This window comes from Pseudochaenichthys georgianus, chromosome 19, assembly GCF_902827115.2.
Source record: "Pseudochaenichthys georgianus chromosome 19, fPseGeo1.2, whole genome shotgun sequence".
NCBI lineage: Eukaryota > Metazoa > Chordata > Actinopteri > Perciformes > Channichthyidae > Pseudochaenichthys > Pseudochaenichthys georgianus.
In genome coordinates, this window is record NC_047521.1 from 21,310,269 (window position 1) to 21,432,164 (window position 121,896).

General features: G+C 42.1%; 9 protein-coding genes across 15 annotated transcripts in view; 3 read left to right on the forward strand and 6 right to left on the reverse strand.

Annotated features, from left to right (window-relative positions):
• Positions 1-101, reverse strand: part of lrrc4bb (leucine rich repeat containing 4Bb) — a 21,902-nt gene extending 21,801 nt beyond the window's left edge. Inside the window, exon 1 of one of the 2 annotated variants that reach the window (XM_071206680.1) lies at positions 27-101. The gene's annotated coding sequence lies outside the window, so the exon portion shown is untranslated. The other variant, XM_034107335.2, reaches the window with a different exon arrangement.
• A 3,229-nt stretch (positions 102-3,330) lies between these two features.
• LOC117464728 (heparan sulfate glucosamine 3-O-sulfotransferase 2-like) lies at positions 3,331-11,199 on the forward strand. Its single transcript, XM_034107354.1, has 2 exons — positions 3,331-4,116; positions 9,863-11,199. Exons 1-2 carry the CDS (start codon positions 3,623-3,625, stop codon positions 10,479-10,481), a joined length of 1,113 nt encoding a protein of 370 aa, XP_033963245.1. The 5' UTR covers positions 3,331-3,622; the 3' UTR covers positions 10,482-11,199.
• Positions 11,200-24,922: 13,723 nt separating this feature from the next.
• LOC117464844 (ubiquitin carboxyl-terminal hydrolase 31-like) lies at positions 24,923-39,035 on the reverse strand. The gene is made up of 16 exons (XM_034107564.1): positions 37,608-39,035; positions 33,429-33,566; positions 33,223-33,311; positions 32,583-32,675; positions 32,193-32,328; positions 31,524-31,674; positions 31,173-31,353; positions 30,975-31,086; positions 30,317-30,411; positions 29,853-29,930; positions 29,580-29,709; positions 28,857-28,976; positions 28,516-28,741; positions 27,736-27,894; positions 27,491-27,643; positions 24,923-27,114 (listed from the first exon to the last, which is right to left on the reverse strand). The coding sequence occupies exons 1-16, from the start codon at positions 38,151-38,153 to the stop codon at positions 25,637-25,639; spliced, it is 3,885 nt and encodes a 1,294-aa protein (XP_033963455.1). The 5' UTR covers positions 38,154-39,035; the 3' UTR covers positions 24,923-25,636.
• A 956-nt stretch (positions 39,036-39,991) lies between these two features.
• On the reverse strand, positions 39,992-51,610 carry cog7 (component of oligomeric golgi complex 7). Its single transcript, XM_034107565.2, has 17 exons — positions 50,970-51,610; positions 48,654-48,802; positions 48,361-48,477; positions 47,602-47,770; positions 47,426-47,508; positions 47,201-47,323; positions 45,639-45,837; positions 45,418-45,545; positions 45,120-45,274; positions 44,901-45,017; positions 44,081-44,146; positions 43,758-43,944; positions 43,266-43,406; positions 43,022-43,105; positions 42,765-42,879; positions 41,399-41,542; positions 39,992-40,744 (listed from the first exon to the last, which is right to left on the reverse strand). Exons 1-17 carry the CDS (start codon positions 51,133-51,135, stop codon positions 40,578-40,580), a joined length of 2,310 nt encoding a protein of 769 aa, XP_033963456.1. The 5' UTR covers positions 51,136-51,610; the 3' UTR covers positions 39,992-40,577.
• A 1,173-nt stretch (positions 51,611-52,783) lies between these two features.
• Positions 52,784-53,680, forward strand: LOC117464601 (myeloid-associated differentiation marker-like protein 2). The gene has a single exon (XM_034107131.1). The coding sequence runs from the start codon at positions 52,784-52,786 to the stop codon at positions 53,678-53,680; it is 897 nt and encodes a 298-aa protein (XP_033963022.1).
• A 1,528-nt stretch (positions 53,681-55,208) lies between these two features.
• Positions 55,209-58,896, reverse strand: mss51 (MSS51 mitochondrial translational activator). The gene is made up of 6 exons (XM_034107567.2): positions 58,643-58,896; positions 58,042-58,191; positions 57,818-57,942; positions 56,856-57,419; positions 56,644-56,737; positions 55,209-55,761 (listed from the first exon to the last, which is right to left on the reverse strand). Exons 1-6 carry the CDS (start codon positions 58,756-58,758, stop codon positions 55,566-55,568), a joined length of 1,245 nt encoding a protein of 414 aa, XP_033963458.1. The 5' UTR covers positions 58,759-58,896; the 3' UTR covers positions 55,209-55,565.
• Positions 58,897-59,319: 423 nt separating this feature from the next.
• Positions 59,320-79,574, reverse strand: LOC117464847 (putative protein MSS51 homolog, mitochondrial). The gene is made up of 7 exons (XM_034107566.1): positions 79,412-79,574; positions 77,135-77,312; positions 76,466-76,615; positions 64,557-64,681; positions 63,693-64,256; positions 61,119-61,212; positions 59,320-60,667 (listed from the first exon to the last, which is right to left on the reverse strand). Exons 2-7 carry the CDS (start codon positions 77,290-77,292, stop codon positions 60,460-60,462), a joined length of 1,299 nt encoding a protein of 432 aa, XP_033963457.1. The 5' UTR covers positions 77,293-77,312; positions 79,412-79,574; the 3' UTR covers positions 59,320-60,459.
• Positions 69,515-73,702, forward strand: LOC117464849 (zinc finger protein 180-like). Of its 6 annotated transcripts, none has more exons than XM_071206684.1 (3): positions 69,515-70,560; positions 70,678-70,734; positions 72,303-73,702. In XM_071206684.1, the coding sequence occupies exons 2-3, from the start codon at positions 70,717-70,719 to the stop codon at positions 73,461-73,463; spliced, it is 1,179 nt and encodes a 392-aa protein (XP_071062785.1). In that variant the 5' UTR covers positions 69,515-70,560; positions 70,678-70,716; the 3' UTR covers positions 73,464-73,702. The 6 variants fall into 6 exon arrangements, with proteins under 6 accessions (XP_071062785.1, XP_071062787.1, XP_071062786.1 ...); XM_071206686.1 differs by having other exon boundaries at positions 69,515-70,367; XM_071206685.1 differs by having other exon boundaries at positions 69,515-70,216.
• A 538-nt stretch (positions 79,575-80,112) lies between the features above and the next one.
• Positions 80,113-121,598, reverse strand: capn15 (calpain 15). Its single transcript, XM_034107964.2, is given in 14 exon segments — positions 80,113-83,555; positions 85,258-85,436; positions 88,805-88,974; positions 89,082-89,323; positions 89,483-89,644; positions 94,318-94,470; positions 95,973-96,098; positions 100,377-100,600; positions 101,755-101,938; positions 103,834-104,042; positions 108,541-109,539; positions 109,541-109,954; positions 109,956-110,199; positions 121,386-121,598. Coding segments are annotated over 14 exon segments (3,663 nt in total). The 5' UTR covers positions 121,565-121,598; the 3' UTR covers positions 80,113-83,377.
• Positions 121,599-121,896: the final 298 nt, after the last annotated feature.

Here is a 121,896-nt window from a genome sequence, read left to right on the forward strand (position 1 = left end):
GCATTTTATATTTGAAGTTAACTTACAGTTTTATGATCGATGTGTTTTGGTTTCGTGACCGAACAGCCTCTGTCGTTTTTTCCGGAAATCCAATGTTTTTTTGCCTTCGAAGCTTTTACTTTCAGTTCAAATTCAAGATAACGTAGTGGCTGCAATACCACCAGCAGGTGTCAGTGTTGTACTATTTTTGGTGTAGTTGCAGTTATTAGGCCTTAACGATTGCACCGTATTTTTCATGTCAAGTATAAACCAGTTGAAACTAAACGGAAGATATGACAATACAGGAATTAAAAATGTATAACATGGACGAATTAATGATGTGTTTTCATTCTAGCTCTTAATATCTTATTGTAACAGCAACTATTATTTTCACAAAAGATACTAAATATACCGTTTTTATAACTGGCTTTACATCATATCTGTTCATTGTGTCAGCTTCTGAAATACTAGAACACTTGACTGCCTCAGGTCAGGAATACATCATTAATTTGAGTAAGCTATATTCATATTATTACACTGACACACAAACATCACTGTGACTGTCACTAAACAAAACAGTGTGGTGTGGTGTGTGTGTTTGTGTGGTGTGTCTGCGAAGGGGTGTAAACTGTATCTGTGGGAGTGATGATTCTTCACCCATCTGTAATGTAAAGTTGACTGGACCATCTGTATCTGCACCGTCAGGACGGGCTGACATTTCCTCCTCAGGCTTCACTTACCACTGACAAATGAGCAGTGCTGCTGATGGAGTGGTCAGTGGGCAAACTATGGCCTTTATTCAGTGATCACCAGAAGAAAACCAGCAATGTTGAGAAAAAGACATTCAGCTTTTTCCGACATAAGCCTACTGTATGATTGCCTTTAATGATTTCCATAACACTTACATCATTATGTTCTTTCATATGAGACTCACGTTGAACACTTTTGCTAACCAAGCTTTTTTATATACCACTGCCAGTACGTGAAAAAGGCTACTATCATTGTTCTCTTAACAGTTTAATAGTTGCCTAATTTTAAATGGGTCATGTGTCTTTTCATATGTGATCTGTATAAGAAGGCGTTAACATAAATTGTTTCACATTGTCACATCAGTCTAAAAATGAATGCCACCCTCCCCTGTAATAACCTTAAACAAGACATGTGTTCAGTAAATTGAACTCAGGTTAAGCTGATTTAAGGCACCAGCATCCCTGATGAAAGAAACAAGCGGCAGCAACAAGCCGCACACTCAGCAGAGGTGATTATAACATTTAATCACTGAGACCTATCGCCGAGTGTTGCAAGGCTTCTCGCCGCAAGGTTTGATTTACCCGCCCTCTTCCTGAGGAAAATCTCATTCACTAGACGGATTGCTGAGCGGGCCTCTCCGACCGGCCCCTATAAATCATTCTTTAATCAGAGGCCTCTTAGATTGGGTGCAGACACCCGCGGGAGCACCACTGTGACACCTCAACTCCTCCCCGTGCGTCTCTGCAGTCCGGGGAGTTTTTATCCTCTTCTGTTTCTTCCTCGAGGTTGTCTGCATTTGTATCAGTCATGAGGAAAGTAAGAGGGATGACCCGCCCTGCCCTCTGCGCCCAAACACTTCCTGTTTAGAAGAGATTGATGCTACAGAACACCAGGAAGTTGTTTTTTAGGCTGCAAGAGAATGTAAGCTATGGGTCACAGCTAACCGGGTAAAGCAGAAAACAAAGTGGGAGCAACGGAGGGTTAATGGGAGCCCAGTAGCTCATTTTTGCCCCGGGCTCCCACAAAGTGGTTATCCGGCCATGCTGAGGATTAAAAAATGGAGACCACTGAGAAATTCCTCTCAATTATGTTGCCAATAGTTCCTTCATGAATGATGGCTGACATCTCTGAGTGTTTTTATCTTGTTATCTGCAAACAAGACGGACAACTAAATATATTACATAACCGGACAGATGGGTGCTGAATCACAGGAAGTTAATCTATTTCGGGGTCTCTGACACTTGTATTGTTGTTGCTTGTTATTGTCACCAGTAGATTTTTCTGAAAAAGTACTTGGTACTGTAAAGCCGGTAAGAAATAGAATTCAAATTCAAATTCAAATATAAATGTACTACTGAAGTCTAAAGGTATATAATAGGGCCAAAAACAGACCCAAAATAGTATAATACTGTAAAAATAGAGCCTGTTTATGCTCCACATTAGGGCTGCAGCTAACACGTATTTTCTTATTGATTAGTTTGATTATTATTGTAATGATGAATTTGGTTGGGATGATAAAATGTGAGAAAATAGTGAAACATGTCTCGGTTTGTCTAACTTCCAAATGTGTTGAAAACCAAGATATACAGTTTACCATTATCACAACAACAGCAGTTTTTGAGAAGAAGGAACCATTCAATTATTGGTTATCAAAATAGTTGCATATTCTTGTGACTTAACTCATTGATTAATTTACTAGTCGTTTCAGCTTCACCAAGAACCGATCACTCAATTTTAGCTGAAAGGTTGTTCAATGTCGACGCTCCACTGAGGTTTAAGGTTTATTATTTGAACCAGCAGTTGAGAAACCAATTTCATGTCATGATCTTCATCAACAGATGGAGTTCGCCCAGCTGTCAAGAATTATAAATTACGTTCAACACTTTTTGGACAAATTGTAAGAACAGAAGAAAACTGATTTAAGTTAAACTCAACTGACAGCTATATATATAGTTGATACGTTAACACTGGAAGTGTGTGCAAAAACCATGAAATCAAACAACATTTGTATTATCCCATATCAAGTATCATATTACAGTAGTATTTCAATATCCAGAAATGTTACAGGTCACATACACTGAAAAAGATTAGACTCAGCTTCCCGTGGATGGATAGCTGCAGGTTAGGACCATGGAAATATCAAAGTGTGAATGTGTATGGAGCTTCATCTAGAATTTTTGATTGCTTATGTGCTTTTGGTGTAAAAGTGTTAGAACCACATTTAGATTAAATGTCACAAATGTATCATACTCATAAATGTTGCTTCATCCTTGTCAACTACATCAGCCTCATTTGAACTATTCAAATCATACTAAATCTCACCTTGCCTGAAAAAAACACTAACATATGGGGGGTGCAAATAAACTACTCTCCAATGTGTGCAATGCAGCAGCTATATATATATCTGTGCCATAAAAAGGAACTTGAAGATGAGAAGTGAGTAAAGTCAGCTGAATGAGGGGAGAGAGATGATCTTTTTTTTTCAAAATGCAAATATGCTGTGACGTCACCGTGTTGAAATATTTTTCTGTCGCTCAGCCGGGTTGGAGCTGTCAGAGCGCGCGCACTCCCACTGCTTCTCACTCGTGCGTGGTGACCATAGAGACGTCCCGGAGTTTTTTTTTTAGGAGAATGTCATTTCCAAACTCAGTGTGCAGCGAAGGATGCGTTTTCAATTAACGGCACGCACTGAGGAGATTGGACACAGATGGATTGTGTTAATATGCTCCGCGATGAACTAATGGGAGTGTTGACTACCAACTGCGAAGACGCAGAAGTTGTCTTAATTATCTGCTTTGGAGACAGTTCGGACACTTAAGCGACTAAAACAATCAGAAAGGACGGAACGCAGAAATCAATTAGAAAACCATGCACTGTTCATATCCATGGAGAGATGGCATGCGTGCTCCTCTTCAGTCGACTTCATCCCTTCTCACACCGGCTCACAAGAACATCCATTTGCTTATTATCGCTTTTTCTCTCTTATCTGTGCTACTGTGCACTGTTCCCTGCCGATACCATCATGCACAAGTCAGGTGATCCGACACCCAGCTGTCAGCGCGTCCTGGCCGATGGAGCCAAAAGGCGCATTCAGAAAACACCTTCATGCGTTTTGCCTTTGGATGCGAGACCGATCAACGTCGAGGTCTCTCGGCTAAAATCCGACCAAAGACCTCCGTCAATTCTCCACATCGACACCCCCAGTCCTCCCATGGGTAACTTAAAGTTTGGGAATAAAAAGTTACCAAACGCTATTATTGTTGGTGTGAAAAAGGGAGGCACCAGAGCTGTCCTGGAGTTCATACGGATTCATCCGGACGTGCGAGCAGCTGGCACCGAGACACACTTCTTCGACCGGAACTATGACAGAGGTCTGGAGTGGTACAGGTAAGAGCATGACCCACCTGCACAGGTAGCGTATAGCTACATATGTATCTGTAAAATAATCTTCTAAGGGATAACCTGAAAATGGCACCGCTTTAACTGTGTGAGCCAAGAAATCAAATATGGGATCAATTGCAAAACCTAAAACCAAATTACACCATTCACTGTTTTGCAGTCTGTAAGAGGTGTGAAAAATGATCAGCTTCAATTTGACTTTTAATTTGGCTGGTGCCTTCAAAGACTCATGGGAACGTCTGGACATTTAGTGCTGATGGTCAGCGGTCTGTATCTCAAAATTAATGTATCTGCTCATGCCTGGCCTCCATAGCTAAACTGAGTAAATACATCAAATAATGTCAAATGAGGATGATGATAAAAATGATGAAGATATTTCATAAATACAGGAGTCTTGTATCATTTTACATTTCAATGTGAAGTGACTTTAGATGGGAGTTAAGCCATAGTATGTATTTTTCCTATTTAATTTGTATTATTTTAGAGGATGTTTCCTGATAAAATACTTCAAATAATTAAAAAGAATAGCCAAATCTGACATAAATGATCTGCCAGTTATTGTTGTGCAAGTGCCTCTGAAAACTATGTCCAAATTAAGTCAGCTGCTTTCTGTTAACATCTGCCATTTCCTTTCTCTCTTCCCTTGGTGTCTGTACATTATGTTGTGAGGTGGGCAAACATGCTTTATGTGTTTTCTGCAGTCTCTCGACTCAATTCGTCTCTTGTTGCAGGAAAGGTTATGAGCTCTGTTTACTTGTTTGGATTTATCGTATAGCAATTTATCAGATTTCTCCCAACAACAAAAAAAGTCCGAGATCTTGAGGCAAACAGTGTAAACTGCGACATGCGGCCTTCTGTTGCTGGCAGGCCCCTGAGCTATTGTCTTGTTTGTATAGCAATTAAACTAATCTCAATGAATACAAAATGAAAGGATTTGTTTTCTAAAATGCTACATGAAGCATTGATAACCATCTGCAACTAATTACGAGAGTTTCTATATAATGCATACGGTATCCCATACATGAAACATCTGCATTGTTATTTGAACTCCTAATTCCAGAAATGCTATGATTTAGTCATGAAATATCATGCATACACGCTGACAACAAATCATGCACAAACACACTCATGTTAATGATCAGCTGTCATGCAGCCTGCAGGAGGGATGTGTTTCAGCAGTTTTCTAAAAAAATTATGAAATGAAATTACCACCGCTAATTGGCACTTGTCAGTGTGGTGAGCGGCTGAAGACCTTTTTATCTCAGATATGTGTCTCGGAGTCGTAAACCCTTCGCCTGTTACAGCACTTCGATTGTCAGCTGTCAAAGCTGGTGAGAAAAAGGTCAAATGCCAACGCACCGACTTTGAGTATTGATTTCAAAACAAACAGAAGCTTCTCAAGAAACTCTGATATAACACTCACCAATAAAGGCCATACTGTTGATATAGAAATGTAAAGATATGCAATACTGACAAGTTAAAGCAGCTATTAAGTTATTTTAGTGGTGATTTTGGGTACAACACCTGCACCCTTTTTAGTCTGTGCCCTATGGTCTCTGGTGTTCATTTCCCAGCTATACTACAGTATCATCTGGCTGGTGTACCAAATCTCCATCAAGAGACCCTGGTATGCTTTTTGGGGTTTCCCTTTCCTCTGGTGTGTTATATAGGTTTCTGTCAACCTGATCTCACCAGAATGCGTGACTCCACCACGACTCCTTAACACCACAATGCGTGGTGGAGTCACGAACTTTGTTACATTTGCGTGTCGGCACCACGCAAACAACCCCAATGTAAAGTGAATGAGACTCCTTTGTCGTGGTGCACACACGCATTTCTACAACGTGCATTGTGTGTAATGCAACTGTTAATTTTATTAAATTCGTTTGTTTTTAAGGAAGGCCAGAGCTTCAGCTGTGTCAAATAGATTGTTCCCTTTAGTTAACGTTATTTAAAAGATAATGATCATGTCTTGTATTACGAGCGTCCATTCCCATTGGATAACGGAGAATTTTACACCCGGAAGTAAGTAGCCTATTCTCCTTACTGTCGATTGATTTTACAGTGATATCTGCACTACTCATCGACTAAGAAACACCAAATTGTCCTTGTTAATTACACAACATTGATTGGTTTGAATTGTGTGCAATGCTTTTGTATTTTCCCCCTTCGATTCGGAGAAACAAATATTTTTTCGGAGTTTTTGGACGGCAGAAGACACTACACTACCCAGAATCCTCAGCTATCGTTTGGGACTACACCATGAACCCCGTGATCAGTCCTTAAGTTCTTTGATTGGTTGACCTCCAACTGCATTCCATATGAAAAAAAACGTTTCGTAACATACTTTATTCAGCAGTGCTTGCTTTACTCTTTGATAGTCATCACATGAATGCATTGTAATAAATGGTTTGGCTGCATTAAATATTACACATCTGTCTTAGTTCTTTATTTATCTACAGAGATCGGGCATCAGAATACACCGGAAACTATTCTTTTACCGTTCTGTTTTAATTTCACAATAAAGTTAGTAGTAATATTTTGTTTTGATATTATTGTTTTTTATTAACTACTAGACGACTGGGTCATGGGACCATCTTTTTTTGGTTGCTATGGGTTTTTTCCATCGCTTTTGTGTTACAAATATCAAAACAATAACAAAATAATATTCGTCGTAAACTAAACCGGAAACAGCAGTATATTTTATTTTGTTAACACTGTAAACTTGACAGCCTTTTAACCTATGCTTTTAACCCAAACCACCTACTGGTTAAAGCACGTTATTACACGTTTAGAGTAATTGCAATGCAGGAAGATTGTGTTGCTTTTTAACGACTGTTTAAAATGCCTTTTTCTTAATGTCTTTCATTTTTGTAACGCACTTTTGAATGTGTTATATTTTATGAAAACATTCAAATATTAAGAGTACATACAAAATAGTGGGAAAGTAGAAGGTCAATTATATAAATATAGAATAGAAAATATCAAGAAGATACTCAAATGATATCTAGAGTAAAACAGTTTAGTGCCTGATAGGAGGATGTGCTAACTAATAAGGCTTTAATTAAAGAAATGTGCAGAATACGACAGTGTAATGGTGGAAGTATACACACATTGATAGATGTCTTGTAATGCACTGTTGATGAACCTGTGACCAAAGTTGTTCATTCATTGCATAACTACACTGTTGTGTATATGATATGTCAATAAACCTTAGAAAATCTTGAAATCTTGAAAGGGATGTGCAACATAGCAATTATATACAGTCTTTAATGAACTATTAGAGAATAACGAGTAATGAATATGCTTTAAACGGATCTGCAGATAAATATTTAGTCTTCTCAAGCAACCAACTATCAAATATCTCGCCTGATTGTTGGCACTTGACAATCACCTTCACTGAATTTCATTCAGGTGTAACTAAAGTCTGATTTAAGGGCTGTTTATATTTCACATCATTAATCCAAATCTGTAAAGTAACTAAAATAAATGTAGTGGATTAAAAATACCAGGTTAACCTTAAAGAAAGCCCTCAGGATTATAAAAGACCACCATCACCCCAGCCACAAACGGTTCTGTCTGCTGCAGTCTGGCAGGCGGTACCACAGCATTCGGACTAAAACCACCAGACACAGAGACAGCTTCATCCCACAGGCCAGAAGACTATTAAACACCTGAACTTAGAAATAACATTCATCTGGCTGCTACTTAGAAATTATTTATCTAATATATCATATTCCAATCACTTGTATATAGACTCTTATTGCACTATTTCACAATTTTTTCTGTGCATCTGTTTTATTGGGTAGCACTGTTGGAGGAGCCTGTGACCTAAGGGGGGGAGGGGGGTAGGACACGTTCGATTCCTGTTTTGAATAGTATGCCGTAGATGGGTTTCATTCCATTTCAAAGTCCTTTTGGACGCTCTGTGTAAACGTCGCGCATCCAATCACAGAGGTTGAGGACTGATCACGGGGTTTGTCAAGCTAAGCACATGGTGTAGTCCCAAACGATAGCTGAGGATTCTGGGTAGTGTAGTGTCTTCTGCCGTCCAAAAACTCCGAAAATATATTTGTTTCTCCGAATCGAAGGGGGAAAATACAAAAGCATTGTACACAATTCAAACCAATCAATGTTGTGTAATTAACAAGGACAATTTGGTGTTTTTTAGTCGATGAGTAGTGCAGATATCACTGTAAAATCAATCGACAGTAAGGAGAATAGGCTACTTACTTCCGGGTGTAAAATTCTCCGTTATCCAATGGGAATGGACGCTCGTAATACAATACAGGGGACATGATCATTATCTTTTAAATAACGTTAACTGAAGGGAACAATCTATTTGACACAGCTGAAGCTCTGGCCTTCCTTAAAAACTAACTAATTTAATAAAAATAACAGTTGCATTACACACAATGCACGTTGTAGAAATGCGTGTGTGCACCACGACAAAGGAGCCTCATTCACTTTACATTGGGGTTGTTTGCGTGGTGTCGACACGCAAATGTAACAAAGTTCGTGACTCCACCACGCATTGTGGTGTTAAGGAGTCGTGGTGGAGTCACGCATTCTGGTGAGATCAGGTTGGTTTCTGTGCATGTAAATGGTCTGCAAAGGCTAAAATCCCAAAGTTCCCACGAGGGTTAGGGTTAGATAGATGGCTAGATGGAGTTTCTCCTCCAAACACTTGCCTGAAAGGCCTCCATTGTAGTCCTTTGTTTACTTCAGTAACATAGTGACATCACTATGTTAACACTCACGCTTCTATTAGCTAGCGCTCCAACTCATTGTACGTGATAGGCTAATGGGCGGGACATCTCTAAGCGGTTGACCAATCACAACAGAGCTGGCCAGCTAACCAATCAGAGCAGACTGGGCTCTGGTTTCAGACAGAGGGTGAAAAGAGGTGCTGCAGCACAGGCAGTATGAGAACAATAAGGACCTTAATGAACATTAAAGCATGGAGACATGTCACAGTAGAGGCACAGAGTACACATATGAACCTGAGAATGAGCATAATAGGGCCCCTTTAATGCCACTTTGTGTCGGGATGTAACATTTCTGAAAATCGTAATGAAGATTTTTAACCCCTTTCCCAATGGTATGTCGACCAATGATAAACCAGTTAAATTAAGGAATACACTTTTCCTGCAGCTCCATAGGCTCCATTTTAACTCTGTCCTTGATCTTTGATGGTTTCTGATCAAACTTCAAACTCTTACTCTGTGAAGGCTTACGTGTTTAATTCATCACTTTCAAAGACGACAATGGCCTAGTTTAGAGACCCAGAAGTAACCTAACAGAGTCACTGTGCTATATGTGTTCTGTTTGCATTCACTGTGATTTATTACTCTTGAACGTGGCCGCGCTGATGAGCAGGAGAGCTGTCTGCAAGACAATTCTCCTGTGACAACAGACTGCATGACTTTGTCTCCTATTATAATTTGCATCAAGAAACTATAGGTTCATGGCCAGGTTCTCAGCTCTCGATTTCATGCCATGCATCTCACTTGTTTAATCCTGCCCTAAATAATAGAACACATGCACACTTTTCCTTCAAACTGAGTGAATGCAAGGACGTCCTGTCCTCTGTGTCTGAATCTGTTAGCCTTTGTAGGAGTGTGAGCATTTTAAAACAGCAAGAAAATGTCAGCAAAATACACTTAATGTGAATGTAAATAAGAAACCTTTCTCTTTCAGGAATGTTTACTTTGTGTTTTCATCTTTCATTCAGAGGTTTAATGCCAAGGACTCTTGAAAGCCAAATCACAATGGAGAAGACACCGAGCTACTTTGTGACAAAGGAGACGCCGCACCGGATCTCCGCCATGTCCCGGGACACCAAGCTCATCGTGGTGGTGCGGGACCCCGTCACCCGTGCAATATCAGACTACACTCAGACCTTGACCAAATCTCCCGACCTGCCGAGCTTCCAGGACCTGGCCTTCAGGAACCAGAGCCTGGGCATTGTGGACACGTCGTGGAACGCCATTCGCATCGGCCTGTACGCTCTGCACCTCGAAAACTGGCTCCGCTACTTCCCTCTGGCTCAGATCCACTTTGTGAGTGGGGAGCGTCTTATCACAGACCCTGCAGGGGAGTTGGCACGAGTGCAAGACTTCCTTGGGTTAAAGCGCATTGTCACGGACAAACACTTCTACTTCAACCGCACCAAGGGCTTCCCCTGCCTGAAGAAGCCGGAGAGCAGCGGCTCGCCTCGCTGCCTGGGCAAGTCCAAGGGCAGGACTCATGTGCAGATAGACAGAGACGCTATTGAGCAGCTGCGGGACTTCTATAGACCTTACAACATTAAGTTTTATGAAATGGTGGGTCATGACTTCAAGTGGGAGTAGAGGTTGGAGTGATATTTTTAAATGGAAGCAGAAAGATTTATGTATTTCACAAATTCAAAAATAGGATGCCTGCATTGATATTACATGGCTAAGGCGGATAGAGAAATATCAGCACTCTCCTGAAATGTTAAGAATGAAACTGAAAAGCAGCACTATTTTTGTGAGACATAATAAATATAGGAATATCTACGACGACATTGCTTTTGCACTTGTAATGATCAGTTACCAGCCAGCGTCAACATCCTGTTTGTTTCCAAATATAGCCCTCATTTCAGCTTCAGGATCACACCATTTCTGTTCCTGCATTATTGCTGACTAGATCCCCCATTTGCTGACTGGTTTATAAAAAAAGGACATTCCAGGGAATGGGATTAGTTCTTCTTAAAACCTGCTTCACTAATCAAGGCAGGGCTTGAAAGCAAGACCTTGGAACATGTCAGCAAAGTCTTCAGGGAGAGGAGAAATAAGCTGCAGCACTGTGGTGGTAAATCTGAAATGTAAAGCCATAATGCAAGTGGAAGTCATCTAATATCACTTACTGTTGGACTCATCAGTTTCTATACAGAGGGGAAGGGTTTCTGTCTCCTTATTTCCAGCATGAATCCTGTAAGTTAGTACATGCAGCGCTTCACTTTGTTCTCTGTGCTTTATTTGCCAAATCCATGTTTATATTTTTGTTACCAAAGTATTTAATCACATGCCTTAGCCACAATGCTTGTCCATGAACTTAATTAAAAGAAACAGAATTTATTTTTGGACATTTATTTCTGTCTCCTCTGAACCATGTATCTTAAAGGTGGGGTAGGTAAGTTTGAGAAACCGGCTCGAGATCGCTAGAATTTGAAAATACACAACCGGAGAAAATCTGCCACTTCCTTATAGAGCCCCTCCTCCAACACACGAACGCGCACATGACCAATGAGGGCACGAGATAAGTGTGTGCCCCGATGGAAGGCTGACAGGCCGGCTAAACGGATTGGTTGTACTTTTTACAGTATTACGGCTTCTACAGATGAAATTTTTGTATGGATTTTTTGTCAAAGCACTTAAGATATTCATTGCTATCAAGATGTTAAGAGCATTCCATGGAATATAACAAAAAGTGTATCTCGAGCCGGTTTCTGAAACTTACCTACCCCACCTTTAATGTTGTGCAATGCCTCAGTGCAAAGCTAAGACAAACTTCTGATTCTGTGCAGTACCTTCCTGTTCTTGTTAGTGAAATGTGTGTTTTGAACAGATAACACCACTTACATCCTTCCCCCGCGGTGGGACTGAAAACATACTTCTGTAAGGTTTTGTTGTGAGCTTCAGTCGTGGTACGAGTGGGCGTTGGTGTAAGGAATTTCAATCCCTTTTCAGAGACAAAGCAGGGTACACCTGTGGCAGGCTATCAAATGCATTCTGGGACTGCACATGATTGCGCTTGAAATGTTGGGTTTGGCTGCACGGTATGAATACTAAAGCCTGAGTTGAAGCCTGACTCTGAAACAATGTTAAAACAAAGAGGAAATTACCTTTTGAAACATAAACTGGGTTCAAAGAGATTATCTTATTATCATCAGTCACTCAATTTCCACATCACACATGATGATGTTACAGGTAAAGCTTTTGATCACACTTTAAATGTATACTTGTATAGAAATGATTGAGTTTCCAAGGTATCAATATCTATATTTAAGGAAACCATGGGGAATAGGTGTGCTCAAAGAGAAATGAGAAATAAGTGACACTATTTATGTCTTTATTCATTTATTTAGTGAGCACGGGAATGTGACAAGGCTTGAGAAAGGACTATTTATAGATAGATTATATATTTATTTTTAAACTAGAAATCTGAAAATGTGTTTCTCAAATATGGATTATTTATGTCAGTATGATCTTGGAACAAAGATAAGATACATGGGGTACAGTGTAACCGTCAGTAATAATATTGTGGCAAACTCTTCATAAATACATGTGATGTACCTGAATAAGGAATATGACTCGAGGTAAGGGAAACCACGGGGAATAGGTGTGCTCAAAGATAAATGAGAAATAAGTGACACTGAGTGACACTATTTATTTGAAATAAGTGACACTATTTATTCATTAATTGTTGTGTACGGGAATGTGACAAGGCATGAGAAAGGACTATTTATAGATAGATTATATATATATTCTTTAAACTAGCAATAGGAAAAACGGGTTTCTCAAATATGCTTTATTTATGTCAGTATGGTCTTGGAATAATGATAAGATACACGGGGTATTGTTACCGTCAGTAATAATATTGTGGCAAACTCTTCATAAATACGTGTGATATGTGATGTACCTGAATAAGGAATATGACTCGAGGTTATGGGCAAATATTGTTTGGCAAGGCATTGAGAAATTGGTACGTAAAATAAAAGTATTTTTGCAATAATAGGCTGTAAATTAAAAAGAAGACTTTAAGTGTAAGGTTAGTTAGAGGCTGTCTACTTCTTCCCTTGTATACGTCAGTAGTATTTCACAGGAACCCTGTTAGAGCTATGCAATGATTATTAAATCAACATCCTACAATGTAGATCCACAAGCAAACACATCGACAGTGCATATACACTTGTGAGGATTCACTGAGGTACAGAATACAGAGCAGCAGAGACTTCCTCAGCATGTTAATGTGTATCTCAAGTATTAGACGTTAGAACATTGAACTATGGGTTTCCTTAATAAGATTCATTAATAATGATTTGGCTCTCCGTGAAATGTAGGACATGTTGGTCCTCGCTGTTATCTTCCTACCTCAGAAGTCTAGTACTTTTCATCTGTTTGAATACTTCTTTTTCATCTGAAGCCTCACTGAAATTTGCATGTAACAGAGTGTGCTTTGAAGATTTCTCTGTGTTTGACATAGAAATGCTGAAAGTGGCGCCGGGGAGGCTTAAAACCTGCTTTTGTTTTTACTCTGCTATATTTTCAAACTCTCTGTCTCCTTCCTCATTCTTTGCATCTACTGAAAATGCTCGCATTGTTAAGAGAAGAATCCCGAGAGGCGCTCCGCTCAGTGACCCCCTCACAGCACAGACGTCTGCTTCCTCTCTCTCCCCGTCCCAACATTCATTAAACTCACAGGACCTTCAGGCTGGGGCATGCAGTCAGTACGGCTGCACCACCTCTGATGCCCTGCTTGTCATCATCATGCCGGCCAGCAGATGGGCTTTTTTATAGCCAGCGCAGGTGAGCGTCTATCCAGTCGTCACCGAGAGCTGCATCTCTCTCTCGATGGTACACATGGGTCCTCATTAGGCCTGAGGGCTGGCGAGGAGCAATCCTAGAGAACAAGCAGCAGCCAGACTCTGATTAGATTCTGCTAGTGAACGGCTCTCCAGAGATTGTGCAGGTCAAAACTCTCTTTTTTTCTCTCCTCGCATACTCAGCTTTCTTTTCAAATATGAATTCCCTCAGGAAGCAGCCCATGCAAATCATCAAATCCCTTGCATTTCCGAGCACCATGACATGACCTATTTGCACTGCTAATGAGGTGCTTGTTAAGCTTAATGAGTATTTGTTAGAGCTGATGTGTGAATATCGTGTTGATTATGAAACATTATGACACATTATGACTACATCTCCCTATTCATTTTGAATGTGTTGAATGTTTGGATTATTTCCTATCCAGTACAATGCACATGATGTATCCCTGTGGAGCAGCCTGGTCATTATGTAATGCTGAAAAGACTTGAAGGAGCTGAATGGATCAATATTATGGTGAACTGTTCATGAGCGCTAGTTTTTGCTGAGACTAATGGTAAATGGTAAATGGACTGTACTTATATAGCGCTTTATCCAGTCTTTAAGACCCCTCAAAGCGCTTTACATACTACATGTCATTCACCCAGGCATACAGAGCAGTGTATGTTAGGACATGCACTAACATACATACACATTCACACACCGTTGGCCATGACATCGGGAGCAACTCAGGGTTAAGTATCTTGCTCAAGGATACATCGACATGTTGACTGCATGGGCTGGGATCGAACCCACAACCTTCTGGTGGAAAGACGACCGCACTCCCTCGCAGCCACAGTCGCCCTGTAATAATAAGCCTTCAAGGACAGGAGCAGACACATATTGTTGTTTTTTTATCTTGCCGAGTCATTAGAGAGTTCTAGAAACAGGCTTAGAGCTCACCTGATAATGATTTCTGAACATTGTGAACTGATATTGATTAATACTTGAAGCAGCAATATTTTTTTTTTAACTGTAGGGGTGAGGGTGAAAATCAAAATAGATAAGTTCAACTTTTCTTTGAAACACTAAGAAATAAGTTAAATCCAGCACGTGGGTTGGAGAGAAACTTTACATGTTTAAATGTCACGCTGATGTACATCACATAATGTAGTTCACCCACAGGTTAATGTAGCTCCAAACATCCACTCTTTTGGATTTTGAATGAGCCTAGAAGTGAGATAGAAGCTGCAGCATTGGATTATATCAACAATGAATCTTTCCTTGAAACGTCAGTAATGCAGTCAATTTTACCTGTGATTTTTAATAATGCATTAACAGGGAAGTGCATTTTACAAGCATGCTCTATTTTAGACGCATCAAATTGAAATAGTTCGCACAGCTTTCCTTGTCCTTTTGCCCGGGAATTTCATATGAGATAGAATGAGGTTTCCTGGTATCCGAGGGAGACAGCAGCTGACACTGCAGGCACAGATTCAGCAGTGCATCTCGTTCAGTCCTAATGCTTCAGAATAGTTTAACTTCTGCAGCCGACAGGATGTCCCAGTGGTCGAAATCACCAGTGGTATAGGAACCAAATTAAAACCAAGTGCTGACAACTGTGGCACAGTCTCAAGAATGTAATGATACATGTTCCACAACTATTTTCAGACCTGTGTAGAATCCGTGGTCTGTGGGGATCAGGGGCGGACTGGGACTACAAATCAGCCTGGGACTCTCGACCGGCCCACTTCGGTACCGCCGGCCCACCGCGGTACCGCAAGTAAATACCGCTAGTAAATTGTCGACGGGGACGGGGACGGGTAAACAATTTACTAGCGGTAGACATTAAGGGTAAATAATGTCTACCTCCGGGCCGGTGGACTTGTATTATCACCGGCCCCACCATTGTAACCTCTGGCCCGGAGCATTCGTCCAAAAAAAAAAATCGACTAATAATGAAGAAAAATTAACACATTTCTTGTAATAGTAATGTATGCACTAACTACATTACTACTTGTACTACAACATTTTAATCATCAGTTCTTCCTCATTTTCCTCAATTGTTCATATTTGGTTTATTAAAATAATGATATTGTGGTCATTGTTAAAAAAATGCTGCTATTATTATTATTATTTGTATAATGCACTTTCTGCCTTCCTGTCATTAGGAGTTAGACATGTAATGGCTATGTAATAGATTTGATTAGAACCTTCATTATCCTAAACTGCTGGGACATTTCGCTAATTTCTTTATATTGTCTACTCTTCACTTACTTGTCAGCATAGGTCGGCATTGATGTACAGAGCCGACAGAAGACCTTGTTTATACTGGCATCATATGGAGAGGTGCAGCCAGTGACGCGTCCTCAAACCAGGAAGTAAGCTGCTGGTTCCCTCGACAAGGGTTTTGGAAAATAGCTGGAAATAAGGTCTGTGGAAAACAAACCCGTTTGATAAATGCACGTTTTGTTCAGTCGGATAATCTCCACATGTCTACCCTACTTTTATAATTTTCGAATCATAAATCTAATCGATAGATTATAAAAGGGTTTTAGGACGCGTCACTGCAGCCAACTCCATCGATCAAGCTGGCTGAAACGTTCTCTCCCTCTTCTTCTCATACTCCCTGTCACTCTCCTTTAACTCCTCCGGTGACTTTCTTTTATTTGAAGATTGTTTTTTGCCCGGCGCTTGGCCGGTTACCGCTGGTATTAAAAACATTTGGCGAATGGTTAGGTGGCACGATAGTCTGTAGTGAAGCAGCGCGCTCCCGCTCACGGGAGCCTGCTCCCGCTGCGCTCCGCAGCAAACAGCTGTTTGCTTTTCACCCAACAACAACGACAACCGACTCACGGAACGCTATGTTGTAGCGTTGATAAACGAAACAATTTGCTAGTAAAGTAAATTGCTAGTCAAAATACCAATACCACAGGACCATTTTTTAAAGCAATATTTTTAGTGGAAAGTACGTTATGCTGGACCGGGGTGTCTAAATAGTGCTTCCGGGCCAGCGGGCCATTTAATGTCGAGCCCTGCCGGTTACCGGCCGGCCCACATCGTCCGACCGGCCCACTTCAGTACCGGCCCATCGGGATTCGTCCCGAACGTCCCGATGGCCAGTCCGCCCCTGGTGGGGATGACACTTGGAGGAAAAGGAAGTGGAGAAGTAACTAAAGTTTTAAAAGTCACTTATATGCAAAATCTACTTTTTCATGTATTTCATAAGTGTCTCCTCTCTGAGATTCAGAAAGTTTCAGGGGAAAAAATTCTCTCCCCCATTTCCTGATCCATTTATATTAAAATCCCCTAAAAAAGAAGATGATCAGATTTTGGCCACTTTGTGATGTCACAATGTTTTTTAGGATTTGTGCAACCATTATCACCAACCAAGGTAACACCCCCCACCTTATCACCGAAATCTCCTCCTGGAGCATCATTGTGTTCTTTTTAAACCAAACACTGAGGGGCGTGAGGGGTGGCAGTTAATTTGCATTTAAACCTACCTGCCCAGAATCAGCACCTTTGAAACATAGCTGAAACAGAGGGGATTATGGGTAATGCTACAACGCATTATCTGTTTGGTATTTAGAGCCAAACCCTTCAGAGACATGTTTTGCTTATATCTGAGACCTATAATATATTGTTGCAAAAGAGTATAATAGGGGACCTTTAATCGAAATGTATTTCTAAATGTTACCATGTCATTGGCCAACGCACGATAAATCTTTTTTTCATTTGCATTCAGATCCTTGCATCCATCAACAGCCGCCTGCCCACCCCTTTTTAACTCGTCGACAGCAGAGAGTGAGAGGACGTCGACAGAAATGTGAGATTTTTGTTGGCCACGTGCCCTTTCAAGATTCCGATCTGTGAAATCCTGCAAAGTCGTCCAAATTAGAAGCAGTTGTTCAACGCCATCTCCCCGTTGTTGCATCCGTTTGTCAGACGAGCGGGAGTCTGTTTTCTGTGGAGCGGCGAAAGTGAGGTAGAAAGCTGATTAGATTTGAGCAGTAGTCAGACCTCCGCGTCTCTCTCACCAGGAGACGTGTTCTAATTAGAGTGCGTGCCTCATGTCTCACTGAGGAGGAGAATAACAAGCCTCGTCCCAAGGCTGCCTCCAGATGAACCTCACATCCACAGCAAGCCAAAACACATCTGATGCATCAGCAACCCCTGGACTCCACCGCACACCTGACTCGACATGCGGCGCATTAGGATTTTGATGTGGGTTTACATCGTGTGGCACTGCTCTCCAAGCAGGAGGCCTCGCAGAGTGGAGCAACAATGAGGGGGGGCTGCTCTGCCTCCTGTTATAATGGTCTTCCAGGCTTTCAAACCCTAATCATTAGCAAACCAATGGAGATGATATCAGTAGAGCAGCCATGTGTACAGTATGCTGCATTTTTACCGCTAGGAAGGGGTGTTTTCTCAACATATGGAGCAGTCGAGAAGGAGGGACAAACTGAACGTGGATGGCATTCTGGGGGAAGTGATTATGGGATGATCCTGCATAAGCCTGCTCCAATGTGTGAAGCTATTTTAAATTACATGTCAGTCTTGGTTTGTGGTGCAAATTCATTGACACACATATAGGGTAATACAGATTGTTGTACGGCAGACAAATTAAATATGAAAGCTAATTTATGTTGAAATTACTCCTCAAATGTTGTGATGAAGATTACATTTGACCATTTTGGATGTAGTAAGAATTTGTGATGAATAAATAATAATTTTCTTTTTGTGCAGAATTAAAATGTCTTTAAAGCTGATAAATAGTTGCGTAATGTTGCTTTCAGCTGCAAGACTTACATATTCCTGTACATATATTAAAGCAAAGTTTGATTCATTAAGTATTGATGGGCCTAAGTTATTAAGGCAATATCATCTTTAGAACTAGAAATAATGCTGCAGTGATTCACTTCACAGAAATCTAAATTGTATTCTATCAGACAATCAATTCTTTGTTGTTCCCTGTAAACATCAATGCACAAACACTCACACTCTCACAGTGGAGGATCTCCCTAGGCGGCTTGTCTCAGATTGGATGTCAGATGCTGGAGACAGCTGCACTCATCACAGCTTTTATGAATACATTACCTTTTATGTTCATCCAAACACTGATTTATCTTCTTCATAAAATCAAACAGGACAGAAATTCACTCAGCAGATCCAGAAACTGTGTTGTATAACAAATATCTGCAGCTAAAATAACTGCAAATCTTTCAGCTTGCCTCATCTCTGACAGTATGTGTGCAGATCTTGCGCCTGTATTTTTTTTAGTTTTTTTTTAGCAAAGATGGCTTATGAAATATCAAAGTGTGTTATTTGCCTCTATACAAAACTCCAAAACATCAAAGACTCCCCAACCCTCTCCCACAAGATCCCAAGAATCTTCAAGTTTTTTTTTTTACCCTTGCAGCCTCGCCTGTCTTCCATCTCAGCATTTGCTCAAAAAGGCAAGAGCCTACAAAATACAAGATGGAGAGACTTTTGCCAACAAATGGGCAGAGAGAAAAAAAAAACATTTTGTACGATGATTGACATGCCTGCATCTTTTTATTATTCCTGTGATGTTCGTCCAGACACTCATGCCAGAAACTGTGGCCTCACACTTTGGCTGATGCAGCAATCTGGTGATATGCGTCTCTCATTCCTGCCAACCACCTGGCTGGAAGAAGCATAATCAACCTCGCCGTCAATCACTCCGCGCACAGCCAATGGTGTAGGATGAGTGTCAGAGGAAGCGTGGCAGACATGCGCTGGCTGTACGTCCAACTTTGACACTTCACACCTTGCTCTGCATTCTGATGAGTCCTCTGTTTTGGCAATGCCTTGGGATTTCAGCTACCCACTGTGCATTATGTAGCAGAAATGAATGTGCAGCAAGGGGGAGAAAAGTGGGATTCAGGCTTTTTATAGGCTATATCCTCTGCTATCTTGAGCAGTAACAGCACTTAGTTGCTTAAAATGTCAGTGAATTAATTAATCAAAGCAGTGAAGATAACATTATGTTATTATTCAAATGGAAAAGGTTGCTATGATGCTTGGAGGTCGCATCTTCAATTATGGTTCTGTTGCATAAAACATTGCTTTTGTGACCACAAATGCATCCTGAAGGATACACGGACTAATCCCAAGAGTTCATGTGAGTTGCTTTAAACAACAGCACAGTCTCCTTGGGTGTTAAAGTAGTTTTCAGGATACCACTCTCCGCTCGCGGTTTGCGTAATTCAGCCGTGGATGTCCCACATGGCACATCATGTATATTGCATTGCCTAAAAAGCAGCTCTTTCTCCTGCACTCAAAGCTCGCTAGATATTTCATCTCCAATTATAAGCGAGCTAAAGCACTGCATCACTGGACTCAAGAGAAGAGAAATAATTGACCAGCTCACAGCTGAAACAAATGAATAATTGAAATTGTTTTTAACTTGCCAGAGAGAAAAACAAGTCTCACTTCGAGAATACATGTTATTAGGTCGTTGCTTTGTGTGATGCAAATGGTTCCCTTTACAAATATTGAGAAGAGGAACATGGGAAATAATGATAGAAATCTGGGGATCACAGAGGAAGGTATGATATATTCCTAACAATTTTCAGTTTTTTTCAGTATCTATAGAGGAAGCTTAGTTGCAGGAAATATTCAAGGCACATTAGTGGACAGGAAGGACTCTAAACTAACTAGAAATGGCAGCTGGACAACTTTCAACTGGAGCAGATCTGCTGAGGAAGACAAAAAAACTAACAACTGGTTTTCAGATGCTCAAATCACTTGATGGTCTCTGACAAATTAACTCCGGTGCCTTCATATTAATAATATAGGCTACTGTAGATATGTCAGTGTTAACAATCCCACTGTTGATAAAACAGTTAATATAAACGCAGTTAATGCAATAAATGTTCAACGGAATTGTTTTCAGGGATGAAATAACAGTGTGTTTTGGTGGCAATTTGGCTTTGGTTTATAGGGGCCTAGATTAGAAATTTGGCCAACTGTATTGGAATAATGTCAACACTAAAATGTTGTGCTCACTAGGACAAAAGAAGAAGGGTTACAAAGTCAACAGACAGCCTGGGAAATGTCTGTTATACTGCAAAGTCTTTCTAAATTTAGCTAACGTTGGCTAATGTTAGCTAACATTAGCTAACGTTAGCTAGGGGTCATACCAGACCAAGTAGGCTAGGCTGTAGCAGTAAACTCCTTGTTAACACACGTATAAATATTCCCTTTGTAAGAGGATTGATGTATATTCTTGCTTTTGTCATTTGTTTTATGTTGTTTTTTTCATTTTGAGAAAATGATAGAATCAAATGGCAATAGGTGAATGACAGAATCTTATTTTGTTTTAATCCAATCCAATCCACTTTATTTATATAGCACAGTTTAAAAACAGAGGGTTTGCCAAAGTGCTTTACAATGAACATAACATTATAATAAAATATAATATTACACGGATAGATAAAAAGCACACATAAGAAAAGATAAAAACAATAAATACAAGGCTCATAAAGGCTATGGACAGACAGTAAAAGCATACAAATAGGTATGACATAGCTCAGACTGACTGGTAGCGAGGGAAAAGAGGTTTTTTTTTGGTTTTTTTAACACTTGTACTAAAAGCTAAGAAATATTTTGTGACTTTAAAGGCTTTTTTTCTGTAATAAGCACTTCAAAACATTCTCTGATCGAAAAATAGGCCTACCAACATTTCAGATTTGATGAATGCAGCTGCTTCCCCCTGTAGTTTTCTACTGGTGTGTAAGTTTGGCACATTTTCTCTTGGGTTTTTTCGCAGATCTGTAAATATCCAAGACTCCTTTGGGTTTTCAGTATAACATCGCAATATAAAAATACCAGAGTGATACACAAAATCATATAAACTGCTTCACATACACTTCAATCAGTTTGTTAATTTATCGTAGTGACAGTTAATTAACTTCATGGTAACATAACCATTGTTTGGAAGTTTCCGAATATATAAAATATACTGCAATAGAGTATACTGTTACAGTATGTTATTTATTTTAATGTAAAACAATGACATACAACATTACCATTATATGGATCAAAACAATTATCCCAAAGGGTCAAATTCACAGTGTTGCAGCATTATTGTATTATATGGTTTAAGTGTTCTTTTATAGTTTTGTATCCCTTTGTTTCCACCCTCTGCATTTACCCCAGTAGTCAATGCATCAATTCATTCTAACAGCATGCACTGAAAAAGTGAAAGCTATCACAAAGGTCCTCCTCTATCCAGGGACAAAGTGTCTCAAAATGGAGACTTTGCAGCAGTGCTAAGGATCGAATTTGGCCACAGGAGAAACCAAGATTAGATCGATCAATACGATTAGATTGCTTTTCTACAATGCACAGAGCACATTCATGTAGCAACATATGTAAGCCAATTGGGCAGGTTTGATGCGTTATGTTCAGCATTTAGAAAGGGTACGGTTTGTGTGTTAAATTCAGATAAAAGTTGTTTTCTCCACTGACCTCGTGCTAATGATGTTCTCCTGGAACTGATACAATTGGAAAATTATTATTGATCTCAGCACTAGAGGAGTCTGGCTCCTTTACAGAAAGATATTGTGCCGGTTTGCAGTCTGCGAGTTTTCTAATTACATGCATACATATTAATTGAACAACTTCACACTTTCCTGTAGGATACGAGACAAAATGTTAATTAGTGGTAAGCTGTAAAACACAGAGTTGTTCCTGCAGCATGTGAAGAGAAACATGTTGAAGCTCCATCGCACCACAGGCCATTTGAAAACATGTCATCACTTCTCAGACTGCACACGAGGAGAGAATTGAGAGAGGTGAAAAAGCAATTCCCAAAACAGATGACTGTTATACAAAATTACAAGAATAGAAAGACAAAGAGGCAGCATTAACTCTTAATACGCAGCCTTGGGCCAAACTAATAAAACCACAATTGAATCAGCTCTAAATAAATGATGGCGCTGTAATTTAATAGCTTATCATCTGCCTCACTGACAGCATTGGATATGGCGCTGCTATATATTTTAGTGATCCCATCCCACAAGTTGCAATCCAAGGGCATTTCTCTGAAACAAATTCACATTAAGTGTTGCTTTATTTCCCTCACTCGTAACATTTGTGTCTACTGAGGTTTTAAAGCAAACACTGAGCTCCACCCAGTGGAGAGAATGAGAACTGTAAAGATGCACAAACTACATTTAAAGGTGGGGTAGGTACATTTGAGAAACCGGCTCGAGATCGCTAGAATTTGAAAATACACAACCGGAGAAAATCTGCCACTTCCTTATAGAGCCCCTCCTCCAACACACACGAACGCGCACATGACCAATGAGGGCACGAGATAAGTTTGTGCCCCGATGGAAGGCTGACAGGCAGGTAGGCCGCCGGCTAAACGGATTGGTTGTACTTTTTACAGTATTACGGCTTCTACAGATGACATTTCTTTATGGATTTTTTGTCAAAGCACTTAAGATATTCATTGCTATCGGGATGTTAAGAGCATTCCATGGAATATAACAAAAAGTGTATCTCGAGCCGGTTTCTGAAACTTACCTACCCCACCTTTAAACCAAATAATCCAAAAATACAGCTGTCAACAAATGTTACTTATTGACATTATTTTATTTTTGTTTTCGCATTGGTAAATCAATGGCAACACACTGCTACTCAACAAAAAGATGAAAACATTACATGTAAACATTGCATTATATTACAGAACATGAATTGAAAAATAAAATAATTCTCATGCGTTTGTGAAAATAAACCATTCCTCTAAGCATGTTGTTGTATTTATACATCCTTATCGTTTCGTTTCAACACTCCCTTATTGTTGTTGTGGCAGTCAGTTTACATACTGCATGTGTTAGATGTAATAGCACAGTAATAACACACTGCAGCCACCAGGCACTAAAGATAATAAAGATAATTCTGCACCATGTGCCAGATAGTAAAGTGGTGTGTTGGTTACTGATAAACACTCCTCCATTGTGACACTGACATTCAGTTCATCCATAATTCTGGAGTAAATAATAACAATTTTCTTATAAATGTGTTTCTTGGTGGGATTCTTCCTTACAAAATCAGCTATCTTTCACAGTGAAAAATGTACAGTTTTCTGTCTTTTGAGACAGGCTTGAGATGTTATCGTACAATGACTTTTCTTAAAAACAATATAAAGATATTGCACACCATTCTTTTTTGTGAGAGTTCTTAATAAAGTTTGAGTTCAGCATCTTGTCTGTAACGGTCCCGGCCTAACCTCTTAAAACGTTTAGATTTAGAAGCAGAAACCAAGCCTGTTCGCAGCTCTTTTATAAAACACGACTGTAATCAAATAAGATTCCGAACACCTCACACTACTGCAGACGACGAATGAAAGTCACAACCGCAGCTTTTTGTTGCCATGTAAAAAAAATCTCCCGTTAAAAGTCACTTTAGTTTGAAAACCGTGAGACAAATGAACACGATACAGAAAACATTCATTTGCAAGTGAGTTGATTTACTTTGAGAGGGTGAATGAGCAATGCTTATCATTCATACAAAATGTATATTACTTTGAATAAATGTGCAAACAAAGCTTTAATAAAGGATGCCTTAACATGCTCTGATGCTGGCATTTGGAAAAATATACAGTTAGAAATATATACACATCCAAGAGTAGCACTCCTACATACTCAGTGTGGGCATTAGCAAGAATCTGCTTGCATAGTTAAGTGCATGCATAAGCAATTTGTCATGCAACACCTGTCATATACTTCATGAGCGGTGATCTCTTTTATGTCAGTGCGTTCAGTGTTGATCTACTCTGCGATGCAAGCTAAAGATGTGCACAAGCTGTGAAGTCACATGTGAAGACGGGCTGACTCAAACATACCATAATGCTCTATGTACATGTACGGTGGTTTCAACCAAGGCATCCCAGCTGTCTTTAAATATGTGTGCGCATAGTGGCTTTTTTTTTTTTTTTTTTTGTACATTAACCCTGTGTTCATCTGAGAGGAATGTTTGGAGATGTCTGGCAGTCTGAAGAGTTTGATCCCCATGAGGGCACCGCGGCTAAGTGTTGGCATCAGCAGCTGGAGGGCAGAGGTGGTGACGGGCGGAGGTTGTCTGAGGGGTAACAGGTCATTTACTGGTAAATAAAACACAAAACATTTAAGAAATGTTACAAAGCAACGTCTCCAGACACTAAACAACACATGCTTCGTTCCTGCACCCCCCCCCCCCCCCCCCCCGGGCCTCTCCTTCCTGCAAAAATACTTCTTAAAGGCTGTTGCACAATAACTACATCAAGGAGCATTATGTAAACAGCGGTTCAGGTTAAATAGGCTAAATTGTGTTCGATTTGAAATTACATTTTCAGTGATTAATAAATATTAAAATTGAATTATAAATGTACCAACACCTGCAGTTATACATTTCAGATTAAATACTTTGATTATCTGAGGCACTGATGTTTGTCGACATGTGGCTCTCAATACTGAGGGAGAGAGCTGTACATAAAGATTTTTGGAAATATTTCTCTGAATCAGCATGTTAAAAATTGCCAGTAAACTTCCTTTGGTGACTGAGTTGCCCGTGTTTGCTCAACATTTCCCTTCCACCATTATATGCGCTTTCTTGTGCAAAGTCACTTTTATTTTCCACCCCCTACCGAGATGCACTTCTCCTGACTATGCTACAGACAGAACAAGGCAATAATTTCAATACATGAGCAGTCCATGCTTATAATATTTACAATAGTATATATTCCTCAAAATCAATGCAATCCATACAAAGTGCTTTGTTAAAATCCATTCCTAAATAACTATTTAACAATGTGTCCGGTATGGCAGCTGGTATTCAGTAACCACTGAAAAGCTACAGGTGCTTTAAAGATGTTTGTCAGACGTTGATGGTTAAAACACCTCAGAGCTGCACGAGAGAGATTGTTATCAGGCTTCAAGCTGTCGTCACTTGGCCTTCTGTTGTGAACTGATTGGGATCTTCCTGGACTGCATTGCCTTTTTAACCGGCTCTTTCTTTGTCGGGTCTTTTGCATTGGTTGAGGACTGGGTGGTTGTTTCTGCTCCGGATAGCTTGGACTTGGTGGAGGGCAGCAGTGAATGCTTAGCTGCAGCCTTGGAGGACTCCTTGTCTTTGGCTGTGGTGACATTATTGGGGGTCTCTGAAGCCCCGTTCTGGGCTTTCTTGCTTGCCCCGTGTGGGATTCCCTCCCGAGCTGCGTCCCCACCTCCATCCTCTGGACTCGCTTTAGCGTCACCCACCCCGGCTTTCCCACCATCTGCTGACTTACGGGTCTCTTTGGGCCTCAGGGCCGCTTTAAAGAAGGACAAGCCTTTATCCTCGGTCTTACTGTTCCTTTGAGGCCCTCTTGGTGGCGGGCCAGTGGAGGTCACACCCACACTCGAGGAGCGGAGACTGGCCATGGAGGAGCTGCTGCTGGAGCTACGCCCCGCCGCCCGGTTCTCCACCGCCCGGCCCGGCCTAGCCTCCGCTCTGTTAGCAGCGCTCGACCTGGAGGGAGGCCCCCCGTGGTTGACCTTCTTTTCTGCGTTAGTCCGTGAGGATTCGCGGCTAGCGCTCCTCTCTGCTGCTTTAGTCCTTCCTGAGGCTGAGCTTTTCTCCCCACTGGGTGATGTCCTCCTCTGAGGGTGTGAGCTTTGTGTTCCCGGAGAACCACTCTTCCTCTGTTGGGCAGAGTCGGGATGTAAAACCTCCGGGGTTGTGGATGACCCCTTCTTGGAGGGGGTCGCTGTTCTCGAGGAACCGGCCTTGCTAGTTTTAGGCGGCCCGTCGCTTTTGTCCTTCGGTGTTGCTGCTGAAGCCGCACTCTTGGTCTGCGTTCGAGACGGCAGCTTGTCAACAGCGGGGGAGGCGGGGGACAGAGAGCTGGAGGACGTTGAGGAGGTGGCAGGACGCTTTTTGGGACTGGCTGAAGTCCTTTTAACACCAGCGCTATCTGCAGCCCCACTTCTGGGTTTGGCATCCTTTGCAGCGGCCCCGTGTCGAGGACTGATCTGTTCGGAGGCAGTGACCACGTTGTTGTTCTCCCCAGCCTGGGTGGAGCCCCTCTGCTCCGCCTGCAACACTGCCTTGGAGTGAACCTGCTCGATCAGCCTCTTACTGCCTGCGTTATCATCCACAGCAGCGAGGGCCGACTTGCCCCCAGAGGCTCGGTCAGGTTTAGGGGACCCCGTGAAGTAGGAGGCGGTGTCAGCCACCTCTCCGATCCTCTCCAGAGTCGGGGAGGAGGAGTGGGACTCCAGGGAGAAGCGCGACGGAGAGTTGGAGCGGAGTTGGAGCTTAGCGGAGTGGGACCAGGACGGTTTAGTGCAATTTTCACTTAGCACCAGTGGGCTGGCAATGGAAGATCTTGAGGAGAAAGTTTGTCTTTGCATGCCTCGTACTGCCGGCCGGCTCGATAAGCCTGCAAGGTAGAAAGATATGCATCCATGTAAGTACATATTTATATTTGTAACCTTTGAAGTAGGGCTGGGCAAACAATCGATATTATATTGGAATGGTGAAACGAGAATGGATGTCATCTTAGATTGCGTAGGTCATGTCTTTTTACACTTCTCAATGCTGCTTTCAGTGCTGTATTTGTATGCAATAATAATGATTTGCCTTTGCCCATTAAGTCATATAGTAAGTAGTAAACCCTAAAACATCGTCACAATACTGATCTATTTGATCAAAAACCATCATGATGTTTGATTTTATTCATATTGCCAACCCCTATTTTGTAGCATTTAAATCAAGTCCGAAATGTGTGTGTGTGTATTTGGATGAGTCTGTATCACCATCATCTTCGCTCCGTTCAGCAGCGAACTCGGCTGACTCGGAGAGGGAGGCCAGCGAGGTGCGCCTGGAGGACCCGGAGGAGGCCTGGCTGGGGGGGCGGCTGCCCATCAGACGGCTGATCCAGTGCTCACACAGAGAGGAGCTGGTGGATCCTAAAGTCCCAAACAGACAGCAGTTGAACATGTAGAATGTATTTAAATATGTTCATAAGAGACTGTACGAGCTAATGATAAATAAAGATTACCTCCCACAGAACTGTTGGCAGACCAAGAGGGAATGGTGGCACGTCTCTGATAAAACAAGATGTACCCAGTCTGCTTGCAAACATCGTCTTCAGATATGGGCTGAACGTCGCTGTCGTCAAAGCAGTACCACTGTCCATCGATGGAGTTCTTACAGTGAGCTGAAAGACACAAAAAACATGTTGATAAGCTTTTAGGAAAATAAAATCAGTTTAAAGAGGAGACACCTATTTTAACCCTAGCTCGAAATACTCTCAACAGCCTGTTGAAGTCTAACTTTTCAACATGTGTTTTGGAAAGAAATGATATATAAATCAGACCATGAGTTTTTTTTTGAGAGCACAAATTCCCCAACTCTCCAAGTTTAGTTTAGTTTATTTATTTTTTTCGAGCGTGTAAAACCAAAGAAAATAGAAATGAAACAAAAGATGATACAGACATGATACAGTACTATACAAATGAATGCAATAACTAAACGAAATATTTAAATAATAATTGAATAATCTGTAGTATCATTGTCTGATAACAATAAACAACAAAACTTTAGCTAATTACACGTCCGAAAAGGGGTCGGAAGAAGTTTACACTTATTTAATCCGACCCCTTCTCCCTTTTGTTTTTACTTTTTTTTTTACATCTTAATATACGTTAACATACAATATAAATGAATACCTTAACCTTGAATAATTCATATAATCATTCATATAATATAATATATACAGGCAAGTTGACCAATGCATGAAAAAACCACAGGTTATTGGTGGTTACTGTTGCTTGGTTACCTGTGTAGTGTCCTCCCTGCATGGTCCCATGATGGTTACACACTGCGTACAGGTCGTACAGGTAGTCCTCCGGGTCACGGCCCATCCCATAAGGCCGTCTCCACGGTGACCAGTGGGAGGGGAGACTCCAGCTGCTCTGACTCCTCTTCACCATGTGAGGCGCCATGTCCATGCCCGTGAGCGGGAACTTCACCATGTTCTGCATCTTCATCCGCCGATCCCCATCCTGAACACGTGACACATTCGTGGCATTTAATCTGACAGCAAGATGTTCCATACGTTCCTAAACAGTCATATAAAAAGGGGGACCGGAGCATTTATTACATACATGTAATGCGTACCTGTCTGAAGCGCTTGAGGTGCAGGATGAGGATGTCGGGCAGCGTCCACAGACTGAGCTTGATGCTGCCCTGCTGGAGCTGCTTACAGTGCGGACAGCGCCACGCATCATCAGGAGCCAGCTGAGATCAATGTGAGGAGAAAGAGTTATTAAAACGTATTAAAAAACTGTGTTCTGTTTTTCATTTGTACCCGTTTCTATGTTTAGTTTGTTATAATAAGCGTATGAAATTATTGCATTTTCTTTTATAGTTAGTGAAATGTAACCAAATACTGTACTTAAAATCTCAAGATACGTGTACTTTTGATGAAACACTTTTTGACATGTTGAGAAAATTCTCATACTTATTGTGCAAAGTAAACAATTTACAACCCTCTTGGTTTAGCTGGAAAATCCACTGTGACTTTTTAGAGTTACATGATCTTACAGAAAATAATGTATTGGTTTTAAATAAAAAATACCCAACAGGGAACATATTACTGCATGATGAGTTATTTATGTTTTCATACTTTTAAGTACTTCTGCTGAAATATATGCTTTTACTTTGGTAAGGTTTTGGATGCAGGGTTTTCACTGCATCTCCCATACTGTACTTTTACTAGACGCATACATACTAGATACATATAATCCCTTAACACATTCCTCACTCAACAGTATGACACTTCCTTAATCCTAATGCTTCAGTGACATTGTCAGCAGTACATTAAACAGCGTCTGGGCCTACCTGCTCCTCTTTGGTGTAGAGCTGAAAGCACTGGGCCAGTGAGCAGGTCTGCGGCTGCAGGTGCTGCTCCTTTGACTGACGCACACTCTCAGCGTCTGGGATGTATTCATCCTCAGTTCTTTTGAACAGGCTGCGGGGGCACAAGTCACGGAGGGGTCACTCAGACACTTCAAAAGACATTTACATCATATATTTGTGCTCTGAAAGAAGACGTCACAAATCTGCCCTGAGCGTACCAAAGTGTGTTCGATTGAGGCTTCAGATGTCACTTACTAGTCTTTCGTCTCCTTGTCCCATTCCACGACAATTTTGACATGAGGGGGCCCTCCAGGACCGCAGGACTTAAATGCCCTGAAATAAAATGAAGATAATAACTTATGTAATTTGCTGATGATACTGATATGAGTAGTAAGAGTACCGTCTGTACTTAAGAAAGAAAGAGGGTCTATTTTTCTTTTTTTGTGTTAATTTTCGTTTGGCAGAAGAGAAGCAAATGTCATTCTTTTCTCATTTTCAAAATCCATACTACAGAGGTTGTCACATTGTCAGAGCAAAATCTATAAACTAGGGCTATTTTAGATCTCAGGAGATTATTTAAACATCAATACCACTGAAGAGTCTGCCTACATACTGTGGAGCTCTTCAATCAACTCTAAGTGCATTGAATTTACTGCAAGGTTTATATAATGACCATTTAAGAGCAAACACTGCCCCCTGGTGGCAATAAGTGACATTACCTCTCAACTGAGGGGTGGCAGAGCGGCTGCTCCTCCTGAGGCAAGAGGTATGTGATCCCCACCACTCCCACCACACGCAGAGTGAAGGGCCCGACCTAACGCAAAAACACAAACGTACAGTTTTTTCCACCAGGCTGTCAGGAGTCACACACACACACACACACACACACACACACACACACACACACACACACACACACACACACACACACACACACACACACACACACACACACACACACACACACACACACACACACACACACACACACACACACACACACACACACACACACACACACACACACACACACACACACACACACACACACACACACACACACACACAAGCTTTTTACGCTGCTGTGGACAGTCTTACACTAATGTACACTTTTCAGAGATTTTTAAGTGACTGCTATTTTGTATATATTGATTGTGGTGCTTTTATGTATGTGTCTGTTGATTGTGTATATATATATATATATGTATATACACATTTTTATACATGTTTTTATATGTATTTGTATTTTTTATTCCTCGGGATTGTGGGAAACGGTATTTCTATCTCTCTGTCTGCACACACAAACTGAAAGATTGACAATAAAGTTGACTTTGTAATAAGAATAATAAAATCAGAGAGTAGGTGAGGAGTGTGTACCTGCACCAAGACGCCAGGGCGCAAAAGATGCCGCATCTTCTCCAAGATCTCTTTCTGAAGAACATCCCATGTCACCGTTCGCTCCAAATACAGAATGAATGGATTGCCAAACCTGCAAAGATGAAAAACAGATCCTCATCAGTTTTAAAGATAACTTTTGAATAATGATTGAAACCTTTAAAAAGTGTCGCTTAATACCTGCGTCCCTGCTGTCCAGCGCAGGCTCGGTTACACACCAGCAGCACGATCTTCTCCGCCTGTCCGCTGTTCTTATTCGGACTCTGAGGCGGGGTGGTCGGCTCTTGTATCTGTGTGGATATCCGATTGTTATCTGTGCCGTACTTCAGGTTGTTCTGGTTGAGATTTGCATGTGGGCTCCCTGTAAAAAAAACACACAAAGATACAAATGTGAAACGTACAGGTCAGTGTCTGTCGCAGCTTCCTGGATAAAGCATTCCTCCATTATAAGTCCATTTCTAATTTAATCACAACTCCTGCCGGCGTAATAACACAAAGAGATAAAGTCATGTAACAAACAGGATGTTTTACCGCCGCGCTTGGAGCGGATCTGCTCCGGTCTGAATAGCTCAGGTGTCTCGAAGGCAAATATGGAGTCGCTCTCCTGAATGACCTCAAGGTCGTCGTCGTCGTCACAGAAGGAGCGGTGGAAACCGTCAAAGTACATTTCGGTGAGGACGATCTGAGCAGAGACGGGGAAGAAAAGCAGGGTAAGGCTTGCATTTGGATAAATTGTTTTGATAAACATTTGTAGAACATAAGGCAAGGAGGCCTCTATATATGAAATACAGTACATACTTAAAGACCTGTGAACTCATACTTGTTATTTCTTATCATTGTAAAAGTTATCTCTTTGTTGGTTGTTTTGAACAAAAATAATTATTTGTTGACAGCATGATGCTGACCTAATCTTTTATTTTCAAGAAGTGTACGCTAGAGGGGGTAGGACCAGAAACGGTTTTTAAGCTTTTTCTTGCCCTTGTTGAACGTGACGGAGACTATTTATTCATTTAAAATGTTTGTACCTTGAACGTTTTTTTTTTGGATCTCTTTGTTATAATTATTATTATTCAAAAAAATGTACAAAAATACAAACAGGGCCAACAACTCTCTCAAGACTCACAGAAAACACTCTTTGACCATCCAGTTCCTTAAAGTAGAACATGGCCTTTAAAATGGAGGTTTGTGTTAAGACAGCACCTGTTGGGTAGGGATTTTGGTCTCTTGAGCCACAGCTTGTCTCAGCCTGGACACAGTGCCGGAAAGAGGCACCGCCACCCCCACTCTCATGCAGTGGGAGCACTTTCCCTGGTACACCACTGTCACATAGAGAGGCCTGCAACACAGAAAAACAAAAATGTATCTCTTTGCATAAACACAGCTGCAGTGATGTTTCAAAGATGGACTCCTTCTTCTAATTTTAACTTCCTCCTGTCAGATCTTACATTGGTTCTGTCTACGCTCTCTTTGATGCTTCTTTTTCATCCCAGGTTCAAACTAGGTCTTGTCCCGTTGTATTTTTAGGATGCAGAGACTTTTAGTTTCGTCTGATAGGTATTGTCTGGTAAACCAGATGCAGAGTCGGCTTACCGTGTGTGAGGTACCGGGATTGGCAGTGAGATGCAGAGGAAAGGATCAAAGGTGTTGCTCTGTTTCTGGCAGTGAGGGCAGGTCAGCGAGGACCTACACAGAGACATGATGAGGATTAGCAAATGCATCTAAAGTACTGTCAGAGTATCATTTTAAAGGAATAGTTCAATGTTTTGGGAGGTACACTTATACTCTTCCAAAGGTTACTTGATCACTGTGAAACTATAAGCTTCAAGTATTAACATCTATTCTGTTAAATCATAACAAAAATGAAAACCAATATATTGTAGTGTACCAGGGGTTATGGGCTAAACTATATCCTGCCTGGCAAACTCAGGGTAACAACAAGACTCTGCAAAAGTCTGGCATACGACCTTACTAAGTGTTTCTTTTTGAAAATACAATTGCTTTAAGTTCTGTATGCCATTTTTGAAGAAGGCCTTTGGACATGGTCAAAAGCTCTGGAAAAAGCTAGTTGATGAACCTTAAGTTTAGTATCAAAGAGTTGTGTGTTATGTGTCTGTCATCATTTTCCCAACAGTTGTCCTTTTACACATTTGAGATTCATCATTTCATTTGAAGTACATCTGTATTGACGGTCTGTATAAACCAAATATAAACCATCATATGAAAGTCTCACCTGTATTGTGCCTGAAACAACTCCTGTACAAAAGAGCCAGGTGCTGGTAGTGGAGATCCTTCAGGGGCATTTTCCTCTTCGACTGGAGGCTAGGGACACAAAATGACCATAATGTATGTAATGTAAGAAGAAAAATGCCGAATTAGGACTGTAATTGAGTAAATGTACTTAGTAAGTTTCAATAACTGTTGGAAGTTGCCATTTACCTTCGTGGGGGGTATGATCTCAGGGTGGATGATATGGTTGAGGTCTTCGTGGACTCGATCCAGCAGCCAGAGGAGGAACTCCTGGGCGTCGTGCTGGGAGTTGCCCTTGAACTGCAGGGCGCTCTTAGACACCACATTCTGCAGCGGGACAAACAAATCATGGTTACATACGGCTCCTAAACCAGAAATGGTTTTGTTGACATCATAAAATATTCAACGCTTCTGACCAGGATGATGATCAGCACAAACAGAAAGGTCAGCAGAGGGTGGTGGGGAGACGCAGGCAGGCGCGGAGAAGCTTTTAAAAACCATGAGGCGAGCTGAAAATCGACAGGGTAACCTCACTGACAATTAGCTACGGGAGATGACAACAGTGTGTTCTCTATGTAAACACCCAGGCTGGCAGCTAGAAGGTCACCTCTACCGCCAATCAAATGTCACGCAAGGTCAAAGATACGAGGGGACCATGTGCCTCTCACAGCCTTTCCCCTGGGACTTTGTTCCTCATTCTGAAGGCGTTACCAATGCAGACTCAGCATTTTGTACAAGATGTGGAGCAAATAATGAACTAGCCTTCCTTCTGTGGCTTGGCATCAGAGGGTTGTCTTCAAGTAAAGGTCTGTAACTGGAAGCTGTGAATACTACTCTATTGAAAAGACAATAAACTATTTAGAGATGTATGCAGTGAGTGAGATGCGGACTGAATATTAATGAGACATTGTATTTAATATTTGTATAATGCTGTATAAAAATGTAAAGTGTAAAAACATGGGTCTGATGCTTTGTGTGAATGTTATAAGTTACAAATCATGATATGCAATAGTATAAACAAATAGGGAATAATGAAACTGACTACTCTTTACAAATATCCATTTTTTAAATCAGATTATCATTGAGTTTACCCAAAACAAACCACGATGATGTCTTGTCCAAAACCAAAGATGTTCACTTTCATTTCAAATAAAACAGATTAAAGCAGCAAATCATCATAAGCAAGGAGTGGTATCAATCTACCTAATATGGAGCTATTCCTTCAAGAAGAAGAAAACAGCAAATCATCATCCTTGAGAGGCTTCCTCCTACTCCCTTTCGGACACATATGATTTATTATTATTATTAATATGAAGACATTTTTTGTTTTTTTGTTGAATATACAAATTATTACCATGAATGTGGATAAATACTGTATTATAACAATACGGTATTCTGTTTTTCACATTTGTTATTTGTTAAATCTGTTCGAAATAAAGACTGAAAGAAAGAAAAAAGAAGAAGGCTGAAAACAGCATGAGAGATTACTTAATTAATAAATGATCAAAGTTGGAAGTTATTTTTCTGAATATTAACTTTAGTTGTTAGTTAACAAAATGAAATGCCTCAAAAAATATATATCTCCACTGATTTCAGCTACCTTGTTGTTTACAGACTACCACATCTATCACTGTCAAATACAACTTGTAAATGTCTCTCTTGTTCATCACAATATTTTGTGTAGATCATAGCTCTAAGACAACTTAGACGATGTACAAAAACATAATCCTGAAACAGATTTCTTCTGGGAGAACATGGACTCTGACACACAGCGATAATTCCCCTGTGCTATTGTACGGATGTCTCCCTAATGATCTTTAAGTGCTCTCAGTTTAGGCTCACATTGTGGTCTGAAGGAAAGAGGCGCAAAACCGTCACATGTGCACACTGAGCTCTAATGTGCACTAACCAAAAGAAAAGCATGTTGGCTAAAGTTCCGTTTCTAAGGAATGATCCAGTTAGAAACGTTAGGATGTTACAAGCCAAAAGTAATCACCATGAGCAGTCAAACAATAAAAGACGAATCACCATTAGCTTTATGATGTCCTGACAGTATTCTTAGTTTCCACAAATGAGATACTAAATGTAACATATTGTTTATATAAAGCTCCCGATAGTCTGGGGACGGACTCTATTTTTCTACTGAGTTCAAAAACATTCAAGGCCTCTCAGACGGGAGAGTATAATCTATATCCAATCAGACAGTTTGTACTTTGGCTGGCAACCAAGGTAGAAAAAAGTGGACAGAAATAGTAACTCATTTCAATGTAGCTTCCCTTTGTTGAGTCTTTTGAACTTTTGAAAGAAGAGAATAAGACAAAAATGCTTCACTGTTGCGTAAGAACAAACCTTTGTGACTATGACAAGCAAAGTTTTAAGTGAGAGGAGCGATGAAAAAGCAGGCGAGGCCGGAACAGAAGCTGATAAATGTGGGACAGACAATAAAGCAAATCCAAAAACAGATGAGACTCAGATCTAGGGCTCAGACGAGCGGCTAGAAGTGACACAGAAAAACAGACTTCACCTGTTCAATAGGATTTGTATCCTACACTGAACAAAAATATAAACGCAACACTTTTGCAGTTTTGCTTTATTGGGGGGGTCAGGGGGGGTCCGAAAACCAGTCAGTATCTGGTGTGAGGGTTAGGGTTAGGGTAATGTTGTGAATCGAGTGGCCTGTGTTCGTCGTCCATAACATACGCCTGCCCATACCATAACCCCAACAAAACTGCACGTTTCAGAGTGGCCTTTTATTGTGGCCAGCCTAAGGCACACCTGTGCAATAATCATGCTGTCTAATCAGCATCTTGATATGCCACACCTGTGAGGTGGAATGGATTATCTCGGCAAAGGAGAAGTGCTCACGATCACAGATTTCTTCAGATTTGTGAACAATATTTGAGAGAAATGGTTATTTTGTGTATATAGAAAATGTTTTAGATATTTGAGTTCATCTCATGAAAAATGGGAACAAAAACAAAAGTGTTGCGTTTATATTTTTGTTCAGTGTATAAAAAGGCTTATTGTAAGCCCACATGTTACATCATCCGTAATCAGGTGATTGTGATTTGTACTGGAATCTGATTCCTGACCAGAGAAAACTACTTTTCATTATATAAAATATGAAATAAGATAACAAAGAATAGACTTGACTAGGATTGTTAAGCAGTCACTCAAGGCCAGAGCATATTCACTCATCATCCTTTCTGCAAATATTCTAAAAAAAATGGAATATTTCATGATATAAGATAGACTGATATTCAGATCTTCTATACTGAGCAGTGGGACTAAAGCATATGCATTTAGAGTTATTCATGTGAGTACAGAACATATGTTTTCTACTTATTATTTTTCAAATGTAGGCTTGCACAACATGTGTTTTCTTATGCTACTATTCACATGTGTTATATATAATGATTAAAGCTATAGTGAACTGCTATCCAATAAGGACCTGAAATGACTAACATTGAAGCTGGGGCTACTGACAGCAAATGAAAACAACAACAAAGCTATTAACTTGAGAAGACCATCATCACCTGACATCTCAGTGTGTGTCAGTCCCTCAGTGAGAATTCAAATAGATCAGGGGCAGTGAAGGGAAAACTTTATTCTAGTCAGGATTTGACATGTATATAGTTTGCCTAATCCTACGTGTTACCTGCACTATGTTACTGCACTCTTTTACTAAATAATTGTATGTTGCACTGTTGTAACTGTTGTGCATATGAAAATAACACCTTTGAGTCTTTGAATCTTGATTCTGGGTCAATATGCACTAAAACCATAACTAAGAACATTTACTGAAGTACTGTGGCCTACTTAAGTAAATGTACCATTTGGACATACTTTCTACTGGCATTTCCAAGTTATGCTACTCTTTACTTCTACTTTACATCTCAGAAGCAAATATCGACTCGTTATTTCATTTATTGAATACTCATAGTTACTTGTTACTTTAAACATATAAAATATTTAACATATTGACATGATGCAGTAAATACTACTAATGAACCCAGAGGTCTCTTGACAAATTTAAATACTTGTGAATTTGTAAGTGATAAAGGCAGAATACAATATATCTAATAATATACTACTGTGAAAAGCTGATAATACTTTTGTAAACACTGAGTATCTGAATTCACTGCTTTTACTTGCAATGGACTTGTAATTGAGTATTTTCAGATTGTAGTATTTCTACTTGTACTGTAAGGATCCGAGTACTTCTTCCACTACTGCTTAACATCTATATCTCCATATGAGAACATTGTGTCCTTTAGGTAGTTGTTGTGTGATTCCTTTAGAACCCATTTCCTCCCCAAAACCCTCCTCAGACACACAGTGAGCCCCCCTGCATGATGCACAGCCTACCTTGAAGTCCCTGCTGTGCTGAGGTGTGTACTCAAAGGTCCAGAGAGCCCGCACCAGGCCGGACAGCTGCTCCGTCACCTCCCCTGCGTCCTGCTGCTGCTGCTGGTTGCCCTTCTTCTGCACCACCAGCACCCCGTTAGACTTGGCCTTCTCGCTGCTGCTGCTGGTGGACTCCCCGCCTTTGAACTGCTCCAGAGCCAGGTACTCTGCGAACAGCTCCGTGTTGCTCAGGCACTGCAGGATAGCGTTCATGAAGCAGGTGTTCCCGTGGTTCTTGAGCCCGGCTACACCTGGCACCTTGTCCCCGAAGGGAAACCCCCCGCAGTCGCTGTCGTCGGACGGCAGAGACCCCCCGGTGGTGGTGAGGATCGAGCCAGCGTCGTCCTTCTCATCCTCGGCGGCCTGCTCGTCGGTGCTGAAATGAGACAAAGTGGACAGAGTCCGGAGAACTCTGTTCATAAAGCTCCCCACGGAGCGGACCGAGCTTCTCCGGAAGAGTTTTTTACTGAAGGATTTCTTCTCCTTGTTACTGACAACTTTCGACATTCTGGTGGCTTTTTTTCCCGCTTTTAAATTCCAGAAAATCCCCTCTTTTTACTCAGAGAGTCTCCTCAACCCCCTCCATGCAGTGTTTCACTTTATGGTGTTTTTTTACGCAAGGCCCGAGCATATTTCACAGAAACACAAGAGGCCTGGCAGTTTGTGGGGATCATAAGCTATCACATGGAGACAGTGCTGGAGTGAAATCAGCCCACTTGCAACACTGCGTCGGATTGCATAAACAGCCTCCATGGAGAACCGCTGTCAGGGAGCTTTACTCGAATGATCCGGGTCGTCCCGCACCAGCCAGCAGCCATCATCATCATCATCCCCCTCGCTCGGTCCGGTGACATAACATCACCTGTGTCATTGTTCACACGCGAAAACAAGGCGCTGTGGGGCGAGTATCAGTCAGACATAAACATCAAATTAGGCTGAGCGGAATTCCTCATCATTTATTAAAGAAACCGCAGCTCCACCCTGTTAAAAGACATGTCTTTATCATCACATCCACGACGGTGTTGAAAACGGATCCTTCTGGTGGTGTTGTTTACCCCGTGGATGTGTTCCCTAAATCGCCTTCACAGTGCCCCTGCCAAAGTGCCGAGGAACAGCCGGAGCGGAGCGCCACAGCCCGCCGCTCCCTCGCGTCTCGCCGCCGCGGAGCATCTCTTCGCCCGCCAGATGTGAAAGGTGACCGGTCCTCCTCATCCGTAAGTGGTTTTCCCCCTCCGTGTCTCACTCTCCGTCCGTGCGCTTTAATTCCTACCCCGGATGGGATTCATGACGAGGCCGCTTCTCCCGTGTCCATCATCATCTGCAGGCAGCGAGGATACTGCAGGCAGGGCGGTGACGGCTGACGTCAGGGCCAAACACGGTCCATGTTGGAGGAGCAGGTACACGGCATGTGATTCTGATGATGCTCCGATCTGGACCAAGTGCACTCTGATGCGAGCCCGTTGTAATGGTCATACATTATCACACCATTTACAGGGAATATAAAATGGTGTGTTATCATTATGGAAATAGTAACTATATTGCTACAGCACGAGGCTAAAACACAAACAATGGTTCGCGTCACAGTAGTCCTGTCCCTTTAAGAGTTCTACAATGAATTTGATTTGATTGTTTTACACATTGGCAGGTATTATAAATAGCTATTGTTCCAAAAAACGTGTCTTAACATTAATATTCATTTTATTACATCTACAAATAACTAATTCATTGTTTTTATTAAAATGGTGATAAATGCCCGTCACTATTAACTAAACTTAACAAACTAAAAATCTAAAGATATCCAATCTTCACAAACACCAAAAAGCAGCGACATTAGGAAAGCTGAAACAAGGAAATGTGGCATTCTTGCTTGAAAAATATACATCATTAAATAAATCAGCTATCAAACTAGTTTATCTCAATAAACTACCAGTTTTCAGCAATCATTTTAATTATTTTGTAGTTTAAAATGGTCCCAAAAAATAATAATCACCCAATCAGTCAGTATGTTTAGCACTACCCATTTTGTCACTGTTATCAGTCAAGAGTCTTACCTGTTGGTTATCTTTCTGCATATGTTCCCCGACAGTTCACTTTCACAGACAGACGTTTCACGACTTGAAGGTGAAAATACATTTAACATCTTTAAAGAACAAAGAAGGCGACATGCGGAACTTGTGAGAAATAAATAACACATACAGTTTAACCAATTGATACCCAAAATAAGGATTTAGCTTTAGCAGATAAGGCCATACATTATAAACTGGATTTATTACATTACAGATCCACCCCAGTCCCTATTTCATATAACGGAAGAACACTGATTGAAAAAGACACAATAGGCTCTATTTAGTGTCAATGTTTTATGTACAAATTATTATGATACTGCATGGAAAAATATGGGGAAAAAAGCTCACCTTCACCTTAACTTTGGAAGTAAACTGCAGAGTTTACAGAAAACAATACAGCTCATATCAGAGATATTACCTTAATTTAATATAATAGATCAATTATATTGGTCTTACAAATGATCAATAACAAATACATCAGTCATATAGATTTCAAATGCTGTCAAACATCCCCTGATGTATATAATGTTAGCTCGTTAGATGCAACTTTAAATAATGCAGGAATTAAATACGTTGAGTCAAGAGACTTGACTTGAAGTTGACTTGAAGTTGGTCATTCAAAGTCACACGGAAAAAAAAATCAGTATAAAAAAGTCTGAACCACCCTAATTTCAATCTTTAAACATTCTCATAAATGCCATTCCTATTTATCTTGTCTTAAAATGCTGCGGCTCTACATTTGAGATTAAAGGGACTGTAACAAGTAAACCAACCATTGATATCACATTCTTCTTCACTTATCCAACGTCCCGAGTGCTGCTCTCAGAGGCACTTTTACCTACAGTCCTTTCTTCTCTTCCTGCTGTTAGTAGTCGATGTGCCGGACAGCAGCGATGGTAGAGGCCAGCCGGCGGGGCAGCAGTTTGGCGGTCTGTCTGAAGTCTTCTGGCTTGGCCCTCAGCAAGGTGACGATGTGCTGCAGGCCGCGGGACGGCTGCAGGCCCAGAGCGTCCATCACGTTGCTCAGATAGTCTGTGGAGCGGGGAACGGCAGTCATCAATATATGACATTTTTTCCTGTGACCCTTAGAGTGGTGCAGGAATTATGTATTTTTATAGACCGGACCTGAAGCTAGCATTGCACTGGCTCTCACAAATAAAAAGCCAATGGGATTTTTCATTGGATTTTGGCAGAAAATACACTTAAACACACTTTAATGATCAGCAGGATAATCTCCACAAATTAAAACCACTTTTGTTTGGGTGAAATTCAATCAACTCAAGTTAAAAGCTACAGTAAGGCTATAAAAACAGTACACCCAGGTAGCATAACTCACATCAACCCAACATAGCTAAAGATGGACATGTGTTCAGTGTGATGACGTTTAGTAGTCACATATATCACCTGTTTAAACCACAGCTTCTGATATTTATGTCAGATATTTATAAGTATGTGTATGTACTGTCGTATTTTATGTCTTAAAACAATAAAATATCTTACGCCTGTTTGAAACACAGACCTTATTTCTGCACGAGACAAGAGAAACAGATGTGCTAAAATGCTAACTCATTTTCGTAACAAGACTTGCTAACTATATGCTATATTTATATATATATATATATATATATATATATATATATATATATATTTATATTAACTATATGTCCCTCGTTCTGGTTAGTGTACCGATATCTGTGGCCAGCTGTTTAGTGGAATGGGGGCCCAGCTGGGGGATGAGCAGGATGGAGTCACAGTAGGTCTGCATGGTTGCCCGGGCGATGGAGCCCAGCCAGTAATCTGCAGTGTTGTCCAGCTCGGGAAGATCGTCGCCTGAGACAGAAAACAGGTGAGGCTTTAAAAAGGTGTACAGAGTGTAAACAGAAGTGGTATGAGGTGATACTATTCTAGGCAGATAGGGAGTTTAAATTAGGTTGGCAGGGAGATATAGATACTGAAGATACAGGATAAATGTTAACATTATGTGAAATAGAAAAAGGTAAAAACATTATCATGGCAGATTAGGGCTGTCAAGTTAACGCAAAAAAATTAACACCACTAATTATTTTAACGCGATTAACGCATGTGTATTTAGGCAGCCAGACAGTGGGACATTGTACGAAAAGTCAGCACACTCAGCACGGATAGTGCGCAACATGGTTGCAGCGTCCAGGCAGCTCCCGTTCGAGCATATGCCTTGAGTTGCACATAGCTCCCACACACACACACACACACACACACACACACACACACACACACACACACACACACACACACACACACACACACACACACACACACACACACACACACACACACACACACACACACACACACACACACACACACACACACACACACACACACACACACACACACACACACACACACACACACACACACACACACACACACACACACACACACACACACACACACACACACACACACACACACACACACACACACACACACACACACACACACACACACACACACACACACACACACACACACACACACACACACACACACACACACACACACACACACACACACACACACACTATTGTATGAGAAAGGTTCCAGGTTGAATTGAGGCAAATATTTGTCATTGTTCAAATAAACATTAGCATAAAGCATATTTGTCCACCATATGTTGATAAGAGTATTAAAAACTATTCCTCTAAGGTACATTTAGAACAGATCAAAAATGTGCGATTAATCGCGATTAACTATTTTAATCGACTGACAGTACTTAGTTTGTTTTTGACATCATCTTGTTCTCAAAGAGGATTGACTTCTATACTTCTTCTATCTGAATCTATATATATTTTATAATTTGACAATTAGTTCATTGTGTTAAGTGACTCTTACTCACTTTCAATATTGAGGACCACAGAAAAAAAATTATTAAAATAAACAAGAAGCCGTTTCAAGCTCAAGGTAAATACCGGAAAGAAAGAAGGCTGCAGGAGGAAAGGGAGCAGGGAGAAAAATAAATATCCTGTGGAGTGTTAGATTGAAAAGAGGATGAGGGTTGTTATACAGACACCTTGCTCTGGAGGGAAAGGCAGCTTCCCAGCATGCAACGCCATCTCTAGTGCCGGGTCCTCCTGAGTCACAAATGGCTCCAAGTGGAGAGGCAGAGACATCAGGTACTGACCAATCTGGAGGGAAAGACAGACATATAGTTTGATACAACATACAGTTTTATTACATGTTACAAGGCAGGTCCTGCTTTATATTTATTGATCAGCACTGCACATTTAATTCAATGTCATGTTGTATGTTAAACCAAGCTGGACTAACGTTTGTAATGTACTCCTGCGGGGACAGGCTGAAAGTGGGCAGGTCCTCTGTGTAGCTCTCTCCAAACCCAGATTCCTCTTGTCTCTGAACACAAACACCGGGGGAACAATCAAACAGTGTGAGGTTGGATTAAAATAGACATAGCACGCCCCAACACTCAGACGCACACAGTCCTAAAGCTCTCTGCAATGCACTCAAATCAGGATTTCAAATCTAATCATGTAGTAACTTGACACTTAATCACCTCCATCTTGGAGACGAGGCAGAGCTGGTGTTTGATTTGCAGGAAGACGGAGTCGAAGGCCAGCTGGTTGGCCTGCTGGTTGAGTCTGATCAGAGCTGCTCTGGGCTCGACTAACAGGCTGGAGTTACCTGTGCCCTTCTCCTGCAACACAAGGGGAAGAATATGTGATAAAAAAGCTTTTATAAATCACTAGATAAAATGCAACAGCTAATTTTGAATAATTAAAATAACATTCATCTGTTACTTAGTAATTATTTATCTAATATATCATTCCAATAACTTGCATATAGACTCTTATTGCATTATTTCATTTTTTAAATATGTTTCTGTTTATCTGTGTTATTGTGTTGCACTGTTGGAGAAGCCGGTGACCTAAGCATTTAATCGCCATAACTACAATGTAGCTATGTTCATATGACTAAATAAAGAACCTTGAACCTTTGTCAGCTCTTTTCATAACATTAACCATGCACCACATGACACGCTCCATACCTTTAGGGAGAAGAGAACTTCCATCAGGCTGTTGTATTCGGCAATGTTTCCCCTCTGAAGGTAGTTGTACTCCTGCCAGGGGTTCTTGGTGGTGCTCCTCCTGTCTGTGGAGCTGGCCTCCTGGAGGCCTGCCAGGCTGCGTGGGCTGTACGAGTCCGACAAATATTTACCTGCCGAGCCCAGGATCCTGTGGGAAGCATCGATTGTATTAAGATAATTAATGTAGTTAGAAAATCTGACATTGTGCCTTACATGACTCACATCCAGAGAGGAATGCTCTAGGGTGAAACAACCACAACATTATGACATTCAAGCACTCTTACCTGTTTGACAGCTGCTGCTCAAAGGCTCCACATTGTCTTAGCAGTTCTCCACAAGTGGCAATAATCCTGCAAAACACAACATATACCGTTCATCCATTAATACCTTTTCTGCCAACTGGAGGCAGCATGTTAAGCAAGGAAGGCAAGACAGTTCCTCTCTTCAGCAGAGTGTCTCAGACATACAATTATTATGGATTTTAATAACCACCCTCAAGGTCTTTCCATCGATGCGAGGGGTCTTTCAAGTTAACTTATGGCGCTTTTCCACTGCAGGATCTAGCACGGCTAGGCCTTGGTAGGCCAGGCTCACTTTATGCTGCGTTTCCATTACAGTTTAGTACTGGGGTAGTAACTATAGTAACGCAGTGTAGGCGGGGCAATCGGCTGTTCAGCAGGCTTAAAAGGTTTTTCGCCTGCCGTCTGTCTGCAGACTTGTCAAAGCATTAATTCATGGTTTTTACTAACCGGTATCAGTATGTTGTTACTTCGGCATCATTTTGAAACGTGTATTACAATTAAATCACGGTCAAATATGTCCATCTTGTTGTAGTTGTAGCCCCCTTGCCAGCGATTCTCTCTGACCATTCAGCAGTCGAGAGTGTTGATGTCACTCGTTTAGCATATTCAGCCCGGTAAGAACCTCGATTTTGGAGGGCAAGAAAAAAGGTGAAAAAGTAGCCCTGGGCCGGAACTACCCCGAGTGGAAAAACAAAAAAAAGCCGGCCGGGTGTGGCACGTGCTACGTGCTGCAGTGGAAAAGCGCCATTAGTAAAACAAAAACCTGTTTCCTAATCGTCTCAAATGTATAAGAGGAAATTACCTGACGGAGTTCTGAAAAGCTGTCCAGTCCTCCTGGAAAACAGAAGAACTCGGCGTCTCCTCCAGTTTACACTTCTTCCTGATCGACTGCAGGGTTGTGGAGAAGTCCGACATATACCTAGATCAAGCACAATGTTAGATCTACTACAATAAGGTCTACATCTACAACTTATAAGGCAAATTATTTTTAGTAGATGGTTTATAAGTGTGGGATATTTACTTGATGAAGAGAGCTTTGAGGGCTTTGAGGAGGCCGCACACAGCCAGTCCGTCTGTCAGTTTGACGCAGCGGTCCACAGCAGCGCCGGCCAGGCCAAACAACTTCCCTACAGAGTGGCTCAACTCTTCCACACAATCAATAACCTCCCCATGCTCCTAAAGAGAGGAGAGAACATGGACAGTGAAACAAGAAGTGGCCCAAACAGAGAAATACATTGAAATATGAAGTAAATCAGATAAAAAACAGTTGTAAAAAGGTTTTATTTAATGTATTATTTTAAGTGTGTGTGGTGTCTAACCAGAGGTACAGCACTGATCTGGATGAGCAGGTGGGCTTCCTCCAGGTCTCCGTACTGTAGCTGATAAGGCTTGTAGGGGTCATACAGCGAGCACACCAGCTCAGTCACCTTCAGCAGATTATTCTCAGCTGGGGAGGAAACACAGACAGAACATAAGGACACAACTCCATCTACATCTACATCTGAACTATCTACTGTCATGTCTGTTATAATGTACAGACCCAGGTGTGGCAGCATGGCGGCCTCCAGGCTGTGCCCGAAGGTAGAGGTGGTGTGATGGAGCTCCAGCAGCGTGTCGAGGCGCTGCTCCTGGGCCGACCGCTCCAGAGCCGAGCTCAGGCACACGGGGATGGAGGGCACCATGGCCCCCAGAGTCTGGATCAGCAGCACCGTCACCACCTCGTACGGGTTCTTAAAAACCTGAGGAGTTTCAGTATAACGTGAACAGAATTAAAAGAGCATTCTGAGGGACAGTGTTTATAGAGGTTCGAGATTCAAGGCTTTTATTGTCATTTGTATATAGATACAGAGTAGTTATGTCAATGAAAATATTAGGTCACAGGCTCCTCCAATAGTGCAACACAATAAAACTAGGGCCGGGACTTTAACGCATTAATTAAGATTAATTAATTACACAAAAATTAACGCGTTAAAAACATTTACGCATTTTAATCGCACTTATTTTTGCACAGCGGAACGTTTCCCACTGGATGAGTTTCAGGCGTACCGATTATACTGGAGCACCAACTAACGTTCATGACTTCAGCATGGGACTTCAAACAACAACAAACCACGGTGAACAATAGTCAAACATGAACGAACAAGCTGATGAGACCGCTTTGGTCGGCCCCGTGGATGGGACATGATGTTTTAAAAGACGGACGGATGGAAGCGTCGATAAGAGCACGGCTGTGTGCTAATTATGCAAAAAAGAATTTGCATATCACCGCAGCACATCAAGCCTAAAGTATCACCTAAATGCAAAGCATGTAGCAGCTAGCGTGGACGTTAGCCCGACTCCGAGTGCAAGGAACCACACCCTGACCCAACCCACACTCAACCAGAGGACTGGTTTCAGGGCCAGGATAAGTAAGTCCACGTCTGAGAAAATAACCAACTCCCTGGCTCACTGGACTGCACTCGTCTGTAGACCACTTGGAGTAAAATCCATGTGAAAACTGCTTCTCACTGTTCTCAGGTCAAATATGTATATTTGATTAAAAATGCGATTAATTTCGATTAATTAATTACAAAGCCTCTAATTATTAGATTAATTGTTTTAATCGAGTCCCGGCTCTAAATAAAACAGATAAAATAGTGCAAGTAAATACAAATAAAATAGAATAGAAATTGTGCAAGAAGAGTCAATATACAAGTAATTGGAATATGATATATTAGATAAATAATTAGTAAATTGCGAACAGATGAATGTTATGGATGTTCTTTCAAAAGTTCAGAAAAAATTAAAGTTTAGATTGCAACAATTGCCGTTATCACGCTATATAAATATTTTATTTGGTGTTGCACTTATTCTTACCGATCACTATCCAGCCCTGTCAAATAGTGAGTCAGGGTAGAAAATTAAAAAAGGGATTTTCGGATGATTTGAATAGATTTTCCTACACAACAATACATGTTTTTGGAGCTTACTTTACTGTGTTTTAGGCCAAATATCTAAAATATGTGAGAAATGTTGTCCTTTTCCCTTGATTATTTCTGACACCGTACTATGTTAACACTGTAGGAAGTCAACCAATGCTTCTGGTACTGCAGGGTGGCTGACCTGGCTGCTCCACTGTAGTTGAGAGTGCCACGAGGAGAGCAAGGTGTCGTAGAATTCAGACAGCTGCTGATTCAGACTGAGCTCGCTCTGAGAGAGATCCTGCCACATGCTCACCAGCTGACCCTGGAGAAGCCACAACAAACATGTAAACACAGGGAATACATCAGAGAATAGGATTTTTCTTAAAATCATTCTGAAGGTTATGGAGAGGCCTGTAACACTGACCTTGTGACACTTGTAGTAGTAGGCAAGGAGCTGTGGCATCCTATCTATCTCTGTGAAGACTTTAACAAACAGCTTGGCTTGGTCTGCAGAAAGAAAACACAGAATGAAACACAAATGAACTACAGGAACTGAACGATGGAACACATCTTAGAAATACTGGTTTCACGGGGTCTTACCTAGAGACATGGAGTTAAAGGTTGCTACTATCTGAGGGCTGGCCAGAGCTTCCAGTCTGTTCTTCAGAGCCTCCAGGTGGACACACTTCTCAGAGTAGTCCGGAGTATCCACCAACATGGCCAGACTGTTCTGCATGCTGGTCAGCTTGGAGGAAATGACTGCCATGTCCTGGAAAAGGAAGAGAACATAATTGAGTGAACGTACACAAAACAATACCTTAATATTCTATTATAAAAGACACAAATTAAACCGTCAGTAAAATTATCTTTAATTCTTCTTGACCGAAATCAAATCAGTGCAAATCCAAGTGCCTGGAAAATTGCTTGATTATGTTAGAGGTCAATTTACAAATGCATGGGCTTCCTGTCCACTACAATGAATTGTAACTATTGTTCAAAAACAAAACCACTTCTAAAAAGCAACAAGTCTTTCATTTAAAATGTTTTTATACATTTCACATACTTTCTTAGTATTTTTTTTCACATTTATATTCTTATTTGCTTCTATTCTATATTTATGTTTCTAGTTTTGCTTTAAGGACATTTCCTTTTATGTTAAAACCTAAATTGCAAAGATTCTAATTTAAATCAATGTTTAACAGACGTTCATTGTAAAATAATATCCCATTCCAAAACTGTAATTTAATGGACAATTATATGGTTGTCAGTCTGGATGAGCAGCAATGTCTCATGATCACAGAGCAGCAAGCCAGATAAAAATATAACGAGAAGTCCTGTGGCGTTGTCTTTCGTGTGTACCTGTGTTTTGAAGGTCTCCTCGATGTCTGCACTCAGTGTGCTCCATTTGTCGGCCTCCTGCAGAGCTTCAGCTGCCAGCTGCATGCGGCCCTTCACTTGATCGATCTCCACCAGGACCTGAGCGGTAGGAATCACACAATGTGAAAGTCATATCTAAGGAATATCCTCATGCACCCTCAACATACTGCAACTGTCAAGCTTTGAGCAGCAGTTTTGTTTCAATAACATGACACCAGATAAAGATTTGTATTATTATTTTACATGCATACTGACAGTGATGTAAACACACACACCTGCATAGACTGCACAGTGTCTTGCTCAAACTTCCTGATGTCCTCCTTGACCAGAACCATTTGCTCCTTGAGGAAAGAGGCCTCTTGTTTCAGAGCCTCCACGTCCCGCAGCACTCTGGGCATGTTCTGGAGCGCCTGGTTACTGCTCTCTGCACACGGACAAACGGCAGAGGATCAGTTAGTAAATACAAGACAACTAAAACTGGGAATTGGGTTTCTACAACAACATCAAATGATTGTTAAGGAAGGAAAACAACTCACTATTTCAGTGACTCTGAGCAAAGTCCCAATAAATAAATCCGAGCAGAAAATGCAATACCGACATAGAATAGCATTACAAATAAGTAATTATACAACTGTTTTCGAGAGGTGTTTTTTCATCTTTACAGCAGGGTTGCCAACTCTCACGCATCTGGCGTGTGACACACGCTTTCACTCTCAATCTCACGCTGCCCAAACTATTCTCACGCCAAAACAAGAATACCGAAGACGAGAAACGGTTCTGAAAACTTTTGTCACGTAGTGATCGTCTTCTCAATAGAACATCTTTGATAATGTCTTCTGACCAATCAGAATCAAGATAACGGCGTTGTGTTGTTGCAGGAAGTCCCGACGGAGAATACTTTTGCTGTAGTACATCTCTATATACATCAATGCATACGTGTTGATTTAGGTGTGTGGGCTGTCTTTCATTTTGACACACAGAACAATGGAGGCTATCCACAATGTAAAGTAATTCACACAGCCTCTTCCCTCTTCTCTCTGTGAGGAACAGCAGGTTCAGTTTCAGAACAAAGTAACAAAAAACTAAAATGGCATTCATTTTTTTTTAAATATGTCGTGGAGTAATAGATGTATTTCTTTTTCTTCTCAAGAGAGTACCAGAATGTGTATTTTATGTTAGTATTTCAAAAAATCTCCTGGAGGAGAATCCCCCCAGACCCCCCTGCAGGGGTTGGGTTTTCAGCATGTCAACTCTTTCACTTGTGGGGAAATTGCAGGATTGGCTCCAGGTCGCCCTTTTTATTTACTACAAGACAAATGTGCCTTTTTATTTCATACAGTTCACTTTGGATTGAGCCAGGGAAATAATCTAAACCTCACGCGTGGCGTTTCACTGTCAAGGGGAGCGTGTATGTAATTACATTGCAAATACTGACTTGAGCCCCAGTTTGGAGTAAGTCTGTAGATTTGTGTATGTGTGTGTGTGTGTGTGTGTGTGTGTGTGTGTGTGTGTGTGTGTGTGTGTGTGTGTGTGTGTGTGTGTGTGTGTGTGTGTGTGTGTGTGTGTGTGTGTGTGTGTGTGTGTGTGTGTGTGTGTGTGTGTGTGTGTGTGTGTGTGTGTGTGTGTGTGTGTGTGTGTGTGTGATGTATAGGCCTCTCACAATAATTAATTTTGTTGGATACATTTTCCCGGAAATGATTGCAATAAACGATAATATTGTCGGCACCGTTGTATGGCCATTTTAGACGACTGACATAATGATAATATATAATAATAGTTCAAGTACATCCTTTCAAACTGCTAGTCACATCCTCATGTAAATGGCAATTTATCGAGTTCATTTTTATTTATCGTACGATAAGTCAACTAATTGCTTATCGCGATAGGCCTATGCACACAATAAAACAGTGGAAACAAACATGTGTTTGACTTTCATTAGTGAATGAAACTGTGTGCCCTTTATAGTCTGTGTCCAATATTGTGTATTTGTATATATTGTATATATCCTATATGCTAAGGTCCCGCTACTGACACGATAGCAGTCATTTCGTGCGCATATGTGTAATTAAACCCATGATACCAAAACCTCACTCCAGCCAGGTACCCAAAGTTGGAAATGGCAACCCTGCTTTCCAGTCATGTTGGAAGCGTGTTGTGATGTAATGCACCATAATTGATGTTGTTTATCATTTTTAAAGTCTACCCTGAGTGACACAAATAGGGATCAACTTTCAATGCATTCAATAACTAAGGAGTAAAACAAATCAGTAGATTTATAGACTTCTTGCACTATTTTTTATTTGCATTTTATTATATATGTTGCATAGTTGGTGGAGCTCGGTTCATAAGATTGTCATTGCCATTTCTACCCTGTAGCTTATGTGCATATGTCAATAAAATCTTTGAAACTTGAACCTAGTAATGGACGTAGATCTGTTTTATGTAGGCACATAAGATTATGCTAGTTGTACTCCAGAAACCGGAAACGGAGTGATTAACCTCCCACTTGGTGCATCTAAAACAAGACAACCTACAAACTGTAAACGTGGCGTTAAAGCAAAACGTCATGACACTTTAATTTAAACTCTTACCCTCAATGGCATTGTTGACTTCCTGGATGAAGAGCTGCAGTTTCATCACCAGAGTGGCTGCGTGTGTGTCTGCCTTCCCCGGAGCGTCCTTCTGCACCACCTTGAAGGCTCCGTTCACCCAGTCTTTCACATCAAATTCATCATCCAGGAACTTAGAGAAATCCATGTTCCCTCTTCACTTTCTCCCCAGTGCAAGAAGCTGGTGTTCACTCAAACTCTTGTGGTGCAGTGCAGTCTGTGTCATCGACTCATTGCTAACGCTAGCTAGTTTTTCCCAAACAATGGCTTCGACACAAATATAAAATAAATAGCCCAGGAAAATGAAATTATCATTACAACTAAGTATAGCTCCAGCAAGGCGACGGCTTCCTCCAGAGTTATTTTTGAATGTCTACGGCTCTAAAAAGAGAAAAGTAAAGACATGTTTCTGTGTGTTTGATGCTGGCAGAGCTAATGCTACAGACGCTTGACAACAACTTCCTCTTTGTGCTTTCTGTTTACCTTCCCCGGAAACCAGCGCCGGATGTCGAGAGAAAGACAACAGTTCGTCTACCAACAATTATAATGTTTTTAAACGAGTATAAATCACATTTGGTGTAGAAAAAAAGGAAAACGGGAACATATTCAACGGTTAGTTTATAGGAGTGTCACACATAAGTATGTCCGTGCAGAAACGTCATTTTTATTTTGTTGGTCAAGGTTCAAGGTCTTTATTTGTCATACAACATAGCTACAGTAGTAGTTATGTCGATGAAAATCTTAGGTCACAGGCATCTCCAACAGTACATCATAATAATACAGATAAACAGACAAATATAGTGCCTAAATATTAAAAAGTAAATACAAAAAGAAAGATAGTTTAAAAAAGTGAAATAGTTAAATAAGAGTCTATATGCAAGCTATTGGAATGATATAAGATAAATAGATACATAATGACTTAGTAGCAGATGAATGTTATGGATGTTGTTTCAACAGTTCAGGTGTTTAACAGTCTTATTGCCTGTGGGATGAAACTGTCTCTGAATCTGGTGGTTTGTGTTCCTTAAGGCTTTGTGATGCCCCAAAGAAATCACATATTAAAAAATAATAATACGAGTATACGTTTTACACTACTTGTGTAATTATGTGTTGATTTAATAACTTTATAAACTGTATAGCATGAATGTATTCGCTTTGCTTACCTCTTGAGGCAACAATCATACAAACCAGTCTTGATACACAGCTAGTGGAGCTATAAATGACTGCTTTAACTGTATCGTTAGGACTATGATCCATTTACTAGAGCTGCAACAATAAAAACGATAATCCTCAATGTGCCATAAAAGTTTGTGCATCAATAAACTATAACACTGCATCAAATATAGTACTATTGCCTTATAGTGTACATTGAAAATTATTCTTTGGGTGATCTTGGGTAGCTTAGTTTTTATAGAAAGAGGAACACTTTGAAAATTAAGGACGGATAGTATATTTATGTATTTGTAAAATGGCATTTGATAGCAGGAAGCATTTGGCACACATAGGTCACTAAAATTGTCAAGGAGCTATAGGAGATCTGCTTTTGCTGTAACCTGTGTTCCACGTCCTATGCAAAACCAGGACTCTCATTCTAGGTTATTTCATATCTGCTTCAGTGGACATTTATCTCTTCACACAATAAATGATATGCAAAACAGAAAAGCAGTTAAAGCCTTGAAAGTGGAGGTGGAAGGCAGTAACACAACTGAAACCACACCTCAGCCAGTTTCTAGCAGCTGTCCACGAGGATATTCATAAGAAAGGTATTCCAACTGCTCTTCAACACCTTTGAAAAGATGGGAGTAATAAATAGTATTAAGGAAACGCTGTCCAAGGCTGTGTTCACTCCTTCAACTCTGTTATCCGGTCGAGGCGGACTTCACATGGCTCAGATCCTTCTGTCTCTTGTCACCTTTCTACTGTCTGCCTTCAGAGGAAAAGGTACCCACTCATACTGGATCTATGCTATGTTCACCTGGGCCTTCTGCCCCATCATGACCCTCATCATCACCATTATTGAGATGTTCAAGCTGGACTTCATACTCAATCTGTTGTGCATGGACTGGAATGACTTCGCCACAGGCATGGCCATGTCCTCCACCCTCATGACCGTGTCTGTCGCCATCACATTTGCCAACTTCTACGCCTGCCTGAAGTGTTTTTACAGCCTGATAATCTGTTTGTTCGCAATCTTGGCTGGCGTTGTGTACACACTTGAAGTGGTGAAAGACAAAATCTGTGACAAGAAGAAAGGGAGCTACCTGGCCGCTCTGCCTGGATTCTTCAAGGTTTTGGAGGCGTTTGTGAGCTGCATGATTTTTGTCTCACTGACCGGTTTCAGAGACAAGCCGGCGCTGATCATATGTGTTATCGTCTACATCATTCCTTTCCCCATCCTCCCTCTAATCATAGCCACCAACATCCTGAAGAAACTGAAGACGTGTTTGCCCTTTAACCTGGACAGATTTGTGTTTATATTCCTGGTGATTTCAGTTGTGCTTTATATTTTTGCTGCTATTGTGTGGCCTATTTTTATGTTCAGGAATAACCCTCGGCCCAGTGACTGCCCCCCCAGCTACTGTATCTGGGCCATACAGTTCATGGTTGCATTTTTTACCTACGTCAATCTTATTTTGTTTTCAATCGACCTCGTTTTCACCCTGCTTGGTATCTGTGGCTTTAAGCGCCCATAGTGGTGAGATTCCTAACCCCGATATGACCTATAACGACAAAAAGAATGTATGATGAATACAACATCTTCCCATAGCATTACATTGTGTATACGCGATCATTTATAGCCTATGAAAGATTTCTAAGCAACAGCCCGTCCACACTACAGCTTCAAAAAAAGCTTGGAGCTGGGCTTGTCTGAAGCTCGACCAACAACCAATCACATGAATCTCCCGCCCCTGACACACAAGCAGTGGTTTGATTGGCTAGAGCTACTGGCATATGATTTGATTGGCTGACGCTTCCACCGAAAGCTTCAGAAGCTTCAAAAGTTGAACATTGCTCAACTTTTGCAGCCTGGCCAGGAAAGCTCCGCTCTGCTTCCCACAATGCAGTTCGGCGAAAAGTGACGTCACCCCATTCAAAGTGAATGGGCAGACGCGTTGGTAACGGTACGTCCACACAGCAGCTTTTCAAAAATCTTGGAGCTGGGCGTGACAGCTTGGGGATTTTTTGCGAGCAATGCGACCAACAACCAATCACATGAATCTCCCGCCCCCGACATACAAAGCAAAAAACCCCGAGGTATATATATATATATAAACTCCCCAAACAGGCGAAAACCTACCAGTTTCCCCCACTGTCTCTGCCACCTCCCTCCATGCCTTGTTCCTCCGGTTTGTATCCCGTTAATAGTTCTGGTCGTAAAGAACCGGGTGATTTGCTACCGTAATTTCTCGTTTGGAATATGAGGAAATGAACTGCGGTCTGGTTCTCCCTGCTTACACGCGGTTTGATTGGCTAGCGCTTCTACTGTCAGATTTGCATAAACGTGTTTGATTGGCTGACGCTTCCAGCTCAGCTTCAAAAGTTGAACATTGCTCAACTTTTGAATCCTGGAAATCCTGGAAATCTTCGCTTCGCTCCCCCACAATGCAGTTCGGCGAAAAGCGAGGCAAAGTGACGTCATCCCCATTCAAAGTCAATGGGCAGAGAAGCGTTGGAAGCGGTGGCAGATTCCTCTAAAGCTGCTGTGTGGACGTACCTTAACCGTTTTTGAAGCTGTCGAAGCTGTAGTGTGGACGGGCCGTTAAGGTAGTCTCATTTTTAGATATCTGTTTTAATAATCCCCTTTAATTGTATGGCCCTGCCAATTATGTTTTGCAAGTGTTGCATTATGTCTGTTTGAAAGTGAAATTACACCTGAATGAACATACCCGTGTTTCCTTGGATCTGGCAGCTACGAACCGATAAGAGTCAGAAAAACCAAAATGGGAACAAAGTTACACTTTGATAAAAAAATGGTTTCCCTATTTCTGTGATCTGGTTTTGTCACTAGGACATATTTTTTGGGACGGAGATAAAACACTGATCTGCTTGTGTATACATATTGTCTTTTTTAGGTAATTGACGGATAAAAGTGATCCCATGCTTAAAAAGCCCTTAGTATTTCTTGTTGATTTCTTTATGAACATGGATTTGAAATGATGCCTATAAAACGAAGAAGCAAAGCGGTGTTTAACCAGAGTAGACAATGCAGTCTCCTCCATATTTAACCATTTAAAATGTTTTATTGTAACTTAATATAAGCAGACATTTGACAGTTGCCACAATATTTAATTCCCTCACAGTTAACAATAGTTCTGGGCCAGTATATTTAAATCAGCAAGGGACAGTATATTCAAATCTCACAATAGGGTAGCGAGGAATCTGAGATAGTGAATGCAAATGTCATGGCAAACACTCAGAGCTATGAAATGGAAATTAACTACGAACAATAATGTATTTACACACTATTTGTAAACCTTATTACAAGGGGGGGAAATGGCATATAGAAACAATGCTTCACAGTCCGAAAGACATCAGGGGTCCAATTTTGACGACAGTGGGTGAACACCATCAGGCCTCCTATGGCTCCTCGAACTCGGCGGTCTCCAGCAGACCCTGGAAACAGAAGTAGTGGGAGTTGCAGAAGACGGGAGGTTTGTTGGGAGACGAGTCCACCACTTCTGGTTTCAGCGACGCGAAGGGGCAAGCTCCACTTCCCTTCAAATGCATCTCCAACTCCAGCAGGATCTGCAGGGAGTAGGTCATCTCCGTCTCACTATGGCAGGGGGGGGGGGGCAGGGGGGACAGGAAGCATCAGCAGCCGTTACACTTAAACACACCATGGATACATTTACATGGATAATGAAGCATCCACCAGGCATTAAGTATATTTGCATACTTTCATGCACTTTTAACATACAACCCCGTAATGCAAATAATATGCATCCATTACAATGTGCACGTTTATAAACTGTTATCTGTGAATTTAAATGGGGACCTGAATTTAACTCTGATAACGTGCCAGAGAAAAAAATATGTACAATTAATTACAGAGAATTACTAACATATGACATAAATGAGATGTTAAAAAATAATATACAGTTCACCAAGTTATTTCTTTCTATCAGATTACAGTCTCAATGTACTTGTGTTTAGCAGTATTGCATTTATTTATAGATGGTTAGGGTATCAAATGGTAAAATCTGTAACTGGAGTTAAATATGCAACTTTTTTTGTATTAAGGTGTCATAAATCAGCAGTATTGGGATCGATTGAGGTGATTAAGTTAAAAAGTAGAAAACACATGCTAAAAAAGGTAATAATGTTATGTTTGACTTGGTTTTGACTACTTATTTTAATGTATAACAATGCTTCCTTTTATGACCCTAATTTTGATGAATATTCTTTATGTCAAATCTCAACTGTGATCGTAATTAATAATAATAATAATAATAGATTTATTTTGTTAGCGCTTTTATGGGTGCTCAAAGACGCTTTATAGATATAGTGAAAAGAAAAGAACAACACAGGTAATTAGTAAGGTACACTAAATGTAACGGAAGCACTGTCCTTTAGTAAATCTACTAAGTTACTTTAATCGGCTGCAATTTGGTATTCCTCTATACAGTATGTGTGGTGGCTGCTATGTAACACTCACTTGAGAGCAGTGAAAAGTGAAGGAATCTCATAATCCCTGAGGAGCAGAAGAGTCGGGAGCCAACCTTGTTCCAGCGCCTGACTGGCATCAAATCCTTGACACAAAAAGTGTAAAACAGTTTAATATGAACAAGAACCTCCTCATATGGTTATTCGCTATACATGAAGTGGCTTTTCTATTATATCTTTGTGTATGATAGCATGTTTATTTACCAGGATGAAATCCAACCACCAGGTCTGGCTTGGCTGCTTCCTCTTTCTCCACCAGCTCCTCCCAGAACTGGTGGTAGAGGCCCTTGTAGGCGCTGATGAAGACCCTCTGCCTGGGGCCGAACGCCCTGAGAGGAGGCCTCACGATGGGCCCGTCCACCACCTCTGGTCCCACCATGACTATCTCTATGCCCTGGTGTCCGGGGAACATGTTGTTCAGCTCGTCGTAGTCCGTCAGTCTGGCTCCCATGGTCTCGCTTTGGCCCGCTCCCACCAGGTGAATGGTGAGAGGTTTGGAAATGGGGTTAAGACCGAACAGCCTCATACCCCAGGCGATGGTCAGCGGCCTGGAGAACAGCTCACTGCAGACCCTCCACAGAGAATCCTTCAGGACCTCATCGACAGGCGGAGGCCTGCCGGCGTTGGTCCACAAGTCTTTCATGTTTGCTCCTTTTAAGATGGGATCGAGGCGAGGCGTGAGATCCCCCTGCATCGCAAGCCAGTCGTCCCAGCCTTTAATCTCTGACTGGGGCTTTGACCATTTCTCTGTAGGGAACGGAAGGTCTCCTGATAGGAACAAATAAGAAATATGTTTAGTAGTAAAGGTCCTTTATTCCTTTCCTGGGGGAAGACTTGGCTTATCCAATTGTATTTTACCATTGTTTAAGAAAATGTATTAAAAAAAGCGTAATTAGAGAGTATGAAGTTGACTTTTGATTGTGTTCTGGTTTTATGTTTCAGTATTTGTAAGCAACTGTGACTGAAAGAATGTTAAACTTTTTTTTCAAGAAGGGGCAGGTAAAATAAGATGTGCTTCTCCCTGCTCCTTTCCACCATGCGCTATAAAAATACAAATTAAAACAGTATAAGTGTACATGTTTTGTAAAGTGTACATGTTTTTAAAATAACTGCCATAAACAAATAAAATAAAAATGTGTGTGGACTCTCTCCCATTGATGTTTTACCTTTGAATAAAAGCCATTCCACAACTCGGTCAATGGAAGCCAGACACAGCTGTGAGCAGAATTTCTTGTGTTTGGGCCAGTCATTCTTTTGACAGTCTTTACAGCAGTAGTAAACAAAGAGACATCTGTGCAAAGATGGGGGAAAAAGCACAAGATTGGAGATCACAAAATGACCCACTTTGATGGAGGGATATTTTGGCTGCAAAGGTCTGATTGGTGATTACCTGGCACAGCGCTTCATGCTCGGTGGGTTTGAAAGTTGATTTGGCTTCTTCTCACAACAGGCACAGATTTTAAAAGACTCCTCCATCTTCTCAAACATCTCCTTTTGAGACTGGAAGGTCATGGCTTTTCCCTTGGTCTCCATACCAGCTCTGGAAAGACAAACCAAAGAGGTATTGAATACAACATAAGTATTGAAAAGTAACTCTTTCGTAATAACAGTTCATTTATAAGCACCACATGCTAATGTAAAAGTAGCCTAACAAAGATCGTCTATTACTTTCTAATCTTAGACATTTGCTACAGTATGAGGAGAGGAGTGACTGCATGCACGGATTCAAATGAGTTTAACTGTTGTAAAAAAGTTGCCTGAAGCTGGTGAGAAATCCAACTAAGACAAATATGTTAGCAGGGAGTTGAAGTATGAAACAGACTGTGGCTAGCGTCCTTCAAATGTCGAGGAGTTTAATTATCGAGCAACAGGCGGTTCATGAGCGCGTGACTTCTACAGTTAAGACTTTATGGAGGTGGACAATGTACATTTAGACATGTTGTCTCACACAAGGGACATAAGCTCCAATAAAATAGCCATAACTCACTTACCTCTTGGTTTCCGTCATTGTTAAACTAGTCTCCCTCACGCTCCTCTCACAGTTTCTTCTTCGAGTTTCGCTCCTCTGGTGTGACATATGAGTCTGTGGGGGGCTGCTGTTCCTCATATAACGTTAGCACCTGTGCTGACCCTTCTAGAAACCTCTGACAACCCCCAGACCCTTCCTGACTTCACAGGAGCAACACAAATATATTGTTCATTTGACTAATTTGTATTCAAACCAACCAGGATATAGTCAATGTTAACACTAAAATAACATGAGCACCGCTGTTACAAAGTGTATTTTATGTTTTAGATATGTGTTTTTAGTCTTTATTTTTTGTGTAATGGTTACCTACTGTGGGGAAGTTAGTTTGAGGTTGGGTATTCAGACGCAGAGGTGCATCAACATTGACCAGTGCAGTAATACAATGATAATCTGGAGTTGTTGGTTCATCTGACTAATGAAAAGACATCAGACTTTCCATAACATATCTGCACATTTTTATAAAAATGTTCATATAAAAAACGATCTATATAAATATGTGTGTGTGTGCGTGTGCGTGTACAACCTTTTGCCCCTAGTAAAATATACTATACTCTTGTGCTTCCACTTTCATCCTTTAGAGGGCAGTGTCATACTTCAAAACATGTCCCTCGACTTGAAGCAAAACAAGAAACACATGCAGACGGTAGTCAAATGGGATGTTTAATTGTTTTACAATTTAGCAATATTGGTTCATTTCACTTCATCAGCAGAGCAATTATGATTTCATGTTCTAAAGCAGGATTGTGATTCAAAGATTTCTCCAATGTGATTTATTATATCCTGCTAAAAGATTAAAGCAACATCAATGTGGATGAACCAACAAGGAAAGAGGGTACGGAAACCGCTTTATAAAACATTTACACAAAATAGTTTTGTAGTCAAAGGGGTATTTTTAAAGCTGCTGCAGAGGCTAAATCCTGTGATTGGAACATGTCTTGCAATATAGTGCAATCACTTATAACGTGCCTGCAATAGGTAAAGTATATAATATGGGTGATGTCTTATCTTGGGGTGATTTAAAAGTTTGTAGCTCATGCTGTTTTTTTAACTCCATTGAATTGTATTGTGTTACTGATATTAACGCTGAATAAAACAGAAAAAAACTCTAAAATAAATGCTGTTTGGCTTTTTTAGTTCTTTTTTTATTGTAAAGCAACAGGGAAAAGGCATGACTGCTTACAGAGATTCTCCAGGATGGACTCACCATTCAGAGTCGAGCAACAACTACAAAGAGAATCCAAATAAGAAAAATAAACACATTTTAGGCACTGTGAAAGTGTATAATTTATTTAGAGGTAATCTTAGATCATGTGTTACATCAGCATGTATTTGATTTGAGTTCATGCAGCTATTGTGAGATTTGGGAATACATAGCGACAGAGGAAATTACAGAAAACCTTCAAATGATGAAATAACTCATTTTGGTCTCATTACATATGTACACCCATATCCAACTTTGATGCGACCTCGGGGCATGAGGAGAGAAAAAACCTCTGCACCCTGCTGCGGCCCTCAGGTGCCATACATAATGAGCTTTGAGAGATTTCTGTAATCTGTCTTATTAATTAATTATTTACGTGTGTTTAGTGCAGTGAGGGTGCATTATCTCCCCACTTTCATGCTCTCTTTTCCATACACAGCACCCATATTTGCCATTTGTCAGCACAGCTGAGCAACGTCCATCTGTAAAAGGTAGCCGCTACCCCCAATGACCTCATAAAGTCCCCAAATCCTATTTTGAAAACAACATCTTACAGGGTTTACACGTTTTGGTATCCCTTAATTGTCTACCCGAGACTCCTCTAAATCTTCTTGAGGCAGCAGTCCCTGGAAACGGATGTAGTGAGAGCTGCAGTGCACCGGGGTTTTGTTTGGGGTGGACTGAACCTGCTCTGGTTTGTGTGAGGCGAAGGGGTTAGGTCCACTGTCTTCGATGCGCACCTCCAACTCCAACAGGATCTGCAGCGAGCGCTCAAGCTCTTTGTCGCTGATGATACAAAGAGATAGCAAAGGAAATAAATGAATCAAGTAAGTTGTATTGTCCTCAAGAGGGACTTGAAAGAAATTAGAGCACCAACAGCAGAGAAGGAGAACAACATCAATATCTTTGCTTTATCATCAAGTTACAGTCTACAGGGGCAGTTTGCTGAGAGTGCCTGCAGTAAAACAAATACATCTTCCCTTTTACAGTACTTGCCCTTTATATACATAGGAATATGCCAGCAGAGGGAAGGAGTGTGAAGTGGGGAAGGAGAGCATTGAGACTGAGAACTGTGATGAGGTCGGGAAGTGAGGAGCAGAGAGACCACACGATGGTTCTTGATGGCATTTAATGTGAACATAACATTGTTACTGTTCCTCCAAAGGGCAATGGATGTTATTAACCCCCACTATAACACAGGAAATGTGTATGTTTATGTTACAGTACTGTGACTAACCTGTACAGAGTGAAGCAGGTGGGGACGTTAAGATCTCTGAGCAGCAGAAGGGTGGGCAGCCAGCCTTCAATCAGACCCGGACTAGCGTGGAAACCTGTGGAAAAAAACACACGTGGAAAAATAACATCACATGACGTTAATAAAATATAAGACTTTTTAAATGTATTCAATGACTTTAGCTACTTTGCTAATTCAGGTTATTAATATATACAACATTATAAATCAACTAATTTATCAAATACATTATGATGTTTTATTCTATGTTTTTAGCAGTATATAAAGTAGTTCAATTACAGTCACTTCACCAGACATATCAATTGGTCAATAAAGTATATGACTCGGTAAATGAGGCATTTTTCGTAAGTATATTGATTGTAAGTACTGTGAGTTGTAACGGAGTATTTTAACACTTACTACTTTTACTCAAGTAAAAAATCTGAGTACTTTTTCCACAACTGATAGGATCGTATCAATTGTTCAGGGCCTTGAATTTAGAATATGCCACTCCTGCAACATACATAAGGCCGTTGAATGACAATAACACTTAAAAACATCAAACAACGTCTGACCTCACCGGGAAAGTCGTTGCACAGTGACAGGTCTCTCTCTTGTTAGCTCGAATACACGTCTTTCTGGACGTGTCGCTGACAGTCGGCCTCATCATCAGTCAGTGTGACAAAGTTGACAAGCCGACCTTGTGTAACTTTCAGTGGGACCTCGGAAAGCATGTCCTAACTTAACTTGGCACAGCCCCAGCTGAACATTTGGGACATTCTTGCACAGTGACAATCCAGTGCGGCATCCATGCCGGAGTAGGTTTCATAATCCCTCGGCATATTAACTGACAGATGTCACTCTCTCCCGGCTCTGGTTTGTATCAGTAGTATGTTTTTTTTCCTGAGCAGCAGGGCTGTGACGCCCTTCAAACAGATGAATGAGGTGCAAGCCACCATGGCAGCAAATACTTTAAATCCATCCGGCTTTAGGGTGTCCTTGAGTGAGACAAAACCAAGCAGCAAACAGATATTTCCCAGCGCTGATCAATTAAGACTCACATTGTTCAGTTGAATGAAGTTTTCCTGGATGAAAATTCAATCCAGGAAAATATGCCTGTTATGAATTTCTAAAGCGTCAGCTGTTCAGCACATTCCTGCTGTGTATACTGGTTGTATGTGTGTTAAGGGGCCGAGAGCAATGCCACAGAGGCAGAGCATTGTAAGGCCTGTGATACTGGTACACAGATGGTATCACGTTATCCTCCGACTGCCACATCTTTCCGTGGAACTCAAACTGCAGAAAGAGAGGATTTTGATTTGAATTATGCATGCCATGATACGAACATCCCCGAGGTTACACTCCTCATCATGATAAAACATTTAACAGGGAGTAAGCGTTTAGGCTCTTAGACCTTAGGGGATAAGGTGACAAAGAGACGGAGCAGTCTGACTGTTAATGACTGCAATAATTGCCTGGCCATATGGTGGATAAAGTTGCTCTTAATGGCAATACTTTGTTTCCTTACTTTAGAAATATGACAATGCAGTTAATTATGTGGATACAAACAGCCATCAGGAGATGTTTTTAGATGTCTATCTTTGTAAGAATGATATTACTTAGACGCCTTCTATCTCCTTTGTGAGAGCTGACATCACCCTCCCTGGCTTTTTTCTCAATGTCTGTTTTTTGACCACTCTCTCCTTCTCATTCTCTTTGTGACTTCCACACACACCTTCCTTTTCATTCCTTTAGTCACGCACGCTGCCTGCTCCCCTATCATTTAAACAGTGTCATAATGCAGTGCTCTGCCAGTGTCGCGCTATGAAACGCAGCCAGGCACTCAGGCGGTTTCCTCGCAGGATGACTGATTCCTGTATATTTAGCTCCGGCGCTGATAACCGTGCTCGGGTTCTGGGTGCAGTTGGGTCGTGGATTTACTGCTGCTTTGCAGGTTAAAGGGTCAGAGGACAGCTTCAGAGCAAGAGCTTAGGAGGTGTAGAGTGACACATTAATGAGGTTTAGTGTGAGAGTGGACGCTGGATGTTTCTCATCTTTAGACTGTTATAAAGTGGTGAAAACCTACATGGACCGGTAATGGTGGGATTGTTGACACGACTTGGCCTTGCAGTGTTCATCAGAGTGAATCAGAAGGGGTGGGTGGATCTTTCAAAAAGGGCAGCTTACCCACATTATGCTGAGTCCAGCAATCAAAAGCCAAACCCTTTCCCGGCTGCTCCTATTAATCACACAAATCCCCAATAAAAGCCCGGTGCTAATGAATAGGCTCGATTTAGTGTGTTACGCACCCTCTGCTTGCTCTGTTCTCCGAAAGAGATAATTGTCAAATGAGCATAAAGGGAGACAAGTCACTGGTTCTCCAAGACAGCTGACCACTTAAGCTGAGCACTTTCTATTTATAGCCGCGGGCAATCATTCTGTTCTTTACCGGTTGATTTATAAGCATTACGAGGTGAAAGTCTCCTTTTAACCAGAACCGTCTCAACAATTTAGTGGCTGGACAATCGCATCAATTACTTATTTGTTTGTTCATGTTGGCAGGATGTTGGATGTACATACCAGGATGAAATCCAACCACCAGGTCTGGCTTGGCTGCTTCCTCTTTCTCTATCATATCCTCCCAGAACTGGTGGTAGAGGCCCTTGAAGGCGCTGATGTAGACACTCTGCCTGGGGCCGAACGCCCTGAGAGGAGGCCTCATGATGGGCCCGTCCACCACCTCTGGTCCCACCATGACTATCTCTATGCCCTGGTGTCCGGGGAACATGTTGTTCAGCTCGTCGTAGTCCGTCAGTCTGGCTCCCATGGTCTCATTGTGAGATACTCCTGCTATGTGAATAGTTAGAGGTTTAGCGTAAGGGTCAAGGCCAAATTGTTGCACAGCCATCCCAACTGAGAGAACTCGAGAGAGGAACTCGCTCTGAATCCGCCATAAAGACTGATGCAAGTCGGAGTCATCCGGCCTCTGTCTGCTGGCGTTCTGCCAAAGCTTTTCCATGTTGGTACCAGACAAGATGGCGTCCAGACGTGGCGTGAGGTCCCCCTGCATGGGAAGCCAGTCGTCCCAGTTCTTCACCTCGGCAGCTGACTTGGACCACTTCTCCGTGGGGAATGGCAGGTCTCCTGTTAGGGTGGCAGTACATGTATGATTGATTGAGTCACACAAAAAGAATTAGAGCCAATTCTGTCTAGCAAGTTTACATGGTGTCTGAAAAGCAATCAGAGAGATTCAAAGGCTGAGAGACTTTAATTAAAATGTCTGAAATCGCACCAGTATTGCACTGTGATGACTGTCAGTTTTTGTTTCCGAGGTGTTTAATTTCTACAGCTTGACTTTTTAATATGCCATCTCATTAATGATGATGAATGATTTTTGTGTTGTTGTGAACTCAAACAGCCATCAAATGCCTTTTAAGTTCTTACCAGTGAACATCATCCACTCCACTAGTCTGTCAATGGCCACCAGGCGCAGCTTCTTGCAGACCTTTTTATGCTGAGGCCAGTCCTTTCGCTGACACTCTTTGGTGCAGTAGTACACATTCAAGCACCTGTGAGAGAAAGATAGGGGGGAAAGCAGTGCAGAGAATTAAACATATATAAAATGATAGGAGGCATAGAAGTTGAACAAATTACACAATTCCGGGGCTCTTGACAATGTTGTAGACCAGGGCTATTCAACTGGCGGCCCGCGGGCCAAATCCGGCCCCCGGGTGATATTTACTGGCCCTTTGAGTATAATGTTAAAAAGTAAAAAAATAAATAAATAAATAATGTTTTGGACCAGTGCCTTTATTCCTGAGAGGGTGTTACATTGAGAGACAGAGGGGAAGACATTGCCTGAAAACTTTGGCGGGCTCGGGTTTCAAACCCACCTACTACCAACTCCTGTCATTTAGTTGGTCCTGTCATTCACTCTCTGCACGCGTCCTCGCGGCTCGCACTGCCCTTCACTACAAGCTCGCGCACCTTCGACTGTTTCGCGCCAATGGAACGATTAATCAAACCTGGTCAGCATTGTTGGATATCAAAATGTCTCTTTCTACGTTAAAAAAACGAAAGGTTGACACCGAAAACCGGCAATTCAACAGCGAGTGGAAAGAGAAGTACTTGTGTGTAAATGTCAGTGGGAGGCCCGTGTGTTTAATCAGCAATGAGTGTTTATCGGTGTGTAAAGAGTACAACTTGAGAAGGCATTTTAAGACAGCTCACGCCAACTTTGACGCCGCTTTTCCAGCAGGCTCTGATGCTCGCCGCCAGAAGATTTTGGGGCTAACTTTGTGCTATGACCAAAGACGTAGCTCCCTGTTTCGGGCTTGCACTGACCAAGAGAGAGCTACCGCAGCGTCCCTACGAGTGGCCTGGATATTAAGCAAAAAGAAAAGGCCTTTTACGGACGCAGAGACAGTCAAAGAGTGTATGCTTGCATCAATTGAGGAAGTGGTTGCAGATGAGAAAATCAGAAAAAGCGTTATTGACTCAATTAAGAACATTCCGATTTCTGACACGTCAACATCAAGGAGAGTGGAGACCCTTGCATCGGACGTTTTTCAATCAATCAATCAATGTTTATTTATATAGCCCAATATCACAAATGTTACATTTGTCTCAGTGGTCTTCACAGTGTGTACAGAATATCAGTATGACAATACGACACCCTCTGTCCTTAGACCCTCACATCGTACAAGGAAAAACTTCTGAAGAAAACCCACAGTTTAAAGGGAAAAATGGGAGAAACCTCAGGGAGAGCAACAGAGGAGGGATCCCTCTCCCAGGACGGACAGACGTGCAATAGATGCCGTGTGTAAATTGAAAAGATAATACATTTGCAACATAGGTAGTCCAAATGTTTGGAAATGCATGTGTGTGTAATAGGAAGATGAATCCACGAGGATATCCATCCAGGACCGATGATCCAGGACCACAGCCACGACTCGCGATCCAGGGCTCGCGATCCAGGACACAGGACCGCAGGATCATCCATGACTCCGGATCCCGGCGTATATAGACACCAAAAAGAAAGAAATTTGGGGAAGCGTTTTTGAGATTCTCTTGGACAAACTGTGAAAGGCGGAGGTTATGTCGCTAGCTATTGATGAATCCACTGACAGCAGCGATGTTGCACAGCTGTGCCTCGATGTTAGATTCTTTGATGGTGAGTGCTTTCGGGAGGATCTACTTGGATTAATTCCTTTGGATGGACCCACGACCGGTGAGGTGATGTTCCACAAAGTGGTTTCGTTTTTCAAGGAGCACAAGTTGGGATTGGATCGTATTAACATGCTTGTAACGGATGGGGCCCTTGCGATGTCGGGCCGAACACAGGGACTGTCCGCTAGGCTGGCAGATGTGGCTCCACAGCTGAGATCGCTGCATTGCCTCATCCACCAAAGCCTCCTGTGCGCAAAACTGAGTGGTGAGTTAAAAAATACAATGGACTCTGTCATGGCGATTATTAACTTTATTCGTTGTAACTCCAGTTTACAGCACCGCCTATTCCGCCAGATGTTGTCAGACATGTCAGCTCAATATAATGATTTGCTCATGCACAGTGCCATTAGATGGCTAAGCAAAGCAAACGTCTTGAAACGATTTTGTGAACTTAAGGAGGAGATCATGGCGTTTCTCCGCAATTCAAAACATAAAAAAGCCAACGCCTTTCTGTGTCTGATAGAGAATGATGAGTTTTACGCTGCTGTTTTCTTTTTGAGCAACATTTTCCAACATCTGGAGCTGCAGGGCAGAGATAAAATGGTTACACAACTTGTGGAGAGACTCAATGCGTTTCAAAAAAGCTCACACTTTTTTTTGCGGATTTATGTCCAGGAAAAATGCTCCATTTTCCAACACTGCAGGTTTACAAATCACTGAGGTGATGACTGGATGTATGGACGCATTGAAAACCAACTTTGCCACGAGGTTTGAACATTTCAGTCTCCCGACTGAAGTGATGAGATTTGTGAAGGACCCTTTCTCTGTGAATGTAGAGGAGGAGTTTGCACTGAAAGCAAAGGAGCTGATTGTGACATGAGGCGTCTTTACAACTTGAACTCATTGACATTCAGTCATCGGATGACCTGCGACAGTCATTTCAGCTGGCAGGTTCTGAAAAGTTCTGGACTCATGAAGTCAGCCACGAGAAATTCCCTCATTCAAGGGGTCTTGCACTTTTTGTCCTCACAATGTTCGGCTCGACTTACACGTGTGAATCGGCATTCTCACACATGAATGCCATAAAAACTAATAGTCGCGCATCCCTCTCCGACCAGCATCTGCATCACTGTATGAGTATTGCCATGACAACGTATACTCCCGACTTCCCTGCTCTTGCTAAATCGAAAAAATTCCATTTCTCTCATTAGATGGCACATATCTGCCAAGTTGGTTGCATACAGTTATCACTATGTTAATCAAAAAAGGTTTGAGTTTTAAAAGGCTGTGTGTTGTGGTTTGGTAATTATTAATACAAGTCTTTTGACAATTGTTTTTGCTTTTAATTAAGCAATTGATGTGGTATGGCTCACTTGTCTTTATTGTTATTATACCATAATATGCACTGTTGTTTGTGTATGGCCCTAAATTGCTATGTTGTGTGAATTATTAGATCATTTAATCTAAATCTAATGATGTTGATGGTTATATTAGCTTCACATGAGTTCTGAACTTGCCATTTATAAAGGCCTTGGGGCTATGTTTGATTTAATTAAACAAAAATATATGCACTCCACTATGCTGTTGTAGTCATTTAATTTAATTTCAAACCTTTATTTATGCAGGTGAATCCCATTGAGATCATTGATTTCTTTTTCAAGGGTGACCTGCTGTAGTATTTACTGTATCTGAAGCTCTTAATATGATTGCTCATATTTCAAGTCATTTTTTTCCCGGCCCCTTGCTTTGGATAATTGTCATCAACCGGCCCCCATTCCAAACTACTTGAATAGCCCTGTTGTAGCCATCCACTTAACTGTTTGCACTTCAAAAAAATTTTGGGAAATTTGGGTCCATCATTGTCCAGAAATGAAACTTGGGGAAGAAATGGCCATGACATGTGCTACAGATATTCAAGTTCCCAAAGTATAAACTCTTAAACTTTGAGGATACTCCGACCTTGCTACTTTTGTTCATGACCAACTACATGGAAAACTAATAGCCTCCCCATTATCCTCAGGTGTTTATGTTTATTTCGGATCCCCATTAGCTTTTGCTCTTGACAAAAGCTATACTCTTCCTGGGGTCCGACACTTAACAATACAACAATAATACAACAACATCCTGACATCATTAACAACATCACCAATATCATCAACAATCTCCAACATCATCAACAATATCATACACTTTCAATATCAATCTCAGACAAGGATGAGTGCACAAGACACCCACCAGTAGCTACAAAGCATGAGATACAATTCAATTAGGGTTCACAGCTCACAAGGGTACATGGTCATTAGTAGATGGCCAATCTCTTTCTGAAAGAGGCTCTGGACTCTATTTCAGCGAGGTAGTTTGGCAATGAGTTCCATTCCTTTATAGCTCTATAAGTCACAGAAGATTTCAGAAGATTTGTCCTGGGTTTAGGTGCCCGTAGATGGCCCGATGTAGCTTGTCTTGTCTTATGGTCATGCTCGTCTCTTGTGTAAACTATTTGATCATAAAAATACAATATTTTTTTGCTGAATTGGATTTTTTTTTTAAAAGTGATAACACCATGATAGGTTTCTGGGTGATTCTCTAAATCGGGTGCCCTTTGTGTCCCCCAAGCTTACTTCAAATATTTTAAATGAAAGGAAACTACTAAATGTATTTTTAAAGCACTGAATTAAAGGAACAGGGTGTTTTGCATTACAATGTAAAACTATATATATATTTTTTGTTTTTGTTTTATAATAATTAGTTACACACATTGTTGCATGTCCGCACTGAGCATCATCACATATTCATTGAATATTAAACAAATAACAATTGCCAATTATAGCAACATGTTGATGCCAATATAATCATAATGTGTGTATACTTTAACTGAGAAAAAAAATCTGAAAAAATACATTATCTATGACATTTCACTATTGACACTCGTCCCCCAGTTTGTTTCAACCCCGGCCTTCACGCTATACATTTTACCCCCCTATTAAAATAATGGATCAGTCCATGTGACATCTGCATTGAGGGAGTGACATCTGCATTGAGGGAGTGACATCACAGAAGTCTATTTAGGAAAAGGCGGCAAGAAAGTGTCAGTGTATTTTCTTACCTATATTTCATTTTTTTATTGTCAGATTGAGATTATCAAACTCAACATTTCAACTCTGTTGTATGAATTACTTATAGTAAACAATTATTTAGGAAAAATTAAACAAACTGAAGGACTTGTTTCAAAGTGGTTGGTGTTACATACTTTGTACATTTTCTTGTCACAGCTGCTCCTTCCCATTTTAGTTACGATACTGTCAATTTGCGTTGTCCAATGCCAAGCAACTTAGTTTAATTTACCTGTTCCACTGGCTGTTCATACTGCGTGCTTCTTAGTTATTCCATCTTTTGCTGTAACATGGATCTGTATGTAACTCTATACTTGTTACGTGTGTGTGCACCGGCCGTAGAATTGAGCAGTTCTACGTCGGCCCGACTCTCGACAAAGCTTTCTTCCTGCTTCGTTCCATGACCCATGACGTCTCTGTGGCAAACTGCGCATGTGTAGTCACCGAAGCCTTCCGAGTTCTGTCGAGTTTCTCCGAGTGGTGTCCACGTGTGCCTGTGTTCAAAGAGAGCTGCTAACTCATACTTTAGTAACGGTTAAACCGGGATAAACGCTTCAAGCGGATGATAACTTCTCTCACAAGAAAGTCGTTTTAACTTTGTAGTATTGAGTTAAGTTAACAAATAATGTAGATATCAGTTGATGTCACTATTTTGTTTAAGTAAGGGTAACAATTATAATTTACAGTGCATGGAAACACCCGTTTATCTTTCAAACCTGACCCACGTGAAGACGTCCATGGTCCGTGTACTTTCATCAACCAGCACGAGTTACGGCACGAGTTAGTTACGGCACGAGTTATTGAAACTACTTTCAAACATCAACGGTAGAAAAACAGCGTTTCTGCAGCTATGTGATGTTTACGGGAGCTATTGTTTGGCTGGCAGAGGGAGATTTATTTTACTCTTTAAAACTTATTTTGATATTTAATGAAAATACAGTTTGTTGTGCTGCATGTTGGATACTGGGACTGAAATGTATGACCTGCTTTCTCTGCACAAGACTGACTTATTGCCTTCATTTATATTTGCGATATATGGCTTTACCTCATTTTAAAGCTGCATTTATTTAAAAAAGGCCAAAACTAAAGCACAACAAGATATGTCTCTATTATTTGTCAGATGTGCAAGTGTCTAACTGGATGGACTCCATCTGTCTTTGAGCTTTGTGGTAGTGATTGTTTTGTCAAATGAATGGTCTCAAGGTTAACATTTAGAAAAAACACAAAATGTTTATTTTAATTTATGTAGTTGGCTAATAAGTATATGGTAATCTCTGTTATTGCAGCTGGCTGAACTTCAGGTTGTCGATAACACAAGCAGCAGAATGACTTCATCAGCAGAGGTAAGTTACTTTAACTTTTAAAAGTGAAAATCCTGGTTAAATAATTATTCATATTTGAGTGAAAACAATGACATTCTGTTTAAAGTTTAGCAGTCTAGAGTCCTGTTGATTTAAGTTTTCAGAATTGTTTATTTGAGTCTAAACAATGAAGAATTAAAAAAACATTCGTTATACTGAGTGAATCATATTGGTTGCTAGGAAACATCTGGCAAAATCAATCAAAAATGTAAACAGGAAGTCACCTGTAGCAAATAGTGAGTGCTAAAGCTACAGTAGCATACACAAGGAGTTAACATCTGATCAATCACATTTACTCAGAGGTGGGAGAAGTACTCAGATCTTGTACTTGAGTAAAAGTAGAAGTACTCAGATCTTGTACTTGAGTAAAAGTAGAAGTACTAAGGTCTTGTACTTGAGTAAAAATAGAAGTACTCAGATCTTGTACTTGAGAGAAAGTAGAAGTACTCAGATCTTGTACTTGAGTGAAAGTAGAAGCACTCAGATATTGTACTTGAGTAGAAGTACCAGAGTGTAGGAACACTCTTACAGTAAAAGTCCTGCATTCAAAATGTTCCTCAAGTAAAAGTAGAAAAGTATTCTCATCAAAATATAGTTAAAGTAGCGACAGTAAAAGTAGTCATTGTGCAGATTGGTCTATTTCAGAATAATATATATGATATGTTTTATAATGATTGATCATGAGAGTGTTCTCAAAGCTGGTAAAGGTGCAGCTAGTTTGAATGACTTTGTAGACTGCAGGGTAGCTGGTGGATTTACTCCAGGTGGAACTAAAGTCTGATTTAAGACTTGATTAGATTTCACATCATTCATCCAGATCTGTGAAGTAACTAAAGTTATTAAATACATGTAGTGGAGTACAGGTACACCATTTACCTCTGAACTGTAGTTGAGTAGAAGTACAAAGTACATGTAACATGGAAATACTCAAGTAAAGTACCTCAAAATTGTACTTAAGTACAGTACCTGAGTAAATGTACTTCCTACCTCTGAATTTACTGATATAATGTGATCATTTAATGTTCATTATTTTCATAGTCACAGTGTAGATATTTGAATAGCTAGTGATACCTGGATACTATAACTAATTTATAAAACAATGAAACGAGTTTGTGCGCTTCAACCCTTTTAGTTTTTTGTATTTAGCTATACATAACTCTAACCTTATAACAGATAAAGTATGCAATATTCCATCATGATATTGGTTGGAAAAAACACATTTTGATTTGGCATCTTTTGAATAATATTTAAAAAATGTGTCTGTGAGAGCCAACCCCTTTGTATTTATTTTAAAAATAACAACAAATCTATCTGAATCAAACAACCAATCAGTGCGTCTTTGTGCAGAAGTTGTATCAAGTTAATGGGTATTTATACTTCTTCCTTTATTCAGCGGTATTTTTAGGCCACAACGAGTCAGAATGCATTCTCGGGTTTCATTAAAAACCTTACTTTACTTCCGTCACATCCATTTTTAAATTGCATCAAGACATTCATGTGTCCTAATACACTTGTGTCCCTTTCTCTGTTGATGTTTTTTTGTTTTATAGGAAGAGACCTGCAAAAACCCAGATAGACTTTATGATGAGGGGGAGAAGAGTATCATTGGAGATCAGCTGGATCAACATCAGTCTACAGCCACAATAGGACAACCACATACCTGTGACCAGTGTGAGAAGAGTTTCTGGAGTTCAGGGATATTGAAGCGCCACAAACGTACCCACAGTGGAGAGAAGCCTTTCACCTGTGATCGGTGTAGGAAGAGCTTTAGCCGGTCAGAAAAATTGAAGATTCACCTGCGAACCCACACTGGAGAAAAACCCTACTCCTGTGACCAGTGTGGGAAGAGCTTTAGCAAGTCAGGCGATTTGAAGGTCCACCTGCGAACCCACACTGGAGAGAAGCCTTTCACCTGTGACCAGTGTGAGAAGAGCTTTAGACAGTCAGACAAATTGAAGATTCACCTGCGAACCCACACTGGAGAAAAACCCTACTCCTGTGACCAGTGTGAGAAGAGCTTTAGCCAGTCAGGCGATTTGAAGGTCCACTTGCGAACCCACACTGGAGAGAAGCCTTTCACCTGTGACCAGTGTGGGAAGAGCTTTAGCCGGTCAGACCAATTGAAGATTCACCTGCGAACCCACACTGGAGAAAAACCCTACTCCTGTGACCAGTGTGAGAAGAGCTTTAGCCAGTCAGGCGATTTGAAGATTCACCTGCGAACCCACACTGGAGAGAAGCCTTTCACCTGTGACCAGTGTGAGAAAGGTTATACCAGGTTAAGGTATTTGACGATTCACAAGCGAACCCACACTGGAGAAAAACCTTTCACCTATGACCAGTGTGAGAAAGGTTATACCAGGTTAAGGTATTTGACGATTCACAAGCGAACCCACACTGGAGAAAAACCTTTCACCTGTGACCAGTGTGAGAAGAGCTTTAGCCAGTCAGGCAATTTGAAGGACCACCAGCGAACCCACACTGGAGAGAAGCCTGTCACCTGTGACCAGTGTGGGAAGAGCTTCAGAGACTCAGACTCATTGAAGCGCCACCAGATACACCACTCCTTTGACCAGTGGAAGAAAGAGTTCAGGGACTCATATAGTGTGAAGCTCCACCAGCCTACCCGCACTGGAGAAAAAGCTGACGTCTGTGCTCACTGTGAGAAGAGTTTCAGAGAACCAGACCACGTGGGAGAAAACCTTCACTAGTGCACTGAGACTGTTCAGAAAGAGTGAGGTGGACTGTTTGACACAACTCGCTGTTAAAAGATGTTGTGTGGATTTAGAAAGTTGTTCAAATGTTCTCAATAATATTCAAATGCATGCACTTAAGTTGTCAACTTGTATTTTTTTCCACAGCAAAAACACACACAAAGCTCCCTAAAGAACAAGGCACCACAGTAATAATGTTATAAATATGTGGTAATTTAACAACAAGCTAAAGCCTACTGATTTCTAAAAGTGTGCATATAGCCTTTTTAGTGTCATATAAGCTAGACAGAGCGTTGCTTTGAACCATAAACTATTACCGTTGCTGACTGTACTCATTCAGGCCATTTTACCATCAGAAAGAGGTTCTACAGGGGTCTATCCTTGGTCCATTCATGTTTACATTAGATGTTACATAACTTTTTCCAGTAGCCACACTTTCTCCTTCGACCCCTTCTCTGTTGGGGAGGTTTGTAAGGCTCTAAAGGGCCTAGAGCCCAATAAATCAGCAGGCCCAGATGATCTACCCCCTTATTTCTTACGTCTAGCTGCAGATATTATAGCCGAACCAGTGTGTCATGTTTTTAATCTTTCTATAACAAACAATGTCATTCCAGATGTTTGGAAAACTGCAAATGTTCTCCCCTTATTGAAAGGTGGTGATCCCATGGTGATGAATAATTATAGACCCATTTCCAAGCTCTCTATTTTAGCTAAAGTACTTGAAAGGCTGGTGAATGATCAAATCAAAGAATATTTAAGCTTGAACAACATTCTATCTCCTCACATTGACAGACTGCACAGTGCTTTACCTGTCCGTTAGAGAGTAGGACATGAACGCTGCCACGCCAAAACATTTGCGCCACCACAGGAGAAGCGGAAATGGGAGAGACCCTGTTTGGCACCTCAGTTTAAATAGCCAGTGCGTGCAATTGGTGCGCTGGAACCAGGGCCGTATCCAGGATTTCCTAAATACCAAGGTCCAAACATGCTAGGGGGGTTCAGGGATATACCCCCCGGAGATTTTGGGGATTTTCATGATCTAGTTAGGTGCTTTTTAAGTCCTGTGGGGGGGTCACAAACTAGATAATATCGATTTCAAATCATGTCAGTGGGCTGCAGCATAAATTATTTTGAATCAGTTGATTGTTACTATTAATGATCTGGACATGCAGAAGAGGCTAAAATGAACACAAAACATTGTCAACATTCATTTTCCATGTCTCTCTCCTTTCCATAACCTGCACCCTCTCTTCCATCTTCTTTACTCTCTCTGTCTTCTTCTTGTTCATTACTCTCTCTGTCCTCTACTCTTTCTCTTTGTTCAATATCTCCCTCATTGTTCACTTTTTGCTCCTCCTCACTTGTCGCTCCTGCCAGTGAATTAAAAGCAATTCAGCAATTTAGTTCATTTCACTTGTTTGTTTGTTTTGTTTGATTCTTAAAAGAGAACAAAGATGTAAGAAAATTACTTGCAAATTACAGTGACTGGATTTTTGTATTCCGATTACGTAACGCCGTTACATGTATTCCATTACAACCCAACCCTAGATGCAATGTATATCAAGAGATTCTCTTTATTGCTAAAATATTTTTGCATCCTACATCCTTCATTCATCCAACCCTTGTTTACTTTAGGCATTCAGTTGCATTCTCCTGACAATGAAGATGAATTCTGACCTATTTAAGACGACAGCTGGCAAAAACAGCCACCGTAGGTAGAGGCAGGATTTATTTCGGAGTAGACGACCTCTTTGCGCGGATGTGGGCTTTTGTGTTGTCACACAATTTAAGTGGCGAGGTAATGTGTTGGATTAGAGGTCTGACAGCCAGTGCCAGTTGGTGCTTTGGGGAGACTATATTACATTACCTCGCAATCATTTGCAGACTCCTAGGCACACACATTTACATAAAATCATTAATCAGCCTGTGTGTTCTGTCAGGGCACACTTCGGGCGTAGCCTACTAATCCTCCAAAGCATGCTTACAAAGTGAGACAATAAAAGGTGAGAAAACACAGATGCCCTTGAAAGGTAAAGTAAAACACACTTCCCCAGGGATGCCTCAGCTTTTAAAGTTAATGAATAGATACATGTGGAGCAGAGTGTGAAAAATAAAATGGAAAGTTACAAGCAGCCACTGTTGGACTTTTTGTGTTAATTCTCAGATGTCAACGGACTTGAGGGTTTTACTTGTCAGCAGTTCTATTTTTTTATCAGCAGCTTCTGGTTACTTGTTCTGAGAGAGGCACAGGCAGCTGGGAATTTCAAGGGAACACACACGCAAGATGGTCTCAGTGTGTGAGTGTGTGTGTGTGTGTGTGTGTGTGTGTGTGTGTGTGTGTGTGTGTGTGTGTGTGTGTGTGTGTGTGGTGTGTGTGTGTGTGTGTGTGTGTGTGTGTGTGTGTGTGTGTGTGTGTGTGTGTGTGTGTGTGTGAGAGAGAGAATCAGAGCGAGAGGGATAGAAGGAGAGCGATAGAGCCGGAAGACAAAATGAGGCACAAAAACACGAGGTGGCATAATCTAATCCACTCCTTCTTCTCAATACAGACCTTCACATAGATGGGGGCAAAGGGTAAAAATAAATCCCAAATTCAAGGATTTGCTGCAAAAAACACAATCAAGGGGGTAAAAAGTGTTTGACCTCAACATTTCAAACATAGGCAAAGATCACACAAAACTGCCCCATGAAAAGTATTTAACTTCCACCCTGCTTCATGATGTTGTGCATTATGAAGTGCATTAAGCTGCTCTTAATAAGCTGCAGATGAAACGTAATCAGGGGGCTTTGCTCTAATTGGCCAACTGTAGAGCTAGGTGGTCCTAAATTCTGCCTTTGACACAAACACCAACTTGTAACAACCTTTGGACAACAAAGTGAAAACAACGTCCTGACCCAGCAGATATGGAGCTGACGTGAGAATGGTGAAGCCTTTTAGTGCCTTAAAATATGCAGACTGTCAACAATGTTAGTCAGTGTTAATGCGACTGAATAGCACTCACTTCACGCAGCGTTTCAGGGTCCGACCCTCACAGAGATTTGCTGGCAGTGTGTTGCAGCTGGTGCAGAACTCGAAGGTCTCCTCCATCTTCTTGAACATCTCCTTGTAGTTGCGGAACGAGATTGCCTTCGCCTTTCCCTCAACGGTGGCCCTAGAATCAGACAATTATTCAGGGTGGTATTTGAGTGAGATATAGGCATAGAGGCAGTGCATGTTTTAAAGGTCCCCTATTATACAGTTTTTCATCAATATATTATAGGTCACAGATATATAAAGAACATGTCTCTGAACTGAAGTGACATACACCCCTCTGTTGCAGCGCAGTTTCTAAAGTGCTGATTCTCTGTCTGTTACTTTAGATGAAAATAAGGAGCCCCTCCCCACGCCCTCTGAGAGAGATTTGGTTAAAAAGATCACAATGATGCTCTAGGAGGAGATTCAGGTGATAAGGGGGGGGGGGTGTTACCTTGGTTGGTGATTGGCTAATGGTTACACAAGCCAAAAAATCGTTATGACATCATAAGGTGGCCAAAATCTGATCAGCTCATTTTCAGAGAGGTTTTTATATAAATGGATCAGGACGAAAAGAGAATCTCTTTACACAGAGGGGACACTTGTGTATTAAAGACATGAAAAAGTGTAGGTGACCTTATAGTTTTATCCGTTTTACCTGTATTCTCCGTAGTCCTTCATGTTGAGCTTGTTGAGAATTACCTTGGAGAGGCCCGGGACGTTGGAGTCCAGAGAGTGAAAGCCGGAGAGGACAGAGAAGACGCTGTCAGTCCTCGGAACGTCAGGGAGTGGGAGCGCTGGGATGTGTGACGCCATGTTGTCTACTTTAGTTTCCACTATAGGACAGAAAATAAACCTTTAATTAACACAGAATCCCATACAATACTGTATTAAACACCTTCTGCTTAGTGTTGAGTTTATTTCTGACATTTCAAGAGTGAAGAAATGCCCTCTGAAAAACTTGTTTTTGCAGATTTTGTGGTTTAACTTCTCATTTTGTTGCAGTGATGTCCAGGTGTACTAACTAGTGTACATCGTGACATCACTTGAACAACCTGTCTTCCTGGAAGCAAACTCTGTATGGCTTTCAAAAAATCACTTTAAACTCACTTTATCACCTTTTGTATGATTTAATATTTTCCCATTTTATTTCTTTCACTGTGTTTTAATATGCGTCTGGATTTAGCTGCTGTATTTTTTTTCATTCCCTTTGTGTTTTAATGTGTTCAGAAATCACCTTTAAACTGTGTTTAAAGGCTCAGTATAAATATAGATAATTATTATTATTACAACAATTAGAGATTGTCCTTGCTTATCAAACACGTGCAAACCCAATGTGCTCATAGTTAACACAAATAGGCTCATTTCTGTTATGATAACTTGTGTTTTCAGTTGAATTACTATGCAGCGTTTTAGACTCTGAATGGCCCTTACATCATGGATCTGTCAACATAGCCTCCCTTTGACGTCCTTAAAGAAAATCTGATCCATTGTTTACCAGCCTTTGTGTGCTGTGCGCTTACTGACAGACACAAAGCAGAGTCAGAAGGGTGTGAGACCCCCCCCCCCCCCCCCTCGTCAGGACACACTGACAAATGAGAAGAAGCAGGACTGGAAATGTTGACAGTCCTGAGCCCACAAAGGTATTCGTCCTGAGCGACCGAGTAACACAACAAAGATTTGCACTGTTATTAGAAGACTCCTGACACGGTGTGAAATGCTCTTCTTGATAATATATCACTGCTGCCAGGAGCCACACACGTGTCTTTGGGACTGATGATAACATTTAAAAAAGAAAAATACACCAAGTAAGCTGCTGCAGTTTGATTTATGTCAAGGATATGGACTTTTCACCAAGCAGCATGGAAACTGTGGCTATACATACACTGACACCGTATAGATTCCTATTCTCAAGGCTGACACAGTATCTCAACATAATGCAAAGTACTCGGTAGACCTTTAAAATACACCCTCCGTCACTCGTATTCACTCCGACCAAGACCCTGATGACAGAAGCTCTTACAAAAGAAGGATCATGCACAAGATGGATGGAGGCATGTTTCTTCAGACTGCTAGTGCTACCCTTGACAAAAATCCTCCGTCCGAACAAACCCTGCTTGCATGTCACATGATTTATCATCTTGGCATGACATGTGGGAAAATAAGAGGCGAGGGAAATGTGATCATCTGATGGTGGCACTCTTGGTGGCTTAGCTCCTGCAGTCTTTCTTTAGATTTCACTGGGAGCGAACATCCAATACTTTGCATATGTGTAAGTTAGAATCAGATTTCTGTTTGGTTTAGATTAGGTGAGTTGTTCTTGTTTATAAAGTCTTTAATAAACAAGGACCATGCATACACAAAATAAAATCTTTAAAAATAAGAGATGATTCATTCCAGATTTAGTTATTACGCAAATATTATTCAACATACATTAAATCATTTTGTACCAATTACAATTCTCTAGAAGTGCTTCACCTGGAATTGAAAACACCCCAAACTGCCTTTAACTCCAAGCAGCTGGCAGCAATAACACTATTCTTAACTTTCACAATACAAGCGTCACTTTGTCACACTCCCTTGAATGCCCCTTCAGTTTCACAAAGAAACTACTTTCCCTCTACTTTTTCTGGGACTCTTTTCAATTTAATTCACAAGTGTTGCTGGGAAATGCTTTTAGCTTCATCATGTCGCAGAGTAAATTAAAAAAGGATATCTAATTAGCTCCTCCATATCTACAGAGCAGGGTTGGAAATGAACAGATTTCCCACGAGAGGGCAGGTTGTTTTTTTCCCTTTCTTTTCTCACATATCTGCCCGTGACACTGTTAGGCTTTTAGCGTGCAAAGTGCTCCAGCTTACTATCGGGCAACTGCACGCTTTCTCACACTGAATGGCGTGAACACAAGGACACGATATCTGGAGAGGGATTTTACCTTCAGTTTCCAGGTGAGAAGAGAGACTTCAAGGTGAGGTTTCTTGGTAGAAAGAAGTATTTTACAGCTCCTTATGCTGGATGTCAGCACCTCGAGGAGCCTTTTATTGTCTCTGCTCGGGTCAATAATGAACTCGGCACCACAGAGCCAAAGTAGGGAAAGAAGCCTGGGGTGGGTGGAGTGACATTTGGGGGGAGAGGGGGGGGGGGGGAATTTGCCTTGGAGGAAGATGGGAACCAAAGGAGAGAGGAATAGGAAGCGGGACATTCTTAGAACAAGAAGGGTGGGGCGGGAGGAGGATTAGGAGAAGAGGTGGAGACTGGAGCGGACACATAAACAAGATACATCATACACATCTGAAACATAAACATGCTGGGATGAGAGGAAGAACATCACAGGGCAGGAAATGAAGAGCAATGAGGAACCAACGATAGCAAACACATCAGAACGTGGAATCAATCAAAGTGCAATAAACAAGTGTACAACACGTTTTTGATATGTTAATACATTAGCTTTTTATCGAGCTGTTATTCTAGTTTAAAGGCTTCCTATTTTTCTTCTAAAGCCTGAATAGAAAAGCAACTGATTTCAAAGCAAAAAGCTCACAACACAGAGTAAATGCTATTAATGTAGAGTTAATGTGTGTACAAGTTATAATAATGACACCTTTTCTTAATTAAAAAAATTTATTTGGTCCGCCGGAACCTGAGATTAAAAATGAAACATACATTGGTTGTACACATATTCTCATATTCCCCTCCCAGAAAAAGATCAATAAAATATATATCACATTCATTAGAGTTCTTTTTTTTCAGCGTTAGGTTGAATTTCTTAATCGTTTCTACTATTATACAAGTTTAAAAGGGTCAGTGATGTATCCCTCCTCTCCATTTTCTATCTTTTATGTGGCTTAAGTCTGCATTCTGTACAATTTACACGGAGGGAAGCAGACGAATGGAAAGAAACAAGGCGTTGTGTTTTCCTCTCCGGCAGCAGGGGGCGCCCCTGACGCACAGAAGAGTCAGCACCACAACTTCACAGAAGAGGAGTAGGTTCACCAGCAAAGAGCCAAGATGACAATTATGACAAATAAAACGTTGTATAAAACAAAACAAATGTAAATGTAAAGTGATCCAGCGGTGACACTGAATGCTGTGAGGTGCCTCGTCATTGCAGGTGTTTCAGTGCAGGTTCATTTCTGGTCAAGCTAATCCCTCTGGGCTCAATGTAACGCCGGTACATTACCACATTCCTTTATCCGTCATACCAGTATTCAGCAATGATCTTTTTGACAACAGGCCTGCAAATCACTTACAAATAAATTAAAGTTCACAGCTGCTGTGCTGCGACCACACAGACCTCTGACAGTGGTCATTATTACACGGTATGTTTCTTTGGAAAACATATTTACAGTTACTTCAGCTTCGGGTTTCAGCAAAGAAACGCCTCACTGCTGGAGTAGTTTTCGTATGAGGATGACAGCCTGCAAGTCGTGTTTGTGCGAAGTAAGTAAGACTGCAAGCATACAGGACACAGTGCTGCCGTTCACTGTCAACCATAAGGAAAGAAAAGACAATTACTCATGAGATGATGCACGATTCGGCACTTTTTCAACTCAAGGTAGCCGAGTTTAAGTCCTTAACTGAATCATTTTATGTGGGAACTACGATCTTGACATAATAAAGAAGCTTTTTCCCTACCATTGTATGAGTGCTCGAGCAATTTCAGCTTTCAAGTTTATCCCCACACAATAATAAGACATCAACTTTGACTTGGAAAAGAGTCACACTCCATCCCGTTACTGTAGTACCGCATTCATCTTTCCCTCTCTCGGATGAATGAAACATCTATGTTGCCATGGTGAGGCCTGAATGATCCTTAGTGAAGCAGGAGTAATGGCTTTGACAATGGAGGAATGGAAAGAGGACCTTCGTAAAAACAGCTGTCGGCAGCCCGTCCTTTGCAGCGGGAACCTCCACTTATTTTCGGTGTCACAAAATGTCTCAGGGGTCTCTTCTCTCTCTTGTTATGGGCATGCAGTCTGACTAAAATGTTCATTTGTTATTACACGAGGACTCCACTTGTCGTTTATGTGCGGTCGGGAGTATTCTAGTGGGAGGACGGCCCAGATGTTCGTGCTGCACACAAGCAAACAAAAATGGTCCCTGACCTCCCAAAGTAAACTGTGCAGCTCGACGAAAGAGCTCTTCTGTGGCGAAGTGACTGTTCAAACGGCGACTCTGCTACTCCCGCAGCACACTAAAGTGTAAATCAAAATACTGTGAGAAACAGACAGCTGACCTTCAGTACGAGTCATTTCTCAAGTAACTCAACTCTAACTCGCTCACTCAGCATCATCAAGGTTATCTGTTAGGAATATGAGCATGCCCACATTTCCAGGTAGAAGCTGGGATGTTTGGGCGTTTACAAAATCCCCTGCTGTGGAAAAAACTCTCTTGCTTGGTACTGATGTTGCTGGGACAGAGAGATATGCTTTGGCCATGGGTGACAGCAGTGGGTTGCATTGTCTCTCCACCACTTCAAAAACAATACAGTTTTTGCCAAGAAGGCGAGGCTTATTGACAGGGCGAGATATAAATATACTGTTGGTACTTGTCAGTGTCTCTCGGTGTGTACATGTAGCCCTGTAAATACGATGTCCTTTTGTATCATCTGTTGTTTTATGTTCATGTTGTAACCTACTTGCTGCCATGTTGAAAAGGAGATCGATGATCTCAATGGGACCATCTGGTTAAATAAAGGTTTAAAAAATATATATATATTCAAAAATGTTTTTTTTATTGAGACATTTATTTACCGCGATATTCAATATATCGTTACATCTCTAGTATCGAGACACATATTTTAGGGGTTCACAATCTAAGAGTGCAAGAAGCAGCATCATTTAATTCATACAACTTCTGTAGAGGGTGGGATTTCTGTGTGAAGACGTAAAGCGACGGCTGAACTGGATGAGAGAAGCCAGCAGGCCCGAGGGGTGATGTACAAAGCTGGTCATTAAATGACTCGCCTACAGCGTTTGCACCCCAAAACTGAGGCTGAGAGGAGATGAAGAAGGGAAAGAAGGGAGTTACAGTGGCTGTTTTCTGTCAGTATTTCACAAGATGAAAACCCATCTAAACCAGAGCTTACAATAAGAGATGCTTCTCCAGCATTCATCTCGAGGTTTAGCTTGACTCCAGCTGGGTTTGGTCCTGAGCTAGGGGATTGTGAGACAGCACTGCGATGACGATGAGGACAGACAGTACTGATGGCTTTTTTTTCTACGACCTCAAAAAACACAAATATGGACAAGACAGCAACAAGGGCGTTGTATAAAACAAGTAAGACCGACGTGTATTATCTTGATTAAAAAAACATGAATATGGATTTGGCTCATTAAGTACCGTAGGGAGGGCCGGGGCGAGATAAACACCCCCCCCCGAAGTCTCCGGCTTAGTTAGCTGTCCTCGTAGACGACATGGGGGTTAGTGTCTGATCGCTGCGGGTGATTGGCTCATAGTTTGTGGGCCGGAAAATGGCTCAGTAGTTACGGCACTCCACCCTGACTCCTGTGAAGGATATAGGACATCCCTTCCACGTACAGCGCTCGTACCAGAATGCCAAGTAGTCTGAACTGGATCCCGTTAGGTGCCCCTGGGTGAAAAATAGTTCCTTAAGTAAGTCCGGGGTCACTTCACGTGGCCCCCGCTTCCCTCATTTCATCCTGACATGGCACGTCCCCTGTGGCGAGGGAGATTGCGGATGAAAGCATTTATGGAGGACACACAAACGCTGCCCATTTACATTCAAGGTGTGTGTTCACCCAAAGGGACACACAAATACACATCTTTCTCCGCCATTCAGGGCTGCACACGACCCCCGCCCCCCCCCGCCTGGGTTTCCAGTGGTCTGACAGTTCATTGGGTAAGAGTCTGAGTGTGTGTGTGAGACGGAGGGCGGTGGTCATAGCGGCCGGGGGCGGTGCAGACCGTCGATGTCCGGGGTGAGTTGGGGGCTGTGGGTGGCCTTGGTGGGGGTCCAGTCCCCCAGAGAGGCCTGGGCTGCTTTTCGGTGAGCCAGGCGGTGTGTGATGGAGAAGCCGGCGTTTCCTTCTAGCTGGGAGAGCACCACCAGCACCTGCCTGCAGGGGGGGGGCAGAGAGTGATAGGGGGGATATTTAGCAGCTGAAAAGCCATTCTAGTTAAAGCGGATACATATGGCATTTTTCTGTTGTGCAACCTGTAAAGAAGTGAGGTAAGGGACCGTATGCAAATGACATTGGTGAGGAGGGGAGGAATCATTTTCTAAATTACAAATCCATCCCGTCCAAAGCATACATAATCATTTATTCAGACATTCTCCTGATAATGTAACTAAAACTATACACCCTTAACGTAAGAATATATCTCAAAGTATCAATATTGATGAAAAACATGACAAAATTGTGAAAGTACATCCACTCTTAAATTTCAGGCCACAGGTCTGGTGATAAACTAGAAGTCATCCCGTATTCCAATTAATCAAAAATGATTATGCTATAAATTAGATGTTTTTATGATGAAACCATTGTTTTGTTTGTTGGAAAACTGAAATAAACAATAATTTATGAATGGAATCCCTCCCTGCTAGAAATACAAACAATTCTGGCTCAAAATGATTGTGGCGTCCTTAAGTATGGCACTGATCTTGGAACTGTTTATCAGCTAGTCAGCAAAGTTAAAGCTAGGATTGGAGGAAGAAAAGTTGCTCAGTCAGCAATTTCGTTTTTCTATTTTGAGTAAAAAAGGATGTAACATGCTGACAGGAAATGAGATTGAGGATCTTTATTCCACACTATCACAGTCTTCAGATATCTGAGTACACTCCAGTGAGAATCCTGAGTATAGTTACTTGGCTTCTAAATACTTTGGGCTATTAACTGAATGTATAAAAGTAAGTGAGTACAAAAATCCTGCTGTGACATTGCAGCATATAGTTTTTATTAAGTGCACTAATTATGATCTGGATAGATGAAAGGAACTTACATTAAAAGACATGGGCCTCATGCATGGTGAATTTTTACAGTTTTCCATTAAGTGGGACATAACTTGGAGGTGATAAGGTCGTAAATGTACATTAATGTGCTCTGTAATGCGTCTCTACTTCTGAAAACTGCATACAGGCGATGTCTAAAGAACCTTAATTCAGAAAACCTAATGGTGTGCGAACGTGTCCCCTGTGCTGCATTTCGTAGGTTGGTAATAATTCGTATGTAATGTAATCCATTTCTTTATTTCTAGATCTTCTTTTTAAAACATAACTACAAAGTCCTTCACAACATTACATTACAATAAAAGCATTTTAAAGAGCAAATAAAAACGAAGAACACAATAAACTATACAAGAAGAAATTAAGATAATAAAAAAGAATTGATTGGGGATATTAGAGTGTGTGATATTTTTCTGGTCTTTAAATCATTTGCTTTAATGGGCGGAGAACAATGGGGGCCGAAAGAAAACAAAGGCAGTAACAACTGCGCTGAGACCATCCGTAGGAAGATTATTAAGAAATAAGGAGCGCTAATCCCTGAGATAACTGCTGTTTATAGAAATATCTCTGCAAGTGTGTGTGTGTGTGTGTGTGTGTGTGTGTGTGTGTGTGTGTGTGTGTGTGTGTGTGTGTGTACTGATATAATCTCCTAAATGGGTGGATGTTTGCGGCACCTGTACCAAATGTTCCCAAAGCGTTTAATCTCCTCACTTGCAATCTATTTGGGTTATTTCTATTCTTCCGAGGTGATATATAGCCTAATAAAAAATAACTTGTGTGTGTGTGTGTGTGTGTGTGTGTGTGTGTGTGTGTACCTGTGCAGAGGCGGCACGCTGTCGATGGTTTTGAGGCTGCCGCGCGTGGACACCACGTTGAAGCTATCAGTGCAGTCACAGGAGACGTGGAGGTAGTATTTGGGGTGGCGGTTCTCCACCACCACGATAAGCCCCGCCCACCCGTGGGTCAGGTAGTAGCACGTCATGCCCTCGCGGCCCTGAGAACACACGTGGAAACACAGAAATGTGAGCGAGAAATAGGTTTTTACGTAATACAAAATACCTCGTGGCTGCAGTGCATTCTGGTCTACTGAGGGGAGAAAAAGACTGCTGTAGTTCTGGTTGATTGACTCTTAAATGTCATAGGCTTTTTGATAAGCTGATGGGTGAAATGTGTTCTGTTGTAGGGCTGCCACTAACTTGTAGGATTGCTGATTGTTTTCTCGATAAATTGATTTGATGATACGAGCAACAATCGGCAACTTGAACGTTTATAAAATGGTACAAATTATGATCATTATTTCCCAAAACTCCAGAAGACCTATTCTAAAATATTAGAATTGACTGTCTCAGAGGCATAAAAGAAACAGAATTCAATAATTGAATTGAGCAGCTCTTATCTGCTGGCTAACTTTTACCCAGCTGCATCTGAACAGGTACAGGTACGAATCATTATAGTGTCAAGCTTTTTAAAACTCCATTCACAGAAAAGCAACCCTCACTGAAAGCAATACGACTTTCATCTCTCAGTCAGCAGTGGCTGCCGATCTCTCTTCTGGGGCCTGTAATTGTTACTGAGTGCAGCTGAACTGCTTTAGCTGCTATCCAATGAACAGATCAGTAATCCCACTCCACCTGATATCTGTCAGCAACACATGCTCGTGCTCAAAATACTAATCTCTTGTTGCAAGACAGCTAGAATTACTTCCCCGAAAAATACATTTTTATTTTTAAAACACTACTGCTGGAGTAGTGGCTGCCATGCTCCTGAGCGTTCGGCCCACATACTGTGTGCGCTGGATTCCCGGAGAGCTGCAGAGCTGAATGATTTAACAAAGATGATCTCAAGTGTTTAAAAAGCTCTGTCATCCCTTTCAAATACCAGCCAATATGACAGCACTTTCCGGAAAGCGCGGCTCAGGAGAACCAGAATCATTTACCTCCTTGTGTATGTGAGCGTGTGTGTGTGAGTGTGAGAGATAATGTGCATATACTTGCACGTGTAAAAGTAGTAAAGGATTCGGGACTTAGCTAAGGAAATCTGAAGTGATATCTCCAAGTGGTTTAGAGAGTTCTCCGGCTTCACAAGCATTATACTCTCACGGTGTGTGTGTGTGTGTGTGTGTGTGTGTGTGTGTGTGTGTGTGTGTGTGTGTGTGTGTGTGTGTGCATGTGCGTGTGTGTGTGTGTGTGTGTGTGTGTATGAGAGACAGAGAGATGGGAAAAGGTGACAAGTTATTCCCTTGTTCTCTGTAGTGTTAATTTCGTTGACTAAAACTATGACGAAATATGTTCGTCAAAGACCTTTTTTTCCATGACGAAAACGAGACGATGACGAGACGTCACCGACGGCAGTAAACAATAACGGCAACGAAATCATCATGCAATATCGTTGACGAAAAGTGACGAGACGAAAATGTAGTTTACTAAATAAAAACTATGCCAAAATCTCTCTTTACTTTCGTTGACGAAATATTATCAAAGATAACGTTACATCTCTGATAGTCAGTTTTTCTCCCAGCAGTTACATTTCTGGTGCTGCGGCAGAGCAGCAGCTGTGTGTGTCTGTGGGGCGCGTGGCGGTACATTTCAATTACACCGGGCAGCGGCACACTGTGTGAACTGTCAGGAAGACTCGGGTCTAACTCATGGTCTAACTCATGGTCTAACTAACTCATGGTCTAACTCATGGTCTAACTAACTCATGGTCTAACTCATGGTCTAACTCATGGTCTAACTAACTCATGGTCTAACTCATGGTCTAACTAACTCATGGTCTAACTCATGGTCTAACTCATGGTCTAACTAACTCATGGTCTAACTCATGGTCTAACTCATGGTCTAACTCATGGTCTAACTAACTCATGGTCTAACTCATGGTCTAACTAACTCATGGTCTAACTCATGGTCTAACTCATGGTCTAACTAACTCATGGTCTAACTCATGGTCTAACTAACTCATGGTCTAACTCATGGTCTAACTCATGGTCTAACTAACTCATGGTCTAACTCATGGTCTAACTAACTCATGGTCTAACTCATGGTCTAACTAACTCATGGTCTAACTCATGGTCTAACTCATGGTCTAACTAACTCATGGTCTAACTCATGGTCTAACTCATGGTCTAACTAACTCATGGTCTAACTCATGGTCTAACTCATGGTCTAACTAACTCATGGTCTAACTAACTCATGGTCTAACTAACTCATGGTCTAACTCATGGTCTAACTCATGGTCTAACTAACTCATGGTCTAACTCATGGTCTAACTCATGGTCTAACTAACTCATGGTCTAACTCATGGTCTAACTCATGGTCTGTCTAACTCATGGTCTAACTCATGGTCTAACTCATGGTCTAACTCATGGTCTAACTAACTCATGGTCTAACTCATGGTCTAACTAACTCATGGTCTAACTCATGGTCTAACTCATGGTCTAACTAACTCATGGTCTAACTCATGGTCTAACTAACTCATGGTCTAACTCATGGTCTAACTCATGGTCTAACTAACTCATGGTCTAACTCATGGTCTAACTCATGGTCTAACTCATGGTCTGTCTAACTCATGGTCTAACTCATGGTCTAACTCATGGTCTAACTAACTCATGGTCTAACTCATGGTCTAACTAACTCATGGTCTAACTAACCTTATTCAACAGAAAATAAAATGGCAACAACAGGGCTTGGGAGCAGTGGTCGCACTCGCGTTAACCCCGTCAGCGCGAGTGAGTGATACATTGTGCACTCGATGGGTAATAATGGATTATGACGGAAATGTTACAATCCTGTCCGTCAAAATGACTGACAACGAAAAAGTCTAAAGCCACCACTGCTTGGGAGAAAGAAACAACGTGATATTTGGACCCTTTTTCGCTACAATGAGGCGGAGAAAAAAAGCGAATGCATTGTTTCATCAGAAGGGAAGCAATGTGGCCAAAACACAGGTAAAAACACCACAAACGTGATACTCTCTGCAAAGCTGCTTTCTAATCAACCTGTGTTTTTCATCAAATAAGGACAAGATATAATCTTATTTATTTATATACTAAAATGACAAATTATTGGTTTTGGCTAGACTAGTTTGACTGAAATGTTCTATATAATCTGATGACTAAAAAAAGACTCAACAGTTTTCATTGACAAAAAGTAGACTAAAATAATTAGTTTTCTTTGACTAAAATAAGACTAAAATGCTCAGACTTTTAGTTGACTAAAACTTGCCTAAATAAAAACATGATGAAGGTGACTAAATATGACTAAAACTAAAAAGGAAATTTAACAAAAGACTAAGACTAAAACTAAATGAAAAAATAGCTGACGAAATTAACACTAGTTCTCCGTCTAGTGTGTTCATGAGTCTCACCTCATGTCTTTCGCCTTTGTTCTCCGTGAGCAGGATGATGGCGTCGGCCAGCGTGGTGGCCATGGCCTCCACCTGCTCCACCATCACCTGTCTGGAGCTGTAGATGGCGAGGATGTAGCCGGGGAAGTCGTTGCTGGGCCGCCGTGCTGCTGCGCTGGTAGGACTGGAGACTGCAGGACAGAAATACACTTTTAAAAAGTACCTCCTACTGTACGGTAAACAGGGGTAAATGATTAGGCAACAACAAAGCCTTGCTTGTGTGTTTCTGTAAACCTACTGGGTGTGGGTGGACCTCCCACTGGCGTCCCGCTGACATTCATCTGCCAGTGGTTGAAGGCGCAGCAGACGACAGCGTACTCCCCCGGCTCCAGCATCACATCGCAGCCCACAAACTTCTTCACGGCTCGCTTGCTGTGGGCCAACAGGCGGCCCAGAGTCAGCTTGTTGCCGCTGCCGAAGGACGCACGGAACACCATGATGCACAGGTCCAGCAGGTGGCTGTCCGCTGTGTCCGAACGCCTGGAGAGAGAGGGAGAGGAAAGAAGATGGGAATTGAACGATACACTTCGAAACATATTATGGATATATATATCTATATATATTATGGAGCCTGTAACAAATTGCCTCTTTGTAAGAGATATTGCGAATGAATGGGATGTTTGTGTTTGTTTTATTCACCTGCTTCCCTCCTGGAAGAGAGCAAACTCCAGCGCCGTCCTCTCCAGCACGGTGAGCGCTGTGACGGTGACCGGGCCACTGGCCTTGCTGGGGAAGCAGCCCTGCAGCCTCACTTCCTGCCAGTCAGAGTGGATCTTACAGATGTCCACCGAGTCAAAGTACCTGTGGGAAAAGACGGATGAGAGGATGCAGACTCCTTTAGTTTCATATGTGTGGTATCAAAAGAAAAGTGGTTCTTCCGAGACAGCAGCAATTTGACCCGCTGCTCTCTCCGTCTCATTTGCATGCATCACCAGGAGCTCTTTAACATTAGCATAGCCCCTGAGGCGGCTGCTGAATAAACACCATTTACCTTTCTAACATGTCAGACCTCCTTCTTCAAAGGCCGAGCCCCCGAGAGACGCTCCCTTCCTCACTTTCCGAGTGTTTTTCATTGTTTCATCACTTCCTAACCTCGCACCGACAACTGTCTTACATCTTACTTTTGTCTTTTGACATTTGAGAAGACGAGACGGGTAAAAAAGAGAGGCGCAAGGCAGCTTTGGAGTAGGCTTTGATTGCTGAACACGTCTGCTGTTAACATCTTTTGGTTCTTAGAATTCAGCTCGTTTTAAGGATATATATATATATTTGTGAAATCAGCATCTATTAGTCCACTAAGTGCCTGGATACAGTATTTGTCCAACAAGCTGGCTACTTTTTTATTTTTAGCAGGGATATGCTGTAGGCTTGTATCTAGCACAGAGCCAAGAGATTATTTCTCTGACAGAGTAAACAATAAACAGTCAGAAGACAGATGGGATTCGAGTGTTTTCGAGGCCACACACACAATTTTCCAGGTTTGTTCAGGAGGCCGGCCACATTGATCTCTGTGGCCTCTTGTTTTAAGGACACGAGGGACATGAGCAACAGCCCGATACACAGGAATAACAGCCAGATTCACGCACCATTTATTTCCAGGTCAACCTACTAACCTGGTGGACTTTGTGACAACGTCTATTTATCAGATGCTTTGCTGACAGGAAGGGGAAAACAAATTCTAGGCAAGTGCTGTTAACAAGGTTAGCTTAGGCTGCGGCCCCACGAGGACGAATTTGGTCGTTTGCGTTACTGTTTAGTGTCATATAGACCGTTCAGCCACACGAGGACGACCGAATACGGCACTAAACGACTGAGGAAACGACAACGGGTCCCAAGGTGGATAGAAATGCATACGCCACTCTCTGGGGGGTCAAACGGCTCTGTGTGTACGCCCTATACGGACATTTCCAGATCACTGATAGTGATTGCGCAATAGCCCCGCCTCTCCCCACCTCTTCTGCTCACCTCCGCTTACCCCGCGCCATTGCTGAAGTGTTTCGCCACCAACAACAACAACAATGGCGGATCGCAGAGTTGCTATCGTGCTCCGGACGCTATTGACCATGCTACAGTTGTTTGTGCAACATCTACAGCAATAATGATGAGGCAATAGCCCCGCCTCTCCCCACCTCTGCTGCTCACCCCCACGTCAAAGTAAACTGCACCCTGAATTCAGATTATTTATCTTTCTCTCGCGAGTGAAGTCTAATCTGACAGGACGGAGACACGCAGCTCTGCTCACCTGCAGCTCCTCCCTCTGCAGCAAAACACACACTTCAAGTCAGATCATCACCCTTAGCTATTTTAATTACCTCTCAAACTCCCTAAACTAGTTATAAATATGTTTATGTTTACAGTCGGCCGGGTCACTGATTACTGGATGAGCTGCTGCATGAGACAGACACTGGCGCTGTCCGAAGAGAGGGAGGAAAAAGAGAGGCTCCGTGTATTTTATCATTATATTATATAGAGTCGTTATTCATTTGTTTTAAAGCTCAATAAATAACAAAGAAGACCTTTGACCGGCACTTTTATCATTTTGTCCGGAAGATTTCAACTTTAATACACGCTGACTGGCGAAAAACTCTGCCCGGTTCCCTCGGCCCCCACCGCGGAGAATAAACAGAAGGGCAACCATGACAACCATGCTTCTTCGCTGCTTTTGTGGGGGAAGTTACAGCGCCACCTACAGGCTCCTGCATATGTACTGCAGCTTCTCCAGCGGTTGGAGCGGTCTCGTGTGGGCAGACACTATCCGGATAATTATCGTATGTGGACGGAAGCCGTTTGCGATTGCGTTTGCGTTAATCCTATGCGTTTAGCCGTTTTCGTCCTCGTGGGGCCGCAGCCTTAGTTTTTGTGTAGGTAAATGGTCTTCAGTATAAGCAGTCACAGTAGAGCAGGGTTGGGTTGTAACGGAATACATGTAACGGCGTTACGTAATCAGAATACAAAAATCAAGTAACTGTATTCAGCTCGCGTTACATTTGAAAAACGAGTAACCTGATTACAGTTACTTTCGTAAACCTGAAGTGAATACATTTTGGATTACTTATTGGAGGAAAGATTTCCTCTCAACATTTAATATTCAGTACTAAAGGTACAGCCGAATCATCACAGCCCACAAAACCTATTACAGCCGCAGATGGACCAAAAAAGCGTTTGAAAAAAAATTGCGGGTCCGCTCACTCAGTGAAACAATAACAACGAAACATGGAGGAACAAAAGTCTGCGTTTAAATCGCGTGTGTGTATATATAGGTGTGTGTGGTTAAAACACATCAGCCTGCGGTCGCTCTTTAGTCTTTAGCCTTACTAATGATTATTTCTGAAGGTATACACAGTGAAGGCGGTGCGTGAAAGGCACTGCTCGGGAGGGCACTGCTCGGCACCCTCCCGCTGCCTCCTGGCGCTGCAGAGATGTCATGAAGTGAAGGAGGTGTTCCTTCTAAAAAACAGCTGTGGGCAGCAGATACTCTGAGTGTCACAGACATTAATTCATAGATCAAGGCAGACTGGTGCACACTCTCCTGTTTTGCCGATCCGGTGCTTAAACAAATATAGCTCTACACCCCTGGCCGAAATGTCCTTAAAATGAAGTACGAGTTCGACATTTTAATTCATGTCCTGCCAACACTGGCGGACAGAAGGCGACACGCCCGTTCTAAGCCATGTCCCTTACTCCTCACATCCCAAGCTGCATCCCCAACAAGTTTATTATGTTTTTACATCGTTTCAGATGTGATGTTTCAGTTGTGCTCTTGACACGCCATTAAAACAGTAAAAACACGTTCAGTTTCCTTTTGCTTTTTGTGTCTCCTGTTCACCAAAACATACCCAGGAAAAAGAAAGTAATCCAAAAGTAATCTAAAAGTAATCTGATTGCCTTTTTTAAGGCATGTAACTGTAACTGTATTCGGATTACTTTCAGAGCCATGTAATCAGTAACTGATTACATTTACAAAGTAACCCTCCCAACCCTGCAGTAGAGGTACCAAATACAAAAGAATGAAACTGAAAATGAGTATAACATGCCCTCTTTAAACACTTAGTGAAACATGTTTGGTGGCAGATCACACAGGTTAGGTTAGTTTTGGTGTAAATGAGTGCATTTAGGTTGTTTTTACATACACTTATATTTTAGGAAGCTACAAGGCATCAACTCGCTCCCTTTTGTGTTTCAGATTACTTTCAATCAAGCTGTTAAAGGCAACAGTATTTACTAACCTCCAAAGGTCACTTGCCAAAGAAATGGTTATGCATAATAAATAAAAACACACATTAGCAGAGCAAGAAACAAACCTGTCAAAACCTGTTGCTGTGTGTTACTGAATGACAGCTAGTTTTGTCATATTAGATCAATCCTGAGAGTAATGACAAGGACAGGCCTGACAAATCCCGATCAACCAATGAAACCGAGAAATAAAAACAATTGAGAGAAAGCTGTCATTCTGTTTGGAGTCAATACCTGATGGTCAGCAAAATCCAGCAGGGCATGAAATGACTAAAACATGCATCACTTAAAGCACATTACGTGCGTCCATCATGGCACGATTAAGGGTCACTTTCAGAGTTATTTCACCTGTGTCCGGCTAACGGAAGCTTACATGAATAACACAAATAGTGAAGCAGCCACGGCCGCCATGTCTCAAATAGAGAGCTGGTTTCTTTAAACAAACTCAAAGTGACCTTGAAGCAGGCGCTGTGGCTGCAAATGCTTTGGCTAACTTGTTGTATGACTGTGTTTTAAAATGGTCTGTAACTGTGCCGTTACCATTCTTGGGCCAGGTCTCTCTTGAGAAATAGATTTTTAATCTCAATGAGACCTAGCCTGGTTAAATAAAGGTACAATAATTATAGAAAATATCTGTGCAAAATAAAAAATCAAAGGGACCAGAAGCAATAATATTATGCTAAAGTTTCCCCTCTATTTGCTGCTAATACTCTGGTGCATACTAGGCGGAAGAAAGTCTACTGCCAGTGAATGAACGAGTCTCAAAGAGTGAGTCACTTTCTGAGACGATACCGTCTACAAACAAGGAGTTGTGGATTAAAGATGTCATTGTAATGTCAGCTGTCCAAGTAGAAAGAAGCGTACTATTTCCGAAACAAACCAAAACTGGTTTGAGGCAGATATGATATTCACAATTACCACAACAATGGAAATAAGCTCTTTCTGTTAAAGGGGCCCTGTTATGCTAATGTATAGGTTTTTATTTGTATTGTTTGCCTCTACTGTGACATGTTAACACTGTAATGAATAAAGTGCTTTATCACGTACAATGTTTTAGTTATGTCACTATGTTACGGAAGGAGTCCAATGGAGACGTTTCAGGCAGGGGGGGGTGTGTGGGAGAGAAACAGGGATTTTAGCCCTTGCAGACCATTTACATGCACACAAATCTATATAACACACTACAGGAAAGGGAAAACCCCAAAAAGCATAATAGGGCCGTTTTTAAATTGATTACTCACTTTATAAAGTCGCTGTACTCCATCCAGAAGACGCCCTCACTGCTGCCGTGGGCCATCAGCTCGTGCCTCAGGTTCTGCGGCCACTCGGTCCACTCGTCCGACCAGTTTCCGTTCCACGAGAAGCGTCCCCACGGGTTACGCAGCCGCAACAACCTGAAGCCAAACAGTGACCGTTAGTGAGGGAAGAGGGGGGGGATTCAGTTAGTGACAACATTTTCCAGTCAACGCTGTGTCTCCATCTCTGCGGACTCAAATTGCTCCTCTTATGGATCATTGCCTAGTTTTTAACGACCCATTTCATTTGACTGCCTTCTCCCTACCGAGAGAATCCTCGGAGGTTTAATGGGAAACCATACTGGAGTCCCCCCCCCCTTTTTTTCTTAAATGCAGGTGAATCGCTTTTTCAAGCTGCTTTTCATCTCCTCTGGCACTTCGCAGGAGGACTCCCGACTCGTTTTAGATCAAGCGCCGTGGCACAATCTTCCACTCAGATTGCTTTATGCCAGTAAATTAAAGGGGTTGTGTGGGGGCTCTTGAGCAAATTACATCTGGGATTTACGGCAACCCCCTCCTCTCCCAGGTAGGACAGGAGAGAAAGCTTTGTGTGGACTCTCAATGCTGATCAAAGTGATCACCGTGAACTGCTGTGCACCTGCTCTCTGTTGGCATCAAGCCTCCGCCACATTAACACATGAATCATTCCAGAAGTGCCCTAACAGAGTGTGCATCTGCTCAATCTATCCAAACCGAGGATACTGATTTCTAAATATGCTTTTTTTAATGAGTAAACAACATCTGAGACATGGTTTCTTTCCTTGAATCAGACCCATGCCAGTGAATCGTACTGCGTGACTCATTGGTCTGGATGAAAGCTACAACAGTAAGGAATGAGAGATGACAGGAAAAGGTTACAGCCATGAAACAACTTAGATAAGGATCTTGCACTTGTAAAGTTGCAACATGTTTTCCCACATTCTGCATTCCCATTTTAAACTTTTGTTTTTATGATATACCCAATGTCAGTTGCTGATTGTTGATTTTGAAAAAGGCCTAAAACATTATCCGACTGAAAGAGAAATGCATATGCCACTTTTGTACTATTTTGTCATTCTCTAAACTATTTAAAAAATAAACACAGGACCTTCAGATCTAATCATCAGGCCTCTAAACACTATAGTAATAATATAATGGACTTTCTTTGTGTAGCACCTTTCATGCACAAAGCAGCCCAAAGTGCTTTACAGAACAAGAAGAAAACACAACAACAATATTAAAATAAATACAGAACAAGATGAAACATCTAGTGATCCTAATGAAATTCCATTGAATTAAAAGCTGACAATGAAAATAGATTAAAATAAAACAATTCAAAAAGTTTAAAAGCAAATCAGAAAAAATACAGTAAAACATGGACAACGATACCAGTGAGAATTGAAAGTTAACCCAAATTATTATTAAAAATATTTTTATTTGAGTTTGCTGTTCTAAGATCCACGATAATGCCCATAAGTTCATGCTTACTTGAACTATATTTTCTAATGCAAAGATAAAACAGATGTACAGACAGAGATCAGATCGATTTAAAAAGGGAAACATCAAGTTATAAGAACTCATAGAAAGGTACTTAAACCCATTTAGTTCACAGTTCTTCGTACCTGTAACCCTGCACCTCTCGTACGTCCAGGATGGAGTACGCGTGTCGGGGCCGCAGACCATGAGACTCGTACACAACGTCGTCTACCTTCATGTTGCCTCCTCCACAAGACGCACCCATCAGAAACCTGGGAGGACATGGACGGCACTCGGTGTAAAATGTACATAAGGGTGAAAAAGCTAAAGCCAACTTAATGGTCAGAACAAACTGCTTGTTGCAGACGGTTACAAAAACAAATATCAGTTATACCTCATTTAATTTAGACAGCTGCTCCTTCTTTTCTGCAGCTCGTCTCCGTTTAGTAACGCATACTAATGTTGAAAGCATTCAAGGTGGCTCCCCTTTGATATGTTGAATAAAACCACAACTTTTCTGACAGATGGTTCTCCAATTTGGCCTCAGATAATTTGGCCTCTTTGGAGTCCTGCTTGTTGTCTCTTGTTGCTTTGAGCGCTCACATATCAAAGAGCTGATTGGCAGAGCTCTTCCATTGCTGACATACAGGGAGCTGCTAATTGGCATTCAGCACCTTTGTGATTTTGTAACACCCTAGTGTTTGATGCTCTGATTGCATAATGTTTATCCTCTGGTTTTCCAATAAGATGTTTTACTTTTTAATATTTTGTACAGGAAAATACCAATCAATATGTGTATGCATTCTGTTATTTGAAGTGGACCTATCATGCTATATTTGAAACATATATTGTAGGGCCATACCTAGGGCTGTGCAATTAATCGTATTTTAATCGCGATTACGATTATGGCTTGCGACGATTATGAAAACAGCATAATTGACAAAATACGATTATTTTGCTGGGTGCGCTTTCGCCCCTCCCTAAAAGCCCACTCGGCCACGTGCGAGTGACATGTGTTGTGAGTGTTCAGCGCGAGCGAAGATGTCAGAACAAGAGCAGCAACTCGTTAAAAAGAAGGGTAAAACTATTTCCACTATTTGCAAGTACTTTGTCTTTACAATTAAAAAAAAAATTAAAAACGTTTATTTATCCAGGTAAAATCCCATTGAGATCAATGGGATCTCTTTTTCAAGGGAGACCTGGAGATACATTTCACATCGCTAAAGATATGTGCCCAGTTAGCACTGTTAGCAACCAGGGCTTCAAGCAACTTGTCAACACGTTGGACAAGCGTTACGCGATGCCGTCTCGGTATTATTTCAGCAGGTCTGCGCTGCCTGCACTATATGACAAATGCCAGTTGAGAGAGATGTGGCTTCAGCTGACTACTTTGCTACCACAACAGACCTATGGTCTAGCCCAGGGGTGCCCAACCAGTCGATCGCGAGATGCGTCTAAAAATAGAACAACAATATTCTGTTTATCGTTAATGTCCTGTAACATAATCTTCCTGTGCCAGAATAATGCACTTGAACGCATCAAAGTTTTGTGATTGGCCGGCGTCACCCCATGTGTCGGGGCGTGGCTGAGGGTCTTCAGTACAGGTGGCTTGTCACCTGCCTGCGCTCATCTCTGAAACCAGACCATGTAAACAGGCTGGTGTTTCTGGCAAAACATCTTTAAGAGATGACATGAGCAGCCCTACCAGCATTTGCCACGGTGGCCTAACATTTTTTATTTGATCTTAAATTGTAGTTCAACATTTATTTCCTGTTACTTCTGGACCATGACGGTTGTCCAGCCTTCAACGTTTAACTGAGTGGAATATGTTGAATATGTTTTACCAAAATGTTGGCTATATGTTAAGGAGTTTTCAGTAGGTTGTGACAGTGCACTGCATCATATTTGATTTAATTTATTTTGGTCTAATTTATTTTATTATCATATTAATAATATATGTTTAGTATGGTTTTGGAAGTGCGCTCCAATATATTTGTTGATCTTGTTTATTGGTAAAATATTATTTGTTTTAAAGTTCAATAAATGGTCAATGAATAATCGTCAAAATAATCGTGATATCAATTATTGACCCAAATAATCGTGATTATGATTTTTGCCATAATCGCACAGCCCTAGCCATACCTATATAAATATATATTTTTTTCAAAATACCAAAAAGATCCTGCATTTTAGCCATGCCTCATTTCGCTCTATTTGCTCTTTCCAGCCCTGTTTTTGCAGGGGGCTGATTCTGTGAGCTGCAACTGACCACGCCCCCCTGCAGGAGAGGGGAGTTGGCAGTTACTTTGGCATCGAGTGCCACAGTGACGCGTCCTAAAACCCAGAAGTAAACTCCTTCCGGTTCCTTCGACAAAAAAGCAATGCAATTTCTCCATAGGATTTTGGAAAATAGCTCGAAATAAGGTCTGTGGTTGAAACACATTTAAGAGACGGATCACGTTTTGTTCAGCCGGATAATATCCACGTCTACTTTACTTTTATCATTTTCGAATCATAAATCTAGTCGCCAGAAGCAAAACATGCTAACTTACTTCCGGGTTTTAGGACGCGTCACTGTGGCACTCTATTAGGGCAGGGATATCTAGATACTTTCCAAGGTTTGACATAATTAATTGTGCTACTTTTAAAGCAAGCAACGATGTTTTCAAATCTGTAATCAAAAAGCTCCTCAAAAACACTATCGAAGCAGTTCCTGCCGTTGCTATGTTAGTTCAAACAGCAACAACGGACTACTTTTCTTAGCGAATGCATGTAAATTTAAATACAACTATTTTTTAAATCAATACAATCATTTTCTAAATCCATAAAAGCATTTCAATTAATATTGGGAGTCATGTCGTTACTTTGTCGAGAATGTGGCCATGTAATAAGCGGGATAATGTGCACATTGCATAATGTGCCTTCATGCCGATCTAGATCCCTCCGCTTCACGTCAGGCTCCTGATCAGCCTGTCGGTGTTCTTTTCCCCATAATGACCGCGTCGCTGCACATTATCCCTTACATATGATTATATAGAGTCATTATTCATTTGTTTTAAAGCAGGAGGCGCAAAAGCTTGCCTCGGGGAGGGAGAAAAAGAGCCACAGTGGAGAATAAACAGAAGGGCAACCATGGCAACCATGCAAGGGAAATCTGCTTCGCTGCTTTTGTGGCAGACTACAGCGCCACTTACAGGCCTGGCATATGTACTACAGCGTCTCCAGCGCTTTCGAGCAGCAATGGCCGGCCGTGGCCCAACCTCTCATTCCCCTGATAGGTGGAGAATTGACCAATAGCCGTAGCGCCACCTTCCTGACGTCAGGACAGTGTTCAAATCTGGATCAGTCTATATCAGATCCGTTGCAGCCCCTTTTTTAGAGATTTGGGTATGGAGGAAAATAGAGGGTTGTGTTTTCTGACACTTGGTGAGTTCCCTGGAACACCAGGGACACATATTCGCGTATAAAAGACGTACAAAAGTGCATTTTGCATGATCGGTCCCCTTTAACACACAGAAAGTTATAGTGGACATGGCCAGTGCTTTTCTTTTTCACTTTTAATGTTTGCTTGTTTTGTTGTTTTTATTGGTTTATTACTGATTGGTACATTTATCTGCACATTTTTGTCGTCAAACTCTTTTTGTTGTAGCTTTCTGCATTATAAATGTTAATATAAGATATCCATTTATATGTCCATTTAGTTATTTATGCGTATTGCTAAGTGCCTTTCACATGAGTGGGAAAGTACCGAGTCATTCTTTCCCACATAACACATCAATATGTTTTAATTCACAACTAACTGTGTATCTCTGTATTACCATAGCGATGGGGAGTTGTTTTTGCACTCCGTCAGCCTTCTGAAGGACGCAGGTGTTTCAACAGCTCCATGTAAACCAGATGCACCACACACACTGCTCATTCAGACAATCTTGACTTGAATCTTTATTTGAATGAGATATCTCCACCACACCTTCAAAATGATCTTAGCTTACAATTCTGTTTTTAAACTTTGGTTGTTGTTTATTTGTGTCTGTTGTATCAGCATGTGGCTTCTTATCCTCTAGTGTCACTTTTCTTATCTTTTTGTTATCCGTTTGTTTGTGCAAATAAAATAAAAATAAAATCCAACATGAATTCCCCCACTTATTCATTATAAGTAGAGCAGCGGTTCTCAACCTGTGGGCCGCCAAATAAATTTGCAAAACATTATGATTTCTGTGGAAACATTTCATCATTAAGATTTTTTTTATTTGAACCTCCTTTCTTTTCTCTTTCTTCATCCTCCTTAGCAACGGTCATTACAGTCCTTGATAGCGGTCTGTACTACTGGATTAACAACTTGTCACATGTTCTGAATTGACCAATCAGAACTTTATTTAGCCTCTGTATTGTTTACGGTTGAATGTGGGCCGCAAACATTTTTTTAATTCTTAAGTGGGCCCCGAGTTGGAAAAGGTTGGGAACCGCTGAAGTAGAGGAATACGTGAAGAAAAAACAGCCAGCAAGAACAATGTTCCTTTCTGCTCAAACCCTACCCCTCCTCCTCTTACCCTGCCTCCTTGGAGCTGAGCATCTTGGCCCAGATGAGGTCGGTGTCGATGGGCTCCTCCCGGGGGTTGGTGGAGCTGACCTGCAGCATCAGGGAGTCGCAGGGGGCCCCCGTCAGCGTGGCCAGGCCCTCGATGGCGCGCCCCGCCTGCAGGGCAAAGTAAGAGCCATGGAGTTTGGCCAGGGCCTTCTCTATCAGCGCCACCCATAGCTGCTTCCTCTGAGCCTGCATGATGGGAAAGAGGAAGAGGAAACACTTAGTAAAGTGTAGCTCACTGTATCAGGATGTTGTTTTATGGTGTTAATTTGAACCTGTTGGTAGAGTTTAAAGGTTGAAAGGATTTTTGCTTTATCATATTGTGTCTTGTCTTTTCATCACTGTGCTTATTACGTCTGCCTAATCATTTTATTCTGCCATTAGTGCATTCTTAGTCATCATTGTAAAGGAATTCACTTAGACAATTATCTCTTTTTCTTCTTATGCACATTATGTAGATCTGATATTATACAGTCTGTCTCGGCAGCATGTGTACGCCTGGTTATGTTTCTCTGTGTTTTATTTATTTCATAACGCCACACTTAATTTGTCTGGTAATTAATTAGACCTCCATGTACAATCCTCCTCTGTGGGGTCCTTTGAGACACACTCGTAATGAAACGCTGGATCATGAATAAGCTTGAACTTATATTAAGAAGTTAATATTACACTGATGTTAGGCTGTAACCACATCAACAAACACAAAGCAACTAACAGTGGTCCTGCTTACTGATAAATGAGAGTATTTATGTCTAACATATAGTGTTTTATAATACTGCTGACGGTAACGACCCAGATTTGGGTGTCTTTAGCTACAAGAATTACAAATACAAAAAGACTTCCGTTTTAACTCCACATCACCCAGATATTCTTTTCTCATTTCCAAACGTATAGTCTTCAACCGACACCGACTCAAGTGACCGCACTTATTGCGGAGCCACGAGAAGCTATATCAACATAACTCTCATATGCAGTAGTACACTCCAACACTTGTAGACACTCTTTGATGTGGGGAGTTCCCTTTTAAGGGTCACAAAGTGGTGCGAGCGATAACAAAGGAATGTCAGAGGGTATATAGAGTGTACATAGTGTGCATGTGTCAGCATTTAGTTTGGGCCTCTGTAAGTATCTGCTATCTATCTTCTCTAACCTCTCTGACCTGAAAGAGGACACACATTATAAGAGTGGAATGTTTATTTCCTTTCCAGCCATTCTGTATTGTTCATGCAACCTTTGTCACAAATAGTGTATCTTGTCCACTGAATATCAATGAATATCTATTTTCTCATCCATCACTTCTCCCTCCTTAAATTACTTCCACCTTCCCCATCTTTTATCCTGACCTGGGAGAATAGGAGGTATCCGTAGTCGTCGCAGGGCAGCATGTCGTCCACCAGCACCGTCGTCCACGTGCCGTCTTTACACAACCGGACCTGGTAGGCCCCCTCCTGGCAGATAGTCCTGGTGATCATCACCCTCTCCACCAGCTCGGGACGCTCCGCCAGCACCGCCAGCGCGCTCAGGAACCTGGACAGCGATAAAGATCAGTGATTCGGAAAATGAAACGTCGGATCGGGGAAGGACAGCGGCGAAACAAATGGAGATAAGAGAGAAATGATCAGCTGATTGTGACGGACAGGTGGATGGATGAATGGACGCCAGCTTAGTCAGAAAAGACTAGCAGTGATAGGGAATGTCGACTGCAATCACAACAAAAACACACAGACTGACAATCAGCTGTAAATGTGGATTCAAACATCACTTTACAAAAACATACCTCAAGCTGATATTTTAACATCATTTTTAACATGATTTGCCCTTATTGAAAATCAATCAGGTGTTATGTCAAGCTTCTATGCCTTCTGGTTGCCTCCCCATTACTGTTCATTCAGCCTGCAGCAAAGACAAACCAGCTCGCCTCCCCTAATTAGCAAGAGCATTGAGTTAATCAAAAATCCGGATACATCAGAAAAATGCTAATTCCTCACACAAGAGAAAGGAGGCCGGGGACGCGAGGATCCGACTTGAAAGGAATAGATTTTAAAGTGAGCATAAGTTCATCTGAAAGTGTGGAGAGAGATCATACAAAGCTGATGAAATGCCAACAAACGCTTGAGGTTTGGGGACCACGATCGAAAAGTATTTATCTTTGTACGCTGATGACTCACCACTGATTTCAAGGATACTGACGCGCTACATTAAAGGGGCCCTATTATGCTAATGTTCTGGTTTCATAACTGTTTTACCTGTGTCATGTTTACATGCTTTAATATCAAAAAGTGTTTCTCATACTGTGCTGCAGCACCACTTTTCACCCTCTGTCTGAGACCAGAGACCAGTCTGCTTTTTGATTGGTCAACCACTTAGAGATGTCCCGCCCCATAGCCTATTATTTACAATGGGTTGGAGCACTAGCCCATACAAGTGCAAGCTTTACATAGAGATGTCATTGAACTGGAGTTACAGATGAAAGCAATACTATCCCTTTGAGTCCAGTCAATGTGTGTCAGTGCACAGACTGAAACTCTTTGTGTGGGTTTGGAAATGTGCATTAATAAAGCTATACAATGCCATCTGTTAAAGTGGCAGCCGAGTGAGCCAGATCAGCCCATTTAGCCGCTGATGAAAAACCAATCATCTGCAACAAAACAAAAAGAAATCAAGGGGAAAATCTAATTAGCCGTGTCATAATGTGACTCTAATGTCAGCTTGTACTCAAGGACAAGGTTGGACTGGCACTACTTTCCTCTGCATTCATTGGCTGGCTGAAGGGGGGCAGGGACAATGTTAGTGTGTATGAGAGAGAGAAGTATCTGGGTTACATCCTGTCGCGAGTAAGAGGATTTAGCTCTGGGGATATTTTTTGATAAGCCGTGTTTGCAGGAGATGTGGGGCGAGTAGTCCTATTGGCACAACTTGCTGAAGGTTCTTTGTTGTGTGAAGAGGAAGATGGCAGGAGGGTAACACACATATATACACACACAGATGAAAGGACATGCGGAACAAGGGCAGGGAGTACAAATGTCCAGACTCTCATTCCTGTGACTAATCCTCCTGTGAGGTGTATCTGTACATCTGTCCACCTACTGTACGCTCTGCTTCCTCTTTTCTTTAATGCCCGCCATCTTTCATTTTCCTGCCTCACAATTTTTCCCCATCTCTCTTTTGACTTGCCGCTTCACTGCCTCTCAGTCACTGTCTCCATCTCTCAATGCTAGCTTCAGGCTGTCGTGTTCGTCTAAAGCCGACCTTTCAAAAGGACTCGATGGAAACGTCATGTTGTTCTTTTGGGATATATGATTATTCCTAGGTTAAAAGCATTAATAATTGCCCAGTTTTTAAAAAACTATTATTATGTAAATGTGTCTGGATTCTTTCAGGTTATCTTCCTCAAAGTGTCCCGTGCGGTTCTGACAGCTCACCAGCAGTTTCCCAGCAGGCCTTGCAGGATGTCAGAGGGCCGTGGCGTGCGGAAGACGGACCACTGGACGCCTCGATCTTTGAAGTTGCTGCAGTTGATCTCGTGGGGGCGGAGCCACTTTTTGATTCGCTGCTGGACGCTGTCGCCCTCGGGGAAGCCCACGGAGCGAGGACTGGGGGGGAAACTGTCGTCCACAAAGTTCACCGAGTTCTGAGCCAAACAGAGGGAGACAGCGGAGGAACAATTAGAGGGGAACAAAAGGACGAGATGACTGAACCAGTTAAAATAAATGTCACCACCATTTTATTAAGATCTTTATGAAGAGGAATCATCTTATATTACGTTTGATTTGTACATTTTTAAGAGAGATTAAAGGTTAACAGAAATAAAATGCATGTGCAGTCAAGGCAGAAACCTACTGTAAACATGTAAAAAAAGCAGTACAAAAATATCAAGTTATTCATTTCTGCATTCTTGAAATAAATATGGACATGGTTCATCAAATATATGTATCTACATATTTTTGTTTAGTTAGACTCATTAGATTATTAAATACCAAATGTTTTTGACGGTACTACGAAAGTACTTTTCATTTCATATACATATAAAGACTCGTATTGCATAATCCACGGCATTTTAAAGAGTAATGTCCTAAAAGTGTACAATACATATTTAGGTAAAGGTTATTCATTTATGTAGTTCTATAACATGTTTAAGTCTGTCCTCTGTATTAATCATCATGCCCAAATGAGCAGATGAGATCACTTCAACTGCATAATGCAAGCCTGAAGGACACTTGGAGCTCTACCGTTAATCTCTTCCCTGCATTTCTAATACCACATATTCTGCAGGTGGATGATGATTAATACAGGACACTATATGAGGCGTAGATCTGGGGTAGAACAAGGACAAGCTCCTGCCTTCCACAGTTAGCGGTGTGGCAGCAGGAATGGGCCCGCTGTTGGTGTGGCATCACACATCTGCACAGCAGGACACCTGATGTGGCGCCGTGTAGCAGGCAGGATACAGGACACATAATCACTTCTGAAACATTTCAAACGCTTCAGCTACTGACACATTCTCTGCAGAGCACTGAGCATTCATAATGGCTTTAACAATGTAGCTGCCTTTGTACTGTACACAGGACCTGAAGTAAACAGCGAGACACCCAATCTGACACACTATCTGCCCATCTTAAACTCCTGTACACACACCGGAGAGGGCCAACAGCCGCGCACGCAGAACCTATCCTCTTTCCTGCTTGTGGTGTCGGGAGTGGACCCGGCGGGGGACGGGGGGTGTAATGTGGGCGCCCGACGGGTGGCTCGCGCTGAGGCCAATTGATTCCTCGCCATACCCACAATCCAATTCTGTAGTCTCGAAGCAGCATTAGCAACCAGACAGATTCGCTTTCAGCACTCCGGCCATCCGAGGTCTCCATGTAGCTTACAGATTCTGCAGCTCATGTGTGACCCTGATGCCAGCTCTCACTGTGTGGGCTCAGGGCCGTGTGGATTTACCACAGGGGTGGAGGGGAAAAGCGTTGGCCTCTGAACTTCAAACTTTAATGCAAGATAAGATATACTTTTAATGTCCAAGCAGGGACATTTATGTAACTCAGAGCAGTCTGTACAGAACATGAAGGTGACTAAAGTGCCCTCAACAAGCACAGAAATACATATGCGGCGTATTTATCAAACGTATTGCACAAACATCATCATTTCAGATGCTCGGAAGATCAATCCTGTTTGGCTCTAATGGATGTTAGCTACAATAAGAAGGTTGCACTCACCTCTCATATCGTCAAGCGGGTTATTAAAAAAAAAAAACAGGATAACCAGCATTTTGTCCATAAGGGCTACACTGTGCTAAACATGCTAATATTAGCCTGCTCACATCTGGGGCATCCAGGGTGTTTTATGGGCCAAATGTTTGTTTTTTTACAAGAAATGTTGAACCCATTTAATCTTATGAGTCACAGGGACAAGCAACTCCTTTAGGAATCTTAAGAATCCTTGAGCTAATACAAGCTAAATGCATGCATTATCATAAGCAGTGTGGTATGCATACGTAATAACATAAGTGCCAAAGTGTGAATGGCGTGCACACACCGTGCTACCGTTCGGGTTGCGGTGTTGTGATACGGCCAGCGTAAGTCTAGCTGTCTGTCGCCCTGCTGCTGTCTCTGATTCTATCGCTGGGCACATGCCGGCGTGCAAACGAGACGCAATGAGCCAAGTCAGAGCGACGAAAACCCGCTGCTGCCCTCCCGCATTCTCCCAGACTACACATGACTGGCAAGATTTAAGAAGGGATTTTCTTTTTTAAAGTAAGCTCGATATCTACATGTTGCAGACAAGCTAGTGATCCATGAATATGTGGTGACAAGGAGCTGTAGAGCTGTACAATAAACAACAACAATACTATCAGTCACTATGAGATATGACAATTGTTTGCAGAAGATAAACACGAGATACAATGTTATGTAGGGTGCAGTATTTGTAAAAAAACGAATTGCAAATATTTTTGAATGATATGGCGCTTCGATGTAGGTGGAATTGATCATTTTGGCACAACGGCATAATATATTTTTTTTACCATACAAATGTGTATTGCTGAATCTGCAGAATACTAGTGGTACTGTAGCCTCTGCATCTCAACACTTCTTCATTGAAACTGGCATTTTAACAAATATTTAGCCCTTAACAAATGTCATCCTTGCGATTTAAATACTGCACTAGTCCATTTCAATAGAATTGTAATTAATTGTGCTAAATCTAATCTAAAATGCAAAACCCAATATTACAGATGTTGTGTTGCAACAATTCAAAGCAACAACTAGTGTCAAAAGGAAAACAAACAAAAGTCAGCCTGTTGCCATGAAGCATATTTGTGTTGCTCCCCCAGAGGGTGACAGGGAAAAGGGAACAGAGCAACCCGCTCCAGCCATGCTGGGCTTTACAGTTCACTAGCGGCGCTGATGGCTGTTAGCAGCGTTTACTCGTCTGGCAGTGAGTAAGCGGACACGCTCTGGGGCGTTGGCGTCAGGCACACACACCTCTCGCTCTCAAAACCAATCAAGGAGAGTAGAAAGGCAAGGAGGCAGGGGGAAAAGGACCAAAGAAAGACTCTCTTGCTTCTTGCTTTAGTCTTTAGTGATTGCTGCAATCTGAACGAACTCTTGGGAAGGTTTCATCAGCAAAGCCATGTGCTACAACCCAAAGAGAAAAGGCTCAGACACCTTCACTGTTTCTCTGTGTGCTCAGACTCCCCGCATGCTTTTGGAACACTTCAATCATCATTACATTTTGGTGCTTGCCAAATGTTAATGCCTTTGACAGTGACGGATTATAACGAGTAGCTCTGCTTGTTTACCAACTGCTCCGGTTCATCTGTCTGACCCCTCAAACTGAGCTGCGGCACTTGATGCTGTCAGTGATTACACTCGCTATAGGGAGGCGGCTGATTTCTGTTCCTCTCCAGCTCCGCTTCTAAAGATAGGCCAGCCCCTGTTTTCACCCACACACACACACTCATGAATGAACAATTCCCCTGAAAGGCCTCTTGATCTTTGAACATTAAATGTCAAGGTGCTAAATGAAGTAAATAATGCATAATTATTCAAGATTTTTAAGAAGACCGACAAGCCCGTAATTACAAAAACATGATTATATTTTCTCCCCGGTAAATAATTAACTTCCTAACATCTGACATTTGCGCTGCTTAATGAAAATGTTCTGTCTAACTATGGTGTGTAGTGATGGAAAGGAAGGAAGAGGCTGTCTGTTAACTAGATCCGTAGTTGATCCTTTAATTACTTGGCATGCAAAATGGATGCACTTCGGTTAAAAAGGGAAAGTAAATACTGGATAATAAAATATCATCGGCGTCGAAAAACGTCTTATTATACAGTAAGATTCCTCGCATAAAGTAATGTAACATCTTCCTAGATACAATAGCAACTCTTACATTTAAATCAGACCAGGCTAAAAAGACTTCTGATACAGAAGTGACTTTCCTAAAACAGACATTTGAGGTTTTTAATCAGACTTTGGTAAAGTGATCTGTGCTCTATTATTACATTACATGTTAGACGTTAACATACTCAGTACTGTGGGCAATCCCCACAGGAGCAACTTGGGGAGAAGTGTCTTCAGGGACACAACCACATGCTGACTGCAGTGGGACTCGAACTTGCTACCCCTTGATTCCAAGTCTAGCACACTCGTATCCACTGAGCCACAGCCTCCTCTATGATCTCCTCTGTGTCTGCAGCTCATTGAAGTGGCCACGATATAGCCGCCGGCCGTTTAAAACTCCGCTAACGAAGCACGTGCAAACAGAAGCAATGACAAAGCCTATTAGCCTTTCTCTGAAATGAGAGAGATTGAGGGAACAATGCCAGCGACATAACAAGAGGAATCACAATGAGGGAACTGTGCTCTGTGCTCCCTGTGACGCACTGCATCCTAAAGAGCAGACTTTATCATGAAAGCAGAGGCAAACTTAGCATAATGTAAAGATAAGAAGGCACACGTGATGATAAATGACCCTGCCTGACGATGAAAACTTGATACTTGGAGAAACTTGTTTATCCTTTAAAGATGAATCAATACTTGTCATAAACATGGACGGCCCAAAGCCATTTCGCTTCACTAATGACACACACAGACAGTTGTTGATGTTGTCAACACATTACATCTCTTACCTCTCTGCAGAAGCTGACTATGTTCTCCAAAAGCTCCTTGGCCTCGCCTTCATCATTTCGCCGCCGGGCGTCCACATGCATGCTCTCCCTCCTCTTCAGAGGCTTCACCACCTTACGGAGGGTGAGGTACTGCTGCGGTGTGTGGCACGCTGCACAGTTCTTGGACTTGAGGTCGTTGAGCAAGGTGCATGCTGGGCAGCTCCACTGTCCCACCTTCTCCTGGAGGCTCGATGAGATGACGGAGGAGGAGCTGGAAGAAGCGATAGCAGAGGAGGAGGAGGAGGAGGAAGGGTAGCCCCGGGCCTGTTTCCGTGCTTTATGACCCGAGGAGGAGGAAGGTGTGCAGGAGCATGACGCGGCGCCGCAGTGTGTGCAGCAGCGAGGCAGGGGCTGCTCCTGAAAGCCGTGCAGCTTGGAGGAACCGCATGCCGAGCACTTGGGGGCCCCCGTGGGGTTGCGCAGCGTGCACTTAGAGCAGGCCCAGGTGCTGAAGTCCGGGCTGGAGGGGCTGGCGGGGGTAAACCGTACCGACTCACAGCCCACCAGGTCAATGAGGTCAGCCCCAGCTCTGGAGGAGCGGCAGGTGTCGCACTTCGACGAGCTACCTGGGTTGGCCAGGGCACAGCTAGGGCACTTCCAGCTGGGGGCCCCTGAGGAAGCAACAGGGAGATGGGGGTTCAGCGGGTGGTCTTCTTCATCCAAGATACTGAGGCGTTTGCTGGGGTACGAAGGTTCCTGGGGTTGTGCGTGTTTGGGCTTGGCCGGCCGCTGTGGGCCTGGCTGGGGGGGCACACCGGCTGCTGAGGGGGAGGTGGGGCTGGGGGTGTTGGGGCTGGGGGTGTTGGGGCCCGGGTTTGTAGGGCGCCCTGGGGGGGGCACCTCTCTCCTGCTGCGGGGCACAGGGTTGTTATGGAGGGAGGAGGAGGAGGAGAAGGACGTAAAAGGGGAGGCGAGGGGCAGCGAGGGGACGTTCGGAGGTTCTTGAGGGTCACAGGGGGGGGGCCGGGGGTGAGTCGGCCGTTAGGTCTATAAGTAGCGGGGCAGCCCCTGCTGTGTGGACGGGAAACCCCAGTACAGGTGTGCGCACCTCAGGCACCACGAGCGACTCAGGGGGGATTTTAGGTAAAGACAGTTTCCTGGGGCCGCCACAGGCTGAGCATGACAGAGCCACGGGGGTGTTGTGGAGTGTGCAGCGAGGGCAAGCCCACCCGGAGTGATGCCCCTTCAGGACACACACCTCTCCGTTGCTCTCGGATCGGCGCAGCACTTCCTCTTTAGCCGGATGCTGTCCATGGGGCTCGAGGAGAACCATTGGGGTGACGATCGGTGTTGGAGGTTCGGTGGGAGCAGGTGGGAGGCCGTTGGCTGTGGCAGCTATGGTGGTGGTAGGGGGGGTGGGGGTGGTAGGGGAGGGGTCCGAAGCCACACACGGTGCAGGCTCCGGACCCCTGGGAGTTGTTGAGCGTACAGCGGGGGCAGGCCCAGCGGTGCTCCTCGGTGCTGCTCAGACGCAGGATCTGGTTCAAGTCGGGTTTCTGGCGCGGCGCCTCACAGATGGAGCAGCGAGGGGCGGCGCCGGCATTTAAGAACGTGCAGCGTCCACATGACCACTCGCTGCCTCGCACCGCCGCTGCCATGGAGCCAGGGGAGTGAGAGTGGCTGGAAAAGAGAAGAAGCAATGAGTAAATTCAACAACCAAATGAGTCCGGAGTACATTCTGCCAACGAGAACCGCTTAGCAACACATGCAGAATAAGCAGCTCAATGCTTTTGAGCCGTATCAGTCAGTTGGAGCAATGGTAAAGTGTCGGTTGAGCTACATAGGAGGGAAAGAAAAAGACAGGCAAAAAGGAGTGAGAGATAGAGATTTTTTAGAAAGCCAGAGAGTGAATACTTGCTTCCAGTCAACTAAGGTGATTATCTAAAAGGCAAGAGAGGAAAGAGAAAATATCTGCGAGTGCAAGAGGAGGAGAGACAGGCGGAATTAGAGAAGAAAAATAGAGTGTGAGAGGGAAAGATTAGCCAGTGCAGGGGGAAAATCAAATCTCCCTCCTGGGGGCTGTGAGGGCAGTAAATCCATACACAATGGCCACATGATTAGAGCCAGGGAGACGGCACATATACAGAGAGGCGGAGCCAGAGGAGAGGAGGCTGCCGTCGCCTCAGAATACCAAGAAAGCAATCCTTCCTGACTGACACTTATTCGAATGGGAAAAACACATGGGATCTCCTCCACTTCGTATTAGCCCTGCTCTCCCCTCTGACTCGTAGAATGCTAATGCGGGGTAGAGGGGGGCAAATTAAGGTCATGTCCATCCAATGCCCAAATCAATTTCCTAATGAATTTTGAATGAACGACTCGATTAATTCAGGCAGGCATATTTTAGCGCTAAATCTCTTTTAACTGTGGATTTGGGGCAATTTAAAAACAACCATAAACATCTTTAACAGGGCTTCAGTGGTGTAAACAGTGCAGAGGGAAATGCGAGCAGAGGGGAACAAATCCATTTCAGACCGTTTTCAGAAGCATAGAGAGCAATGCGATCTATCTAGTCAGCGACTCGCTTGATTTCAACACAGAGTAACCAAAGCAATATGTTATGGCGGATTGACTTGAACATACAGTTGGTTCTGTGGGCTTGCAGTCCAGTCAATCAGAGGTATTGATAGTGGATTTATTGGGGCCTTTGGGAGGGGAAGCAGCACAGTTGGATATCTCCAGAGAGCGAGTAGGGGGGAGTGGAGAGCGACACCCCCGAGGGATGGACGAGGTTGCTGTTTGGACAAGCCCATAAATGTCACTGTCACTCAAGCTGCTCATGTGTGAACACTGAACAGCGACAGGGAGATGGTAATGTGGGAATTGCAGGGTAGCGGTGGGTTAGGTGCTAAGAGCCTGAAAAGTGCAGTGCTCTTCACATTGATCTCTAAAGCAGAGGTGTTGCCCACAAAATGGCCCGTGTGATTTCAGGGAGGCTCTTTTGGGGAATATTGCTTTTTTCTGCAAGAGAATCAGAAATGTTTTATTTATCCTCTTGGGAAATTGGATTTTGTGACCGTTGCTCCATTTTAGAAAAATATTAAATAAAATAAAGTAAATTATGTTTAAACTAAATTGACAGGAATTTATATTAAATTATAATAAGTTAAAGTGTTCTAAAATATATAATTAAATGTTTTAACAATTGCTCCATTTGAGAATAAAATGTAATTATATTAAAACAAAATATGTATTCAAACATGAAGAGAAAAATGTGCAAATTGTATCAAAAATAAATGATGTAATTGTTAATTGTAAAAATATATGATTCTAAATTAACATCAAATTCTAATAAATGTAAATATTTATTCAAACATGGAGAAGTTAAAGTAAAAATGTGCAATATACATCATTCTATTTTGTAACTGTTGCACTGCATTTTAAAATAAAAATGAAATCAGATAACTTTAGGTCAAACGTGTACATTGACTCACAATATAACAATACATATGGATAATGCAATATCGTGTATTAATATGATAATTGATATAAATTATGGAAAAACCCGTAACTGCTCTAAATGTAAGTGTAAAACAGTTGTAATGCCAAAGCGCTGTGAGTATTGCACAGTTGACTAATTGCCAAAAATGCTGATGCTCCCTGTGCCCATTTCCAATTAACATATTCTGGTAATCCTGTTGATTCCACATTAGAGCATGTTCAAATCAACCTCTCAGTGCATGTGACATTTAACTGCTGAGTGTAGATCCTCTGCAGCACCATGAGTCCTGGCCGGCTAATTGCGAATCGTCCGAACCCAGGGGAACCTCTCACAGAAAGCCTCCTGCTCCCATCACACTGTGCTCTCCTTTCGTTAACTCTCCTCCCTAAGGTAAGGAGGACAATGACAGCGGGGGGGGGGGGGGTCACTAATGCGTGTCTTTGTGCGTGCGTGGATCCTTGCCTCTGGGTTGGTGTATGCAAGCGTGGCTGTATCTATTTGTAGATATAGTTGCATAGTTGCTTGTTATATTGTTTGTGTGTTTTCTCCGCCGCGAGGCAGCAACAGCATGGAAGAAGAAGTTCTTAATGTCAGGAGCCATTAGCTGTGGATTCATTGTCCTGGGCTGCGGTCAGCGCTCTCTACATAAACCAGAGCCCGCTGTGTGAGGAGGAAACTCAGCCTTCCAATGAAAACAGTGAGCAAAACTAGAAAAACACATTTTTTTGCGAAGACACACAAACACTAGGAAATGAATACTTTTCTCTTTTTTTGCTTAGTCTTTTATCCCAGTACTATCTGCCATGTCCCCGTGGTAGCTCTGCAATATTAAGTGTTCCAACAGCATCAGTCAGTGTGTATTCAAAAAGTGTGAAAATCCTTTCCCTCAAATGATTAAATATGCTCTGAAAATATTCCAACCGTCCCCAAACAACCTGTGCCGAGTCTCCACACTACAACCCCCCCCCCCCTCACCCCTCATTGAGTTAAATGTGGTTGAATCAATTGGTGGCCCCATGCTAGCATTGATGGCACATGTTCACACCGTGCTTCGCTCTCCTGCCTATCCGAGGGCCGCACACAGCAACGACGACGACAACAGCAGCAGCAGAGAGTCAACACCTCGCGTCTGATGACAGGTTCTTCCCCGTGGCCATTTCCATAACTGTCAGGCCTCTTTTCATCTCGAGCGGGAGAGCAAAGTCACAGTGTCAGCCACATGGAGACTTTGTCAAAGCAATTGATTTGGTTCTCGGCGGAGCGCAGGGATTGCAAATGTATTACGTTTCTGTCTGCAGCGAGCCAAAGTGGGAGCTTTGTACATTTTATTTGATCAGCCTCGCAAGGAATTGTTTAATATCTAGCTTAATTATCTCATTATTTTCAGTTGTGAGCACATCACTTATTAAATGTAAGTAAGGCACGGTGAAACACTACAACCATTATACTGGGACTCAATTACAAAGGACACGTTGAAAGTGAAGTACACACACACACATGGTGCACACACACACATATGAAAAGTGCATGCCCGCAGCTGATGAACCATTTCAGCCGGCGATGCTTTGACCCTATAAAAAGATGCTTTACGTGTGCATGCTCCACTCAGGAGTGTGTACAACACACACATACACACATACACACCTTTTGTCCTTGGCCCTGTGCTCAGTGGAGCCGCTCTTAAAGTGCCCACTTCAGCTCCTCAGTTCCCCAGTGTCGCAGACCTGGGCGAGTAGCCAATAGCTTACAGTGAAAGAGGAAGAAGAGACCGAAATATAGCAAGTGAAGGAGAGAAAGACACCTCTGTTCTAGAAAAAGCCATCGTTTTGCAATGAGGCCCTCAATGAATAAAGTACCTGTAGTCTAAATTAATTTAAGTAAGAGCATCAATGACCTCGGTCCAGTTTGTTAATGCATCAGTGGGCGTAAGACAATCATAGAGCACTTTAGCAGACTGATGCAAGGCGCGAGTGCTCGACAGCGCTCATGCTGCGGGAAAAAGGAGGAGGAAGTCCTCAGGCTTTAGATAAAAAAGGTACCTGTAGAGAAATTCTAAGGTTAGTCCTAAAAGGCGCTGAAGATATTGTGTTGGCCACCTACGACTGGCCACATGGATTCGTTCCAAACACTGAACTCGGTTGCCAGATCAGGTGAACGGAGTCTCGCCAGCTGCTCCCCGTGCCGCTGCGAGACGTTTGGCCTTTGTGCGGCAGTCATTAGCGCTGCCTTTCCGTGGCTGGGCCCGGGACCAGGGCCTGAAGGGAGGGCGGGCGGGATACCTTCTACTGCCATCGGAGGCAGAGTGAGCTTCACATGTTGACAGTCCATTTCCTTCATGATTAAAAATGGCAGTAGATTTGAAGTGCGTTAACAACATTCATATTCAACTACTTAAATGCCAGTTCTCTGTGTTATATCCTCATCAGATGTCTGATGTACACCGAGGTACAGACATGTCTTTGGTTTCATTCTAATCCAAACAACAAAGGACATTATTAACAATGAAAGAAGAACAAAAAGATGTCATAATTCCTTTTAAACAATTCAAACACTTCCAGTTACTGGCGGACTAATAAATGAACCCTGACATTAAACGAAGATAAAACACAGTCAGTCAGCACTTGTTATAGCATGGCCCGTTAGAAACTCAAATGTTTCTCAAAGCCTTCACTTTAGCACGAGGAATCACACAGATTGCCTCAATCCTGACATATTATTGTCCACTCTATTTTCTCGGTGCCCTTTAGACTCCTCGGCAATAATATAATTACACTTCCAAACGTCTTATCTCACATACTATGGGTATCTGCGAGCAGCATAGCAAGTGAACTTCCTGGTACGACAGACACAAACCTCCCAACTGTAATGCTTATCTTGTCCAAAGCGGCAAGATAATCCATGAAGCAAAGAGTGTGTTTGTAAAATGTTAAAGGTCCCATGTCGTGGCCATTTCTACTGATCATAATTCCATTGTTGCGGTCTACTAAAATAAATGTACATTGTGCAATTGTTTGCAATTCTTTCTGTCCTAAACGGCTTGTTGGAGCTCCTTGCCCCCCCCCCCTCCCTGTGAGCCCAGTGGCCGCCTGCGAGACAGCGAGACACAGCGAAACACACACACACACATACACCCGCAGCCTGGCTGGGAGTTTGTGTGTGTGTGCCCAGGCTGAGTTCTGTGGTGTCTCGCCGACCCCACACCAGTGAGCCAGCTCACACTGTCCCGCTCCTCGCAACAGCGAGCCTCGCAACGTCCTGCCGAGTGTGTGTGTGTTACATTACATTACATTTAGCCGACGCTTTTATCCAAAGCGACTTACAATAAGTACATTCGACCAGGAAGACACAACCTTGAAGAAAACGGAATCATACTCATGTGTGTGAGGAAGTCCGTGGATTAATTAACGGCTCCGCGGATTGGTCCATTTGATTTGGACCAATCTGCGGAGCCGTTACGTTACGTCACTATACCCGAAATACGTCACTATACCCAAGAAGTAAACAATGGAAAAAGAGATATCTCCAACGAGGCGTTCTGGGGCAGCGTAGACAGGTCTTTTCTGTGTTAGAGTATTACTCGCTACAGGGTGTACTTTGAGGGTTTGTGACTCTGCAGACCGTTTGCATGCATACAAAGCTACACAACACACAAGGGGACGGGTAATGACCGGAAAAGCATGACATGGGCCCTTTAAGTATTTCTATAGTACACTTAAATGGCAAACTAGCTCATCAGTGGCTGGGTTTGGTTCTGCTACTTAATAATGCAGCCTGTCCATTCAGTGTTGGGTAATTGTAGCTAGCTAGACTTTTGCACCGACAGAAAAACCCTAAAATATGTTTTCAAACAGATTTATACAACCAACCGAACAGATTGCTATGAACAATTGAAAAAACCGTAGTTAATTCAGTATTTGTTGATGACCAACTAATTTGTTTAAACCATTAATTAATCATTTATAATTTCACGCTAAAACATCAAACATGTTTTACATATTTTAAGCCTTAGATTATTGGCAATTGAATTACTTGAATGCAGCTAGTTAGAGCAATTTCAAGACACTCACGTTGGGTCAATTAACCCCAATACATTATCAATAGGGTAATCAATAATGCAGATGAACAGACACCATCTCACGTCCATGCTAACGCTGCAAAACACATTTTCTTCTCCTGCTCGCCTCAAGGAAACATTGCAATATGTTGCATTGCAGTTTAATGTATAAGTATATTGATGTTTACGTAATGTAATAAGGCCTACATTGTAAATGCTTTCGCCATTTTCTTTTTCTACTTCAGTTGATTCCTCTTCAGATTTCACTCGTATGGTTATAAGGTGTTTTATTTGTTATTTAAACTTATTGATGACCAGATTTGCAACATTAGTTAACAGCGATTACTAAAAGGTTGTGAGGCTGGAAAAGTGCAGGTCTGACCGATTTGAACTGCCTGTGCGTTGGTTCCAGATGTAACCCCCACACAAACAAATACAATGAGTCACTCCTCTAATAAGTATGTACTGCCGCAGTTTTGAGTGGACGCAGGGCGATAGCCGGAGACGTGGATACTTTAGCTTATAAAAAGTTTATGTTGCACTTATGTTGTTACTGTGCACTTTATGATGGACCGGTTTAATAGCTGCAACCCTAGACATGACAGGGACGCAGGGAGGGATTTCCATAACTACCAGCTACAAGGGCATTACTCAGGGTTTTTTCAGAGCTCTGGCATTACTGTTTTTTTACTTTATCTGATCACGAGCCGACAGAACGATGATGCACTGCTTGTTAGAGAACCAGTACAAAAAGAGAAAGGATAATGAGTGTCAAAACATTCGGCTGCATCTGAACACACCCAGAAAACTCGGAGATTAGATCAGCGCTGTCACACATTCTCCATCACACTTGAGGAAACAAACGGAGACTCCTTTCCCGGCCCTTTAGTAATGAATGCAGTCTGTCTGCCGCAGTTTTAACTCGAATAAAGATGTTGTTTATCGCGTGATTGTGGGATTGTTATCGCTTGTAAGAGCGGAGCACTTAAAAGTTATTTTCCCTAAGCGAGAATTCCTTCCCGGTTTTCAGAAGAGCCAATAAGTCAGGGTCAAAGACTTGACGATTAACTTTAACAGCCTCAGTTCTACCTGGCAGGCATTATGTCGAGGCGTGAATATGACTCATTACTCAACACTGACGGCTTCTCCGGAATTCATTAAACCCAACATGATGGAGCCGAGTCCATGACGGCAACTTATCTGAGAGGCAGATAAACAGTTTCTACTGCGACATGTTGAGACAGACTTCATGATGGGACACAAGGGATCGGCGACAGTGGCGCCTTAGTCATAGAGGACAGGCCAACTGCATAATTGGGTAGTTTTGATGCAGAGGACACTTTTTAATTAGGAGAATAGGTATATAAAATGTTGGCACAAAAACTCCTACCGTAGAAAATTAGACAAAGGGTCTTTTGAAAAAGTGCCGAGACATTCCCCCATAAACATGGCTGATACACTATAAAAATGTAAACATCACAAGAAGAATGTGACGCTGTAGAACACAAGGGTGTTGTTGTATAGACGTTATGTTTCAGGGTAATAGCATGCATGAAGACATCTGAGTGTGGTTATGTGTTTTATGAGAGCAACTTGTTGTTTGTATGCCTGACCCAGATGCTCACAGACCTCATGATCAAGGCCTCAAACCCCAGGACTCATTCCAAAATAAGAGATGATCCAACAGTGTTGAACAGAAGATACTAAGAATTCAAACACTGGCCAAAAGGGAGAAGCTTCTGACCTCTAGCTGTGCCCTCGGTGAATATTTTAAGACCGGAGCTCATTTTTGACGAGTGAATGTGTCGATGGTGGAGACAGCTTCAGACATTTTAATCTTTAAACAGAGGAAACTGTCTGACTGGGTTTCAGGAGACATCAGTAATACAGAAAAGAGCGTGAGCAAGCAGGAAACTGGCAGGAAGCTCCGGAGTCACGGAGGAAGAAGAGGGAGGAATGGAAAGGGCACGATGTTACAGCCGCCGCTCTGATTATCTGAACTTCCTGCGGGCACCCAAACACGGAGGGCAGGGTCACTGCTGCTGACACAGTACTGCCTTCAGCCGGAGGGGAACTTCTTAGACAGGCAGCACAGAAAGGAGCTCGACTTCCTGTTTCAAAGATACAAATGCAACTCCACGAAGGCAGACGTCTTGCCAAGAGGGTCCTGAAGCTCCCTGGCTTTTATCTGACTGACATCAATAAACACTGACATGAATAATCAGCGTGTTATGTGTTCCTCCAGAGGTGTAATTTGCCAGCACATGTTTCATTCCGTGTGTGAGGCTGCCATGTGTGGTCTTATCTAGGGCCCGATAGAATTAGGTTACAGAACATATGCTACAGATTTCCATGGCAACAGGAGTGGTGGGAATCTGGAAACATGTCAGATTCAGGGCCAATAGGCTGTTTTTTTCTTGCCGCATCGATGCTCTGTTTTCCAAAGAAAGCCACACTGTGAGACAAAGCATGCGTGCCAAATCTATCCGGGTGGCTCGGGGACGGTCCTGACGCTGCCCTGTCTTCACCAGACAGGCAAGCCGGGGAGGACGTGCTGAAATAATTCAGACATAAATACGGCCACTGAGCACTGGCTGAATCCAAGTGGACCCGTTTTAATCCAATTAAAGGCAGGGGAGCCAGTGGAATGGAGCTGCGATAAACGCTATCATCCATCATGCTGGGACAGTGGAGAGCCGGGGAACGACTCTGGAGAGAGCAGACTCCAACTGTAAGGGCTCCAAAGGCCATGTGCAAAGGAACCCAGCAGCACTTCAGGGCTGAGATCAAAATGAAGCACAGTCACATTGTTTACTTAAACAATAGCAGGATAATAATAATAATACTACTGTGTTGCGCTGCTTTTAAAATGAAAACAATGAGACAACAATACCCCATCTTCATCTGCTCAGTGGGTTGTAATGCTGAGGGAAACTTCACAGTTGATTCAGTACACACACAACCACATCCCAAAATCAATGGGGTCGCGGCGAGATGAAAACAAATTGAAAATACCCAAGGACAACACTGTTCCTGCCGTCTCCAAGCTAGGAGACATGGGGAAAGAAAACGTTTTATGGGACAATATATTTGAGAATAAACTGTACGAGAACGCCTGAAGTTAAGCTTGGCTCATAGTGTTCTGTTGTTTCTATATTTCATGCTCTGCCACAGCTCAGCAAAGCTTGCCTAACGTTATTAGGCTCACTCAGCAGTGTGTGTGTATGTGCATAAGACTGCAAGTGAGTGTGTGTGTGAGACAGAGGGGGAAGATAAGAGGGCATGTTCCAAGTGCTGCTGCACACCGCTTCTAAAACATCTATTGTCAGGATACGTGTGTGTGTGTGTGTGTGTGTGTGTGTGTGTGTGTGTGTGTGTGTGTGTGTGTGTGTGTGTGTGTGTGTGTGTGTGTGTGTGTGTGTGTGTGTGCCTTTTGCCCCCCAGCAGGAGACTGAACGGTGTGTATCTCTGCCTGTGTTTATGTGCTCAGCAGACTGAGGTGGAGTCCGATGTGTGATGAGGACAGAGGCTTATTGCTACAGAGATGCACAAACTAGGGCTGCTCGATTATGGCAAAAATCATAATCTCGATTATTTGGGTCCATAATTGATATCACGATTATCCGTTTACTTTGAAAACATCAATGTATTGGAGAAATGTGAACAGTATGTTTTTAACAGTTGATTACCCTGAACTTTAAGTATAATTCAACTGAAAAACCAAAAAAAAAAAAAATAATAATAATAATGAAAAAATAATCGTTTTATTTCGATTACGTTGTTTTCGTAATCGTTGAAAGCCATGATCGTAATTGCGATTAAAATACGATTAATTGAGCAGCCCTAGCACAAACGCTAAGAGTTGACTATGATGCAGAACTACACTGACAGGAGGAGCTGCGGAGTTGAATTAATGCACGGTGCTATGGTTGATGGAACCGTTTGAAGACGGGATGAAAACGGCCTTTCCTATATTTTAAAAGTCTTCGAGGAGTAAGTTGAGACTGCCTTGACGGTTAAATGTAGAGCAACTGTAAAGAAAGCATCGACAGCAACAAGCAGGAATACAGAAATATGAAAGCCCAACAGGAGACTGACGCTGAATAAATAATGACACCCATTGTGGGGAAATGTGATCGGGCTCTCTGAAAATCAATAACTAACAACCGGACCGTGGCGCCCCGAGTGACTCAGCAACAACTTCAATACACTACAGGCGGTCGATAACACGTGCCTGTTCTCATTCAGGGAGACATGACCCAACGAAGCTGAAGGAAAACTGGAAACGCTTATGAACAAGTTTCCGTGAGGGCGTTCGAGAAGATCATCCTTTGGAAGAAAGTCAGTCAAAAGTGCTGGATGAGCTGCACATTCACTAAGCTCCTTACACACTGCTGATAGGCCTTTCACTGTGTTCACAGTGACTCAGAAGGCAGAGACTGGAACAATGGATTATTGCAGCACAGTAACTGAATACATCTTTTTTTCCCTGCAGTCAATACTGACAAAACAAGCGAGTATGAAAAGGATGCCTCTCCCTTTAATAGTTTGCTCTGATAGGCGTAAACCATGAGCAATTACACCGCTTCTGCTACCTCAATGTGAGCTTTGTTCTTAGGGAAACTTTTAATAGTGAATACAAGGAGTATCATTCACACACAAATTAAAAATAGAAGCAAGGTGTGTCGAGCAATATGTGAAAAGAGATTGTATCCAGTTTTTAATCAATATCACAAAGGAATAAAACGGAGTTAAAGCTTGTTTTAAAGCCTGGTAAAAACGTGTGGCTGTAAAACGTGTCCTCTAATTACACTTGGGCTGTTTTCATTGGTCCAAGAGAAGTCAGGTCAATCTATGTGTCCAGGCAATCCTCTCAGCTCTGCGTGGAGTGGAGCACACTGACAGCTGTTCTAGGAGGATCCAATGGGCTGGGAGTTTGGTTTTCAAATCCGGCTTACCCAAACAAAATGTTGGTGCGTCAGATAGAAAACATCCAAATACAGGCTTTGATTAGATAAGCTTGAGTGAAACAGGGGATTTGATCCATTTCTCTAAGGCTATTGTTACTGTAAGCGTTTCTAAAAGCCAGTGGGAGAGAAAGTAGTACCTTTCTCAAATGATGTACAGTTTATAACACTGTGTTCAAATACTGAAGCCAAGACAAGAGCCCCGGAAATAATGCCACTCACAGCTTTTCATTCCCGTGAAATACAACACCACGGGGACATCCCTATCAGCTGGCCCGCCTCCCTGTGCACTCATCTGAGAAACGTGTCGGCACCCTGCTGAGGGGACACTGCTGGCTCTTACCTGCGCTCCCGGTGAGGCAGAGGGTGCTGCTGCTGACGGGTGATGAAGGTGGTGCCCCACACCGGGCTGCTGTGGCTGTTCCTGAGCCAGCCCACGGGGGGCGAGGACGGGTACGGGGTGCTGCGGAAGCCATGGTCCGACTCTGTCTCTGCAGTCAGAGACGAGGCCGAGCTCCCCATCACCACGGCGATAGGAGGAAATAGTCTTGGAAGAAGTTTGTTTAGCTTTTGGCTGAAGCACGAATGTTGACAAGGAATCCACGCGTGTACTCAGTGAGACACACTGAGATACATTGAGACTAGAGGGGTTCTTTGGAGCATATCATGCGTTTGTATTCGCTGTAAACCTTCTGCCATTTTTTTTCTTAAAGACCTCCAAGTTTGCAAGGTAAAGAAAAAACTACAGCAACAGGGAATTAAAGATATATAAAAATGTAACTTGCAGGTGGCTCAGTATGCAGGAGGGGTGTCCCACAGTGCACAGGGAAATAAGTTCTCAATCTAAATAGTAA

What these genes read in the sequence shown, in the direction of transcription:
- LOC117464728 (XM_034107354.1), top strand. Translation starts at nt 3,623, where the DNA reads ATGGCATGCGTGCTCCTCTTCAGTCGACTTCATCCCTTCTCACACCGG. An exon ending in AGAGGTCTGGAGTGGTACAG is followed by an intron (nt 4,117 to 9,862) that starts GTAAGAGCATGA and finishes TCTTTCATTCAG; the next exon opens with AGGTTTAATGCCAAGGACTC.
- LOC117464844 (XM_034107564.1), bottom strand. Translation starts at nt 38,153, where the DNA reads ATGTCGAAAGTTGTCAGTAACAAGGAGAAGAAATCCTTCAGTAAAAAA. An exon ending in CCAAAATCCCTACCCAACAG is followed by an intron (nt 31,675 to 32,192) that starts GTGCTGTCTTAA and finishes GTCTCTGCTCAG; the next exon opens with ATCGTCCTCACCGAAATGTA. An exon ending in TGCCACCCCTCAGTTGAGAG is followed by an intron (nt 29,931 to 30,316) that starts GTAATGTCACTT and finishes ATTTTATTTCAG; the next exon opens with GGCATTTAAGTCCTGCGGTC.
- cog7 (XM_034107565.2), bottom strand. Translation starts at nt 51,135, where the DNA reads ATGGATTTCTCTAAGTTCCTGGATGATGAATTTGATGTGAAAGACTGG. An exon ending in GCCTCGTCTCCAAGATGGAG is followed by an intron (nt 43,106 to 43,265) that starts GTGATTAAGTGT and finishes GTTTGTGTTCAG; the next exon opens with AGACAAGAGGAATCTGGGTT. An exon ending in ACAGCTGGCCACAGATATCG is followed by an intron (nt 40,745 to 41,398) that starts GTACACTAACCA and finishes CCCGCTCCACAG; the next exon opens with ACTATCTGAGCAACGTGATG.
- LOC117464601 (XM_034107131.1), top strand. Translation starts at nt 52,784, where the DNA reads ATGGGAGTAATAAATAGTATTAAGGAAACGCTGTCCAAGGCTGTGTTC.
- mss51 (XM_034107567.2), bottom strand. Translation starts at nt 58,758, where the DNA reads ATGAGGAACAGCAGCCCCCCACAGACTCATATGTCACACCAGAGGAGC. An exon ending in ACAATGACGGAAACCAAGAG is followed by an intron (nt 58,192 to 58,642) that starts GTAAGTGAGTTA and finishes TTGTCTTTCCAG; the next exon opens with AGCTGGTATGGAGACCAAGG. An exon ending in AGCATGAAGCGCTGTGCCAG is followed by an intron (nt 57,943 to 58,041) that starts GTAATCACCAAT and finishes ATCTTTGCACAG; the next exon opens with ATGTCTCTTTGTTTACTACT.
- LOC117464847 (XM_034107566.1), bottom strand. Translation starts at nt 77,292, where the DNA reads ATGGCGTCACACATCCCAGCGCTCCCACTCCCTGACGTTCCGAGGACT. An exon ending in ACCCTGAAACGCTGCGTGAA is followed by an intron (nt 64,682 to 76,465) that starts GTGAGTGCTATT and finishes TTTCTCTCACAG; the next exon opens with GTGCTTGAATGTGTACTACT. An exon ending in GGTGGTTGGATTTCATCCTG is followed by an intron (nt 61,213 to 63,692) that starts GTATGTACATCC and finishes TTTTTTCCACAG; the next exon opens with GTTTCCACGCTAGTCCGGGT.